General features: G+C 42.8%; 1 protein-coding gene and 2 long non-coding RNA genes across 7 annotated transcripts; all 3 read left to right on the forward strand.

Annotated features, from left to right (window-relative positions):
- The first annotated feature begins 14,049 nt into the window (after positions 1–14,049).
- Positions 14,050–15,264, forward strand: LOC131401658 (ral guanine nucleotide dissociation stimulator-like). Its single transcript, XM_058536905.1, has 3 exons — positions 14,050–14,306; positions 14,450–14,851; positions 15,227–15,264. Exons 1-3 carry the CDS (start codon positions 14,057–14,059, stop codon positions 15,262–15,264), a joined length of 690 nt encoding a protein of 229 aa, XP_058392888.1. The 5' UTR covers positions 14,050–14,056.
- A 315-nt stretch (positions 15,265–15,579) lies between these two features.
- Positions 15,580–116,301, forward strand: LOC131401726 (uncharacterized). Of its 2 annotated transcripts, none has more exons than XR_009217899.1 (4): positions 15,580–15,807; positions 16,653–16,722; positions 18,234–18,302; positions 116,281–116,301. It is a non-coding gene; the product is annotated as an uncharacterized LOC131401726 (long non-coding RNA). The 2 variants fall into 2 exon arrangements; XR_009217898.1 differs by lacking the exon at positions 116,281–116,301 and adding an exon at positions 18,725–18,744.
- LOC131401725 (uncharacterized) lies at positions 100,301–108,837 on the forward strand. 4 transcript variants are annotated; one of them, XR_009217894.1, is made up of 5 exons: positions 100,302–100,353; positions 104,350–104,498; positions 104,570–104,636; positions 104,919–105,058; positions 108,702–108,837. It is a non-coding gene; the product is annotated as an uncharacterized LOC131401725 (long non-coding RNA). The 4 variants fall into 4 exon arrangements; XR_009217895.1 differs by having other exon boundaries at positions 104,928–105,058; XR_009217897.1 differs by lacking the exon at positions 108,702–108,837 and adding an exon at positions 105,408–105,478.
- Positions 116,302–144,179: the final 27,878 nt, after the last annotated feature.

Consider the following 144,179-nt stretch of genomic DNA (forward strand, 5'->3'; position numbering starts at 1 on the left):
AGGATTTTTGCATCTGTGTTCATCAGTGATATCGGCCTGTAATATTCCTTCTTTGTGCTGTCCTTGCCTGCTTTTGCTCTCAGGGTGATGTTGGCCTCATAGAATGAATTAGGAAGTGTTCCATCTTCTTCAACTGCTTGGAATAGTTTCAGAGGCATAGGTATTAAATCTTGTTTGAATATTGTGTAGAATTCTCCAGAGAAGCCATCTGGTCCTGGACTTTTGTTTTTTGGGAGGTTTTTGATGACCATTTCGATCTCTTTACTTGTTATTTGTCTGTTCATTTTCTCTGTTTCTTCTTGAATCAGTTTTGGGAGGTTGTATGAATCTAATAATTTATCTTTTTCTTTTAGGTTATCCAATTTGGTGGCATGTAAGTTGTTCAGTGTATTCTTTTATTGTCCTTTGGATTTCTGTGGTATCTGTTGTAATTTCTCCTCTTTCATTTCTAATTTTATGTGTTGAGCCTTCTCTCTTTTTTTCTTAGTGGGTCTGGCTAAGGGTCTGTCAGTTTTGTTTCATTCTTCACAAAGAACCAGCTCTTTGTTTCATTGATCTTTTCTACTGTTTTTTTTAGTCTCTATTTCATTTATTTCTGCTCTAATTTTTATTATTTCCCTCATTCTGCTGACTTTAGGCTTCATTTGTTCTTCATTTTCTGATTCTATTAGGTGTAGTTTAAGGTTACTTATTTGGTATTTTTCTTGTTTGTTGTGGTGAGCTTGTATTGCTATGAATTTCCTTCTTAGAACTGCTTTTGCTGCATCCCATAAGAGTTGTTTTGTTGTCTTTTCATTTTCATTTGTCTTCAGGTATTTTTTTATTTCTCCTTTCATTTGTTCATTGATCCAATGTTTCTTCAGTCTTGTGTTCTTTAGTCTCCACATATTTGTAACTTCCCCATCTTTTGTCTTATAGATGATTTCAAGTGTCATAGCATTGTGGTCAGAAAAGAAGCTTGATATGATTTCAATCTTAAATTTATTCAGGCTTGCCTTGTTTCACAACATATGGTATATCTTTGAGAAGGTTCCATGTGCACTTAAGAAGAATGTGTATTCCGCTTTTTTGGGAGGGTATGCTCTATATATATCAAGTTCATCTGATCATAGGTTTCATTTAATTCCACTATTTACTTGTTGCCTTTCTATGCATGATCTATCCATGGATGTAAGTGGGATGTTCAGCTCCCCTGCTATTATCGTGTTGCTGTTAATTTCTCCCTTTAGGTCTATTGATAGTTGCTTTATATTCTTTTGTGGTGTTGCGTTAGGTGCATATAACTTTATAAGTGTTATGTCCTCTTGGTGGAAACTCCCCTTTATCATTATAAACTGCCCCCCTTTGTCTCTCATAGTCTTTTTCATCTTGAAGTCTGCTTTGTCTGATATAAGTATGGAAACACCTACTTTGTTTTACTTGCCATTTGCTTGGAGTATTGTCTCCCATCCCTTCATTCTGAGCCTGTTTGTTTTTAGTGCTGAGATGCGTTTCCGGGAGGCAGTGTATTGTTGGGTCTTGTTTTCTAATCCACCCCACAACTCTGTGTCTGTTGATTGGAGAATTCAATCGATTTACATTTAGAGTGATTATTGATACCTGAGGGCTTAATCCCACCTAATCTATATTTCCATTGTTTCTCTTCCTTTCTGTTTCGGACTGCTATTTCATTTTGGGGGTTTTCTGTGGAAATTTTCTCTTTTTTTATTATCTATGGCTCTGCTCTGATTCTTTGTTTGCTGGTTACTGTGAGGTTTGTATGAAGATCTCATAGATGACATAGTCCATCTTCTGAGAGCCTCTTATCTCCATTAGTCTAAGCAGGTTCGATCACTTTCCTCTTCTCCTTTTGAGTTATTGTTGTCACAAGTTATTCATTTTTGTGTTGTGCGTTTGTGACTATGCTGAAGTGTTTATAGTTACTTTTTATGCTTTCCTTCCATTCTTCTTTTAAGTTATAATTAAGTATTTGCTACCTTGTTGTGAAACAGAGCTGTAGCTTTCTGATTTTGTCTGTCTATTTATCTCTTTGCTCAAAGCTTTGTCGACATTTGTCTTCTTTTTGTTTCAGGTATGATGGCGTTCTTGATCATTGCTTGTATGGGATATCTAGTGACAATGAACTCCCTCAGCCTTTGTTCTTCTGGGAAAACTTTTATTTCTCCATTGTATCATAAGGATCATTTCACTGGATAGAGTATTCTTGGCTGAAAGTTTTTGTCTTTCAATATTTTTATTATATCATTCCATTCTTTCCTTGCCTGTAAAGTTTCTGCCAAGAAATAAGCTGAAAGCCTGATAGAGGTTCCTTTGTAGGTTACTTTCTTCTGTCTTGCTTCCCTTAATATTTTTTCTTTGTCATTGGCTTTTGTCAATTTTACTATTATATGACTTGGAGAAGGTCTTTTAGCATTGATGTTATTAGGCCTTCTGTTGGTTTCATGCACTTGTAAGTCCGGTTCTTCCCCGGGTTTGGAAAGTTCTCAGCCATTATTTCTTTTAACAAGCTTTCTGCTCCTTTCTCCCTCTTTTCTCCTTCTGTGATACGTATAATTCTTAGGTTGCTTTTATAATTGAGTCATATATTTCTCCAAGAATTCCTTCATTTTTTAAAAATCTGAGTCCTCTCCTCATCCACTGAAAACATTTCTGTATTTCTATCCTCTAAATCACTAATTCTTTCATCCATAATATCAGCTGTTTTTTAATGATTCTAGATTATTTTTGATCTCATTAATTATGTTTTTCATATCCAGAATTTCTGCTTTTCTTTTTTTTAATAGTTTCAGTTTCTTCGATGAAGTATTCCTTTTCCTCATTAATTTTATTCCTGAGTTCATCAAACTGTCTGAACATTCTTGTAACTTGGTGAGTTTCTTTAATGACAGTTATTTTGAATTCTCTGTGATTTAGATTGTAAATTTCTGTGACTTCAAGGTTCGTTTCTAGGGGCTTGTCATTTCCTTCTGCTCTGAATTGTTAGTGTAGTTTCTTATGGTCTTTGATGAACTAATCTTTTGCCTGCATATTTGTGGTAGTATCAGGTCACAGATTCCAACTGCTACCGCTGTGGGGGAAGCATGAGCTGTGTTTTTGATCCCACCCCATATGCTGGAAGTTGCGTTGGTACAGTGGGTGTTCCCATCCGCTGGGAAAGCATTCACACTGGGCTCAGAGCTGCAGCCACACGGAGGCACCTACCCAGTTGTGAGACCGCAGCACTACTATGGGTATTTGTGCCATCTGGGAAAGCATTTGCATGTGCGCATATATCTGCTGCTGCCTTTTCTCATGCTCATGCCCGCCTCTGTGCTTGGTGGGTGGGAATTCTTCACGGGTTCTGAGCACTGGCCAATCATTGGGACTGCAGTGGCATGGTGGGCTTTCCAATCATCCAGGAAAACATTCATTTGCGGGTCTAGGGCTGCCGCCAACACCTCCCAGAGTTGCACCAAGGCGCATTCCTAATTTTGGGGATGCAGCAGTACTATTGGCTCTCACTCCAACCTGGGAAGCACTCGGGTGTGTGCACAGTGTTGCCAGGGAAGGGTTGGGGATAAGAATGAATTAATATTACATGCAATGACAAACATAAATCTCAAAATAATCATGCTGAGTGAAAGAAGCCAGTAAAAAATGAGTACATAGTATATGATCCCATTTATAAAAATCCTTGGAAAATACAGGAAAATCTATAGGGACATATACCAGACATATACTGGTTACCTGATAATGAGAATATGTTTGCAAACGGCAGGGAAAGAGGAATTAAAATGAGCATGAGGAAATTTGGGGAGGATGGGCGTTCCTTTTCTTGATTGAGGTGATAGCTCAATATGTTATAATCAAAATGTATCAAATTGTTCACTTTAAATGTATGCAGTTTACTGTATGTCGTTAATACCTCAATTAAGTTAGAACATGTAGGGGAAAGAGAGGGAGAGAGAGCCAAGAGAGGAAAAAGGAAAGGAAAAGAAGGACTGAGGGTTAAAATTAAGTGGACAAAAGGAAGAGAGAGACACAGGAGGCATCGGGTCTCTGTGGCTTTGGCATCTCCTTCTCCTGGAGTCTCCCACACTAGGCAGCTGACTGGACCATTCTGATGTGCTCTCCTCACCTCACAAGTCACTGTCTGCTGGTGGAAGAAGGAGGGCGACTATGACCTCCAGTGACGATGCCTGGGCTATTACCTGCCTCATGGCGACCTACAGAAGCTGCCATGACTAGATCTGACTATATCTGAGGTCCCCCTTTCCCAGCTGGGGTCCAGAGGAGCTTGGCTGGAACAGAACGAAACCACATTGGACGGACTCAGGCTCCGAGCCTTTCTAGACTTGACCCCTGACTGGCTCACAAGGGACTAAGCTGAAAGGTTTCACCTTCCTTAAGTCCTGAAAGTGACTGCAACTTCTGTCCTGTGGTGTCACACCAGTTCATCCCTCAGGGACACCAGAATTAGTGAAACCAGCACAGACATTTCCATCATGTAAAATCGTATCCCCACTTCAGTGCAAGGTTTCTCTTCTTGGGAAACTTTGGAATATCCCTACCCTTGACTCTGTGCAGCCATCACACCCCTCTCGGTTCCTCCATATTCCTCCCCCACTGAAGGCCTGGCAGTCTCAGGTTCCCCTTTTCTGCTTCATTTTCTGAAGCTCAGAATCACCAGGCCTTCCAGATCAATCTCCCTCAATGGCTCCTCTCCCCACTCATGGGTCCTCCATGATGGGAAACAGGCCAAGATGGGATGATTGGGTCAGACATGACTCTGCAGTCACCTTGGGCCTTGGGAGCTGAAATGACTAGGTGTCTGGGAAGCCTGAATCCCAGAGTAACACCAAGGCTCTGGGAAGAGAGTATCTGCTCTGGATGTAAAAGTGAATAAAACACGTGGGGAGAAATCTGAGGGAAAAGAAAGAGTCTTTTTTCATCTTTCTCTCTACAGAGTCCAACTAGCCTCACAGCAGAGGCTCCCCAACAGGCAGCTCAGAGCAACCCAGACATGAGGCAGGCTGCGCTGTTCTGCCGTGGTTCTGTGGGTACAGATTACATTATCTGTACACACTGTGCAGACGACCACAGCTGAAGATACCCAAGGGCTGAGAATTAAAGTCACAATCATGCCACTCTCTCAGACTTTTTTGTGTGAGCTTCACATTCTCAATCTTAAGCAGTGATTCTCTGAGAATGCACACTCTGAGGATTATAATGATTAATAATATTAATATATTATTATTATACATTGCATACATTATACACTGTACATTATAATTATAAATTAATGTATAATTATTATTATACATTAATATATCATTATTATATATTACATTATTATGATATCATTATAATGGTTAATAATCTTTATCATAATTGACTATTTAATTTCTCCTAAGCAACATGACTGGCAAGATCTGAATGTACTATCTCAGTTACAGTCACAATATTTAGGGTTTTATTTCCATTTTAAGGTAAAGATGTGGAGCATCAGAAATATTAAATAACTTGAAAAAGAAGGAAAAAAAATACTACAAAGCTAAATTAAACACCTATTTGCACTATGTCTCAAAGAAAGAAAGATGTTATCTGACTTACAAATAGACTCAAAGTTGACCTCCCACAGGCCTGCAGTGAAAGAACCGGTAAAGAATGTACATCAGGAAGAAGAAATGTGAACCCAGGAAAACATAACAGGAGTCACAAGGAAAGGAAAAAAACCGTCTGTCTAATTTAGTATTAGTTTTAAAACAAGACATTAAAAACACATTCTAACCAAAAATCCAGATGATTACCACATGGAAGAATAGAGGAGAGAAGATTTAGGTAAAAAATAACTCATTTTTTAGGGAAGATATACATAGTAAGATACTCTACTATTAACACATTGCTCTCAGAAACTGATAAATCTGTGGGACAAAAGTAAGTAATGATAAAGAGGATTTGAAGAGTGCAACATACTCGATTAGAAAAATAGACAAATCCCAACACACTGGCTTATTGTGAGACTTGTGATGCTGAAAACAGTCGTTCTCCTGACAGCATGATACCGCAGTGGCATATCAATTTTCATGAATCAAATTTCCAACGCTTATAAATCTAAAAAAAGGGAAAATCCAGTATTTCATTGTATGCAACTAGTGATTCAACATGCAACAAATACCAGAAAAATAGAGACACAGAATTAGGTGTCTTTTTAGAGAAGACAGATATAACAGCTCTTTAGTGAAATGTTATGTTGGAATCTATTGCAATATTACATAAAAAGGACAATCCATTTGGACTAGGTATGTTTTCTCTGTGACTGTGAGGGCAAAACTCTAAGGAATTCCCTGACTGTGATAACTCTCTGTTGATCTTAAAATACAAATACATAACACTCAGGAAAGGAAAGGAAGGAAAGATCACATTTCTCTCCTCACCTGAAACCCAATCTCCTACCTCAGAAGCATCACTGTCTGTATCTTCTCTGTCATGCAAAGGAATCAAAGAAAAGAAAAATATTGGTATATATTAAAGTTTCAAGAGCTCAAAGCAAGAAAACCTAATGACCCCTGCAGAGACATTAATGTAGTGTGAACTCCATGTCATCTGCCCCGTCTTGTCTTTTATCACCGTATTTGTCCGGACGTCCTTCTTTGCCCCTCACTCTCCCTGCCTCACTAGCGAGTCTGTCTGCATCAGTGCTACCGCCAGTCTCTCTCTTGCCATCTTCACTTTCTCTTCCTGTTTCCTGATATCATCCTGAGTCACCAGAAGTTGTTTGCAAAGGAGCTGTGGGATGTACAGACCAGCTCCTGGGATCGTATCTGCTGAATCTGAAGACCAGGCAGGGGTGGGCATGGGACTGGAGTTCAGGCTACCTGCAAGCACACCTGGCAGGGATGCACCTGTGCAACTAGGTGAAAGATTCAGCAGGGCTTTGGCAAGGTCCAAAGGACTTAATGGTTCTTCTGCACTCTGCAGGCCTGGAGACCGTGCAGTTTCTTCTGCCAGCAGAGTTGTTGGGGCTGCTCCAACGTTTCCTCCCATTGACGGCATCTGACCTCGTTGCCAGGATAGGATGTGATTCTAGTAACTGGCCTCTTGAATATGTAACTGGACATCCTCAAAGGGATGGAGATGCTCAAACCAGGCTTTGTGTTGTATTGGTTTTCACAATCATGTCGCTTCCTCTGTGATGATTTGACCATCATACTTCTTTTCCTCTTATCCTATAAAAATAAATTATGAATGTGGATCAGAGTGATAAATGAAGCCTGCCTTCCCAGGACAATTATGTCAGTTGCCTTGTACTTCTACCCTCCCTCTCTCTCTGTGGGGATTAATCTGACCTGTGTCCTGGGACATCATCAGAGAGATTTGGGTCAAGAACAGAAAGCTCTAGGTCAAAACTCAGGACTACGGCAGGTCATTTCTTCTCCCCCATGTTGTTAGACACTTATGAGTATGACTTTATTCTCTTTTTGTCCTTGTCACTCTCAACAAGAAAATCTCTGGTGCTCCCTGTCAGGACACACGGTCCCCAGTCTTTTTCTAAATCCCAAATCATACCATTCTTCTGTACTATATGACTATTCATTTCATTAACCTATTGACCACTTGGTGTTCATAGCTCCATTAGAGTTTAAATCAGTAGTGAAATTATCATCCACCCCACTCCTAGTGACTCTTATTTGACAACTGTGAACATTAAATCTCAGTACAGAGAATGTATGTCTGAAAAAACTCAACTTCCAAATGGAGATTGTGCTGTAAGTGGAAAGTACACACTGGATTTATGAAACCCAGGAAAACAATGTAAACTCTCTCATTATTAAGTTTTGTATAGACTGCACCCACATTGATGATATCTTGGTTATAGTGGGTTAAAATATACTATTAAAATTAGTTTCACCTGTTTGCTTTAATTTTTTAAAATGTGGCTACTAAGAAAAAAAATTAAATTCTATAATATAGAGTGCTTAATGTTACTATTGGACAGTGCCGATGAAGCCATCAGTGAAAATAAATTCTAGAGAAAGTTGTTAGGGAAATTTTTTCCCTAGAAAAGGAGTCTACACTGGCCCACACTGCAAGATGCAGCAAAAAACTGTCATACACACACACACACACACACACACAAACACACAGACACTGACAGAATGAAAAAAACCTTTTCCTAGAGTCACCAATTCTCACATGGCATGAGGTTGCACTCCTACTTAGTCCTAAGTGGACTAATCTCAAGAAAGAAGGCAGAAGTCAAGGTAATTTACCAGTTAGGAAGATCTAAAACCAGAGACTAAAGCTCAAGATATGTGGTGAATTTCCTGTCGTGGCTTCTGTTATTAATTCAATATGTTAGGGAGACTTTTCCAAGGAGGGTTGTTTTAAAAAACACATTTTTTTACTATGTAAAAATAGACAGGCTATGTAAAGAATAATTACTCTAGCCAATCAATGAAAAGGAGATGATAGAACACGAATACCCTTATTATAAGTCACTACCGGATTAGAGAGTCAGGGAACAGCTGACATTGGGTTAATTTGGCCTTAATTAGGATGATTCTGATTTCATGACCGTCATATTGATTGTATTATGCTAGAACCTACGAAACTTGCCAGCCCCCCTACTATTTAACAACCAAGGCCCACCAACCAGACTAGTCCTTGCTGACACATTCCCTGCCTCCATCCTTTCTGACAACAACTGGAGGATTTTCCCCAAATCCCACTCTGTCCCTGCGCTCTTCTACCTGACCAAGGGCCAGGGAATCATTTTCTCCAAGGCTCAAGCTCTGCGTGTGCCCAGCTCTGGGGATGGCACTTCTCTCTCGAGTGAAAACAATGATCAGAACGCAGACCCTGTGAGCTGCAGCAATTGGATAAAGACTGGGGTTTGCTGACAGAAAAGAAACTTTAGTGGGCACGGTTACCAGGGTCCAAGAAGCCCCAGTGATTCCTCCAGGGAATGTGATGCAGGACAGAGCAGGAATGTCTGCTTGTGGTTTGGCTTGGGAATGTCTCTAGGATGACATAGGTGACATTGGTAATGCATTCGCCAATGTTGTTCATTCATTTATTCATCGTATGTCATGGAGTGCTTTCTGTGTACATCCAGACAACAGGCTCACCCTCTGGGGCTCACAGGCAGTGTCAGAAGAATTTCTAAATTGTATTTCTAATATATAAGTACAGCACTGGTAATACACTAGGTGTTCCAAGCATTTTCCAAACATTAACTCCTTTAATACTCTCCATAAACCTACAAAATATGTATGCTGATCATTATTGCCAACTGACAGATGAAGAAACTGAGGCACCAATCAGGTAAATAACTCAGTCAATACAAATATCTAGTAAGGGATTGAGCTGGAATTTGGACATGAGGAGTTAGCTCCATACTCTGTGCTCTTAACCACGATATTTACTCTCTAAAGACTTCACATCATGAAAAAATTTGATAAGTTATTCATTTTCTTGGTGCGTTGAGTAGCCACACTATTTTATCTGTGTCTGAAAAATAGAATACCTGTGTAGAAACTACTGCACATACACACTCAAATTACATCTACCAATGTCCCCAGTCCCTGAAAATTAATACAGAGAACATTTCAGAATGTTTCTTGCCCAGGTAGGGAGGACTCTGAGGAAATCTCAGTGTTACTGTAAGAAGCTGAGGACAGGCTGGGAATGGGTCTCAGGGGAAAGGTGTCCTCAGGAGTCACCATTGAATGACAACATTAATGGGAGGGTTTCAGCAGTGACTGAATTCAGGATATGGTGGTGTTTTAACCCGGTGCTTATCTTCTGGCTGTGGGTTTATGGTGATGCAGCACAGGGAGTGGGGATGGTTCACTGTGTTCTTGGGGAAACCAGACCCATGAAATAGAGGGAATGATGGTTTCCTTAAACAATGGATTTATGGTTGGGAAAAATTCGGCCTGGAAGAGACAGTCGTGTTCCTGGTATAACCAGAAGGAGTTGCCTCTGCATCAGCCAAAGCAGACAGCCCTTCCCCGTGCACTCATTTTATCTCAATGGGAGGAAGGAGGAGGAAATCATGTATTGCTCTTCTGGATGTAAGATCTGTGATGGTAGAGACTGTGCTAGGAGGTTCTGAAAGGCCTCTCTGAGGCATTTCAGACCTTTGCTGTGACCAGAATGACAAGTGTAAGCACCCCTGTGTATGTCTGGGAACACTTAGTGTGTCAAGGAGAAGGCTCCCTGATGCAGAGACTCACAGGAAGAAGCGAGTTTGACCAGGGAAGGTCAGAAATGTGGCCAGTGTGGCTGGAGGGAGTCTGAGAAGAGAGATTGAGGGGAGAGAGGAGGGTGATCAGGCTGGATCCGGGACATGGTAGACTGTTACTTTCTGTTCCTCTGTGACAACATTACTCCAAAACCTACCACCTATACAGTACAAATATACAACATCTCATAATTTCTGTGAGCCAAGCATCTGGCATGGCTTAGCTGGGTGCCTCTGCCTCAAAGTCTCTGTGAAGCAGGGTTGTGGTCTCAACAGGGCTCAAATGGGGGAGGATTCCCACCCAAGATCACTCCCATGGGTTTTGTCAGGATCCATTTGGACTCAGAGTCTGAGCTCCTGTCTGCCTGTTGGCTGGACACTCCCTCAGTTCTCTCCTAAGGAGCCTCCACATAGTGCAACTGAAAACATCAGCACTTGCATTCCCAGTTCTGGTGATTTGATAGAGAGTGATAGTAAGAGCGAGAAAGAGAGAGAGAGAGAGAGATGGAAACAGAAGGAGGGAGGTAAGTAGGGAACCCAAGTAAGTCAGTAAGCAGGAATTGACAGATGTTTTGTAATTAAAACTTGGAAGTGACATCCCATCACCTTGGCTGTGTTCTGTTGTTCAGAAGCCAGATACTGACCACTTAGTGATGACAAAAGGATGTGCACTTCAGGAGGCAGGGAGCATTGGGTCCATTGTGGAGGTTGCCCACCACATAGGCCAACGTGAGGCACCTGGGACTGATTCTGAGTAAAACAGGGGACCGTGGAAGGGTTAATGACAGTGGATCACAATGTCTGAATTTCCTTTAATTTCAACCCCTTCAGGATGCAGACCTGAAAATGAGGCCCAGAGGGGCAGTGACTTTCACAAGATCACACATCTGGAACCCAGAGAAGTTCTGACTGGTACTCTATGTGATGTCCTACTCCTTCTTGTACTTCCTCCATCTCTAAGTGTGTACATTAGACACATGTGACACCAGCCCACAGGTGTTGTACGTATTATCACATGTACCCTGACAAGGTCCCTAGGAAGCTGTTTTTAGCCCAATCCTCATTGTGCAGCTTGGGAGACTGGACAGATCTTGAGAGGCACAGCAGCTTTTCCAGGACACTGAACTAGTAGGAAAAAAGAGGTCTGACTTCAGCTCTGTCTCCTCAAAGCTGGCCCCCTGGATCCACTCCCAAGGAGCTGTGGAGAGGGTGGTGATGGGTATTTGTGTACAGTGATGGAGATGACATGGGCAAGCAGGGAGAGCAGCCAACAGCCTAGAGGGGCTTTTGGGTTGGTCTGATTGAATGAAGGGGCCAAATAATAGAACCTTCAATAAGTGACGTCACTTCCTTGGTGACAGCCCCCAACAAAACTTAGAACTCTGGTTTCCAGGCACCCACATTGTAATCACAGCCTCCTTTCCAGTTCATTTGAGTGGAGACACTCGACACAGCAGGATGTTCTCATGTTGTTCCGTGACTTTCCGAAGCTCTGGCCCCAGGAAAGCCCAGAATGAGAGCATGTTAAGTTGCTTTAGACATTGGCTCAGCCCTCACCTCGAATGTCTGTGGCCTTTTGGCAGGAGGAACCATCAGGTAACAGTGTGGGCCATGGCAGGCCACTCTAGGTCAGGCCAGAACTGTGATCCCAAAAGGACAGCCCCACACCCATTAACACTCATTGTGTGTGTGTTTGTGTGTGTGTGTGAGGTGGAGTTAGGGAAGCTGGGGATGAGGAGGACCCAGCCTGGGCAGGAGCAGTAAGCTAGATGGTGGGAGTCGGGCAATGTGTCATGTTCATACTCAATATCTTGGCTGCAGGAGAGTCAGGTGAGTGCTGGGGACCAAGTTCCTCTGTCTGCATGTGAATCCCGGGCCCTCAAGGTGTCCTCGCATTCCTTCCCTGGTGGAGTCTATGCAGATTCCCCTCTGTGCCTGATCTTTGGCGGGGTTTCCCCCTGTGGAAAAGTCCAGGCAGACCCCTGATCCCTCCTGGCCTGAATGCTGGGCACTGTCACTGCAGAGCTGCACCCAAGAGATGGTCGAGGAGCTGGTGGATGGCTTCCAGCTCACCCTCTCCCTGGAGAGAACACAAGTGCACCAGTCCATCAATGACCAGGGCTGCTCTGAGGTGAGTGTGGGTGCAGACGTGTCTTCACACCCAGGAGTCTGAGATGACCAAGGCAGTGCTAGAATGCAGACTTAAATCTGAGAACCCCCTGGGCTCCCCACCCCCATAATTTTCTCACTAGAGTACCCCACAGTCCCACTCCCAAAGGAATCTGGACCTTCACTCCTCCCCACCAGCTACACAGGAGGGTAGAAAGTCACCTCATTCTTCCTGGTGGTTCACTGTGATATCACTGACTGTATGTCCCTCCTCCTCTCCCCCAGTGTGAGGATGAGTTCACTGTGAATTTAAATGAGGCCTGCAGGATGCGTGCCCTCCAGGCAGCATGATGGAGAAGCTGACAGGGTCCATGGCATCAGCTTTCCTGAGTAGGAACATCTCCAGCTTCACCACCTTCATGATCAACTACTCGACCTTAGACATATCCCACCGGGTCCTGGACCAGCTGTTTACTAGCTGAGTAGCCACTCCCTCCTCAGCACAGTGGTGACTCTGCCCACTGCCAGCTGTGTACCTTGGGCAAATCCTCACATCTCTCTGAGCCTCAGTTTGCTCTTCTGAAAAGTTGGGGGGGAGGATAAATTTCATGGTGATCTTGTAGGGACTAATGGGATCAGCAATGGCAGGTGCTTACCTGGTGCCTAGATCTGCAGAGAGGGCTGTGGACGTGCTGTGGTTGTCCATGGTGTTTATTTTTCTCTTCCCCGTGAAAAATAGTCTGCCTCACTGATCTCTAGGATGTGTTTTTTCTGAGTGTGGTAAAGCACATGGAAAGCACCCTGTCAAGGAGTTGAGATTCCATCCAGCTGGTCCTGATCCTTTTCTTTGGGGTAGCCAATTAAGGATCTCTGGGGCAGCAGAGAGGCCCTAGGCCCACTCAAGTGTCTGGGATGGTCTGGCTGGACTTCATTCATTCAAGTGTGTAGATTAAGCACCTACTACATGCAGGACATTTGGAGACACTTAGTAAAGTCAGTGAATGAAGGAGACACAATGGCTGTGGCTCAATTGTCGTCTGAGAGTCAGACAGTGACATTAGACATCTTTCGCAGTTCCTGTCTTCCATGGTACATCCCAAGTGATGCCCTGATAGCCTCCTGTATAGCTGGAGGCATCTTCCTTTATTCCAACCAGGAGGGCAGAGCACAGGCCCATGTAAAAAAGTGCGTGGTCTTTGGGTCCAGAAGAAGGGCCTCCTGTCTCTACAGAACAAGATATGGAGGGAGAGATGGGGGCTTTGGCTGGGGTGGGCCTGTCAGAAACTTGCGTCTCACACATCTTTTGATTCCCAAGGGAAGGCTGAGGTCTGGTGGCTTCCACTCCAGGAGGACAGGAGTCAAAGAGCTCTGGATGGGTGCCAGGACCCCTGGGAAGCAGAGGGGTGTCTAGGCTGAGTTGTCTCCAAGAGACCCATTCCCATCACACACTCATCTTAATCTACCTCCTCTTCTCCCTATCCACCTCTTCTGACCACCACCTCCAGGCCCAAGACAGGAGATCTGTGAACAACCCGCTCAAAAACCGGCCTCTTCTCAATCCCGTTGCACAAGTACATGGAGGGCTGGGCTGGGCTGTGTCCCGGCCCTTCAGGAGAAGAGTGTCAGCAGGAAGAGAGTCATGTCAGGCTCTGTGTTCAACGTGCTGTATGAGCAGGGGCTTATCCCCAGGATGGGAAGGGGCAGACATCGGTGCCTTGAATGAGAAGTGTGGAGGGAAAGGCCAGGCCTCTGACTCTGTTGCCAAATTGCCTCCCCCAGTGCCATCTCTTCTCTGGTGGGAACCTGCCTGGACCCAGGGCAGGATTTCTGGAAACCCCTGCACTTTCCCTGTTTCAGGATGAAGCTGACCTCTCTGCATCTCAGCTTGCCTGGCTCGGAGCTGGGGACCACGCCTACTTTCTCCAGGTCCAGCTGGAGCATCCAAGGCCCATTGAGGAAGAACTGGAAAGTGATGAAACTGCAGTATGGGAAGATGATTTGCAGGGTCTTCAAAGGCTAAGTTCCCTTAAAGGCAGTGGAGTCTTTCCTGGCTTTGACAGGGACCGGGGAAGTCAGCTACTTGAGTGAAACTGTTTCTTTCTCCTGCTGCAGTATCATGTCCAGAGCTCCCTCCAGCTCCAGAGCCAGAGCAAGGGCCAGCTCCACGGCTAGATCCAGCTCCAGCTCTTGTTCCACCACCTGTGCTAGAGCTGGAGCCAGTGTCACCTCCATCAGTCCCTCCAGGGCCAGAGCCACCACCAACATCAGCTCCAGCCCCAGTGCCAGCTCCTGAGCTGGAGCCAGCTGGACCATTGGCTCCAGGGAGAATCCTCACTCCAACTGGAGAGATAACAGCAGAGCCAGATCCAGCCCCAGAGCCCACCTGCCGCTGGGATGTGACCAGCAAGAACCTGCTGAAGGAGGAGAAGCCTGACTTCTTGGAGTTTCTTCCCAGGCTGTTGGCAGAGCAGTTGACACTGATTTACGTGGTGAACAGCCGGGAACTCACGGCAGGTGGGGTCGGCCTTCCCTGTGCCATGAGCTGCCCCACACCTGTCATTTCCTGATCCAGAATCCCATGATCTTGGTCCAGCTTCCCTGCTTACCCTCATGTGACCTGAGCAGCTTTCTTAACTCCCAAGCCTTTGCTGTCCTCATGTGGACAGTAGAGATGGACACTGAGAGCAGCTGCCATGCAGACTGGCTGTGCAGATGGACGAGGTGGAGCAGAGAGGAAGTTGGGCAGAGTCTGCGCTTTGGTGGGGGAGGGGAGCACACTGAAGTGCTGTCTCGTCCTTGGGTAGTTCACTCATTTGACCAGGAGGCCTCAACAGCCTCAGCACTAATAAGCACCTCATGTGTACATGACTGCAAGGCACACAAACAAAGACTGTGGTTTTTGCTGCCTTGGGAAAATGTGCATCTGAAAGAGGAGTCAGACCCCAGGATGGTCAGATTGGGTGGGAGATGCCCCTAGAGACGGTCAAGCAGGAGCCGAGTTCTGGTGCTTGGAGGAAGTGAGACTGGGCGGCGAACAAATGTCACTTCCCGGCGCCACAGTATCGGGTCCTGGGTCATCCTGTGCTGGGTACCCTCAGGGGACACAGGCAACACCCAGGGACTCCCACAAGCCTCAGGCCACATTCTCAGCTTCCTGAGTTCTAGCTCTCACCACTGACCCGGCCTGGGACTGGGGGCTGCGGACACTGAGCTGGGCTGTGCCAGGGCTGGGTGAGATGCCCTGTCCTCCCCAGGAGCTCTTCAAGAAAGTGATGCCCCACGACTTCCTGGACTCCATCTGGTCCCAGTGTGACAAAAGGGGCAATGAACACCTGACACCCACCATCCATGCCACCACGACCCACTTTAACAGAGTGGTCGAATGTGTCGTCACCACCTGCATTGGGGACCCGAGCATGACGGCCTAGGACAGGGCCAGGGTGGTGGAGCTCTGGATCCAGGTGGCCAAGGTAAGATGTGGGAGGCCCAGAGAGCCCCTCTCTGGAGTCAGGGGAACTGCCCCTTCTCCGTTCTCAGCTCTCATGTTTGAAGTCTGTGGTCTGAGTCTTTGCACAATTATTAGGCCCCTCTTGCCAGTGCCTCAATGACCTGACTCCTGGTCCCAGTGGTGGGAATCTCACCCCTTCCTGGGCTCCTTCCTTGCCTTGAGCTAAAATCCTCCTCCCTGGAAGTATTCTTCATCAGCTTCCAGCTGTGCCTTTCCCGGGTTCCCTGAGCTGCTGTGTCATCCAGGAAAGGAGACGTCAATGAGGCGACAGAAGCCAGAGGAAGCAGGGCTCCAGCTCCCCCTCACAGCTCATTCTCTTCCCTTCCCCAGAAATACCAGGGCCTGAGCACCACCTTGGTGGACCAGACACCCCCCACAGGGCTAGCATTGCCCTTCTGTCAGTTGGGACCTCCTGGGAGACAGCAAACCCTGGCGATAGGGTCTGACATGGTTGGGAGGCTTGGAGTCTTTCTGAAAACTTAAGCCAGTTGTTCTGCTTCAGGAATCAGTTTCCCTAAGTGACAGATCCTGGCTTGAGCCAAATTGAAGATTTTCAAGTGTTTTCAACAACAGAACTCTCTGTCTACATGTAATTAAGACTGTTTAAAACACATCTGCTGAGAAGATAAGAGAATGGAGGCCCCAGGTGACAATAGGAGAGCCCCCTCCCCAGTCCCAGACACCTTAGGGCTCAGAGGACACAGTGAAAACGCTCATCCAGGCTGTCTGGATCTTCTGGGTTTTCAAACAAAAGGGATTTACCCTCAAACCACTCCACAGTGTCTCTTTCCTTTTTTCCCTCCTCAGGAAGAACTGTACAAAACTTAAAAAATTGATGAAAACAAGCCAGCGGGAGAGCAGGAAGCTGCTCAAGGAGGTGAGTGGAGGCTGGAGATCTGGAAGGAGGGGAGGTGAGGTGGGGAGGGACAAGGCAGGATGTGCTTTGGGAAGTTTTTCACTTAAGGTTCCCTGAGAAATAACGGTCTGTCTTGTCCAGCTTGACAGGAAGCGGGGGGTGTGAGCTTCAGGGGCAGGTGGGGACTTTTTGGGGAAGGAGGCCTTGGTCACGGGATACAGTGATGTCGGCTGGACTGTTCCAGGAGGTGAGGAGCTGGCAGAATGAGCAGGTCTCTGGCTTCCATGCGGACCCATCAGCTGGCCCTCTTCCTCCAGGCTGGCAGGTGGATGGAGTGGGTGGGGGTTCCTTTCTTCCTACAGCAGCCCAGCCTGTCCTCAGGAAGCCAGGCCCCTGATGCTCCTTCTGTCTTCACTGCACCTCACAGGGGTGGGCACTCTGCCTGTCCCAAGGATGGGCACTGTGAGGTCACACAAGTCTTGTGGACACAGGGGCTGCCCAGCCTTGGGCCAAATGGTGGATCTGGGACAGAACTGTGTGCTCTCTGTGACTGTGCACTCTAGCCAGATAGTGGTCACTGCTGACAAACCAGTGAGTCTCGCCCGGTGCCTTGTTGACAAGGATATGCCCCAGATGGCAATGAGAATTATCGGGGAACCTACAGATTCTTAATGGACCTTCCTGACAGGACATTAGAAGTTTCCAAGTAAAAAAGGATGCACATGTCACCATTACACAGTGCTGTGGTAACCCCCTACACTGTCACTCAGATGTGGCACAAGGGGGATCCTTCCTGAGTGAATAAAAGAGGAGTTCTGTGCAGGGTCCATCATGAGGGGATCCTAGAGAGCTGAGGCCTTTGGCATGGCCTCAGGTCCAGCCTGGTATCAGAGAATCCCAGGGGGCTGGAAAACACAGAATCCACTTGGATAGGACCCTGAAACACCTTGCGCCTCCCAATCCATGGCTCAGGCTGACTGAGGGCCTCAACACACCCCGAGAGTCCAGAGGACAGGACCTTGGTCAGAGGTGTGTCTGGAGGAGGAGTGAAGGCCGGGGGCCAGGCCCTTTGGCTGGGAGGGGAGACGGTCTCCTCTGTGCGCCCCTGAGCAAGTCACTGCCCCTCTGTGGGCCTCAGTCTCCTCATCTGGGAAATGGAAGGAGATGATCTGTGGTGCAAGCCTCATAGGTGTGATGAGGTACAAGGGGGAGAGGAATGTGCAGGAGCTTTGTGCTCCTCCTCCTCGAGGGGGGAGGGGAGAGTACTGACAGTCAGATGACACTGAGTCCTCAGGGGACCCTTGGAGGCATGGGAGTCCTCCTCACACTTTCCTGATGAGGAGAGAAGCTTAGGGGCCTTGGCAGGCCTGAGGGCACAGAGGAGGGAGTGTTGGAGCTGGGAATGATCTGGAATCAGAGCACTCTGGAATGGGATCAGTCATAGACACCAGATGTCCAGGGTCCAGGATCAGGTGCCTGGGAGACACGGGGAAGGGAGCATGGCCTCCCTGCGCCTCTCATTGACCCTGCAGGAGGTGACCTCTGTGTGGGCCACCTTAGAGATGGATCCCCAAGGAGCCCAGGAGAGGCAGCAGCAGCAGGTGATGGGGCCTGAGGGGGAGGGTCCAGGTGTTAGAGGAGGGGGTCTCTCTCCTCTCGGCTTGAGGTCTCCTTAAGAGAGGGGACCCTCCTCCTCCAGCCCAACACTTGGAGCCCCAGAGCCTGAAATGCCTGCCCAGGAAGTGACCAGGAGGAGGCCTGGAAGGGTTGGGCGCAGGATGGATTAGGGAGGGGAGGGGCAGGGAGCACATGCTCTGTGATTTGCCAAAAGCCACCCCTGGGAGGTGACTGGGGAAGTTGGGTGGTCCTGGAGGGGGCAACTGGGGGCAGGCCGCTGAGGGTCCTAGGCTGCTCTCTGTGGGAGTCTGTGGTGGGCAGGAGGCTGGGGTAAAGGTATTTGGGGGAGGGTCCATGGGGCACCTGAGAGGTGGGACTCATCACCCCTCCCACCCTGATTTCACAGGGTGTCGTCCCCTTCCTGGGTATGTACCTCTATCTCCTGAAGCTGCTGAACATTGGGATGGAGGATTATCTGGAAGTGAGTGAGCCTGAAGGTGGGACCAAGGAGCAGGATCTTGAGGTTTGGGAGGTAAGAGCCCTGCACTGGGCCCTGAGCTCTCAGTACCTGGCAAACCTCCTCTCATGAGAGCCCCATGGCCACCCCTGGGAGCTGGGGAGTCAGGCCCATCTTAGCAATACATGAATAGACGCTCCGCATAAGCCGCCCACCAGGCTCCCTGGGCTGGTGAAGCTCAGAGCTGCCTGCCTGCAGAGCTGCAGGAGGCTGTGTCTAAGCTGCACTCAGCCTCCCCCTCAGGCCCTGCACCTGGGGGAGTGCCATCAGCCCCTGCAAGTGAGGAAGAACTTCTGTGGTCCAGCTGTCCCTTCCTCCTTGAGGCCTCAGTCTCCCCATCTGTCATCAGAGATGGTGTGCTACATAAGGTCTCTGGCCTCAGCTCCCCTGTCCCTCCTGCTCTGGGGCCCAGAGCCAGACCCAGTGTCAAGTTCTCTTGGTGGAAGCTCTGCCCTCTGCTGGGCCCTGATATTCTTGCAGCCTGAGAAGGGGTGGGATGGGAGTTGGTTATGGGCTTAGGGGGCTGTTTCAGATGGACATTAGCTGTCTCCTTTCCAGGGAAATCGGGTCAACTTCCAGAAATGGTGTGAGGTGAGCAGCTGTGGGAGGGTGGGGAAGTGGAAATCACAGACCTCTGCTGGCAAGACTTTCTCTGGCCTCATGCCTTGGGTCTTATGTTCATTGGGAGAGTCAGATCCACAAAGCTGGGAATCCCATCACGTTGGTGTGTGTGGGAGGGGATGACATCAAGGACACCTTCCTGGATAAGGAACAAATTCCAGCCAACTGTGAGGACAGGCAAGTCCTGAATGGAGTGGGAAGGAAGGAGGGTTCCCGAGTGAGCACAGACCCCAGACCAGATCCTCAATCCACACAAGTCCCTGACAGGGTTCCCCACCTAAGTTCTGTCTGCATCCTGTCCTTCCTCCCAGAAATTAAAAGTCATCAGGAGGATCCAGCTGCTCCAGCAGGCTGCAAGTGCGTATGACCTGGAGCCCAAAGAGCGAAATGGGGCCTGGTTCCAGGCCATGGAGCCCATCAGTGTCCATGAGAGGTGAGGGGGACAGGAGTTGGGTGAGGGCAGGGCAGACTCTCTCTGATGGCCAGCTCCAGAGCCTGTGGCCTGGCTCGCTAATCAGCCTCAGGACTCATAGCGTGGTGACCCATGGGGCACTGGGACTCAGCTGCTGGCACGCTCTGGGAGGGGCACCTGAGGTGTGGCTCCTGGTAGCTCACAGGTCCACTCTGTCCTGTAGCTACTGGGTCTCCTGCTAGCTGGAGTCTGCACACCAGAAGGTGAGCAAAATGCGGCTCTTCAAGAGAAAGAGGAACCGGACATCATCCAGTTTAGGGCCGAGTGAGTGTTGGGACCAGCAGCAACTCAATCCAGGAGCTCAGTACAGCTTCTGGCTAAGCATGGGCCTGGATCCCAGCTCCACTGCTAACCAGGCCTGGGACAGGCTGCTCCCCTCTCCTCTCTGGGATTCAGTTGCCTCCTCTGAAATGGGTGATGCTAAATGATGCCTCCTGCATCAGGGACAAATGAGATGCTGTTGATGGACTGAGCACTCTGCATAGGGTTTGGATCAGAGTGCAGGGGGGCAGGGAGGCGTGCCATGAATCTCAAGGAGGGACCCCAAAATAGTCTGTTTCTTCTCTTCCGCCACCATGCCCTTGGCGATGAGCTGTCACACTCTGGAGACCACAAGTGCAGCTCCTCCTGACCAGCAGGGACACTGGCGCCCTCGGGGTGCACCGGGCCAGCTCTTCCCACCCTGAGTGAAGGAGGACATCCTAAGACTTTCCCTGGTTGCCCCTAAAGCCCCAGAGGGAGGGAACCACCCCCTCCAACTCCCTGAAATCTGCACCCCAGCGACTGTTAACCCATTGGGGAGGAGTGATATTATTTCTTTAGTAGTAAATGGTAGATTTGACTCTTACATTATATCCTGTTTCTGTCACAGCCTGGGTGTTGTGGTGTGGTTCTTTCACTTCTTATGCTCATGTAAATGAGACACAGAATCTCGCTTTCCTCCTTGAATTAAGAACTTGTGTATGCTCACAGCTTATTGTATGTGGCAGAAGGGAGGAGGGCCAGCCTCCTCCCTGGCTACTGAATGAAACCCTCACGTCCCCCTTCCTCAGAGGATAGGTGCATTTCTATGTGGGTCACCTGGGCCAGGAGCAGAGACAGCCCCACTGACCTCCCTGGATGTAGAGGTTGGAGGGACTTTCCCAGTCAGAGCAATAACCACTGAAATGTGGGTGTCTTTCAAATAGCACCTACCAGGACCATGTCCTTCCCCAGGACAGTGGCTGTCTTTCTACAGCTTTCCAGGAAGAATGAATGTTTTTTGCTTCTCTTGCTGAGGTTTCTTTGATCAGATATTGGAACTTGCCATTTTCTAACCAGTCTCTGGATTTGCATCAACACTAAATGAGAAATAAATGAAAAAAGATAGATGTTTGCATGTGTAACAGACAACGACAGAGGAAGACCATGTGCAGATGGACTAAGGGCCCACAGGACATCCCCATCAGGCCGCCTCTAGGGCTCCCTATTCACCCTTTGCCTAGATTGGAATCGTCCTGTGATCCTGGCCCATGCTCTTGGAAGTCCTTTTCCCGCTTGTTTCATATCCAGAGGGAAAGATTCATGATGCACCTTTTAAACCTACAACAGGACTTTGTCCCATAAACCTCACTGCTCCCTGTGAACTAGGATTTCCAGCATCCCTGCACAGCTTTCTATGATTCTATTTGGGCAAAAATTCCCTAGAAGGCCCCTAGCCTTTCTGTCAGGTACACCGTAGCCATTCCTCCCCAGCTGGGCCTGATGGATCAGGGGTAAGCTCTGGTTTGCCAAGACAAGAGACCTTAATCCTGTCCACTGAATGACCCACACCGTCCCTTGCTGCCCTGGGTGACATCTGGGCCCATGTGATTCTGAGGTCCCTGGTCTCAGACAATCACTAGTTTACACACTCAATCGTGTTGTTACTGACTTGTCCCAAAGCGGCAGCTGGGCCTGAGGGAATAGAGCACGTAGCCCCTGGGAGAGCTGTGTTCTTTTCCCCAGTCTCTGCTCTGGTTATATGGATTTGTGTTACAGGGATGTGAAACTTTCCTGTTGGGAGTTTTGAAAGATGAGGCAGGAGACGGGCAGGTATAGAAGTGGGTCCAGCAGGGGAATGCCACCAATCTTAGACACCACAGACACAACCTTACCAATTAAAATAGTGAAATGCTCCCCAGGTGGGTGGTTAAAAGACACTGCTCAGAGCTCATGCCAAGAACCCACCCGACGACCTGGAGCTAAAGGGTTACCACCCGGCATTTTGAACATCATGCCCTGGAAACACCCTGTAAGACAAGGGTCATTGTCTTGAATTCCTTGGTATCTCTTCCCCCTCCTTTCTGAAGGCTGCAAGTGTCACCCAGGGAGACCTTTTCAGTTCAGCCAGAAGCAGAGTAGAAATCCTAGTTCCCACAGCCCAGGCCCTTCCTTTCAAGGCACTGCCATCCAGGAAAGAAAGAATTCACACATCCATGTAGACCACACAAACAGACACACTCATATCCCACCCAAATCCCAAGATGCATGAACTACTAAGAGATTAAAAGTGACTTCAGAAACAGATCAACCAATTGCAAAAGAAGAGTTTCATTAAGATCCTGACTCAAATAAAATGTAAAACCAGGAAATAACCTTCACAAAACTGAGAGACATTAGATACTGACTAGATAGTTGATTATCCGAATGACATTTTTATTTTTGTATGTGATAACGTTATTGTGTTTGTGTTAAAAAAATCCCTCACCTGTAAGAGAAACTGAAATATTTACAGCTGAAATGATGTGCTCTCAGCCATCTCCTCTGGTTAATTCTTGGGGTCTTGGTGTGAGGATAAACAAAGTCAGATGGTATAAGATTTGACAATGTTCGAAGCAAGTAACAGGGTCACAGAGAATTATTTTTCTGTACTCTGAGTTTTAGAGATTTTTGAAAACCTTCAGAACACAATTTTGATTAAAACAGTATACTTGGTGTCCACATTACACTGTTACAAATTAAAACATCACAAATATAAAGGAATACTTCTCCTTGCTGACCTAAGGAAGTTATCTCTCAGTCTGGCTTCTGTGAATGACCTGATGATGCCACCAAATATTCACTTATCACATGTTTGTTGAGTAATTCCTATGTGCTCTGTGCTGTGTGCAAGGCGAACACATTTCCATGACTCTGGATCTAGTCTGGGAAGGAAGGCAATGAGCCTGTTGCAGGGTTCTCTAAGTGGAAAATAATGCCCCCAGGGGGTATGCTCATTCTTGAGATTCCAAAATCAAAGCTACACAAGTTTGCCAGGTAACAGATAAGAGATACTTAATTCATGATATAGAAATCACCTATGTCTGAATTACCATGTGACCATGAAGAGAAAGACTGATGGATTTTACGTTATAATTAGATGCAAAATAATCGTACTGCTGGCCAAGTGGTTAAGTTTGGCATGTTCTGCTTTGGTGGCCCACGTTCAGTTACTAGGCATGGACCTACAATACTCATTAGTAGCCATGCCGTGATGGTGACCCACACAAAAAGTAGAGGAAGATTGGCAACAAATGTTAGCTCAGGGTAAATCTTTCTCAGAAAAAAAAAAAAAAAATTAGATGCAAAATCATAATAAAAATTTATGGAATCGGATTTAATATGCATTCAAAGACAAATCTCATTCTAGTAGATATCATCACTTCATTGAGTGTAAGTTCTAGAAAAAACAAATGTAAGTACAAAACACTAATTCCTCAGCTTCATTTATCCTATCAATTTTAATATAAAAAGGAGAAAACTCATGGTAAAGAAAAATTGAGGTTTACCATGAAAGGTCAAGATCATGATGGACGTTACAAAGAGATGCTGTGAGAGTCAAGCCTGTCTAATGGGGAATTTCTCAACGGCACCACTCACCTTTTCTTCAGCACCAATGTTGCTTTCCTCACTGTTTTCAGGATGCCTTTCTTGGCTCCTTGCTCTGTCTGCCTCCCCGGCAATCTCGTCTGTTCTCGAGACCACAGTCAGTCTCTCCCATGCTTTTCTTCACATTCTGTGTCTGTCTCCTGATTTCTCTAGAAGATGCCTGTTGCCTGCAGAGGGTCTGTGAGCGACCCAAACCCATTCCTGGACTCATCTCTGCCCAATATGTACAGCAAGCCAGTGTGGGATCAGGGCTGGTGTGCAGATCCCTCGGCCCCTGCATGGTCCAGGAATTCACATGGACCAAACTGTGTGACTGTTTTCAAGGTATTTGCGACTCCAAAGAACTTAAGAGTTCTCCTTCACTGCTGCAGGCTTGGACTCCCTGCAGTCTGCTGTATCCACAGACATGCTGCGGCTTCCCCAGGGTCTGCTCCCACTGACTGCACCTGACCTCACCGCCAGGATGGGAAGTTATTCCAGCAACTGACCTCTGGAATATGCAGCTGCTTAGGTTTCAGGGTGCATAGATCTTCAGTTTTCTGATTGGAAATAGTTTCATGGTCTCACCGTTTCCACTATGAAGTTGGGGAATATTTTTGGAGCTTTCTCTTTCAAAACAAAATAAAATGGGAAATTTGAACAAAATGGAGGATGAAGACTACCATCCATGGAGAATGTTCTCAGCTCACGTGGATATTCCACCCTCCTTCTCTACCTGGACACATGTGTCTCAAATCACACTGTGCATCACAATCATTGGAGAGTTTTTAAGACTCAGATTGCTGGATCTCAAACCAAGTAGGTCTGGGGAAGGAATAGAGAATTTTCATTTCTAAGAGGTGATGATCAGCTGCTGGTACAGGGACCACACATGGAGAATAGGATTCAGTAACATCATCAAGCTGATGTGAGACAATGACAGAAAGCTCAAGGTCATTATCCAGTGTCAAATCCAGACCAACTTCCCTCAGCCATCTTGCTTCAGGACGTTCCTCTCCTCCGCTCTCTGTCATGGTCAAATACACACATGCTGGTGTCCCACAGCACACTGTTATTGGGACACAGAGTTCCAAGGACTCCAGATCTCCTTTCACTGCCTCATCTCTAATGAAATTATTCACTACTCCATCCTTAGTCATTCACTTCCACACCCTGATCCTATCTTCCCCCAAAATTCTCCTGCTCACCAGTCAGTAATTCACAAACACCATATTCCCACCACAAATTTCCACATTTCCAGTTTTTACACAACGAAATCTACTTTAAATAACCGTTCTTCAATAAACTAGATTACTCCCGTAGGAATATCTTCACAAGCCTCTTACTTTTCTTCTCCTAATCCTTTCTAGTAATCTCAGATTCACAGTCCATCATTTCAATCATCCACTGACCATACTACCAGATACTTTATTGCCATCATATCCACCCTGCACACTTCAGATAATTTCAAATACCTGCCATGTCATGTTGACACTTGCACTGAACAGAGAATGCACCAGGAGCCTGTGGATCCCAACAGAGTATCAACAGCAACCAATGGACCTATATGCATTTCTCTAATGCTTCCTGAATGCTCTGCTCATTTTTTCCATTTCTTGAGTTCTATAAATCTCTATATTCCGACCTCCTCCATATTTCACAGATAAATTGTTAACCACCAGAAAAGAACTATTTCATTCTCTAGTCATCAGATCTACAAATATTCCTCATAAGGAATTCATTTATCACACCTTTTATGTTGTTATATCCAAAGAAATTGATTTTTTGGCTGAAACCACTCTGATTTTTATCTTACCCTTCCATTTCAATGACATTATGCCCTCAATATTTGTTGTGCTTTCCATAACTTCCCTACTGGAATCATCCCTCAAGTTTCAAATATGCACAAATCTCTACCATCTACAAACTAATCTCTCAGCCAGCGTTCCTAATAGTCCTCACCCTCCACGCCCCTCCTCTCCTCCTCCTGCCAGGGATCCATTGTGAAAAGTTCACATACATCCCAATGCCTCTGTTTCCACAGTGCCCACCCAATCCTATCCCCATTCTGTGGATGCTTCTCTTGCTAACCTCACAAGCCGTGTCTCTTACTAATCCACTGGGGACTTTTCATGATTTTTCTGACATGCTCTGCAGTAGCACATGACATTTCGGACTCCAATGTCCTTTTAAAAGACCATTTGTCCTTGGGATCCACCACCCTACACTGTCCCGTTTTTGCCTGTCTAAACTTCCTGAGCAACTTCCTGGCTTCTCTTTATTAACATCCCACAATGACTGATGCTTCCCAAAAGTCAGCATTGCTCTGACACCTGTTCCCCATCTTCACCCTCCTTCTGGGGCAACCCCATCCATTTCCCTGGCTTCAAATACCACTAATGAGCCAAACATGTCCAAAGAATAAGCAGAGACCTAACTCTGAACCCCAGACCCATTTATCTACCTTCACATTCACCACATCAGTGATAACTCACAGTGACCAGGTCCCAAGTTGAACAAGCCACTTCCCCAAATAATTTGCTTCTCTCTCAGTGTCCCCAAACTCCCTTATTTTTGGTAATAACCTGTCTAGCCCTGGATGTCACCCTGGACACCCTGCCACCCCACACTCACATATCAATGAACCATCCATTCACCCTTCTGAATCTACCTACAGGTTATCCACGTCTGATTTATTTCTAATCACCTTTCAGACCTCATACAAAATATCACTTCCAGACAGTGAACACTCCTGCTCCAGTAACCTAAATTACAAAACTCCATTTTTCCTCTTTGTTGATTTTTATTCTATTTAGTTATATGTGCATTATTATCTATTTCTTTCAAGATTGAGTTTTTTCTCACTAAATTAGATATTCCATGAAGACGAGAGTAACGTGGATTTTCCAAATTTTCCCACAATAGTGTTCACATATGGCTTTGCACACAAAGAGAGCTCACATATATTATGTGTACAATATATAATTTATATTCATATACATATAAAATTCAAACACTAAAACTTTGTTTCATGTAATATTTTAAATCCATCCACTTAACTATTCTTTTTTTTTTCCCCGAGGAAGGTCAGCCCTGAGCTAACATCCATGCTAATCCTCCTGTTTTTGCTGAGGAAGACCGGCTCTGAGCTAACATCTATTGCCAGACCAACTCCATTTTTTCCCCAAAGCCCCAGCAGATAATTTTATGTCATAGTTGCACATCCTTCTAGTTGCGTTATGTGAGACTCGGCCTCAGCATGGCTGGAGAAGCCCACATGGGGTTCCGTACCACAGTCGCCAGCAGCGGAGCACACACACTTAACCACTAAGCCACGGGACCGGCCACTCCACTTAACTACTCTTATGCAAAGATACCACCTTTAGGTGCTACACTGCAATAAATTAGCAGGAGTAGCTTAAGATTCCAAATCCTTTCTCCTCATAATCCAATCATGGGATTCTGGTCACAATGATCTGTTTAAAATGCAAAACTGATCAGTTCATCTTAACTTTTAAATCCTCCATTTCTGTCTTCAGCACATATTTCTCCTGTTGTCTTATCATAATTATTAATATTACCCTTTTCATTCCCTGATATGTTCCAGTTTGGAGGGAAAACTATTTGGTCATTCTATTTTTAGAGCACCTACTACATGCAAAGCTCTGGTGTAAAACCTGTGATCTACAAAATAACTAAATAGACTCACTGCCCCTGTTTGATTTAGTCTTAGTGGGAGGAAAGAGATCATAAATGGCAAAGGATGTATAACATGCCATGTAGAAATTACTGCTGTGATGAACAATAAGGCAGAGAGTGAGAGTTGGAGCTTGAGCGCATTTTCAAATTACTTGTGTGTGTGTGTGTGTGTGTGTGTTTGCACGTGCTCATGCCTGCTGCCTGGATGGGATTAGTTGCGTCCTCCTGGGGATTAGGGGAGCCTCCTATGCCTCGGGAAAGTTCCTCCATGTGCACTTAATATGCAATTTATTATCCATGTGTATTAGTCAGGATTCTCTAGAGAAATACAACCATAGAATATATATAAACATATAGAAGTGGAAATTTATTGTAAGAATTGGCTCACAAGGTTATGGAGGTTGAGAAGTCCCACAATATGCCATCTGCAAGCTGGAGAACCAGAAAAACCAGTGATATAATTCAGTCAAATTCTGAAGGTCTGAGAACCAGGACCTCTGATGTCCAAGTGCAGGAAAAGATGGACATTCCAGCTCAGGAAGAGACAATGAATTCAATCTTTCTTTGTTTTTTTTCTACTGAGCCCTCAACAGATTTGATGATACCCACCCATTCTAGTGAGGGTGAGTTTGTTTATGTAGACCATGGAATCAAATGATAATGTCTTCCAGAAACATTCTCACAGACACACCCAACAATAATGCTTCAAAGTCTATCTGGGCACCCCTGTGTCTAGTCAAGTTGACAGCTAAAATTAACCATCACATCATGGCTCTATCCAAACAAGATCAACAGAGATATCACAATGTGACCTATGTCATTTAAATTTTCCAGAACATATGTTAAAGTAAGTAAATACAAACAGATGAAACCGGCGGATTTTATAACATTTTCTTTAACTCAAGAAATATAAATATTATCATTTCAAAATGCAGTCCACATCAGTGCAAAGAACAAGAAACTCAGGTTTCCCGCCCCCTCTGTCTTGCTTGTGAATTTTAATGAATACTGGCTCCTCATAAATCTTAATATGATCCAATATATAATATTCTCCCATCTATTTGAGCTTTATTGCATCAAAAGCAAATCATTTTCTCATTGTCAAACTGCTCTGCTATCTCTTTTTTTATAAATTAAAACGATATATTGTGTTTATGTTAGAACTGAAATTAAGAATTTAAGTAATTAAGAAGGAATTGATTCCAGCAAAGGCTGATTTACTAAAATGGAAGACAGTTCATGAGCAAATCTCCCAAGAAAACCATAGGGCCAATGGCATTGGAAATTTCAGGGTAGAATTAAAAGACACATGGGGTGTGATTAAAAGGAGAGTAGAGAGAATGTGGGGAGGAATTGATATCAGAAGTGAAAATACACAAGCATGTTTCAAGTTGATGAAAGACATCAATCCACAGATTGAATTAATTCAACATTCCCTAAGCAGAGTGACTACACAGTAAATATTAATGAACTAAACTATGGTCTAAAAACCAAAGTTAATGTAAAGTATTTTAGGGACAAGAGAGGCCAAATAAGCAAGAAAAAGGCTAATTGGTCATTTCTAACTATAAAGAAAATAAGATAGACATCCACAGAGCAGCATTTTTAAAATGCTAAAAGAAATCTCATGTCAAACCAGAATTCTACATCGAGCAACAATAGTGTCCCAAATAAAGATGTCCCAGAAAATCTTAAAGTGAAACTTTTCATTGTTAGCAGCCTTGAATTAGACAAAATACTGCAGTGAGTTGTCACATCCAAAGGAAAATTAACCCAGCTTGAAAACCAGGAATGCAGGAAGGACTGAAGAGGAAAGGAAAGGATAATTTATAAATAAATATAAATGAACTTTATTTCGGGAAGTAATTCTAGAAATCTCTCATGGAGATTAAAATATATGTAGCATGAAATGCATGAAAACAGTAATACAAATGTCAGGAAGGTTAAAAATAGAATTGAAAGTGTTGAAGGTATTAGCATTTGGGGGAGATGGTAAAAGTAATTATTCATATTAGACTGTATTAAGGATTCAGAATTTAACCATTAGTGCAATTAAAGATTTCTATATGATTCCAAGTAATAAGTTTATAGAGGAAATAACAGAATAACAAAAGAGTTAAATCAACATCAGTGAAGTAAAGTAAAGGAACATTAATTATTCAGGTCAAAGGGAAGGGAAAGAGTAAGACGGTTGAAATAATTACAAGTTTACTGGTAATTACATGAGATGTAAATGCACAAAATACTAATTTCTTGTTAATGGCTGTGTGATATATTCTAGAGAATTGTTAATAAATATTTTGGACATTCTTTCATTGATAAACGTTTACACAGTCTCTATTTTTTCCTATTAAAACATAAGTGGTTTGGACATTTTTGTACATATAAACTTCCATTCCCATTTTTAGAGAAAGTATCATTAGTGGAAGAAAAAGGAAACATTAAAGTGTTGATAGAAACTGCAAATACCACCTCCCCACACAATTTTATTAAATGTTTTCATACCAACAGTAGCTGACAGTGTCAATAACCCAACATTTTTTTTTTTAGGTATAAATCTTTAGGAATCTCTCAAATCCCATTGATAAGAGACAGGATGTCTCCCCTGGATTATCCACAGATTGGATTATCCACTCCTTTCCTCAATAAAAGGGGAATCAGAGGCAGAAGTCCTTGCATTTTCCAGCATTCCACGGGCTGTCTGCACATCAGGAGTGGTGTGAGCAGGACAACTCTGAAGCCATGGAGAAACCTGCATCAGCCTGTTTTCCAAGCCAGTCTATTCTGGTGAGCGTGGAATCCATATGGACAGCAAGAATGTCCATTTGTAAACTTTGTCCTTCTGTGAAACCTCTTTAAGTGAGCTGGCAGTAGCTCTTAAAACAAGAAGATACCTTATTGAAAGTTGTTTCCTAGGTGTTAATGTTTGTTAAGTAATAATCAAGGTGTTGTACTTTTCTGTATATGGACCTTCCTTGGGATAATAGGCCAGACATTTGTTTTGTTTTGTTTTTAACCAAAAACATCACTGGGAAGTGGAAGTAGTATTCATCTCTGCACTGTTGACATTGTTCTTGTCTCTGGAAAATCTTTTACCTACAATGTGATTGGTCTTTTTAAAAAAACATTCAGTTCTGTGCTCAAATATCACCTCATCAGTTAGTCCTTCCCTAATCTCTGCATCATCTAATTGTAGGTGGGCCGGCCCCCCTGACGTAGCGGTTAAGTGCTCACGCTCTGCTGCCGGTGGCCCAGGTTCAGGTCCTGGGAAAGCACCAACGCACCACTTGTCAGGTCATGCTGTGTCTGCGTCTCATATGAAGTTGAGGAAGATGGGCACAGATGATAACACAGGGTAAGTCTTCCTCAGCACAAAAAAGAGGAGGATTGGTATGGATGTTAGCTCAGGGCTGATCTTCCTCACAAAATAAATAAATAAATGAAATAATTGTAGGTAATTTCTTTCCCTTTATCCCTCCTTACGGTTCTTCCTCCATCCCTCCCTCTCTCTCTGTATCTCTGCGTAGCCCTTACTGTTTATTACAGGATCTAATTATACCTAAAACTATATTAGACATTCATCCGTCTCTTTATTAACTCATTCCTCTCACCAAGATTAAAATAAACAGGGGAAGTGAATTTTTATGTTAAATTCTGGATCATGGATTTTAGTACATAACTTGGCTTATAATAGGTGCTCTATAAATGGGAGGATCAAATAATTTTCCCTCCAAACTGGGACAAGTTGGAGAGTGAAAGGGATGGTATAAATGATTATGGCAGGACAACAGGGATGAAGTCAGATGTATGACTTCACTTTTAAAAAAGATCTGAAAACAGAAATGAGAGGTTGTAAAGGAAAGGTGCACTGATTAGTTTTACATTTTAAATAGATTACTGTGGCTAGAGTCTTAGAATGAATTACAGACAGAAAGGATTTGCAATCTTAGTGATAATTTATTGCCGTATACCACCAAAGAGATTCTATCCTTGTATAACTGTAGTTGAGTGAAATTGTTTGAAAGCTTTAGAAAGTACTTTTTGGAGTTTGAATAATTTCTTTCAATAAATATGTTGGGCACCTTCTAAGGGCAAAGCAGTGAGTGAATACGGCAGTGGAAAACATTACAGTCCACATCAGTCTTCACTTCTTGGAGTATCCAATTTAGTGAGAAAAACAGTATGAGAGAAATAAATGATAATACACATACAATTAAAAACTTTAAAAATTAACAGAGAAAATGACATTAATTTTGATGGCGGGATAAGGAAAGGTCACTCTGTGGAAATGGTATTTTGTAGGAAATCTGAAAGGTGCTCAAGAATTATTCAAAATTGGAGAATCTTTAGGTGGATTCAGGAGGGTAGATGGATGGTTCACTGATATATGAGTGTGAGGTGGCAGGATGTCCAGAATGACACTCAGGTGTAGACAGGATATCAGTACAAACAAGTGAGATTAGGGGACCCTGAGATATGGGTGATTATTTGGAGAACTGGTTGGTTCAACTTGGGACCTGCTAACTGTGAGCTGAGTCATCGAGTTATCACCGATGTGGTGAGTGGGCAGATGGGTATTGGGATCTCAGGGTTGAAGCCAGGTCTATGTTGATTCTATGAGCATTTCGAGTTCATTACTGGTATTTGAAGCCAGGGAAATGGATGGGATGGCCTAGAAGAGGGTGTGGATGTGGAACCAATGTGAGAGCAGGATTGACTTCTAAGAAGCGTCTATTGTGTTAAGTCAGATGGTGGAGCCCAGGTTAACAGGGAGGAGTAGGAGGAGAGAGGAAGAGTCAGGAGAGGAAAAATGGTTATTTACAGTGGCTAGAACTATGTGATGGGAATATGGCATGTGTGAGTTATTTATTTATGAACAGGAGATTATTTGAGTGAAGGTGGCACTTGGGTGTGCAAGTGAAATGAGCATCAAATTGCTGAGAGGAACGTGATTTCATTAGAGATGAGGCACTAAATTGCTATGCTCTGGGCACACAACCATCTAGTCTTCATAGTCCTTTCTGTCCTTGACTCATATCTGCTTGATGTCCCAGGACCTAGTTCTCAATGTGTGGTGCCTGTGCCAGCAGCATCAGCAGCATCTGGGAACACTTAGAAGTGCAAATTCTTGGCCCTCCCCAGGTCTACTTGGGTTGATGTCCAGCAATCAGTGTTTTAACAATCCTCCAAATGATTGTGAGGCACAGGGCAGTTTGAGAGATACTTCTCCAGGATACAGGAGGGTGGAAGATCCAAATGAGGTGAGAAAATTCTCCATGGCTGGCAGTCTGCATTCCACATTTTATTCAAATTTCATATTTCATTTTGTTTTCAAAGGGAAAGCTCAAAAGAAATATGATGCCCCAGACGTCAGAGAAGAAAAGACAGGTCCATTTAGCCAAGACCAAGCAGAGACATCGTGAAAGGTCTGCACTTCCTATAAGTGCATTTTAGGAGGTCAGTTTCCTGGCTGTATTTTCAAGAGGACAGTTACAAGGATAACTTCCCACCCTGGCAATGAAGTCAGGTAGAGTCAACGGGAGGAGACCTTGCAGAAGCCCCAGCAAGTCTGTGCACACAGGAGACTGCAGGGACTCCAGTCCTGCAGCAGTGAAGGAGAACTTTTAAGTACTTTTGATAGCACAACTACCTTAAATATAATTGCACCTGGTGGTCCAGGTGAATCCCTAGGCTGTGTTGGTGCCTGGTCTCTAAACCCCAGACTCAAGCCCACTGCCACACGGTCTGCAGACTGGGCAGAGATAATCTCAGGAGTGGGTCTCAGTCTCCCCCACCCACTCTACAGACAGCCTGTAACTTATGGAGAGATCCTCAGACAGAGTCAGAAAGTGAAAAAAGCAAGGGAGACTGGCTGAGGTCCTGAGGGCAGAGAGGTTTTCCAAGGAGGCAGAGAGAAAGGAGCCAAGAAGGATGTTCTGAGACCCGATGGAAAATAGGAGAAGGTCATGCTGAAGAAGCCAAGAAGTGTGGCCCCAGAGAAGTGGTTCCCCATGAACAGCCCCCAGTTTCACTCACCTCATTTAATATTACTCTCTCTACTTGCTCTGGACTGTGATGCTTTGTCATTTTATAATTGCACTTTATTAAACTCTTTTGAGAGACATAAATGTGAAGAGTAGACTGTTGTGTGGGTGAGAGATCGCATTTCATGTGACAGGAAAGAAGATCTTTACGTGTCCCGGTATACTGCAATTTCTGCTTATCATGATTTTTCTTCACTTTTATATTAAAGGTAATTTGGCCTCAGGGATCATTTAGTATTTTTAGTTATATTTTTTTAGAATACTTGCACTCAGGAAAAGATGATACCAATTGTAAAGAGCTTTTTTTTAACCTTAAATTAATTTGATTTCATAAAAGTTTTATTTCACTAAGCTTGCCTTTATATCTCATTCTAACATATGTTGCATCATTTTTTTGCCAAATGCTAGCTCAAATACAAGGAATTTTCTGGACTTTCTTGAAGACCTTTGATAGAGAAGTCTTAGCAGTCATGAGGAAGGAAGCCCCTTTCAGAGGATCAAAGAGTGACTGAGAAACATAAGGGCAGAGAGTGAGTGGAGGTGGACAGCTGTGCCTTGTGCCTCCTGACAATGGCCTCTGGATTTAACACAGTGATGGCTCCCTCCCAGAGCCCACAGCTTTGGTGTGGAGCTGACTGCTCCCTAGGACTAGGGTGTTCTAATTCCTCATTGTGAGCTAATCTGCATATTCCAACCCCCAGATGTCCTAGGACAGGGGGTGTCAAATGGCCCTCTCTGACCCTACAGGATCCAGGCACAGGCCCCTTAATGGAACAGGAAGAGGATCTGGGTATACACGGGGTTATTACCTGCCAGACCTGAAGTTATGGGGAGTGGAGCTGAGTGAGGTCACAGTGTAGGAGCCGCTGACGGGGTCTGAGGCCATCTGGGAGGAGAGAAGAGTAAGGGTCGCCATGAGGGATGGTCAGGCCAAGACCTGCACCCTCATTTGTATGCTGCATCTGTGTGCTTGGTCACAATCTACTCCTCAAGTCTCATTAACATGAGCTGATTTCTTCCCTCATTGCATCTTTTCTTCCCTCGTATATTCTGTTAAACTGTTTTAGGTTAACGTCAGTTGGGTTTTTGCTCCCATACCTCTAAATTATTCCTGACGAATTTGTAGATGTAGACCATGATTTCAGTGAGTTACATTGAAAAATGAAAGTGTTCACATGTGATAATTGCAGACCTGAGAAATTTAAATGATGGCATCGGGCGTGGTCCGTGATCCTCAGGACATCCATATAAGCCACGTGATAATCAGAATTTTTAAGACAAGGTACTATTAGGATTTGATGGTTTGAGTGAGAACAAAGGGGAGCCCTACAATTGATTCACAGTTTATCAACAGCAGAGAATCCTCCCTCACCTCTTCCAGCTCCTGGTGGTACCTGCTTCCCTGTCTTGTGGCAGCAGATCTCCAATCTCTGCCTACGTCTTTCATGTGATCTTCTTCCCTCCATGTCTCTGTGTAGTCTCTTCTTCTTATAAGGATACCAGTCATTGAATTTAGGGCCCACCCTAAATCCAGAATGAGTTCATCTACGGATCTTTAATCACATCTGCAAAGACCCTGTTTCCAAATAAGATCACATTCTAAGGTTCTGGGTGAACTTGAATCTTTGGGAGACGTTATTCAACCGACTACATCCTCTACCCTCTAGTTGAGGTTGGGAGCTGGCTCAGGCAGACCAGAATGTTAACGATATCGGAGGAGTTGTTTCCACCAACAATATTGGAGTTGTTTTCCTCAAAAGTACGTGATTCAATGTAATAAACTTAAAAATCATAATTATTTGAAATCGTGATAGTGATTCTTAAATCATATGGAAGAGAAATTTTACAAAATGAAAGAAGAATTTTTGAGAACCAACCACCAAACAAAATAAACATGAAAGAGAAAAAGGGCAAAGGGACGTATCAAAACATCTCCCTAGTTCTGTTAACAAATCGGCAAATTAAGGTACTCACAGAACCAGTCTATCCACTGAAGCAACCGTTCAGTTGGACAAAACTGACAGAATTAAGTGTTTCAGAACTGGGAAATATAATAAAAAACTTACAGCATCCAGAGGAGTGATTAATGAGGGAAAACGTGGCTGAATTTGGGTAAGAAAGCACTGTGTTGTTTTTGCTTAATGCCTACCCGCTGCCATTCTCTGGTACAGCGGAGGATGTGAAGATGGGAGCCAAGAATCCTTGCATGGCTCCCTCGAGCCAGGAGACAAATACTAACCTGCTTCTTAAAATAGGGTGATTATGTGACTGGGGGGTAGTGATCTGACTTTTGGGTCCCTGAAGGACCAGCACAGAAGTTGACAGGTATTTCTCCCCCTCAGAGTGGAGGGACTTTCCAAGTGGTGTCATTGTCTGATGAAACATTTAAAGACCTATGCTACTGGTAGATGCCTGGGCAATTGGCTGGGGCAGGAGAGAGACATAAAAGTCTGGAAAGGAGGCATCTGAGGAGGAAGTTTTTTGGGGAATGAAAGCTTAGAATGGCCACTGCATCTACCAGGGAAGCTGGAGTGCAATGTGCACGCCCAGGATTGGATGGGTGTTCAGACAAGACCTGAGAAGACCTGGGCTTGCACCTCTGGCAGATTTGTGGGTCCCATGCAGGTAGGGGGTGAAGTCTAAGGAAGAGCTACAGGGGACCAGATGCAAAGACTGGAGAGATTTTAATTTTTTCTTTTTTTAAAATGTATTGTTTTGGATTCTTGCATTTAAAGGAATCCCTGTCAGGTCGCTTGCTCATTGTTAAGATAACTGAAAAGTGATTTCAGTGACCACACACATCAAAGAAAATAGTCTTTGCAAAAATCGTTTGAAAAGTCGGTAAACAAAAGGATGATTGCAGCTCATAAAAAGCCACAACAGCAAAACCTAGAGAGCAGGAGAATCTGATTCTCACAACGACCACATTGTAATACGCAAAATGTCCAGTTACCACTACAAAATTACAAATGATATGAAGGTACAGGAAAGTATAGCCAGTTCATATGGAATAGAATGAAAATTGACAGAAGTTTTTCCTGAGGAAGCCCAGGCATTGGACTCATGAGAATAAGACTTTAAAACAACTCTCTTATATATGCTCAAAGGGCTAATGGAAAGTAGGGACAAAGGACCCAGGAAAATAAAGAGAATGATGTCTCAATTCACAGAGAATATCAATAAACAGATAGAAACTGTAAAAAGAACCGAAGAGAAATAATTGAGTATTACCCCTGCACTTCGCCCATCTCCAACCTTTTACTTCCTGTCTGTACAGATTTGCCCATATTTGACATTCCATGTAAATGGAATCATGTAATAAGTGGTCTTCTTTGACTACTTGCTTTCACTTAACAGGTCTTCAAGGTGCATCCATGGTGTTGCACGTGTCCTTCATATCTTTATGGCTGAAGAACATACAATGTACAGAAATACGGATCACCTTGTGTTTATACATTCATTAGATGATGGATATTGGGGCTACTCTGGTCCACCTTTTGCTTGTCCAACTCTCACCTTCAGAGCCCAACATCAATGTCTCGCATCACTCTTCAGTATTCATTGCCATCCAGTCTGCTCAGGTCTGCTTAGGCACTAGGTCTTCTCAATGTAAACACTGTTGGATCCCTTAGCAAGGGCCCTAAAATGCAGAGGTTGGGACGGGTAGTGGCCACAACGCTGAAGATTGCCAAGTCCAACACATGCTGTCTAGAGCTGCAACTTTAACATAAAAAAATTAGAGTGGAAATTCCCAAGGTTGCTGACACAAGTGGTCTCCAGTGGTTACTCTTAAAACACTTAAAGTACAGGGCCTCCTAGTAGACATCTGTCATCCTTCTTGGTTTCTCAGCCCCTGAACCCCTATCCTATGTTTGAGGGCTTCCCTCACTTTATGATCCTGTGGGGAGACAACACCAGCTTCCAGATTTAAAAGCAGAAAATGCCAGACACGTCCATTTGCATCCTCCCCGCTGCAACCAGGGCACAGTTCTGTGGATCAGATGCACCCATGAAGACTGACCCAGGAGGTGGGACCTACGCTATGATGAGGATGGATTTGGACAACAGTTAATAGAAGCAGCCGCAGCGGGGCTCCAGTCCGTCCCCGTCCTCCCAGAGGCTCCGTGATCCATCACCTTATCAATCCTTCTGTTGCATACAATCAAGAGCCCTGAAAGAGAGCCTGGCGCTGGTGTTGGAAGTGGGGAGACGTCAGGAGGGGTCCACTGTTCTCATTCCAGCCTTGGTCTAGGCTGGGGCCCTCTTCCCAGACCCCCGGTCAGCCAGCGTGGTCACTGGCCCCCAGTGACCCTCCCCACGGGCTGGGTCCGCGGGCTCAGCGGGGGTCAGAGGCTACACCCCCAGGGTCAGTCCCCGCAGCGGACATCGACGCCAGACTCCACGGAGCCATCACGTCCAGAGGATGCAGCCGTGGGGACATGCGCGTCCTCGTCATGGGCGGAGGACATGCCGCTGTCCGGCCAGCCTGCCCTGCGCCGTGGGTAGCGGTGGGGCCGGAGGAACGGGGAGGATGGCAGCGGGGACCGGGTCCACGACCCTCCGGGGGGTCGCTCAGGGCAGCTCGGACGCGTGGAAGGCTCAGGGTTCCGCGTCCACTGCCCCATCTAGCGTGGTCGCCTTCATTCTCCGCCATCCGCGACTTCGCTTCCTTCTGCGGCGCGGCCAACAATCTCTCTTCTCTGGGCCGCCCGCGACCTCTCAGCTTTTCCCAGCGGCCCCTCAGCTCCGCTCTCTCCGCCGCCTCTCGCCGCTTTTCGTCTGGGCTAGGCTCCTCCAACCAGGCTTCGGGCCCTTCCTCCTGGCCTCCACTGTGTCTTCACATCTTCGGCTCTTTCCGTTTATCTTCGTCTCTCTCCGCCTGGTTTTGGCTCCCGCCGCCTCTCCCCACGATTCCTTGGCTCAGCGGTTCGAGTTCGTCTCTCTCCATCTGGTTTCGGCTTTCTACAATTTCACTGTCACAGTTCGGCTCTTTCCCACCAAGTCCCGGGCTCCGCTGGGCTCTCTCTGTCTGCCAAGGTCCTCTTGTACGTGGGTGGAGGTGGTTCAAATTCCTCCCTCTTCACTGTGGTATGGAAGTGTCACTTTCTCTACATCCTAATACATCAACATATTAAGCAAAGAGTAAATGTTCCTAATCTGATAAATAAAAACAAGAATCTTGGTGTTTTACTTATTTTTCCTTTGGTGGGCGAAGTTGAGAATCATCTCTTATACTGAGAGCATTCTGTATTTTCTGTGAACTGTTCTTCGCCATTTGTCCATTTCTCCAACAGATTCTTGGTCTTTTTTGGTTGGTAAGAGTTCCTTAATATTAATAAATTAGCTTTTTGTGATAAGTTGCCAACATTCTCCTCTTTTCCTTTTTTTGTCTATGCCTCTAGTTGTTGCTGCCATGCAGATATTTTGAAAGGAAATCAAACGTGTTGATTTCGTTTCTTGTTTTATGTTATACTTTTAAAAGAACATCATTTCTCTGAGATTATATATAAAATACTTATCCTTTGGTTTTCTCTAGGACTTTCACAGTTTTAATATTTACATTTAAATCTATGATAATCTCTATTCCACAGAACAACTGAGGGTTCCAACATGATTTTTTTGTTAACCATTCGTTTTTTCTTTCCTGCCTTAGCACACCACCCGCACCCACTTTATTGGGAAAAATGTTCAGGCATGGAGATAATTTGAAAGAGTTGTACCCCTCAACAGTCATGTGTTGAACCCCTAATCCCTAGTACCTCTTATTGTAACTTTATTTGGAGGTTCTGACTTAAAAGAAAGTAACTGAGATAAAATAGGGCAATTAGGATGGACCCTAATCCAATGTGATCAGTGTCCTTATAAGATGAGATTAGGACACTCACACCAAGAGACGCCAGGGGCACGCATGCACAGAAGGATGACCACGTGAAGCAGCAGCAAGAGCATAGTCATCTGGTAGTCAAGGAGAGAGGACTCAGGAGAAACCAATCCTGCAGGCACCTTGATCTTGGACTACCAGCCTCCAGAATTATGAGAAAGTAAATTTATGCTGTTTAAGCCACCCCATCTGTGGTACTTTACTAGGGCAGCCCTAATGAAGACAGTCCACACTTATATTCCATCAGTTACGATTTACTATGTTTACTTTGCCACCTCCATCCATTTATCACCCAAGAATCCATCTCTGTTTAATGCATTTTGAAATAGGTTGCAGATAGCAGTAGACTTCACTCCTAAACATGTTAGCATACATAGTCATTAAAGTTCAAAATTTGACTGAGGCTGGAGGATCTTCCCAAGTGGCTCACTGAATGGTGAGCACTTGGTGCTGACAAGCTGGTTCCTCTCCACATGGACCTCTCCACAGGCCTACTTGAGCGTCCTCATGGCATGGTTTATGGCTTCCCCTAGAGAGGGCGCAATCTAAGAGACCAAGGAGGAAGCTTCAGTGTGTTTTAAGATGTAGCCTCAGATGTGAGACCCTGTCATTTCTGCAGCACTGTATTGATCACTTGGGTTCATGACAATTCACAGCTAATTGAATGTGGGAGGAGACTGCACAGGGCATAAACACAGGTGGAACGCACCATTGGTGGCTATCTTGGCTGCTAGCCTACACACCCACCTTTCCTCCAGGCCAACTCTCCTCATCAGCCCAGAATGCCTTTTCTTCTGCTCCAGCTCACCCTTGAGAACCTGGTTTGATTGGAGCTGTTTGGGGCCTCTGGAGTTCATTGCTGTGTTTCGGACAACGTGGAAGTTCTCATCTTTCCCTTTACTCTTGCTCCTCTCCCCTCTCTATCCTTCTCAGCCTCTCCCCCAGCTCCAGCCTTCCTTGGCTCCTAGTGATTCTTTTAGCAGTAGAGGATATTCTGAAGGTCAGCAGGATGTGCAACAGATAAGAGGGGTTTGCTGGAGAAGGAAATGTTGGGGGAAAGTTTGCTTCCTGGGCTCCTGTCACCTTCTGTAGAAGGGGAGCTTGGGAGTTGTTGGTGGCTTGTCAGGACAACTTCTGTGTTCCTTATTCTGAGACTGGGTCCTTCACATTCCCCAGGGCAGGGGATATTAGATGGGGCTCCATCTATCCACTACAGTTGGGGACAGAGACACCTACACAGCCAGAGGAAACTGAGGAGCTGCCAGCTGGGGCTCAGAATGTTCCTTGTGTTTGGGATTAGGGAGGACTCACCACAGGGGCCGTCGTCTCCTGTTGGGAGGGACTTGAGGGACTTGCATTGTGGGATCCTCTCATTTGTGTTGAGTACTGCTTGCTGATGCTTCTATAGACTCTTATCTTTTGATAATGGGAAGAGAAGGAGTTTTCTTTTTCTGTACCCTAATAATTTAATAAGGATCTAGCCATTTCTTTTATTTTAAAAAATAGAATTTATTATATGAACTCTATGTAAAGCAAACTGACAAGCCTTCTCTAATAATACCTGTGACTTAAAGAGCTCAGTAATAACTTTTACAGTCTCCCAGTTGACAATTCACATCATTCTTGTTATATGATATACACCTTTTCATTCTTTTTTCTGAATTCCTTCTCTTTCCAGCTGACTTTGTAGAAGTATATGTTTCCCGTTGTTGCAGATTGTGTTCTTCAGGAAGCAAATGCTGAGATGGAGTTAGGATTGCAAAAGGTTTAAGAAAACTTTTGGCAACCTAAGGGCCCATCAAGGGGAGAGTAGATAAAGAAGATGTGGTATATATACAGAATGGAATACTACTCAGCCATAAGAAACAATGAAATCCAGCCATTTGTGACAACATTGATGGACATTGATGATGTTATGCAAAGTGAAATAAGTCAGAAGGAGAAGGTCAAATACTGTATGATCTCACTCATTATGTAGTAGATAATAACAACAACAAACAAACACATAGAGACATTGATTGGATTGGTGATTACCAGAGGGGGCGGGGGAGGGAAGAGGGTGAAAGGGATGATTCAGCACATGTGTGTGGTGATGAGTTGTAATTAGTATTTGGGTGGTGAACATGATATAATCTATGCAGAAATAGAAGTATAATGATGTACACCTGAAATTTATACAATGTTATAAACTAAAATTACTGCAATAAACAAAAAAATAAAAAAAAAACAAAAAAAGAATCCTTTTGCACTCCTAACTCCTGTGAAAGTAACGAGCCGCAGGATTGGGCCAGGGGAACAGCAGAACGTTATACACACCTACCAAAGTCTCCCCCAGTCTTATGGGGCCCTGCAAAGCAAAAACTGCCCTTTAGAGGAGTCCATGTTGGGCAGAAATTCTAGACCCTTGTACCGCCACCTTGCTCAGTCATTGCGTGTGGGCAACCTCAAGAAGAGAAAAACCCAACGAAAGAGTGACCTGGGCTTGAAAGCCAAAGCAGAGTCTGAAAAGATGATAGCAGGACACCGTCAGCTAATCACACGCCCGGCAATTGGGCAAGTCCTTTCTTGAATGCTGCGTGTCCATGTCAGCCACGTGTGTGTCTGAACCTCCCTCACAGACTGGCATGGCACCTTGCATATAGCCCTTGCACTAGTAAAGATTGGTTGGTTGCTAAGAGTATGAACTTCACTATTTATTACAACCAACCCTGCTGTGTCAACGTGTCACTGCCCAAACACACCTAGTATTACCTCCTGATGTGGTCAGATCTGAGTGTGGGAAGAAAAATTAACAAATCCACCTGGCCCCATGATCCACATGCTGAAATCTCACAGCAAAATCACAGATGAAATACCTTTCCCAATACCATATGTTGTATAGTTGAGTTGAGGAATTTCTTTCCCTAATTCCAGAATATCGATTTTCCTCTTATATTGCTGTAGACATAACAAGATCAACTCCCCCACCTCCACTGGCCACTAAAGGAATAAAGAGAGATCATGAAGACAGAGAATTAGAGACAGCAGCATAGGAGAGATCAACCATTTTACAAACCAGAATGTGGATAGAGACGTGGCAATTAATATGGCAGAACATAGAAAGCTGAAGCCCAAGTTCTAGAGTGGAGAAAGCCAGCAAGAAACAAGCTGATTCCTATTGCAGAACTCTCATGAGCTCAGAAATGAGGTCCCTGATCTTCTGAACCGGGAGAGACTGAAAACGCAAAACAGCTGTGAGTCTTTAAAAGACGCATTTGAGCCCAGTGATCTGCCTCACTCCAGGAGCCCAGGTCACAACCCACTGACACCTTGAAAGAATACCAGAGTGAAAGGTTACTCCTGAGGTTAAACTTGACCTCAGGGACACCAAAAAACATAAAGGCAAAGAGTAGAGCTGGAAGAAAGCTGAGGAATCACCCAAAAAGATAAATGAGAAGCAGTTGAGCAAAGAAAATTAGAATATCAACCTGGAGGTCAAATATCTAATTAGGTGTTTCAAGACAAACGAAAACAATGGCAATGGTGGGAAGAAATGATCAAATAATCTAGCAAACATTCCACAAGCCAAGACTACACATTTCCAGGTCTAAAAGACCACAAATATCCAGAACAATGAATGAAAAAAACACATCACCATTAAAGAAACAACAATTTAAAAACCTTCCTATAGAAGCACCAGGCCAGACAGGTTTACCATCAAATTCTACCAAACATTCCAGGAACCAGAGAGGTAGTTTTCTGAGGATCTGTTTGACACTTACGTTGGAGAACCTGGCGTGTTGCCTAGTGAGACTCTGGTGACTGCTTTTCTGGAGGTGTGGAGACTGGGTTACTCTTTGCTGGGGATACTCATATCTCGTCTGAGGAGTCAAGAGACAAGCTGGGGTTTGTGTTGGTGAAAATGGTGTGGTATTTGTTGGCGCTCATTTCTTCTTGGTGTATAGTGTGTTGTAAGTTGCTTTTTGGGGTTTCCAACATCTCTAATCTGGCAGGAATATGGGGGATCAGTTGCTGAAGCTTCCATCATTTTATGGAGCCCTCATGATGTTGGGGATAACTGGGAGGCATGAGACTGAGGTTCCTGTTGTCTCTGGTGCTTGGAGGCTGGAGGACCACTGCTTGTATGGGGCTCCCACTTTTCAAGTGTTGGCGTGACAGGGAGGGGTCACTGGATGGAGGGCCATTGTCTCTAATTCAGGGAGAGGATTGGGATAATTGCATGGGATTCCACTTATCTTTAGTCAGGGGGCTCTGGAGGAGTCTTTATAGATCTCCTTTTTTCTGGTGCTGCGGGAGAGTAGAAGTCTCACATTCTGGGTCTGCCTTTGTCTGTATTGTTGGCATAGACAAGGTGGGTCACTGGGCTGGGGCTTCCCATTCTCTAGTGTTGAGGAGCAGCTAAGGGTGTGACTTATGGGGCTGCTGTCATTTCCAGAATTGGAAGTGACTAGGGAGTGCTTGCTGGAGTCCCATAATTTCTAGTTTTGGGGGAATGGAGGTCTTGATGCTCAGACCCCAGCATTTGTGTTTGTGGATGACAGTTGTTATCTGGGGTCTGGTTGCCTCTAGTTTGGGAAGGAACTGGTGGTGTGTCGCTAGGGCTTCTGTCACATCTGCTGTTGGATGCAGATTGTGAGCACCATTTGCTGGGGCTCCATAATCTCTAGTCTTGGGGGGTGGAGTAAGATTCCCTTGGAGGGGCTTCCATCATCTCTAGTTTTCGGGTTCCAGTTCAACGTGTTTTTAAAAGCATTTTACTTTGAAAATATTTAGACTTACATAAAAGTTGTAAAAGTATACAGGATTGTTTTATTCAGTCAATATTCATTATATTTACGTACATTTTGTTTCCTGCTGATGATCATTCCAGCATTATGTGTCTTTGTGTGTAATTATTTTCCTTCAGCCTGAAAATTCTCTTGAGTTTCTTGAAGTTCAGTTCTGCTGTTGTTTAATTGTTCTAGCTAGGTTTTTTTAAACGCCCTTTGGAAAATATCTTGAATTTGTCTGCATTTTTGAAGAATATTTTTCTTAAGTCAGAGAATTTTAAATGGGCAGGTTTTTTTTCCCCCTCCCATTCAACCCTTAACTGTCAGATGTCATTCATGTCTTCTGCTTCCAAAGTTTCTTTTGAAAAGTTTCGAGACTTACTATTGCTCTTATGAAAGAAACATGTCCTCTTCCTTTGCTTGCTTTAAAGATTTCTAGTGTGTCTTTCATTTTCTACAATTGTCCATGTTTCTTTGCTTTGATTCATAGTTATTTTGAAGTCTTTGTTTGCTAACTCCGGTATCTGGATTGTCTCTGGGTCTGCTTCTACTGATTTATATATTCATAATTCAGAGCATTTTCCTGCTGCTCTGCATGTCTATTAATCTTTATTGTGTGCTGGATCTTGTGAACAATACCTCGTAGAAGGTCTTAATCATGTTGCCTTCCTCTAACGATTAGGTTTCTAGTACGAATGGATCACCCTGAGCCTCTGAAGGCTAGGTTTTAGACCCTAAAAGGACATATATATTTCAGTTTTGCACTGACTCCCAAGATGTAATCCTTACTCTTAGTGTGTGGCACTGACTCTCAGGCTGTGACATTTCTAGGGTCATAATTGAAAGCCAGGGCTTTTTTATTTTATCAAGGTCATTCCACTTCAGAAGAGTCCAAAAGCCAACCTCCCACTCCTGGCATGTGTGATTTCTGACATTTCTGCACAATATTCAGTTTTCAGTGGCTTTTCTCTTCTAAATCTCCTAGATTCATTCCCTGCACATGCACAAGTGAGGTGTTATTCAAGGACCTGAGGGGGGATTTCTAGGCAGATTTTGGGGGCTTCTGTTTGTGAATCTTTCTTTTCCACTAAAATATCCTTCAGAGATATTTCAGGGTCAGGTTGTATTTCCTCTACCATAGCCCTGGAATCCAGTATTCTTCCAGAGAGCCCTGGTTCCTTCCTTTTTCTTTAGAATAGTATCTTAGAAACCAATTTCTGGGCGGTTGATAAGTATTCTCATTATTACTGGAGTGTCGTTCTTCTAGGCCTTCTGACCTCACAGGCTTTGGAAAGATATGAAGCTATACTATCCTCTACATACACACATTATCTATCTATCTATGTATCTATGTATCTATCTATCTACCCATCCATCTGTGAAAAGCGTGAATTGATAATGGTAGCTCTTATTCCAATCAAACGCCTCAGTTGGAGTGGAATAAGAACTAGCCTTCTCTCTTTCCTTGTTTATAACATCTTTCTTTGACTGTGATACACTGGCTCTCATCATCTACAATATATTTACTTAGTTGTTCAAATCTGGTATAGGCATAAACTAGTTTCAGAATTGCTAACCCATACCCTTCCGAGAAACATTTTTCATGAACTAGAGTACAGGATTTCTGATCAGTTCTTTTGATCCAGGCTTACAGGATCTGGTAAAACATATTTTTCCAAAGTAAATTTGCTTTCATTTTCATAGCCTTCATTGTGACAATGTTATTTATTTGCAATACATTTAGATTCATTTGTTATAGCTTGTTTTCCATTTTATGTTCCATTCACTACCGGGTGGATTAATTTTTTGAACCTACAGTGATATCCACTCTGGGGTGTACAGTTCTATGGGCCTTGGCTAATGCATGGAGTTGTGTATCCATCAACACAGTCATGATCGAACATGACACACACATGAACTGTCTTGATAGGACAATTCCATCACTCCCAAATTCCTTTGTGAAGTCCCTTTGTAGTCATCCCCTCTCTTACTCTTTGCCCCTGGAAACCGTTGATTTGTTGTCCTTCCGTACAGTTTTGCCTTTCCCCAAATGGCATACAATGGAATCTACAATAAATGGCTTTTTGTCTCTGGCTTCTTTCACTTAGGAAAATGAATCTGATTTAAATTGAGGCATATATTACACGTAGCACAATGCATAGATCTTAGGTGTATAACTCAATGCATTTTGACAAATGTATACACCTATGTAACCTATACTCCTTTGAAGATATAACACGATCGCCTGACCCCATAAAGTTCCTCCATGTCCGTTCTTGGTCAATCCTTACTCCTGCCTCACCCCTTCTCCACAATCTGAGGTTAGATGCAACCACTGTTCTGATTATTTTTCCTATCACAGATTATTTTTTGACTGTTCTTGGAACTCATACAAATAGAATCATACAATATTTACTCTTTTTTGTATGTGGCTGATTTGCTCAGTATAATCCTGCAATGAATTTTAATTAATTCACAATAAAAGATGTAATATATAACGTTTCCTATATTCTGGGAGTCTCATAAATGCTTTACATATCGTAGCTGATTGAACATTTAATACAAGTCTGTGAAGTAGGCATTCTCATTGTTCTCATTATAAAGATGAAGAAACTTTGGCATAAAAAGTTTGTTACTTGCTTGAGGTAACCATCTCTAAAGAAGAGAACTCAGATTAGGCAGAAGAGATTGAACTGTGATAAGTTAAAAATGGAGACCACAGTTGATCCCAATGGGAGCACTGGAGCTGAGGTGGCCCTTCAGGGGTATCTCAAATGAGGCAAAGGAATTGGGCCTTTGTATCCTTCCCCCGTGAACCAGTCATTGGAAGTGGGCTGCCATTGGGCGTGGTCACAATCTTAGGTGTGGCACTTTCCTTTGGCCCAAGGAAAGGTTGGCCGGATGAGCCCTTAGAAGACTTTCTGCAGTTACAAGAGCGAGAGACTTAGTCTTTAAAGAAGAATCTAGAAAACATATCACTGTCTCCATTGTGGTCCATCACTTATGCCACTCAGATGCATTTGCTTCTTACAGTCAGTGCACTAGGATTCTGGTCGGCCATGTTGACTGGGGAAACTTAGAAGAGGAAGATCAGTGGGACAAATTACAGACAGCTCTTGACTGCACCTTTTCTTCGTGCTCCAATTGATACTTACCATCCCACTACTCCTACTGTCCCATTTAGAGTCCCTTCACCCTTGACAAGCACCTCTGGTGGTCTGGGTGCCTTATCAGGAGGGAGGATCCAGTTCCTCATCCCTGAGTCATCTGAACACCTGATCACCACTCCCTTCACAGGATACAGCTGCTACACTTAATTATTGGGGAAAGAATATCAAAAGACATCCCAGTGGATTACCTGAAGGCCAAACGTCTTCTTTGCCCTCACTCTATAACAGAAGCCCCATGTCCTCTAGATGAATTTCTTGTGCCAGAGGCCATAGTGACTTCTTTCCTTCTGTTGGTCTCATAAGCAGTAGTAAAGTTCAATGGGACTCTGACTTTGTTTCCTGGTAGAAGTATCCACCTCTGGGAACTAGGACCTGTTGGTTAATTATTGTTTGCAATTCCTCCCAAGAACCCCATAACCCATCATACGTGAAGAACACCTGCAATGGCAACTATTTTATACTACACCTGGGAGTATCCATGCTTGGATTGCACCTAGGACAGTGCAGTAGCTGATGGGATTCCTGGGCAGGGCTATGAACTTTTCACCCAGGTGATTGACAAGAGTAGATTCTCAGGCAAAAAAGGGCTGCACAGTTCAGAATATCTTCCATTGCCCCAGTAGATCCGCCTTCTCTATCTTGATGCACCCAGGAAGGTTAGTGAAGATGAACTACGTCAGCGGGCTTTCTTGCCTTAAGGCTTCTGGCTGGGTTTAGTCAATGGAGAGCCTAGACATGAAATCAGAAGGATGAAAGAGAGTGACATCTGGTCCTGGATATTTCTTGCAGGAGAACCTGGGCCTGGATGCTACTTCTGACCTCCTTTCAGCTCCTGGAATGCAATTCCCTCCTGTCTTGTTTCTAGAATTGGATAATTGCTCACTCTCCTTACCCCTTCAGGCTCATGGGTGTTAATAGAGCCCTACACTTACCAGCTTACTGGGTACCAACCACCTTTTGTGGTTTTCTTACATCCTGTCCACAACTCTGAGAAGCCATTGTATGAAAACTCTACTTGAATCATCCTAGTCTCAGTGTGTTCTCTGTTTCCTGCTGAAATTCCTACTGATATGCCAACTCGTTGATAGCATAAGGAAAAGACCTAATAGTGCACCATAAAGCCCAACAAGATCAGGACCCATCAAGTCTCTGACCACATCATCTTCTACCACTCCTTCCCTGTCCCCACCATGATGTACTCCAGTCACACTGGCCTCCGTGTTGTGGACCTTTGCATAAATAATCTGCTTTAGCCACACAAATTCATATGACTCACTGTCCCAATTCGTGAAGGTCTCTGTTCAAGTGCCCCTTAAGTAAGACTTTTTCCCTTCTTATTCCATGTAAAATAGCAAGATCCCAATCCCTATTAACTGTCTTAAAATACTTTCATTTTCTACATAACACTTATAGTAACATATTTTCTTGATTTTTCTATAATCTGTCTTTCCCCTATTAGAACTTAAGTGCTCCAATAGCAGAAGTGGAGTTTTATTCATTGTTGCAGACACCAGTGTCTCCAGCTGTGCTTGGCATATAGAATATACTCAACAAATAGGCTGGTGGTTAAGGGTATCGACTGTCTGGGCTCAAATCTGGGCTCCACCATTTTCTAACGAGAGAGCTCAGGCAAGTGACATGCCAGTTTTCTCATTATTATCAATTATCAAGCATTTAACAGTGAATAAAACAAAGAGGTTACAGTACAGGAGATCAGGAGAGAGATACAAACGAGGTAGGAGAATATGGAGAACTTAGAAAAAGTAAAACACTTAGAAAGTTGTGTCCTAAAGATAGAGCAGTCAGCTGGGTCAAATGATGCTGCGTGGTGAAGTAAAATGAGAGTAAAAAATGACCACTGATTTGGGCCTCATAGAAGCTGCTGATGTCCTTGACAAGAGCAGATTGAGTGACATACTTGGACAAATCTGATTGAAGTGAATTGAAAAGAATGGGAATTGAGGAAGAGGATTATTTGAACACTAACAACCCTTGCAAATGTTTGCCTTGAAGATTAGCAGAGAAACGGCAAAAGAGCTGTTGAGAGAGACTTTGGGTTTAGGAGAGACAGACTTTAAATGGAAGATACTGGAACATGTAGTAAGTAAGTGCTGGAGTCCTGGCACAGGACATAGGTCTAAGGAATAGGTTAAGTGTAAATATATGTGAACTTAGACTTTATCCCATGCCAAACTAGTACGAACTGGATAATGGATATCTATTCCCTGAACTGTGCATGAGACCAGTTCTTCAGATAATGGTCAAAAAGACCTAAGGGTCAGGTTGGCGATATAGGCTGTAAAGTACCCTTGAGGGTTACCCAAGGCATGGTCAATGACCTCCTCCTTGAGTATCACAGGAATCATGCTGGGCTGTTTATGCTGATTGTAATACCAGCTCTTTGTAATACTGTGTTTTGTTGGATGCAACACCTCTCAGTCAATTGCAAGAAACAGAATGTTTGCCTGGGAAAGAAAAAATCCAACCTCCGTATGGGGTTGTTCCCAGAGCCTTGCTGACCCCCAGCCCTGATGACATCTCTGGCACCTGCAGTGGAAGATGTTGCCCAAACATATTTTTCACCTTTGTCTTTACCAGGGCACAGGGTCCCAGGAGCGGAGCCCCAGGGCAGGGAGTACCCCAGAGGTCCTTACTGAGAGCAGTGACCAGTTAGGTCTGGACTGGGGGAGTGACAGCAAGAGGAGACCAGAAGCAACTCTGATCCACAGTGACATTGAGGGAAGATCTGAGCCAGTATATATCGCTTCTGAAAATTCCCTAGTTCTGATCAATAACAGATCTTCTTTCCATGGTCTTGAATGGCAGAGCACTTTTAGACATGTGTACCCTGCACAGGAGTAAAATTTCCCTGCAGAGGGCTACACTGTAGGTCTCTTTCCAGCTCTGCTCCCCCAGTCACAACTGACTAGAGGCCTTGCCTCAAGCTGGTGAGTCAGCTGAGATGTTCTTTCTGCTTCTTCTGCCCATCCTTGGGAAATTTCAACATTCCATGTGCATGATGATTTATTATGATGGCTTTCATTACATAAGGCCCAGTGTCTACAAGGAAGGGGACTTGGTGGTCAGTGGGTTTTCCCCCTTCTATACCTTGACCCAGGATTCAGAAATGTAACAGAAATTTCTTTATGATTCGTCCAAGCAAAGATGTCACATTTTACCTGTAAGTTCATGTGTGTGTGAATCCTTCTGACAGTTATGAAAGTTGAATATAAAAGGTGTGTTGAGAATCTCCCATAAACTGTGAATCATCAGCTCCTTTTTTTCCTTTAATAATTATTTGTGGCTTCCTTTTTTTTTCCCTTCTGGAATATTTTCCTTCTAAACAGAAGACAGAAATTAGCATCTTTTATTTTCTCCTACCTTGGAATAATCTCCATTAGTGATTATTTTCTGAAAGCCTAAAGGATGCAAGTTGCAGGCAAAAAAAACCAAGATCCCACTGCGGTGATCCTCATGCCATCCTGCTCCTGACCCATGAAGTGGGAGGGGAGAGAATCCTTGCGCACACCATATCTTAGCTAGAAGTTAGTGCTAAGAGCAAGTCTCATCAAAGTATAGAGATTATTCAAAAACGAACTTTTTATTGAGATGATATTCATTTTTCTTCAAAATGCATTTACTCAGTATCCTTTATGGTCTAAAATAATTTGGAGTATTCCCTGAAAAAGATGTGTTCTTTTCCAGTTTAATGAGATATAATTGAAGTTCATCACTGTATAAATTTAAGGTGTACAGCATAATGGTTTGACCTAGATATTTCGTAAAATGATGACCACAATAAGTTTAGCTAGCATCTGTCATCTCATATAAATATAATAAAAAGAAAAAGCCAAAAAAAGAAAAGATATTTTTTTCCTTGTGATGAGAACTCAGGTTTTATCTCTTAACAACTTTATTTGTACTATACAGCAGTGTTAACTATAGTCATGGTGTACATTATTTCCCTAGTACTTATCAAAGATCAAGTGTTTAACATATATATATACGATGAAATTTTCTAGATGTCTTTTTATTAATTGCTAGGCTAATGATACTGTGGTCAGAGAATGCACAGTGTATAATTTCAATGTTCAAAGGCTTACTTGATGGCCCAGTGCATGGTTAAATGTATGTATATTCTTTGGTGTTCATAGAATACCACAGTTATTGACATTTTTATGTAAATATCTGTTAAGCTTACCTCTTCCATAACTTTGCATATTTTCTTCATCTTTAATTTGACCAGAGGTTGTGTTAAATCTCCAAATCTGGTTGTTCATATATGTACTTATGCACATTGATCTATAAATAATAGCTCTTTTTCACTTTGGGGATATGTATATTGACTGTTAGCACTCGATCTTCTCTTCCTTTCACCACATATGGTCACCACATATGTCACATATGACATATGGTCACCACCTTTGATATTTCACATGCTTTTTGCTTTGAACTCGGATTTTATCAGATATTAACGAGGATACCCATACTTTCTTTTTGTTCATATTTAAATAGGATATCATTTCTATCTACTTTAATCACTTCTGTGTTTTGCTTCAAGTATTGGAAAGTATGTAGTTGGATCCAGTGGTAGGTGGAATGTGCCCCCAAATGTGACCAAGTCCTAATCCTTCGAATCTGTGAATATGTTACCTCACATAGAAAGGAGACTTTGCAAGTGTGATGAAGTCAAGGATCTTCAGATGTGGAGATAATCCTGAATTATCTGGATGGGTCCAATATAATCACAAGGGTCTTTACAAGTGAAAGAATAAGTCAAGAAAGTCAGAGTCAGAGAAGGAGTTATGACAACGGAAACAGAGATTGAAGTGATATGAGGCTGTTACCTAGGAATGGGAGCAGCCTCTAGAAGCTAGAAAATGCAAAGAAATGGACTCTTGTCTAGAGCATCCAGAAGGAATGCAGTCCTGCTGACACCTTGATTTTCACCAGTGAGACTCATTTTAGATTTCTGACCTCCCAAAGTATAATATAATAAATTTGTTTTGATTTAGGCCTCTAAATGGGTGGTAGTTTCTCAGAGTAGCAATAGGAAATTAATAAAAGTCCTATTTGTAATCCAATCTGGGTGTTTCTGTGTGACTCAGAATTACAGCATCCCAACCTTTTTGGTTTTTAAAGCTGTATTCACCAATGAAAATAATATTTTAATATTAGAGTGACAAAAGCCTATGTTCTACTTTGCAATCTTCTGGAATTGCATGCTGTACCTTGTCAATTAAATTGTTTGAAAATTAAAGTTGGACTGAACTTAGACGTTGAAGAGAGGAATCAACCCAAACATAAGCTCTAAATCTCACTGCCTATGATGGTTTTCTAATATGTAAAGAAATAGATGAAAAGCTGCAAGTTTGCCTTGCTCCTTGGACTCTGAATTGTTTTTACTCTTTTAGAAAAAAATAGAGTCATAAATTGCTTCTTCCTCTTTATTTTCTCCCTAAGACTATCTCCTTATTTATGATGGTGCATTTCCCTGCTTCTGCTAGTATGTGTTTCCTAAGTCTGTGAGGCAGGCAGTTTTAGAAAGATATATTGAAAGAGTTTTGAAGATACCATTCTATATTCGACTTGCCCTTCCTCCAAGCTTTTCTTATGCACTGCCCTGACCTAGCTAGTTTCTTTTTATGGATCATGAACTTTTGCTTCATCTCATTATACCGGCACTTGACCATGACCAACCTCATGTTGCTGGCCTACATGAAGTAGAGCTTGACTTGTAAACAAATATGAAAATTGGTCCATTCCCATTAAGCACCCTTCCAACTAACTCATTTTAGGACATTGGTCTATGTCTTTTGAGTGAGAGTGGTAGTGCTGGATCTTCCAAGGTTTTGGGAACACCATGTGCACGTGCTTTGGATTCCAAAGTCATGAAGAGACAGTAATTGCTCTGGAATGGACAAGTTGCTTGAGTCAAAATGCCATACTTTTCCTCCTTTTTTTCCCACAGGAGTTACTCCTAAAGTGCATGACTTGATCATTATTTCTAATACTATGGCTTTGGTACAGGCTGAACTACAAAAATTGTCGTTATGTCTTGGTCTTTGTTTTTGCCTTCAAAGAGATCAACAGGAGCCCCCAGCTGCTCTCCAACCTGTCTCTGGGTTTCCATGTCTACAATTCCTTTCACAGTGATGTCAGCACCTTGGAAAGCACCATGAGGTAGTCATTGGGTTGGGGCCAGAAGATCCCTAAGTACACCTGCCAGGCACAGAACAAGGATGTGGCTGTCACTGCAGGAACGACACCAGCATTATGTGCCAAGATTGGGACACTGCTGGAACTCTACAAATACCACAGGTATGAGCATGTTGGGGGGATGGATCTGGAGGGACTGAAGTTTTCCTCCTTGGTGAAATTTTGTGGCCACTCAAGTGGAAAAGAAGAAAGTGCGTTTGCATCTCACCCTAATAGGAAAATACCTACCACAGATAGTTCTTCATATGGTGGATTCATTATCTTGGTGTGTGAAGCTGAGAAGGCATGAAGTAGCCTGAGGCTAGCATCATTGGCTAAAGCAGACCACAGTAGCTTCTGGAAATGTAGTTGCCCAAATTCCCTCAAAGGAGTGGAAGCTGAATATTCTGAAATAACCACACCTTAGTTATTTATCTTCTCGTTAGTAAAATTTTATATTAAACATGTACTTAAAATCATTTTAGTTAGGCAAAAGTCCTGAACAGACATTTCTCCAAAGAAGATATACAGGTGGCCAACAGACACATGAAAAGATGTTCAAAATCATTAACTACCAGGGAAAGGCAAATCAAAACTACAATGAGATATCACCTCATGCCCGTCAAAATGACTATAATTAACAAGACAGGAAACAACAAGTGTTAGAGAAGATGTGGAGAGAAGGGAACTGTCATACACTGCTGGTGGGAGTGCAAACTGGTGCAGCCACTATGGAAAACAGTATGGAGATTCCTCAAAAAATTAAGGATAGAACTACAACATGATCCAGCTATTCCACTGCTGGGTATTTATCCAAAGAACTTGAAAATGCAAATGCGTAAAGATACATGCACCCCTGTGTTCATTGCAGCTTTATTCACAATAGCCAAGACTTGGAAGCAACCTAAGTGCCCATCAAGGGATGAATGGATAAAGAAGATATGGTATATATACACAGTGGAGTACCACTCAGCCATAAGAAATGATGAAATCCAGTCATTTGTGACAACATGGATGGACATTGAGGGTATTATGCAAAGTGAAATAAGTCAGAAGGAGAAGGTCAAACACCGTATGATCTCACTCATTAAGTAGTAGATAATAACAACACCAAAAAAACACATAGAGACAGAGATTGGATTGGTGGTTACCAGAGGGGAAGGTGGAAGGGAGGCGGGCGAAAGGGATAATTCGGCACAAGTGTGTGGTGATGGGTTGTAATTAGTATTTGGGTGGTGAATATGATGTAATCTATGCAGAAATAGCAATATAATGATGTACACCTGAAATTTACGCCATGTTATAAACCAATGTTACTGCAATAAACAATTTTTTTTTAAAAAATGAAAGAATAAATAAAAAAATTTACACTCTTCAAATGCTTTACGAATAGTCACAAATTTAATCCTAATAAAAGGCAATGAAAAAGTACCATTATTATGGGAATTTTCAGAGATATAGAAACTAAGATGGATAGAGGTTATGTAACCTTCTCAAGATCGTGAAGCTAGTTATATTACAGTCAGGATTTGAATCCAGGCAGTCTGGCTTCAAAGCCAAGCTTACACTCAATCACTTCTACCCTCAGATAATATTGCTTCACATTCACAGTGTTATGGCCAAGAATATATGTTTAGCTACCTGATCATATGAATTTTCTGAAATTCTGCTTATGTTGTTTCCAGAGAACTCAATACAGAACCTTTTTACTCTTTTGATTCAGATAACCTATGGAGATATTGATCCTGTACTGAAAGGTAAGGACTAGATTTCCTCTCTATCAGATGGCTTCCAAGGACATATCTTTAGTCTTCAGAACGGTCTCGCTGTTGATACATTTTGGCTGGACCTGGGTGGGAAATTTAGTGTCAGTTGCTATAAAAAGTGAGCAGTTCATCTGGGTACTTAGAAGAGAGGTGACTATGAACGGTGCCTGCCTGTTACTAAGATACCTGTGACCAAGAGGACGTACACTTCAAAAGATTGGACCTTCATTGCCAGAATCATAGGCTCATCAGCCAATACGTTTACCATGTATGCTGACACAAGTATATTAATAAGTGTGAGCATTGCAAGAAACTATTATTTAATGACTCAGAAGGTGTGGATCACTACATGCACAATGGGATTCTACTTTTATTCCACTTCACCACATTTTTAGATACTTACCATGGGAGTCTTTCCTTTGCACACCAGAACTTTGAGATATCTGGATTTAAACACTCTCTATGGACAGTTAGCCCCTCTAAATACCAAGACTTTTTCTTTACTAAATTATGGCTTGAAATTTTTAACTCCTCATTTGCAGAACCTGAATGTGGAAAATTTTGGAGTGTCCACTCAATGTCTCCCTGGATTCTCTGCCAAAGTACAAAATAGACACGACCATGTCTGGATCCAGCTACTACAACTATCATGCTGTGGATGTGGCGGCCTGAGCCCTCCATGAAATGCTTTTGATAAAAGCAGAAGTGGTGTCCATAATGGATGCAGGCCAGCTCATGTTTCTCCCTTAGCAGGTAAAATTTCTCCCTTAAATGTGATCCCATTATTGTTTTTTTAGGAGCCGAGAGTTATTTTATTTGGATATAGACTTGTGATTGTGACATTGTGACAGATCAGCAGTGACTTGAGCATAATGAATTTCTGTTCTTTCTTTACAGGTTGCAAGTAAATCTCTAATAATTGTAGGGGCTAATTAGCAACAGTGTCAACTCTTTTAACTAGAAATAATCAATTAAAAACTTTCTCTGTGAGAGGTAAGTTTGTAAGATAAAACTTGATGACAATTCATCCCAGGGAATTTAAAAATTCAGGGATTTGCAAAATCTACTTCTGGCCCTATGCCATGATATCTTAAATGCCACTGGGGATAGGACAATTTATTTGAACTTCCTGCATTTTTCTAGAAAGGCTACTGATAGCTAAATAAGTATTTCCTCATTGAAATTTAAAATGACTTTTGGAAGCAAGGAGATTGATCCCCTTTTTACAGATGAGAACCCCAATACGTTGAAATATATTTTAATTTCCCCAAGACCTTTTCAATTCTACTTAGATGAACCTAGACTTTTATAAATCCAAAACCTATGCATAATGTGTCTTGAAATACTTGCTCTTACGTACATGTAAGTGAATGTGATGTCAGATCTAAATACACACATTTTATTGTGAATATACATTTATTTATGAATATAGAACTTTATATATATATATTTATGTAGTATATAAATATTAGTTATACATTTATATGTAAATTATATCAATTAATGTATGAATATTCTTTACTAGTAGCTTTTATATCTTCTCTCTCATTTAATAAATTATTTTGTTCAACGTTAGTAAGGAGCAAGCTTTCTTTCTTTGTCTCTTCTTGAGTTCAAGGAAACTCCCTAGCACCCCTAAAGCAAACCTCATTGCTCAAGGTGCTCAGGTTTAGCTCTACAGCACTCCCTGGACATGGAATCTTCAGGAATGTTTTAAACAAATCGCCATGTGCTCTCTGAGGGCAGACAAGAATGCCTCCTTCCTTAAGCATGCAGAATAGTAAACACTCCCAAAATTGTACTTATTCAGAAGATGAATAGTATAGAGGGGAATAAATCTAATTGCTGGGCAACTGAATATCCCCACCAGTTCGTATCTGAGTTTTCTTTCCTCACTTTCCATGCTCATTTCATTTCACAACTATGTCCCCCTTTCAGCTCCACCCATTCCTAAAATCACCCAATTTAAAAACAGCACTGGAGCTCATGTGACACTGGATGAGAAAAGAAACTCTGTGTCATAGCATGAAATTCTGAACTATGTCATTTTCCTAAAGGTCTTGGACTTCGAGTGAAAGTAAGGGAGTTTGTTCCCCAGGATCCACGTGGTCAAGATTTCATCATACATGAGGAGCTGATAGACTGGGCCGTTGGATTCAAAAAGTTTGCAGAAAACACAATCTTGGATTAATTCTTCACGTACATCACAAGATGGAGACCGTATAGGAAAATAATGGTGAAATTATTTAACTCATAACAAAATTCTCATTTATTGATATAATTTTTCTTACTGTCCAAGAGATCTTGAAAGTACACATTTAATTAAGGAGAAATTCCCAAATTTTGAAATGCTTTCTATGCTACAGCAGGAGAGTGAGGCTACCAGTTTAGTAGGAGGAGCTGATAAAAAATTGATGATTTAAATTCCCATTTAAGCTCAAAAAGTGTCAATCTCATTGCTTGCAAATTCATTGCTGTCCATGCGTTGTGCCTTGAAGACATAACAGATGCTGATGATCTAGACTTTTGATGACTTGTAGATACAATTCAAATTGTCTTTGGCCATTTGGTTTTCTTCCAGAAAACAGATTTTATTCTCTTTAACTAGAATCAAAAGAATTGACATTGAGTGTTTTTTTTTATATTTAAATATTTTATTAATATTCCTTATATTTCCATCTCTTCATCCCACCTTTATACATTCTTGTAGAAAAATTCAGCATCAGAAAAAAAGATTACTTTTGCTCTTCCAGGAACTACATTCTTCCTCTTCATCAGATTTCCCTTTAAAACTCAGTCCTGTAAGTCATCCCTCAAGATTCTATATTATATCATTCAAGCCCGTCCCTGTGTCTTTGGTGTATAATCTACCTGACATTAAATATATTACTAAATAAATTCAATAATTGCAATTTGTACTAATCAAACAATTCTCATGTCAATGTATTGTATGAATTTAAATATTAGTTATTATTAAGGTAAAATCTGCTTATAGTTCAAAAACGTAATCCAGAAATACCATATTCAGAATCACATTTGACAATAACAAATATGATTCATGATCAGATGCCCCATTTGCTTAAAACAAACAAGCGTCCTAGTCATTGAGATGGAAAATGTTTTAAATCATTATGTATCTTCATGTTGGGAATTGTTTTCTGCAGATTGACCTTGATGTTATTTTGCTTTCCTTGGGTGCATCAATCATGTCACATGTTAGAGGTGTTCTTTAAGAGAGTTTTTGAGATAATTTAAATAATATTATCAATTATTCAATATTTTAAAATAATAAAATATTATCCAATTATATAGTATTGTTCAGTATTGTCAATGATTCTCTTCTTTCAAACTCCCCCCTATGGGTGTAGGATGTTCTGTCAGCCAGGATTCAGGAAAATCCCTCAGGAAGAGAGCTACCTGCTGCTTTGACTGTGTATTGTGACGAGAGAGAGAAAAATGTAATCAGACAGGTATGAACTGGCAAAATTACACAATCACTTTCTCTCACGTCTTCTTTGTCTCCAAATAAAATGTAAAGGGTCTGGGATTAACCAATAGCATCCCATTTCTTCTTTATTTTCAATTATTTCATTCACTCATTCAATACATTCATTTAGGTAATCAATACATCATTTCCATGTTGGGAGTTACCTTGATCTGGCTTCTTGATACTCACATTGTTAGGTTCTGCTGAAGCAGCTCTTCTCAAGGGAATACAGCTCTTAAACTACATGTTGTGTTAAGCAAACAATTAGAGATTCCGTAGCACCATATACTCATCTTGATCACAGAGTAACACACATGGTATTAAGATGGAAGTAAGTGTGGCTGTCTTTAGGACATGCTTCCTATTCATATCTTTACACCCAATGTGACGAGCACTGTGTCTTACAAATAGTAGGTGTGCAAAAGCCGGAACTAAAGATTCAATAAATGAATGAATATATTGTATTATTATTGCTCTGGTAGAAGATATAAACAATGAACCGAGCATGCAAACTTGATAAGATAAAGGCCCTGCTTTCCAAGAAATCATAGTGAGGTACACGTGAAAAAAGAATAGCAGGGCAATTTGAAAAGTGCCATAATAAAGGTAGTTAGAAGTTAGCAGAGTCAACAAGAGTAGATAGTCTTACTTGGATGAATCAGATAATTCTTCATGGAAAGCTGATGTTTGAGTTTTTAAAAACATGTGTGTATTTGTCAGTTCAAGATGAAGAGGGATTCTTGGCAATAGAAGTTTGGACAACAAAAGTTATACAGGATGAATAATTTCTGGCAAGCTACGGTCCAACATGGGCCTACAGTTAACAATATTGTATTGTAGACTTAAAAATTTATTAGGAGGGTAGATTTATGTTAAGTGTTCCTACCTCAAAAGAAAAAAAGTATTTTCAAAAAGGAGGTTAAAATAAAAAAATAAAGAGGACAGGAGGAAGCATTTGGAGGTGATGAATAGGTTTAAGGACTTGATTGTAATGATGGATTCACGGGTGTATATTATCTCCAAACACATTAAGTTGTACACATTAAGTATGTACAGCTTTTTGTATGTCAGCCATACCTCAATAAAGTGTTTTTAAAATGTTTTTACGTGGTATATTCATACATATGGAATAAGACTAGTATGGCTGGAATGAGATGATAAAAGACTGATCGTGGATGATGATGGAATAGGTAAATAATAAAAAAAAAAACCATCATATTTAAAATAAAATATTCCAGTCTTAACAAACAAAACAGCAAGGAATTCATACGTACTAATTACGAAATTTATCTCTTGACATTGTTAAATGTTCTGTCCAGTAAAATAATGCATGCAATAACATATTACAGAAATAAATAAGGGCTGGAGGAGAGAGCATGTTTACAAATTATGTTTGTTGTTAGAATGCATCTGGCTATAAATTAAAAAGAAAACAAACTAAATGTGTCTTTTAAAAAATATTTATTATGTCCCATAAAAAAGACCAGAGTAATTTACTACGATGATTCTTTGTGCCAGAAAAAATAAAATCACAGTGTTGCATTATAAAGATGGAGAGGGAAATATGTTTCATTCCATTTGTTATTTACTTAATGAATATTGTCATAAATATCACTTTTCAAAAATAAAAAAATGTGAAAAATTAAAAAAAATGGCCAGAGATAGAATGACTCCAGGATTAGAGAATTAACGAAAAGACAACGTAACAATTGGGAGAAGATATTTGCAAACCATACTTCTGATAAGGGCTTAATCTCCAAAATATATAAAGAAATCATGCATCTCAACAACAACAAAACTAACAACCCAATTAAAAAATGGGCAAAAGACCTGAACAGACATTTCTCCAAAGAAGATATACAGATGGCCAACAGACGCATGAAAAGATGTTCAAAATCACTAACTATAAGGGAAATGCAAATCAAAACTACAATGAGATATCACCTCACGCCTGTCAGAATGGCTATAATTAACAAGACAGGAAACAACATGTGTTGGAGAAGATGTGGAGAGAAGGGACCTCTCATACACTGCTGGTGGGAGTGCGAACTGGTGCAGCCACTATGGAAAACAGTATGGAGATTCCTCAAAAAAGCAAGGATAGAACTACCATATGATCCAGCTATTCCACTGTTGGGTATTTATCCAAAGAACTTGAAAACACCAATTTGTAAAGGTACATGCACCCATGTGTTCATTGCAGCGTTATTCACAATAGCCAAGACTTGGAAGCAACCTAAGTGCCCATCAAGGGATGAATGGATAATGAAGATGTGGTATATATACACAATGGAATACTACTCAGCCATAAGAAACGATGAAATCCAGCCATTTGTGACAAAGTGGACGGACATTGAGGGTATAATGCAAAGAGAAATAAGTCAGAGGAAGAAGGTCAAATACCGTATGATTTCCTTCATTAAGTAGTAGATAATAACAACAATAAACAAACACAGAGGGACAGAGATTGGATTGGTGGTTACCAGAGGGGAAGGGGGGAGGGAGGAAGGAGGAGGGTGAAAGGGATAATTCGGTGCATATGTGTGGTGATGGGTTGTAATTAGTATTTTGGTGGTGAACATGATGTAATCTACGCAGAAATGGAAATACAGTGATGTACACCTGAAATTTTTACAATGTTATAAACCAATGTTACTGCAATAAACAAAAAAATTAAAAAAAAATAAAAATACAAAAATGTGAAACAATTAAAAAAAATGGCCAGAAATAGAATGACTCCAGGATTAGAGCATTCAGCAGCTCAAAACTGTAATCAAGCACAGATGATATTCTCATATTTTGTTCTATCATCTTGGGTTCCCAGCTTTCTCTTCAGGCTGGGCTCCTTGTGGTATCAAAGGCTGAGCTGTTTAAAGTATTATACCATAGTAAGCGAACAGAAAGATGAAAAAGAGTGGGTATCTACTCCCCCTGACTTTGTAAGAGTAACTCTAAAACACATCCTCCAAGTGGGGCCAATTATAATTGTTTTAGAGCTGTCAGCCTCCCCTCAATCACACGCCCTCATGGAAGAAGTTGAATGTCAAAGCACAACTGAGCTGCTGGTAGAAAGGGGATAGATGGGTCATGAATAGGCAACCAGTGGAATCTGCTTCAACGTTTACTTACATAATGCAAAAAATATTTTAAATTAGAATGCAAAAATATCTAATCAATTAGTGGGATCCAAAATAATGTATCAGGCCGGCCCTGTGGTGTAGTGGTTAAAATTCAGCATGCACCACTTTGGTGGCCCGGGTTCATGGGTTCAAATGACAGGCATAGACCTACACCGCATATCAGCCATGCTGCGGTGGCCACTCACAAACAAAATAGAGGAAGACTGGCACAGATGTTAGCTCAAGGCTAATCTTCCTCAACCAAAAGATAAATAAATAAATGAATAAATAATTAACTAAATAAATAAAAGATGAAGTTAATGTATCAATAGTAATGATTTTCCCACATATCAATAGTTAAGTGTTTGATAATGCAGTATTAAAGTCTCATTTCTCACTCTCAAAAGCACAAAAACGTAATGCACAAAATACATTAGTTAGAATGTGTTCAGCTCAAAGTGACAGAGAACCTCATAGTGGCCTTAAATCATGACATTTGTTATTTATGTTACAAGAATTTCAGAAATAGACAGATGCAAAGGTTTTTTTTTTTTTTCTATCAACCTTTTGATAACAAAGACTCAGGCTCCATATAACTTTTGCTTCAATATGCTTAGTGTGTTGGATTTTATTTTTACAAGTGTCTGCCACTGCTCATCATCCACAGGGGAAAGAAAGAGGAAGAGTGAGCTATAGCATCCTATTAGATGCAGGTTTTATTTAGTGCAAGAAAGAGACCATACAATCAGATTGTCATTGATTTAGGCACATGGTGCATAGCTGACAAGTGAGGTGGAGCACACTCTGGCAAAAATTAGCTTAGATCTGCCACAATTGGCTTAGGTCACTCAAAATTGGGGTTCTAATAGCTAGGTATAATGGAGGAAGTGTACTTGTAGGTAGTTGCTGTATGTTATGTGAAGCATAGTTTTAATTTTTGCTAAAAATTTGTTTGGGAAATGCAAAAGAAAATGAATACATTTAGCGCCATTAAATTTCCCAAATGGAATGTCTGAATATTACAAAAGTCTGTATCCTTCTCTAAATAATTTTTAGCTTTAACGCAATTCAAACCACTTTATCAAAGGAATTTACATTGAAAGTTAAGAATTTTACTACGTTTTTTATCAAACAGAAATCGAGTTAGAAAAATCGAGAAACATGATTTATATAGAAAAGTGATTCAAAAAGAAAAGCTGTAATTAAGGTAATTGCATTGTTCTAATATTATTTGTAGAAATAAGGACGAGAAAAGAATGCCCACTTTCAACAATAAGAATCGCTGTTTCATGCCCTGAGGTCAGAGATGAGTAGTTGTGGCAGAGACCCTATGGCCCACAAAGCCTAAAATATTTGTTCTCTGTCACTTTACAGTAAAAGTTTGGCAAATACAAATTCATAGGCCAGGGCGTAGCCCTTGAATGATGGCTGATGGACATGCCTGCATATGTGTTGCAGCTGCCTCATCCTCAGCTGAGATGACTTGTTCCCATGTGTTCTTCTTCCCTCACAGTGCTCCCCAGAGAGATTGAGCTCCAGGTGAGCACAGTGGTAAAGTACATGATGTCCCTTATGCCCTGCCTTCCTTTCCCTGCCTCACTTTCCCAGTACCTCACTGGTGTGTTGCAAAATCCCCACCACCTAAAATATTCGCCCTTAAACCCTTAAGTTTATGGAAACATCCAACTAACACAAGATCCCAACTTGGAACTTCTGGAGGTGGATTATCACCTACTTGAAGCTAAAAGCATTCTGGCATAGAACGGAACTGTTTAATGTGAATATTTTTAACATAAGTCTCTGCAACTTTGTGTCTCACAACCAAATAAGGTGTGGGCAATGGGCCCTATAATGTCAACGAGACTTTTGTTTTTTGTCTTGGGAATGTGGAATAGTGGCTGACTGAAACACCAAGACTTTCCTTTCCTTTTCAAATAGAGATCAATATATAGGGCGTCCAGGAAGCCAGTATGCAAACAATGAGAGAAATTGCAGCCTGCTGAAACTTGTGACATTTCTGGCATTTGAAGATTCCTTAGGGAAGACTCTGGCTTGCACAGCTCCTTGTTTCTCTGTTGTCACAGCAGTGCTCCTTGGGGTCTTTGTGAAGCACCGAGACACTCCTGTAATCAAGGCCAAGAGTTGGACTCTCAGCTACATCCTGCTCATCTCCCTCACTCTCTGCTTTCTCTGCTCCTTACTCTTCATTGGCTGACCCAACACAACCACCTACATTATTCAACAAATCACATTTAGAGTTGTTTTTACTGTGGCTGTTTCTACTGTCTTGGCCACAACTATTTCTGTTGTGGTGGCCTTCAAGGTCACTGCACCAGGGAGAAGGATGTGGCAGTGGTTGGTGTCAGGGGCACCTAACTTCATCATTCCCATCTGCTCCTTTATCCAGCTGAGTCTCTGTACGATCTGGCTGGAACCTCTCCTTCTTCATTGACACAGATGCACACTCTGAACACGGCCACATCCTCATCGTGTGCAACAAGGGCTCAGTCACTGCCTTGTACTGTGTCCTGGAATACCTGTGATCCTTGGCCCTGGGCAGCTTCACTGTGGCTTTCCTGGCCTGGAACCTGCCTGACAACATTAATGAAGCCAAGTTCCTGACGTTCAGCATGCTGATGTTCTGCAGTGTCTGGGACACTTTCCTCCCTGCCTGCCACTGCACCAAGGGCAAGGTCACGGTGGCCGTGGAGAGCCTCTCCATCTTGGCCTCAAGTGTGGGGCTATTAGGCTGCATCTTTTCCCCCAAGTGCTACATTATCTTCCTAAGGCCAGAGAGAAACTCATCAATAGGGTTAAGGAATACAACTGGTTCAGGTGAAAATAATCAATATATATATTTTTTCACTGTTATTTGCATACACCTGAAAAATAAACTACCAAATTTTTGCAAGCAGACTTTAAGTACCAAGTAAAAGGCCAGCCCCGTGGCTTAGCGGTTAAGTGTGCGCGCTCCGCTACTGGCGGCCCGGGTTCGAATCCCGGGCGTGCACCGACGCACCACTTGTCAGGCCATGCTGTCGTTGCGTCCCACATACAGCAACCAGAAGCATGTGCAAGTATGACATACAGCTATCTACTGGGGCTTTGGGGAAAAAAAAAGGAGGAGGATTGGCAATAGATGCTGGCTCAGAGCTGGTCTTCCTCAGCAAACAGAGGAGGATTAGCATGGATGTTAGCTCAGGCTTGATCTTCCTCACACACACACACACACAAAAATAGTACAAAATAAATTTACGTTACATCTCCAATTAATTTATTGCTTTATTTTCTTTTGGCTTTGTACAATGATCCTCGGCATTCAAATGCACAAATACACAAATATGAATATTAACTCAGATTAATTTTCCTCTAAAATTATCTGTGGTAGATTGCATAAATGCCCACACATCAGTTCACTCCCTCCATCTGTGTGTTTTGGTAGAAACCTCCCACTTTGACTCTGTGTGTACCTGGCCTTTTAATTGGCTTTGGTCAATTGGACACTAGTAAATGACAACAACACATCTTTAAGAATATATATTAAGGAGAGGAAGAGTCAAGATGGTGGCATAAGCAGACTCGGAACTCACCTCCTCGGGTGGACAGAGCCAATTTACAACTACTCGTGGAAAAATTACCCCTGAGACAGAACTGAAAACTGCATAAGAGGAACTCCTACAACAACGGACAATCCTAACTGAGGTAGAAGAGGCAGAGACTCCCTTCTGGAGAGGAAAAACGCTGCCTTCACAAGCCGCCAGCTTCACGGCTGCTGGTAGTAGCTCACAGGTACACAGCCTCCCTGGAGACGCGGGGCCCTGAGCCGGGGGGTGCCCCCACTGTGGGCATTTTGTGGACTCAGCACAATCGAGATGAGTGGCATAATATCTGACTTTGTCTGCTACTAAAACACTGGGGAGTACCCCCACAAAACCCGGTTCACAAAGAAACTAAAACTGGCTCTTAAAGGGCCCACATGCAAACTCACCCGTTTCAGAAAGCATCCTAAAATCACCAGAAAGAAAGGTGCACAGTGCTGTGGTGAAAAGAGACTCACCTAATAATCCCTGAGTGCAACTCGGTGAGGGGTGAGACCTCTCCAGGGACTGGGACATTGGTGGCGGCCATTGTTGTGGCCCCGTGTGGGCGTGCTGACACAGACGCCATTGAAGTTCTCCCTGAAGCCTGCTAGCCCAGGTCTGCCCCACCCACTAGAGCACCGATTTAATCCAGCTCAGCCAGGGCAGGCAGCCCACCCTAGAGACTGGCCCCACCCAACAACAAACCCTCAGGCAACTTGTGGGCCTGCATAGATTGGTGACTGGATTCTCTGCAGCCTGGCAACTGAGCCGACTTGAGTGGGGCAGGGTGTGCACAAGGAGCGGGTGGAGAGTGTGGGGCGGTGGCGGAGTGTGTGGGGCTCCCGCCGTGGAGAAACTGGGTCTGTTTGGGGAGGTCGGGGTGTTCACACGGGGCAGGACTGTGTTGACTGTGTGTGTGGACCTGTGGTCGGCAGGGCTTGTCAGCTGCAGAAGACTTGTGTTTCTCAAAGACCCACATAGGAGGTTTGCCCCACATTCGAAAGCTGGAAACGATTGGGTGCTCCTGTGCCTGAGGTCAGACCCACCCAGCTGCAACCTCAGAGAGCTGACAAGAGACCTAATAGGCTAGAGGCTTACAGCAATTGTAAGGCCCTGAGCCTAACAACCTGCCATGCTGGAGGCCTACTCACTTAAAAGAAATACTGCAACACAAATGTGGTATTAGAACTTGCAGCCAACTGTGCTGGGGCTCCCCACACCTGATAAAGAAACTGAAGGGCCCACAACAACTACAAGCAGCTGGGCATTACAACAGCTGGCCAGGAGCATAACTCGGCCACCCTGGGCGCCTACAGGGAGAGCAAACAGGCCACAACAGAAGGACATACGTAGCCCACATAGGTGTCACCCCTGGAACATTGAGAACTGAGGGAAGCACACTGGAAGACTTCTAAGACATCACTTACATAAGGTCACCTATCCAAGAGCAGGAGACGTAGCTGACCTACCTAATACGTGGACACAAGCACAGGGAAAGAGGCAAAATGAGGAGGCAAAAGAATACATTCCAAGTACGGGAACAGGACAAAACCCCAGAAAAGGAACTAAGTGAAACAGAAATGAGCAACCTACCCGACAGAGAGTTCAAACTAAGAGTGTTAAGGATGCTCACTGATCTGGGGAGAAGAATAGAAGAACTCAGTGAGAATGTCAACAAAGAAAGGGAAGATATAAAAAAGAACCAATCAGAAATGAAGAATGCAATAGTGGAAATGAAAAATTCATTAGAGGGACTCAAAAGCAGAGTAGAGGATACAGAAGAACGGATCTGTGAGCTGGACGAAAGACTCGAAGAAATTACCCAAGCTGAACAGGTAAAAGAGTAAAGAATTAAAAAGAGTGAGGACAGTCTAAGGGACCTCTGGGACAACATCAAGCGCACTAACATCCATGTTATATGTGTCACGGAAGGAGAAGAGCGAGACAAGGGGGCAGAATATCTATTTCAAGAAATAAGAGATGAAAACTTCCCTAACCTAAGGAAGGAAACAGACATCCAGGTACAGGAATCACAGAGAGCCCCAAACAAAATAAACCCAAAGAGGCTCACACCGAGACACATCATAATCAAAATGTCCAGAATTAAAGATAAAGAGAGAATCCTAAAAGCCGCAAGAGAATGTCAAGTTACATACAAAGGAAACCCCATAAGGCTATTAGCTGACTTCTCAGCAGAAACCTTACAGGCTAGAAGAGAATGGCACCATATATTTAAAGTGCTAAAAGGAAAAAACTTACAGCCAAGAATACTCTACCCAGCAAGGTTATTATTCAAAATGGAAGGAGAGATCAAAATTTTCCCAGATAAGCAAAAATTAAAGGAATTTGTCACCAAGAAACCAGTGTTACAAGAAATGTTAAAGGGACAGATTTAAGTGAAAAAGAGAAGACCACAAACAGGAAAAATTATCTATTTTCATGATTAGAACATAATGGATACAAATACACAAGAAAGAGGTTAGATCTGATATCAGAAACATAAAAGGAGGGAGGAGGGGAGTTAAGAGTACAGCTTTCAGACAGAGGTCAAACTAAAATGACCATCAATTCTGTATAGAAGAAGAAAGGAACAGAGAAGGACTACTAAAACACTGAGAAAAAGAAAAGTTAAAAAATGGCAGTAAGTACATACTTATCAATAGTTACTTTAAACGTCAATGGACTAAATGCTCCAATTAAAAGTCATAGGGTGGCTGACTGGATAAAAAAACAAGACCCAAATATATGCTGCATGCAAGAGACACACTTCAGACCTAAAGACACTCACAAACTGAAAGTGAAGGGATGGAAAAAGATACTCCACGAAAACGGCAATGAAAAGAAAGCTGGGGTAACAGTACTCATATCAGACGAAATAGACTTTAAAACTAAAACTGTAAAAAGAGACAAAGAAGGGCATTACATAATGATCAAGGGAACAATCCAACAAGAGGATGTAACACTTGTAAATATCTACACACCCAATGTAGGTGCACCTAAATATATAAAGCAATTATTAACAGACATAAAAACAGAAATAGACAGTAACACAATAATAGTAGGGGACTTTAACACTCCACTTACACCAACGGATAGATCATCCAAACAGAAGATCAATAAGGAAACATTGGCCTTAAACGACACACTAGAACAGATGGACCTAGTAGATATATACAGAGCATTCCATCCAAAAACCGAGGAATACACGTTCTTTTCAAATGCACATGGAACATTCTTCAGGATTGATCACATATTAGGCCACAAAACAAGTCTCCATAAATTTAAGAAGATTGAAATAATACCAAGCATCTTTTCTGACCACAATGGTATGAAACTAGAAATCAACTATAGGAAGAAAATCAGAAAAGCCACTAATACATGGAGATTAAACAAAATGCTACTGAACAACGACTGGGTTAACTAAGAAATCAAAGAAGAAATCAAAAAAATCTGGAGACAAATGAAAATGAAAATACGACATGCCAGAATTTATGGGATACAGCAAAAGTGGTTCTAAGTGGGAAGTTTATAGCGATACAGGCCTATCTCAACAAACAAGAAAAATCTCAAATAAACAATCTAACAATGCAGCTAAAGAACTGGAAAAGGAAGAACAAACCAAGCCCAAAATCAGTAGAAGAAGGGAAATCATAAAAATCAGAGGAGAAATGAATGAAATAGAGACCAAAAAAAAATAGAAAAAATTAATAAAACCAAGAGCTGGTTCTTTGAAAAGATAAACACAATTGACAAATCTTTAGCTAGACTCACCAAGAAAAAAGGAGAGAAGGCACAAATAAGTAAAATCAGAAATGAAAGAGGAGAGGTTACAACAGAAACCTCGGAAATACAAAAGATTATAAGAGAATACTATGAAAAGCTATATGCCAACAAGTTCGACAATCTGGATAAATGGATAAATTCTTAGAATCATAAAACCTTCCACAACTGGATCAAGAAGAAGTAGAGAATTTGAATGGACCTATCACCAGTAAGGAGATCGAAACAGTAATCAAAAACCTCCCCAAAAATAAAAGTCCAAGACCAGACGGCTTCCTTGGGAAATTCTACCAAACATTGAAGGAAGACTTAATACTTACCATTCTCAAACTCTTCCAAAAAATTGAGGAGGAGGGGAAGCTCCCTAACACATTCTACAAAGCTGACATTACCCTGATACCAAAACCAGATAAGGACAACACAAAAAAAAGAAAATTACAGGCCAATATCACTGATGAACATCAATGAAAAAATCCTCAACAAAATACTAGCAAATCGCATACAACAATATGTTAAAAAGATTATACACCATGATCAAGTGGGATTTATTCCAGGGATGCAGGGATGGTTTAACATTCGCAAATCAATCAACGTAATACACCACATTAATAAAATGAAGAATAAAAATCACATGATCATCTCAACAGATGCAGAGAAAGCATTTGACAAGATACAGCATCCATTTATGATAAAAACCCTGAATAAAATGGGTATAGAAGGAAAGTATCTCAACATAATAAAGACCATATATGAGAAACCCACAGTTAATATCATCCTCAATGGTGAAAAACAGAAAGCCATCCCTCTAAGAACAGGAACCAGACAAGGATGCCCACTGTCACCACTCCTATTTAACATAGTACTGGAAGTCCTAGCCAGAGCAATCAGGCAAGAGAAAGAAATAAAAGGGATCCAAATTGGAAAGGATGAAGTGAAACTGTCACTATTTGCAGATGACATGATTTTATATATAGAAAACCCTAAAGAATCCACCAGAAAACTTTTAGAAGTAATAAACGAATATGGTAAAGTTGCAGGATACAAAATCAACATACAAAAATAAGTTGCATTTCTGTACACTAACAACGAAGTAGCAGAAAGAGAAATTAAGAATACCATCCCATTTACAATTGCAACAAAAAGAATAAAATACCTAGGAATAAACTTAACCAAAGAGGTGAAAGATCTGTACACCGAAATCTATAAAACATTTCTGAAAGAAATTGAAGAAGACACAAAGAAATGGAAAGATATTCCGTGCTCTTGGATTGGAAGAATTAACATAGTTAAGATGTCCATACTTCCTAAAGCCATCTATAGAGTCAATGAAATCCTTATCAAAGTTCCAACAACATTTTTGACAGAAATAGAGCAAAGAATCCTAAAATTTATATGGAACAACAAAAGACCCCGAATAGCTAAAGGAATCCTGAGAAAAAAGAACAAAGCTGGAGGTATCACACTCTCTGATTTCAAAATATACTACAAAGCTGTAGTAACCAAAACAGCATGGTACTGGCACAAAAACAGACACACAGATCAATGGAATAGACTCGAAATCCCAGAAATAAACCCACACATCTATGGACAGCTAATCTTTGACAAAGGAGCCAAGAACATACAATGGGGAAAAGAAAGTCTCTTCAACAAATGGTGTTGGTAAAACTGGATAGCCATATGCAAAAAAAGGAAAGTAGACCCTTACCTTTCACCATACACAAAAATTAACTCCAAATGGATTAAAGACTTGAATGTAAGACCGGAAACTGTGAAACTTCTAGAAGAAATCATAGGCAGTACGCTCTTCGACATCGGTCTTAGCAACATCTTTTCAAACACCACGTCTGACCGGGCAAGAGAAACAATAGAAAAAATAAACAAATGGGACTACATCAAACTAAAAAGGTTCTGCACAGCAAAGGAAACCATAAACAAAACAAAAAGACAACCTAACAATTGAGAGAAGATATTTGCAAACCATATTCTGATAAGAGCTTAATCTCCAAAATATATAAAGAACTCATGCATCTCAACAACAAAAATCTACCAACCCAATTAAAAAATGGGCAAAAGACCTGAACAGACATTTCTCCAAAGAAGATATACAGATAGCCAACAGACACATGAAAAGATCTTCAAAATCACTAACTATCAGAGAAATGCAAATCAAAACTACAATGAGATATCACCTCACGCCCGTCAGAATGGCTGTATTTAACAAGACAGGAAACAACATATGTTGGAGAGGATGCGGAGAGAAGGGACCTCTCATACACTGCTGGTGGGAGTGCAAACTGGTGCAGCCACTATGGAAAACAGTATGGAGATTCCTCAAAAAATCAAGGATAGAACTACCATATGATCCAGCTATTCCACTGTTGGGTATTTATCCAAAGAACTCGAAAACACCAATTTGTAAAGGTACATGCACCCCTGTGTTCATTGCAGCGTTATTCACAATAGCCAAGACTTGGAAGCAACCTAAGTGCCCATCAAGGGATGAATGGATAAAGAAGATGTGGTATATATACACAATGGAATACTACTCAGCCATAAGAAACGATGAAATCCAGCCATTTGTGACAACATGGATGGACATTGAGGGTACAATGCAAAGTGAAATAAGTCAGAGGGAGAAGGTTAAATACTGTATGATTTCCTTCATTATGTAGTACATAATAACAACAATAAACAAACACATAGGGACGGATAGTGGATTGGTGGTTACCAGAGGGGAAGGGGGGAGGGAGGTGGGAGGAGGGTGAAAGGGATAATTCGGTACATTTGCGTGGTGATGTGTTGTACTTAGTATTTTGGTGGTGAACATGATGTAATCTATGCAGAAATAGAAGTACAATGATGTACACCTGAAATTTTTACAACGTCATAAACCAATGTTACTGCAATAAACAAAAAAATTTAAAAAAAGAATATATATTAAGAATAATTTTACTAATTTTAAGATCATGGATATTCTCCTGTATTGTCATCCACCACTGTTATGCACTGAGTATTTCTACTTTTAATTTTAGCCCTATAATCCATTTGGAGTGATTTACTTGTGAATAATATTAGTCGATGGTCCAGTGTTTTATTTTGCAAAGGGATATATTATTGTCTATAAAACAATTACTGTATCATTTTAAAAGTTGATTTTAAATACAGTGAATCTGAATGATGCTTGGAAAATGGATACTATTTTCATTCATAATTGTAGTATATCTCTGCATGTCTTCAGAGCTTTTATGTCCTGTGGTATATCTTTATAATCTTCTTCATTTATCTTACATAACTTATATAACTACATATGGCATCATGTTGCATAAATCCAATTATTTGAAATATTTTATTTCTCCTAAGACAGAATAATTACTTATAGGTTTAAAATAGTTCTTGCTAATATAAAGACATTTTTTATATGGTTATCTAGTATCTTTTCACATTAGTCAACTTATTTAAAATTCTAAATTTTATAAGTTATTTCCCACTAAAATAATAGATTTTTCTCTTCTTCTTTAATATTATTTACCTTATTCTTTCTATTCTCATTTGTAAATGACTGGGCTCTCTGGTGCCACACTGAATCACAATAATGTTTGCCAGGAGCATTTTCCTCTTCTGAAGTGTAGCATAAACACCAGATAAAGTCTTTGTCAGGGCAAAGAAGTCATCTAAGAGAGAGAAAAGAAAAACGTGAAGGGGAACCATTTCTACCTGGAAGTAAACAGACTTCCCTCTCTTGGTTATTTAATGCTAGATATGTTATGACAATGTACCCACTGAAAATTAGAGGATCTCACTCTAGTTCCAGGAATTAATCTTGGTCAAATAGTTTAAACTCTTTAGACTTTCTTCATCTTTATTATGAAGAGCTTGAAAAGTGTTTTTGAGTTTTAATGTCCTATGATTCCAAGGTATCCTTTACCCAGATGCACCTGACAAAGAACAGAGTGAATTTTCAGTTATCTACTTCTCCATCAACATTATCACTTAGGGAAGAAGAATGCCCCTGAGCTAACATCTGAGCCAATTCTTCTCTAATTTTTCTCTGTGGGATGCACCACTCCTCAAGAATAGCTTGAGGAGTGGTGCATTAAGTGTCTGGTGGTGCATAGGCCTGTGCCCGGAATCAGAACTAGTGAACCCCGGGCCACGAAATCAGAACACGGGAACTTGACCACTACGCAACTTGGCCAGGCCCCAATATTATTTTTGTCTGAGGAAATGGATGTATGGAAACACTTAACTATGGTTTGTAAATAGATAGTTCATAGGGGAATTTTGTCTGCAAGAATGCAAAGAGAGGGTACATAGTTGCAATATGTCTTTGTAAGTAAATATCTAGATGGAAACTTAACGTGGCTGCGCCAACGAAGGACATGACAACATGATACATCTAGAACTAATACATCTACACATACAAAGAAGAAAAAAACCCACTATGTATTCGATCGGGATACATAGCATTAGGCTAGACTTGTTCAAAGACATTGAAACACTGACCCCAAATTCTCACTTCCTCCACCCTACAAGGGATCCAGCTTTGGGTCATTCCAGCGACCCAGAAGTCCCAAGCCCAGCTGTTGCCCAACCTGGAGGGGCTTCACAACGTCCCTTGACTTGTCATCATGAGGTTAAGGGTACGAGTGTGCTAGTCTTCAGACTAGGGGGATAGGTATGGAGACAATGGATCTCAAAAAGTTAGCAGTTGTCCTAGCATCTTTTCGATGGACTAGATGCTGGACTTCCTGGTGGTTCAGAGTCAGGCCGTCAGTGGAGCACTTGTGGCTGCACCAGAAGTGAACCAAGACGTGCACCGGAAGTGGACCGAAATCAGCAACAGAAGGTGAGCACAGGCTTGCAAGTGGGAAGTGGAACATGGCTCCCACCAGGATGAATTGTGTGGCAAGTGGTAGCATCTTAATGTAGAATGTGTGTGTGCCAGCAGTTGGCAGGAAACTGGAGTGGTGGGTTTGATGTAAGGGCTGAGTGGAGGGGATTTTTGAGGCCTGGGGGGACCAAATCAACCCATAACAGTAGCCTTGTCTCAAGTCAGCAGAGGTGGGTTTCAGTGTGGTAAGTCATAATTTGATGTGGTGGTTGCAAAACCTAGAAGCCCTTGCCTCTGCCAGAGTCTCATGTCTGTGTGTATTGGATGCATTTTGCAATTCCCAACTCAGTAGTCATGTATACTTTAATATTTTTATCTTAAGAATATATTTTACATGACCCAGTATGTCAAGAAGTATTATGGTCTCAATGTATAATCAGTGTAAACATTATTATTGAGATGTTCTATATTCATTTTTGTCATACAAATTTTTTTTAAATCCATGCATATTTTATACTCATAACATATCTGAATTTAGACTAACCATATTTTAAATGCTCAATAATGACATATGGCCAGTGGCTACCAGATTGGCTAACAAATAATTAATAAATATTATGTTTTTGGAGCTGTTTTAGATTTATGGAAAAAATGAGATGAGAGTATAGATTCCCCGTATACTCTTCCTCCCTGCACACACGCAAGGTTTCCATTATTATTAACATCTTGCATTAGCGTGGTATATTAGCTATAATTCAGGAACCAAGATTGATACATTATTATTAACCAAGAACTTTAGTTTACGTTAGGGTTCACTCTTTGTCTTGTACATTCTGTGGGTTTTGGGAAATGTATCCTGTGCCCACCGTTACAGTATCCTACAGAATAATCATTTTCCTGCCATAAAAGTGCACTGTGCTCCAGGGCCAGATAGATGTATAGATGTGGCCCTTGTCATTGATGTTTGGGGTGATGGGAACATAGGTGTTTTCCAGCATGTATCCTCCACTTTAGGATGAAAAAATAAAAGAATTTCCCACATAATCCCATGTTCTCACAACAGCATAAATAGTGGAGGAAACTAATCCTGAAAGTGTGGAAGTGGATCATCACACCATATTGATTCCTGGGATTAACAAGGTTAAAAGAACTGAGGAAGAGGAAAGGAGGAAGATTTTTAAGAATCAAAAATGTAGCTTTATTTCTGCATTGATCTTGGGCTATGGATTTGGAATTTTCTGGATACAGCCTGACTATTGCTTTCCCAGGCAGGGACTCATGTTCTTGTGGTGTTTCTGCACTCATGATTGGTGTGCAGTCCTGCAAGTGTCACACGTGGAATGTTCAGTGGCTGCCCTGGGCCCTGGGTGTATGAAGCTGTCCCTCCCTATCTTGGACTTTGGAGGGAGAGATGGTGGAACGTTCTTGGCTAAGGCTTGACTGACATGGATACTTTCTGAATCTTTCACCTTACACTTGATATCACATCCTCTGATGCAGTTATTTTGCAGCATCACAAATGGCATTCATGTGGATGGCTTGTTGACAAAGGTTTGGGACCCCATCTGCCCAAGAGGAGGTGGTCCCTGGAGCCTTACTATCCATGGACCTGGATGAAATCATAGTGCTAAGGCTGGAGAGGATGTTCCTCAAACATGTTTTCCAACTGGTGTTTTTCACCTGGACACAGGACCTCAGATGCAGAGCCCCTGGACAGAGTGGAGTCTGGATCTCACCAGGGGAGAGGAAGAGACTGCTGAAAGGAGTCAGAGAGCATTAGAATTGCTTTTCCAGTCCACAAAAACCACATATACACACATGTGTGTGTGTGTGTGTGTGTTACTATACGTGACATGTGTCGATATCTTTTTAGGCTGCATGTTCCACCTCTGCTTCTGCTGCCTCACACCTCACACAGAAGCAGGGCTTTGCAGAGGCTTCTAAGATGTTCCTTTTGATTTTCTTCTTCCTGTTCCTGCAGTTTCCTCTCTTTGTGTTTCCTTTGGCTTATCCTGACTGCTTTTTGTGAATTGAACCCAGTGCATAAAATGATGGAGATGTGGTTATTGGTGCGTTTTTCCCCTTGTATACGTATTTCTTACACAGAGGGATCAAGAAGCCTGGCAAGGATGTCACTTTGCAGTGGTAAGTGCCTCTTTATTTATATTCTGCTTGATTATTATGATGAATGATGCCTATGGGATCTGTGGATGGATAGACCAAGGCGCTGTGCATCATCTGTCCTGTCTTTCACCGGCATCCTCACCTTCCCAGAATTGTCCATTATTATCTCTATCTCTTCCCGCTGACTTGTTGCTTTCTTCAAAGGAGAGAACAGTGTTTTAATATTTTCCAATTTTCTTCCTTTTAGTGTCCAATTTTCAGGGCTAGAAGCTTAGTGAGACAGCACTCTCCACCAACATACTCTACGACCTCTGCCCTTCCTCATGCCTCAGCTGCCGCTGCATAGTGTTCTACCTTCTGCTCTTTTGGGGGGAGAATCCCAGCCTGTACAGAGGAGCCCTTGGGTGGGGGTGATCCTGTGTGCCTGCCCCTCACACGTCTTTAGTTGTGACTTATTGTCTTTGTTTTAAGCAAGGGCTCGAGAGCGCTTTTTTGTGGTGTTTCTTAGTTATTTTAACAAAAGCATGTTAAGGAAGTGCCCTCCAAAAAGAATGTGTTTTAGAGAAGTGGATCCTGAATTTTATCAAATGCTTTATACACTTCATGAGCATATTGTGTTTTTTTTTCCTGGCAGAACGGTGAGGACATTAAATGTGAGGATATTAAAAGATTATCTAATTTTCTAATAGTCTGTTTAAGATGATTCCTTGTTCACATTTTCTTTTTGGTCCTGGTAACAGGGTCATGTTAATTTGATAATTAATAGAGATATACCTTCTTATTCTATATTCTGGAAGAGTTTCCTGGTAGAGTAAATATCTATTCTTATGTTTTAGAAACAATTCATCTGTAAATACATCTAATCCACCATATATTTGGAATTTTCTTTCTTAAAATCTCTCTTGAAACCATAAAGAACATTTGTAAAATTTTCTATTTTCTATTTGAGCCAGTTTGAGTAATTACAGTTTCATTTAAAAAGCAGCTTTATCACTGAGATCCCAAAAGGCATCTCCATGTACAGATGCACAACATTCTCTCTGACTTCGCTCCTGGTCCAATTTTCTCACCTAATGCTGTTGATGTTTGTCTTCCCCAAATAGTTTTTCTTTATCAGACTTGTCTGTATGATGCCTATTTTATTGAGCTTCCCAAAGAATCAGAGTGACTGATTACTTTTCCTCTGGACTTATTTTATACTTGTTTTATACTCTTATTTCTGCTTCTATCTCTCTTTCTAAATTATTTTTTTATGTTTTCTTTCTCCGTTCTCCTTGTTTTGAGTTGAGAGTTTAATTCACTCGCTTTCATTTTTATTTACTATTCAAGATATTTAATGCTCAGATATTTTCTTTCAGAACAGACAGTTTTCTTCTCTTCTTCCTTTCTCTCTCCTCTCTCTCCAGGGCTCCTTGCTAATCAATGGTTTGATTTTCTGTTTCACCAAAGACTTATTCATGAGAGTGATTAGTGGCTTATAAATTGTCTGATTTGTTTAAGATATGTTGGCAGTTAATGAGCATTTTTGCGTGCAAGTTGGTTAAGGAACTGGATTTCAAATCTGCCTGTTCCTCTGATGAGCTACTGAGTCAGAGTTTCTGTGGTTGGCCATGTATCTCTCTTCTGGTGGCTTCAGGAAATGATTACTATGTAGAAATTGCTTGCTGGACAAGGATAGGATCTAATTTTATAATAATATTATTTCTTTGCTTCGGAGTAGGAAGTTTGAGATTTATATGCAGGCATATGTGTGTGTGTATGCTCCAAAAATAATTAATGATAAATCAAGATTAACAATATATACGATTCCTATATTGACTTTGTTTTGGACAAAGACTGAGAAGTTAGTTGAATACTCTTACTTTGGTTGTAGTTAGGTTCACTTTACTTCAAATTTTTAAAATCCTTTTTTTAATATATGATTGAACATATACTTTGTGACTGCTAACCACCTTTTAGTCCCTAAATATTTTGCCTTCAGATATGTGTACCATTATATACATTCATATATAAAAGTTTCATATTAGTTGTGGCTTTACTTTTGTGAGCATGTGTATGGACTATTACTGACAATCCCCTTTCTTTCAGCATCTATGTTCAGTGTTAGTTTCCTATGTCTTCATGGAATGTAGAGTAACATTCAATATTGAAAAAGTGATTTAAGTAACTTCAGTGTAGTATAACTGATATACGTAGCATTATTTCTGTGGTTCTATTTTTTTGTACTTTCCTTTTTTTCTTTTTTCCTAGTTTTGCTCCGTTTAAAGTAATTTCCTTATTAAAATTTCTCCACTTTGTTGGATATATAGATCATTCTCACATTCTATTTTAAATTTGTTTATTTTTTATTTTTATTTATTTATTTTTTTTGCTGAGGAAAATTGACCCTGGTCTAACATCCATGCCCATCTTCCTTTACTTTATATGGGACACCGCCACAGCATGGCTTGATGAGCAGTGCATAGGTCTGCACTAGGGATCTGAACTCATGAACCTTAGGCCACCAAAGCAGAGTGTGCAAACTTAACCACTATATCACCAGGATGGCCCCTATTTTACAATATTTGCAATTTGAGAAATAAGAAGAACCCAGAATCAGAAGTCCTGCCTCACTGACTCCTCAATGTTAGATGAAAAATTAATTAGTATTTTACTTCTTTTCTTTTTCTCCAAATCCAATGTCTCTAGGTATAGATTAAACACTTGGTTCAAGATGGTTTTAAATTTTATGCAAATTCTTTAAAGTTGTTTGTATTTTGCATTTTTTATAAATCACATTAACACAAAGTACTTAGACAATTGTTTTAATTTTTCAGTGTTCACTTCTTTAGTGTGGTGCTTTTTTTTGAAACCCGTCATCCTCAAGCTTGATTAAGGATCTGAATGATCTGCAGGGCTTGTTAAAACACAGAAGGAGTGCTGGACCCCACCCCACATATTCTGATTCAGTAGGTTTCGGGTGGGGCTGAAGGACTGACATCTCCATATTGTGATTGGAAGCTCCCCTGCCTAATATTCCTTATTTTTTTTCATTTCACAGGCAGTAAAATCCGTGTCTCAGTGTAGGGCTGTCCCTCCCCAATCCTTTGATTCTTCACAGGTGTTATGCGACAATTTACTTCTTGTACGCCTAACTCCACCTCAGCAATTGGAGGCCTCAACTGACACACAAAAGTTCTTCATTTTTCCTCAGAAAGGGGTGCTTTATTTTCAGAAATGTGACACAGTCTGCAATAAGTTTAATATGGATTCTGCTCTTTAGAGATTGCAATGTATTTTTACAACACCTGCACCATTCTTCCTTGTTCTCAGCATTTAACGCTCTAATATTGGAAACACATGGGGCTTCTGGACATTCTGGACATTCTCCCTTCTTCAAGTTTAATTGATTATATCACATCTGAACTAAGTTGAACTAAATTTGGCCATATCATGGCTTGTCACATGAACATCAGGTATATGTATAGTATGTGTGCATCTCACAGAAACAGAATGTTCCTGGAATGTGTCTCTCAATGATTCTTCTCCTAAAATTTGATTAAATATGTTCTAAATAGAGGTTTTCAGTTAAATGTACCTAATCCATGCATACATTACTGGTCTGTAAAATTTTCTATATCATAAACTTATTTTGTTGAATAGCATGTAAATTATTTCTATGCCCCCAAGCTCACACATTTGATTGTAACATTTATTTTCTTTTCAACTTAAAGAACGAATTTCTATTAAAAGAAAGAAATCCAAAGGAGTATCCTAAAGAATGAAATACTATGAGTATAGAGGACTAGATACCTTGAAGGAGTTTCCCTCCACATAACAATATCTTCCATAAAATATAATTTTATTGCATTCTTGAGTTCACATGAAGTAAGCCAAATCTCAAAGGACAGAAGAAGGAAACTGTAAGCACTAGACAAATTTGGATTCACCCAGTGGTCAAAGGTCAGTACGATCTTCTAATGAAACGATTTGTCTTTGTGTCACAAGTGACTTGAGGGAATGAATCCGGGAGTCACAGATTAGTTGTGAGTCACACAAAGATGTCACTTAGCTTGGTGTCAACGCACATGACTGTGAGCCGAAACCAGTGACATTCTTCTCTGAAGGAAAGGATCTAAACTAAAGCCTTACATTCTGTACACATTAAAATCATACAAAAATGAGCTCATAATCAATGTTCACCAAACAAATAAGGAATACATGTCATTGTCGATAAGTGTCATCAACACATAAGAAAATTAAAAATAAAACAATAGATTTAAACAGTAAAACCTCAAATATGAGATTTACCAACTTCAAGATATAAAATAACTGTGTATAAACTGTTTATAAAAAATGGAACCAGAAAAATGGGAATAACAAAATCAAACAGGAGACTCTAGAAATGATCTGACATATTTGCCAAAGGGCCTTATAGAAATTTAAGAGTTGAAAAAGACTTAACTGTTGAGTTTCAAAACTCCACAGATAGGTTCTACAGCAGAAGAGAGAATACAAAACTAAATTTGAATTTTGAAGGAAACAGAACGCAGCAGAGAAAGACAATGAAGTAGAAAACATGAAAGATAAGGTAGATATGGAGATGATGAGAGAGAGTAAAGAAAAAGGAGAAACATAATACTGTACAACAAAAACAAGTGAGTAATGAGGGCATAACTGAATGTTAAAGGGTCTATAAATTTCTCAGGAGATGAGAAATTATATCCACTTCAGGCAATGTAGGCTGGTGGTAAAATAGAAGTAGAGAATACAACTCTGACCGAAACAGAGGAGATACAATAGAATATGGAAAACAAGTATAAATCAATAAATTTTAAAGGGAAATAACATAATAAATCTTGTGGAAAAAATAGAAGGAAAACATAGATAATGGGGGCAAAACAAGGATGTCAATGGCCACAACAAATGTAAATGGAATAAATTCTCTAGTTAAATACAGATTGTTAAATTTGATGGGACAATGACAAACGTAACTATATCTTGTTTACAAGACTTGTGAAAACTAAAAAACATGGAAAAGTAGAAATTCAAAATACAATAGAAGATATAAAGATATGCTAGGAAAATACCAATCAAAAATCAACACAGGGTCGCTATAATAAAATGAGATAAAACAGATGAGGAAAAAAGCATCATTAGGAAGTAAGTGTTTAATTCTCACTGGTATATAAGTTCAACTGATCATGAAGATATAGTCGTTGTTATACTACACACGATGTCATGAGAAGATAATATAGCCTCAACTAAGAAAGGAAGGAGGAGAAGGAAGAGGAGGAGAATGAGAAGGAGGAGAAGACAAGAAGAAAAAGAAGGAGGAGGAGGGGTAAGTGTAGGAGAAGGAGGCAGAGGAAGGGGAGAAGTAGAAATAATATATCTTCATAGTGAAGAATTTCAACTTTCCTCTGAGACAAAGAATAACATATATCTAATAATAGAGTATTTGAAAAACAAATTAGCAAGTTTGATTTAGTGGATACACATCGAACCCTATACCCAACAAGTAAAGAACACCTATTCTTCACAAGCCCACGGGGAGCATTAACAAGCAGTGAGCATGAACTAGGGTACTAATCAATCCTCAAATAATAGAACACTTGAAATAAGTACAAGTGACTGCTCTATTTTATTCTTGATGGTCTTACAGATCCCAGGCAATAGAAATGCAAAGAATTTTCTTTGGCTTAGGAGTTATTTGTGTAGAAAGTCTGTAGAAAAGATGAATATAATATGGGCTATCAGGAATAGGTACTGTTAAAGATGTTAAGGATTAATTTTAATTTAATATTTTTTAAAATAAGAAATGGTACCAAAACCAGACAAAGACAGTACAAAAAAAGAAAATTACAGGCCAATATCGCTGATAAACATTGATGCAAAAATCCTCAACAAAATATTGGCAAACTGAATACAACAATACATTAAAAATTTCATACACCATGATCAAGTGGGATTTATACCAGAGACGCATGGATGGTTCAACATCCGCAAATCAATCAACGTGATACATCACATCAACAAAACAAAGAATAAAAACCACATGATCATCTCAATAGACGCAGAGAAGGCATTTGACAAGATACAACATCCATTTATGATAAAAACTCTCAATAAAATGGGAATAGAAGGAAAGTACCTCAACATAATAAAAGCCATATATGACAAACCCACAGCCAACATCATACTCAATGGGGAAAGACTGAAAGTCCTTCCTCTGAGATCAGGAACGAGGCAGGGCTGCCCACTCTCACCACTCCTGTTCAACATAGTACTGGAGGTTTTGGCCAGAGCAATTAGGAAAGAAAAAGGAATAAAAGGAATCCAAATAGGTAACGAAGAAGTGAAACTCTCACTATTTGCAGATGACATGATTGTATATATAGAAAACCCTAAAGAATCTGTTGGAAAACTATTAGAAACAATCAACAACTACAGCAAAGTTGCAGGGTACAAAATCAATCGACAAAAATCAGTTGCATTTCTATATGCTAATAATGAACTAACAGAAAGAGAGCTCAAAAAGATAATACCATATACAATTGCATCAAAAAGAATAAAATACCTAGGAATAAATCTTACCAAGAAGGTGAAGGACCTATACAATGAGAACTACAAGACATTATTGAAAGAAAACCATGATGACATAAAGAAATGGAAAGATATCCCATGCACGTGGATTGGAAGAATAAACAAAGTTAAAATGTCTATATTACCTAAAGCAATCTACAGATTCAATTCAATCCCAATCAGAATCCCAATGACATTCTTCACAGAAATAGAAAAAAGAATACTAAAATTTATATGGGGCAACAAAAGACCCCAAATAGCTAAAGAAATCCTCAAAAAAAAGAACAAAGCAGGAGGCATCACAATCCCTGACGTCAAAACATATTACAAAGCAATAGTAATCAAAACAGCATGGTACTGGTACAAAAACAGACACACAGATCAATGGAACAGAATTGAAAGCGCAGAAATAAAACCACACATATACGGACAGCTAATTTTCGACAAAGGTGCTAAGAACATGCAATGGAGAAAGGAAAGTCTCTTCAATAAATGGTGTTGTGAAAACTGGACAGCCACATGCAAAAGAATGAAAGTGGACCACCTGCTATCGCCATTCACAAAAATTAACTCAAAATGGATCAAAGACCTGAAGGTGAGACATGAAACTATAAATCTCATAGAAGAAAATATAGGCAACACACTATTTGACATTGGTTTTAAAGGAATCTTTTCGAATGACATGCCTACCCAGACTAGGGAAACTAAAGAAAAAATAAACAAGTGGGACTTTATCAGATTAAAGAGCTTTTATAAGACAAATGAAACCAGAATCAAGATGAACAGACAACCAACCAACTGGGAGAGAATATTTGCAAAACATACATCTGACAAGGGGTTGATCTCCATAATATATAAAGAACTCACACAACTGAACAACAAAAAAACAAACAACCTGATCAAAAAATGGGCAGAGGTAATGAAGAGACACTTCTCCAAGGAAGATATACAGATGGTCAATAGGCACATGAAAAGATGCTCAACATCACTAATCATCAGGGAAATGCAAATCAAAACAACACTAAGATACCACCTTACGCCCGTTAGAATGGCTATAATCACCAAGACAAAAAACAACAAATGTTGGAGAGGATGTGGAGAAACAGGAATCCGCATACACAGCTGGTGGGAATGCAAATTGGTGCAGCCTCTATGGAAAACAGTATGGAGATTCCTCAAAGAATTAAAGATGTCCTATGATCCAGCCATTCCACTACTGGGAATCTATCCAACACACCTGAAATCAACAATCCAAAGAGGCTTATGCACCCCTATGTTCAGTGCAGCATTATTCACCATAACCAAGAAGTGGAAGCAACCTAAGTGTCCCTCGACTGACGATTGGATTAAGAAAATGTGGTATATATATACAATGGAATACTACTCAGCCATAACAAAAGACAAAATTGTCCCATTTGCAACAACACTGATGGGCCTGGAGCGTATTATGTTAAGTGAAATAAGCCAGAAAGAGAAAGACAAACACTGTATGATCTCACTCATATGTGGAATATAAACCAACACATGGACAGAGAAAACAGGACTGTGGTTACCAGGGGCAGTGGGGGTGGGGGGAGGGGGGTGGGGGGTCGGCACAAGGGGTGAAGGGAGTCATATATATGGTGATGGACAAACAAAAATGTACAACCCAAAATTTCACAATGTTACAATCCATTAAAACATCAATAATATAAAAAATGAAATGGATGAGAAGCTTTTTAAACTTTACAATGCTGTCTCTCTTAGATTCCAAAGTGTTTCTAGTCCTTTCAGTTCTTCTTGATTCTTTCAATTGTTCCTGCCTGTTGATGATTCCTCGTTCATTGGATCTCTGAAGTTCACCTTAGTTTCCTGGTTTTTGATGGTGGCAGATGCACATGTTTGAGGGGGCAGAGGCTTAGGCAATTTGACTGACAGCTTTCTGTTGCACCATTCTCAACCTGCACATGTCATGCGTCTATTTTTGTCACGCACATGTCAGTTGCGATTATTCTTCCTCCCCAGGGCTATCCCCAATCTCATGCTAATATTGTTGTTCTTCTAGGAAGGAATTAATGGTGTGCTCATATAAACAAGCATTTTGCCTCCTGAACCAAACAGCCATTTACAATTCTAATCTGAATGTGATCTGTTTTTCCATTCATTGTACTTTCTTTTGTGTACTTAACCAGTTACCTTTATGAGTGTGGAATTCACTAAGGACCTTCCACAGCTGGAGTCATGTTATTTTCTTTAGTTATAAATTATAAGGCTTCAGTAGAGCCATCTGTTGCCACAGACGTTCGAGTCAATAGCAAATTCATTTGAATGAAGTTATTGTATTGCATTTGAAGGAAATCATTTTGAGTATTTTCCCTAAGGATCCCTATCCTTCTATGCAGGTTTCAGTACAAGATCTACCACTATGTTCTGGCCTTGGTTTTTGCCATTGAGGAAATCAACGGGAACCCTCGTATTTTGCCCAACATGTCTCTGGGATTTGATCTCTATAATGCCCTGTCCAGTGAACAGAGTTCTTTGGAGAGTTCCCTGATTTGACTCTCAGGGTTGGGCAAGGACATCCCTAATTACAACTGCAAGAGAGAGAGCAAGTCTCTAGCGGTCCTTACAGGAACCATGTGGGAAATTTCTGCCCAGATTGGAACACTGCTGGATCTGTACGAATTTCCACAGGTAAGACTGGGTGGGATGGGGAGAGATGAAACCATGTCTCCTTTGGTGCCATTCTCAGGTGCCTAAATAGGAGGAGAGGAGAAGACTGGGTTTGTGCATCTCTCAAAGGATATAATCTCAAAGGGCACGTGTACAGGACCTTGGTGGGGTATGACATTTCCATTCTTTGGAGTAGAGAGAAGGCTGAGGGGGAAGGAGATAAAGCAGTTTCCTGGAAGTCTACTGATCTTATTTTCTAGAAAGCTTTCAGGGAGTGGAAAATGATTAGAAAATGAAATGAGCTATTGTCCCCTTTTACCACCTCCAAGTGTTGTTGAACAGCCTTCAGGACTGAGAGTGTGGTTTTTGCCAATCCTCATCCTCATATTGCTTCCAATTGTCTTTTCCTTTTAGCTTACATATGGTCCTTGTGATCTTATCCTCAATGATGAAGAGTAGTTTCCATCTATCTATCAGATGGCCCCCAGGGACACATCTCTAGCCATTGGCATGGTCTCTTTGTTGCTTCATTTCAGTTGGACCTGGGTGGGGCTGGTCATCTCAGAAGACAAGAAAGATGTTGAGTTTCTCTCAGACTTGAGAGGAGAGATGGACAAGAATGGAACCTGTGCAGCCTTTGTGGAAATGATCCCTGTCACTGAAAGGTCATATTCCTCAATGACCTGGCCATATGATTTACAAGTAGAGGAAACAGAAGGGAGTGTGGGTATCATTTATGGTGATGCCGACTCTCTCGTAAGCTTGAGCTTTTCTACTTGGGAGTATTTAGTGATATGGAAAGTCTGGGTCACGACATCACAGTGAGATTTTATCCACAGTGAGAGAGATTTCATCCTTGACTCATTCCATGGGACTCTCATTTTTTGACACCACCATAGTGATGTCTCTGGCTTTGAAAATTTTATCCAGACAGTTAACCCAACCAAATATCCAGAAGACATTTACCTCACTAGGTTGTGGTACCCCTTTATTCCTTGCACCGTTTCTGAGCCTGACTGTAAAACACTGGAGAATTGTTCACCTAATGCCTCCTTGGGGTGGTTGCCTTGGCAGATTTTTGACACGACCATGACTGAATGGAGTTACAATACTGTGTATGCTGTGGCCTGGAGCCTTCATGAGATGCTTCTTCAACGTGCAGAAATTCAGCCAATGGGAAGTGGGGAAGATCTGGTGTTTTCTCCCTGGCAGGTAAAGTCTCTTCCACTTAACAGCATGTATCCTTGTAAAAGTGACTTTCTTATGGGTTTCCACAGGTGTTCAAACCAAGAAGTTAGGATTCTTTCTCCATGAAAAGCAGAGGAGTTTCTGTACTTGTTTCACTCTCTAGGAGGTAAATCTTCCTGGGTAGTAAGTCATCAACAAGAAGGTTCTAGTGGCAACGAGGAAGTGAGCTATGAGTCAAAATCAATGTTTTGTGTTACAAAGGATCCCAAAATCCTGCTTGCCTAATGTTTCAATAGGGATTATCCAGCTTTCTCCCATGCACCTCCTCAATGACAAGAAGAAGAGAACTTGTCCTTTACGTGACTATCTGGTGCTGAACATCATGGTGAATACTTTACATAAATGATGTCATTTAATTCTGCAACCACTTTAGGTATTGCTAAAATCATTTTGCAGATTGATGGTCTGGGAAAATTCAGAGAGTGCATGAGGGTGGCTAGATTGGACTTTGTACTTGACATTTGTCTGAATCCTATCACCACTGGTCATCTTGATATTCTTCTCTTTAGGCATTTTCTCTTGAAACTACCTGATATTTTAGAAATATTATGATATTGTAGTTCTCCATATGATTTCATTTGCTTTACTTCATTGGATACTTGTAATAAAGTTACATTATGAAGCAAGGATTACAGACAATGAAAGGCTGTCCCCAATTCAGGGTTTTTCTCTTTAAGACCTGGGCCTACTTCACCGCAGGATGATGTGTCACTTCTAGCTGCACCCCTTTCTGAGGAACATAGAATTTAACAATCCTGCTGGTGACTCAGATAATTTGGCTGAAGGAGGAAAATCAGATTAAGAGTACACCATTCTCAACTTTTGGAATTTTCAAAAGATCTTAGACTTATGGTGAAAGTAGGAGAATATTCCCAACATGCTCCACGTGGTTAAGAAGTGTCTTTATCTGAGGAGGTGATTGAGTGTGCCAATTAATTATTGAGATGGGTTGATTCCAATCACAATTACTTACACCACACATGAATAACCAAAATCTTGTTGGGGTTTTGTACCCCCTCAGAGCTTCATAAAAGGCCACATATGGGAATTTAACAATTCACTTCCAACTGAAGTAATTTTTTCTTTTACCAATAATCCAAGATCGAAGCAAGACCTTCACAGGCAAAAAGATCGCAAGTTGCTGAATGTTCAGAACGTGGTTAGTAATTTTTAGGAATAATTAAAAAAAAATAAGTTATGTACATGTTTTTTAGAGATAATGTTTTTGCACACTTAGTACACTACAGTATAGTGTAAACATAGCTTCTTTATGTACTAGGAAATCAAAAAATTCGTGTGACTCACTTTATTGCAATATTTGATTTGTTGCGGTGCTCTGGAAACAAACCCACAATACGTCTGAGGTGTACCAGTCTTTTATATCATACAATAAGCATGGCATCCAACCAATGAATTGGATTTAGACAGTTCAAGCTTCAGTTTGTTAAGGCCCAATACTTTAAAACACTCTAGTTACTTGAAAATTAGGTAAAAGTCACAGCTGTTACCAAGTGTTATCTGATTTTTCTCCAGACTCCACACTCTGTATGCAGTGAGAGTTGCAGTCCGGGATTCAGGAAGATCCCTCAGGAGAGCAAGGCTGCCTGTTATTTTGATTGCATTCCTTGCCCAGAGAATGAGATTTCCAATGAGATAGGTGAGGATATGCCTTGCAGCGACATTCTCCACTTCTATTTTATTTTTTTTTGAAGGGAAACATTTGTCCTAAGCTAACATCTGTTGCCAATCTTCCTCTTTTATTATTGTCCCCAAAACCCTAGTACATAGTTGTATATCCTAGTTGTAAATCATTCTAGTTCTTCTATGTGAGCCATCACCACAGCATGGCAATTCACAGAGAGATGGTGTAGTTCCATGACCAAGAAAACAACCGGAGCCACCAAAGTGGTGAGCACTGAACTTTCATCACTAGGCCATCAGGGCTGGCTCTCCACCGCTCTTTTGTATGCACCGTTCTCCCAAAGAAACGGAAAAGCTCTGGATGAGGACTGCAGGGTCCAAATGTTTCCTTCCTCCATTTAGTAATTTAACTTTTATAGCCAAAAAAGCCAACTTTTTTTATCATTTCCACCCAAAAAGATACACTCTCTCTCTACCTTGAACTAGCTTGCTTGACTCATTTTAGCATCATTGCAGGCATTATCATCTCAAGGAAACCCTTTTTGACCACTCCACAGGAACCAAACATAAATCTCTCTCATGGAATCTAACACATGGTATCATAAGTCCTTACTTTTCATCTTCTTTAAATCTACATTTAGATCACATTGAACAAATCCTTATTTTTACAGAGTCCGGTGTTGTTCTTGGCACAGAGCAGGAGCTCAGAAAGGTTGTGTTTGATTTAAGGGGTAAGTATTTACATGGTATGCAACGGGCTTAGGGTCCAGCTTCCTTCAATGAGTACATACATCTTTTCTCTGATGTCCTAGAGTTCGCAGGTGAGTAGGGGAGACAACATGCAGTGAAGTGAATTCAAGGTGGTGACATACGGCTGCAATATAGGTACGCAGAGACCCATGGGATGCAATAAGTGATAGTATATATATTTGTGGGGAGGCAACTCTCATGGACTTCTTCATAGAGGCAGTAGCATTAGTATTATGTCAGACTAATGAAGGCGGATTAAATTCTTGGTGGAATTCTTAGAAATGGCAGAAACTGGCAAATTAGCCTTGCATTTAATATTCTAGGGAGCTGAGAAAAGGTTCAACATGACTAGAACCCAGAAAATGTGGGTTTGGGAGTTGGATGATGAAGTAGAAGAGGGAAAGAAAACCAACACTGAAGATTTCTCATACCATAATTAACATCTTGGAATTACTCAGATTTATGATATTAAATGGTGCAATGCTGGAATCCCCTCAATGGTGGCATTATCTAATTTTATTATTGTGATTGATATGAAGCCTAATTTCACAACATCTTTTGTATAATTTCAATTTTTTTGAAATGTACTGAGATTGATGATATAGTCTCGCATATTGTCAATTTGGATAAAGCTTCCACGTGCATATTTTTCGTGTGGTAAGTTTTGGTATATGTTCCATATGCACATCTAAAGAACACTACGTCCACTAACTTCAATTCCTACATGCTTGGAGATTAATAAATACACTTGTAAACAACCGATGATTAATGAGTAAACTATCATGGAAATTAGAATGTATTTCCAATTAAAAATACTATTCATCAAATCTTATGTGGTGGAGTTAATACTATCCTTAGAGAGAAATGTATAATCCTAGATTATATATATTTATATATTATTTTGTATATTTAAATAAAGAAACGTTGAATTTCTAAGTTGTAAGCATTCATCACAAGCTAGATAAAGAACAGAAAATTAAACACAAGTAAAATAGAAAACACAAAATGATAAATATTAGAGGAAGTGTTAACAAAATAAGAGACAAACATCAAAAGGATAAATAAAACTAAATTAGATTCTAATAAATGACAAATATACTCAATAAAATCCTAGTACTATTGTTCAACAAAAGAGAAAAATTGCAACAAAAACATACCAAGGCTGAAAAGGAGTAATCTGTGCAGATCATATGGAAAATTTTTAACATGAAGAAAACATAAATAACATCATCTTGATACAATGAAAATTTAGAGGAAACTCACAAATTTCCAGGCAAATAAAAGTTACCAAACCGTCTCATGAAAAAATGAAAAATCTGAATATTGCCATACCTATTAGAGAAATTGAGACCATACTTTAAAACATTTCTACAAAATTTTATTGTAAGCTATTTATTTGGTACAAAGCTGATGAATCTTCCCAAATATTCAAGAAAGAAATAATATACATCTACTCAAACTCTTCCAGAGAATAGGAAAAACTGAAAACTTTTTGACTCACTGTGAGAGACTAGCTTAACATTGGTACCAAAATCTAACAAATTCATTGCAGGAAAGGAAATTACAGGCCACTCTCTTTCTTGGATTAAATTCATTTATCCTAAAAAAAAAAAATCAAATGAAATCAATGTTCCAAATCTAGCTATATTTTATAAGAAGGACATATCATGAGCAAATTAGGTTCATGCAATGTAATTCAGTACACTAATCTCTGAAAAAAGAGAAATAATAATCGCAATAACTGTAAGAAAAACTGGTAAAATTAAACACCTATTCACATGTTAAAACAAACAACAACAACAGAACAACCCTTACCAAATCAGGAACAGAAGGAAACTCTCTTACTCCCATACACAGTAGTCACAGAATGGAAATTTAAGGTGCAGTGTTGAAAGCAAGGATAAGAGAAGAATGTTCAACATCACTGCCTCTATTAGACGTTACACTGGAGGTATTGCCTGATACAATATTGGCAGGAAAAGAAATAAAAGGAATAATTTACTTCAAAGGAAGAAGTAAAATTGATGTTATCTTCAGATGATATTATGGTATAAATGTAAAATCCATGTAAATTAATGTATTAATTGAGCTTAGTGGTGGCTGAATACAAGGTTAATATAGAAAATTTTGCTTCAATCTACCCGTCATAATGCATCCAAAATTTAAATTTAAAAAAAATTACATTTACAACATCTTAAAGTATGAAGTACCTAGAAATAACTTTAATGAGACTTTCAAAAGATTTCTGTCCATAAATTTGCAGAACAGCATTTAGAAAAATAGAGGAAGACTGAAAGAAGTGGAGGGATAAACCAAGTTCGTGACTGAACAGACTCAAAAGTCAACAGATATCAAAACTGTCTAAATTAATCTACAGCTTCCACAAAATTGCAGCTAAAATGCTGACCCGTTCTGTGGAAATTACAATTGATACAATTCTTATGGAAATGATAAAGGAAAAACTTAACTAAGAAAATCTTGAAGAAAAGAATAGAGTGGGAGTACTTACTCTACCTGACATCAAGTATTATAGCATCACAATAGAGGAGGTTCATCAAGAGGATAAACAAGAAAATCAACGGAACCAAATGGTAAGTTCAGATACAAGCTTCTCATATAGGGACTCATGTATAGACGTCTGATTTACAAGGAAACACTGAGGAGGAGTGGGCAAATGAAAGACTTTTCAATAAAGCATGTTGGGTAAATTGGCTGTCTTCATGGAGAAGACAATGACTCGCCAACCCGAATTCACACCATCCACAGAAATCATCAGGCGGATTGTAGTTCTAAAAAGGAAAAGTGAGAAAATTTAAAGGGATGTAAAGAGGAAGGAGCAATGCCCCTGTAGAAGTAAAAACATGTATTTATACCTGCAGGGATGAGTGGGCACGGAACACTTTCAGAACCACAGGAAGATTTGGGAATCTTAAAAATCAGAGCAGAGGTAGTAGAGGTAGGCAAGACCAAGGTTATACAGTCTTTTTGGTCTTCCTAAGAGTTTGTCGGATTTTTTAATGGAGGCTAAACATGATCCCACTTACATGTAGAAGTATCACTTGTGATGCAGGACAAGGGCATAGAACCAGAGTAAAAAGATCTTATGATAACATAGGAGAGAAGTGACTAAAATATTAACAGAAGTGGTGGAAGTGAAATCAAGATGAAATGTTTTGGAGATCATTTTAGATGGTAGAAAGGGTCTCATTTTGAAACTCCTTAGGAGTGAGGTCTATGAATTTGTCATTTCTGTTTCCCTACAACGTAGCATATTATCTGGCTCATGGAGGTTTTCCAATAACTGCTTGCTCATTGAATGAGTAAATCTAGGCCATAGCTTACAGGGGTATAGCTCAGAGAGACAGGGAGCCCTTTTGGTTTTCTGCTGAGAAAAAAGTGCTTTCATGATTATGCAAGATAAATACTGAGAATCATAATAGCTTTGTTTACTTTACCATAAAGAAGATGGGCACTATTAACTGGGAACGGTTCTCTGCAGAGTATTCTGTTATTTGGTGCATGAAACAATAAAGGAATACAATTTTCTAAACTTACCCGATGCCTTCTTTGGGGGCATGCGAATAAGAGAGAGTGACTGAACCTGGGCTGAGGACACTTTGCATCTCTCCTCAGACATGGATCAGTGTGTGAAGTATCCAGATCATCAGTAGGCCAAAAGAGAGCAAGATCGCTGCCTCCAAAATGCTGTGATCTTTCTGGCTTATGAGGACCCCTTGGGGATGGCCCTGGCCTGCACAGCTCTGTGCTTCTCTGTCTTCACAGCTGTGGTCCTGGGGGTATTTGTGAAGCACCAAGACACTCCCATAGTCAAGGCCAATAATCAGACTTTCACCTACATCCTGCTCATCTCCCTCACCCTCTGATTCCTATGCTCCTTACTCTTCATTAGTCGTCCCAACACAGCCACCTGCCTTCTTCAACAAATCACATTTGCAGTCGTTTTTACTGTGGCTGTTTCCAGTGTCTTGGCCAAAAATATGATTGTGGTTGTGGCCTTCAAGGTCACTGCACCAGGGAGAAGGATGAGGCAGTGGTTGGTGTCAAGGGCTCCTAACTTCATCATTCCCATCTGCTCCTTTATCAAGCTGAGTCTCTGTGGAATCTGACTGGGAACCTCTCCTCCCTTCATTGACAGAGAGGCACACTCTGAACACGGACACATCTTCATCGTGTGCAACAAGGGCTCGGTCACTGCCTTCTACTGTGTCCTGGGACAATGGGGCTTCTTGGCCCTGGGCAGCTTCACTGTGGCTTTCCTGGCCTGGAACCTGCCTGACACCTTTAATGAAGCCAAGTTCCTGAAGTTCAGCATGCTGGTGTTCTGCAGTGTCTGGGTCACCTTCCTCCCCGTCTACCACAGCACCAACGCCAAGAGCATGGTGGCCGTGGTGGTCTTCTCCATCTTGGCCTCAAGTGTGGGGCTATTAGGCTGCATCTTTGCTACCAAATGCTACGTTATATTCTTAAGGCCAGAGAGAAACACATCAAAAGTATTAATGAATAAAACACATTCAGGGAGAAAATAATGGAAATGTAAGTTATTTTCCTAGGTCACAAGAACTCGCATATACTTGACAACAAATCTACCACATTTTTCCAGACCCACTTTAAGTATCAACTAAACTTACCTTACATCTCCAGTTAACTCTTTGCTTTACGTTTCTTTTGGCTTTGTACAATTTTCCTCGGGCATTCAAATGAACAAATACAAAAATATTCATACTAATTCTCCTCTAAAATTATGTGTGAGAGATTGCGAAAATGGCCACATATTAGTCCTCTCCCTCTATCTGTTTGGTCATAGCATCCCACGTTGACTCTGGGTAGACTTGGCCTTGTAACTTGCTTTGGCCAATGGGACATTAACAAATGACATAAGCAAAGGCATGAAAACCATTTGCTCATTGTTGCTACTTGTCCTTCTCTGGCTGCCCTTGGGAAGCCTGAGGCCATCAATATGTGAATGAGTCTAGATAGACTGCACATCTCCATTACTCCAGGTGTCTTCAAGTCAACAATCAGATATGTGAGTAAGGCCGTCCTAGACCAGCCAATCCCAGCTCAGCCACCAATAGGTACAAATAAAAATAACTGCCCAGTTAACCCACAGAGTCTTGAGAAAAAATAAACTATTCTTATTTGAAGCCACCAAATTTTCAGATGGTTATTTATACAGCAGAAGCTAACTGATACCTTATGCTACCATTTATATATGTCCTCTCATTATTTGTGTAATTATCACAGATTTCTATTTCTTTAACCAATATCGTAGACTGGAATATCCTTCTCTAGATTAAGTCTCTGAAAGAAAATCAGAGACCATATCATGTTCCATTTTACTTTTTCTCCTTCCTCTTTTCAACCAGACATATTTAAGCATATATATTAAGAACATCTTCACTAATTTTAAGATTATGAATATTCTTCTATATTGTCATCCACCACTGTTATACATGGGGGATTTTTACTTTTAATTGTAGCCCTATAATCCATTTGGAATGATTTACTTGTGAATAATGTTAGTTGATGGTCCAGTGTTTTATTTTACAAATGGATATCATTTAGTCTATAAAACAAATACAGCATCATTTTAAAAGTTGATTTGAAGCATATGGAATCTGAATAATGTTTGAAAAACTGATATCTTTGAAACACTTTCAGTCACAAGTATAGCATATCTCTCCATTTAATTAGAGCTTTTACACGCTTTGTATCTCTTTATAATCTTCTTCATATAACTAATGTGCAGTTCCAATTATTTTAACTACTTATTAAGAATTCATTGCTCTTGTGAATGGAATGATTATTTACATGTTTAAATGAACTCTTGCTCATGTAACAGTATTTTTGATGTTTCATATAGGAATCTAGCTTCCTTTCACATTACTCCACTTATTTACCAGTTCTAAACTTTTAAGTTATGTTCGACTAAAATAATAGATTTTCTCTTCTTCTTTAGTATTATTTACCTCTTATTCTTTTGATTCTCATTTTTCATGACTGTGCTCTCCAGTGCCACACTGAATCATACTAGTGTTTGCCAGGAGCATTTTCTTCTTCTTAAGTGTAGTGTAAACATCAGATAATTTCCTTGTCAGGGCAGAGCAAGCATCGAAGAGAGAGAAAGTGAAAACGTGAAGGGGAATCATTGCTAGCTGGAAATCAACAGACTTGCTTCTCTTGGCTGTTTGGAGCTGGAGATGTTATTACAATGAGGCCAGCTGAGAATCAGAGGATCTCTCTCTAGTCCCAGGAATTAGTCTTGGTCAAATCTCTCAACCTCTTTTGACCTCATTTTCTTCACCTGTAACATGAAGAGTTGGACGAGTCTTTTTGAGTTCTGAAATCCAGTGACTCCAAGATACCCTTCACCCACATGCCCTTGACAAAGACCAGAGAGAATTGTTAGTTGTCTTCCTCTGCATCAACATTATTATCCATATCACCACTTAAAGACATACCAAATGTCTACTTTTGCATGACACCGATAAAACAGGTTCCATACCAAATCACTGTTCATTGGGATAACAAATCTATAGTTAATTGGTTAGAGGTAAGTATAGAGATGGGCCCTGCTGGAACCAGAAATTAATGGGCCAAAAAGTCTTGCTTTATTTTACAGCGAGGCTGTGGAAACATTCCTTAATACAGCAGAATTCTTCTGTACTTACATGTATGAAACAAATGGGAGCCTTGAATCCATTATTACGAGCTAATAAGCATATGATTTTTAAAATTTTGCTAATGATGCTTTGTGCCTGGTATGGGGCTGTCTTCTGGTGAGTAAAGAGCAGATGTATTCAAGGCCACTTTCATTCCGTTAATAAATATTTACTCAGCGCCTACCCTTGCTTCAAGATAGCAGTGATCTACCTTAAGAGCATTTGTATTCTAGCAGGGTGACTCAGACCATAAACTAAAAGAGCATCTTGAGGTGATCAATAAAGTTACATATACGTCAACCTTTTTTCATTCTGGACTGTTTTTCTTCCTTTCCCTTCTTTGACTGTTTCCCAGAACTTTAAGCATTTACTTGAAAACACAGAAAGCATGGGTCCCAAGTTTCTTCTCGCAACACCCCTGTTTCAAAGACGTAGTGTTTATCATCTGAGAGTATGTCTCTTTAAGACTAAGTTCCTATGAATCAATATTATTTCATCACTTTCTTGAGAGGATGGATGATATTATGAAGGGGAAACAAAATATCATATGGGATTTATACTCGAAATGATCTTTCCACTCTAATTGTGTTATTTAATGTGGTGTGATTTGGGGCCAGTCAGCAACTCCTTCAGAGACAGTGGTAATAATACACTGAAAAGTATTCTATAGAAATTAAATGAAACAAAGTATGAGAAACTGCTTTGTAAATTGCAAAGCAATCTATTTCAGCTTATTTTTTCTAATAATATTTTCACTTATCCAATCCTTTTTGACTCTACGCAACCTACCTAGACTGAGTTTTATCATTTATTCAACAATAAAATGGGTCAAAATGGTTGAATATTAGAAATTTCATATGGTTCAACTTAATTAATAGGCCATCACAATATTTAATTTGGTTATAATTACAGTTAAATTTTTCATGTTGCCTTACCATGTGCCAAGCACTCTAAGCATCTGACATGTATTCCCTCATTTAATCCTCACAACGATGTTATGGAGACAATACTATTAACTCCTATTGTATGGATGAGGACTATTAGAGGTTATATAATTGACCAAGGTCACACAGCTGGTACCCAGGCAGTCTACCTCCAAAATCTCTTTTAGGGATCCATTAGAGGTCATGGTGCTTACAAAGTAAAAGGATCACCCTGGTTCCTGGTTGGCGAATGGACCAGAGGGGACTAAGCAAAAAAACACATGGCTACTGAAATAATCCGGTCAAGCAATTCTGAATACAGGATTTCCTCCCTTTTTAAGGCTGAGTAATATTCCATTGTATGGATGCTCCAGATTTTCTTCATCCTTTCACCCACGGATTCACAGTTAGGTAGTTTCCATCTCTTGGCTAGTGTGAATAATATTGCAGTGCATTTTGTCAAACGATTTCCTGGCACTTAGTGAGTTTGAAAAAATTCTTCTTATACACATTAGTTACTGTAATGAACTACCTTTCCAAATGTCTAAAGTTTAAATATTTGTCATTCTACAGAAATACCTTGCCTAATCATGATTTGTGTTATCACTTCATGAATGATCTAAGATTTTTGTACAAAAATTTGCTATAATGCCTTTTTCGCATGTATTCAGGAACTTTGCGTAATATGGGTATTCCCTGATTCTTGATTTTTAGTAGAGTTTTCTAGTAAGCCTTTAGGATAGGAAGTATCTTCCTAGATGTGAGGCAGAGAGCAGAAAAATAATAAAGTGATTGCTATAGTTAATTATATCAAAAGAAAACTGTCGTTTTGCTAAATTGTTTTTAAACATCCTTTGCTTATTTGTAAAAATGGCAAATATCATTTTATTAATTAAAAGAAAATTCAATAAACAATTTTAACATAAAACAATATCTATTGAGAACTTATATGAAAATTTTAGCAATATGCTGTCACCAATTTCCTCATCTGCAAAATGGAGATAGATAATACCATCTTCCTTATGAGTTGCTGTGAAAATACTCAAGAGTAATGTATGTAAAATGCTTAGCACCGTGTCGGTGGGAAAGTGATGTCCTATTCATTTTTCCACCGGGATGATGACAGCTTTTTTTATGCATGAAGTCTGTAGTTTTCAAAATATGTTCTACTGTTGTAAAGTGAATCCTTTTTACAAAATCTTTGTAGAGTTAAATGATCCCTTTGGAATACAAATTCAGGCTCCCCTGTGTGTGCGTGTATGTGTGTCTATATGCACATCTTTCAAATAATACTTTAAGCCTTATAACGAAACGCTACCTTCCCCGCTCTTGATTCTGGTTCCAAAAACAACTTGTTTAATTTTCTGGTTGAAAATCTATATTTCTAAATTAGCTACTCGTACAGCTTTTTCATTTTTCAGCTTTTGACTATTTATAGTTTCTTCCTTCTCTGAAAAATCCAGCATGAAGTGTTCTTACATATGTTAAAAACGTAATTCCCCTTGCCAAATATAACTATTTAATGAATTAGGATAAATCAAATTCAATGTCTACTGTTTTATGACATAAGTATTTACCATTTTATAGCATACGAATCCTATCCAAAGATGTGCTACATCAGATATTATGAATACATTTTCTTTCTCACTTTTTCCTTTGACCATTTAAATGGTAAAATTATCTTGTTTCTTTGTTGTCTTCCTATGGATTCATCACTGGTTCATCTCCTTCCACCAGAAACTTAAATCTCTTCTCAGTAACTTCTGATGCATGAGACAATTCATGGGCTTCAGGTTTTGCTTGGGGACATCCCTCTTGGGCTTCAACATATACACAGGCCCACATATACACAGTATTTCTGGAAGAATAGAGGAGAAAAGGATGTTTATCTCTGTGAAAAAGGACTGGGAGTCAGTGGTAGAGGGAGAATATTTTACTGACTTTGTACCACTCTTTGAAGTTTTCCTATACATGCATCTTCGACGTTTTGGCCTCCCTTCTCCCAGATTTTTAAAATTAAAATAGCATTATATCCTTATCTACTGGCTTGGGACTGCAAGTTGTAGAGAAATATGAATATATGATCCAATTTTTAAACGAAATTAAGAACAACAAACATGCACAAAAATTTAGAATTCTAAATATGGGCACATCATTCTATTAGGCTGTATAAACGTGGGGAAAGGATTGATGAACAGCTGTTCAACATCCAGCTACCTGTACAGTCTAGGGGTCCACGGAAAGCCCCGCCTCCAGCCCCACCCGTGGAGCTGATTTCCTCCCCCTGTGAAGTCTGCCTGACTTATTCCAGCCCAACCCCCGCCTCTTCCCGCCCCTGGAACTGGTCTCCGCCCACAACGTTTGGGCCTGGCTCCGCCCACAGCCTGGCCCACGCCCACAGCCTGGTCCTGGTTCATTGTCTCGCCTTTACCCTTGTTCCCGCCCACAGAACCGCCCCCCCTGGCCTGGTGTCACTCACACCCTTTTCCCCACCCACAGCCCACCCTTAGAACTGGTTCCCGCACACAGCCCCGCCCCTAGATTTTGTCCCTGTCCCTGGTGCTCACCCAGCCCGTTTTCCAGCTTCGCACTCACTCTAGAAACTAGACACCTCCCCCGAGGCTGGGGTTCTCGGCCGACCCACCCACCGCCTCAACTCGCAGCCCCCAAACTTTCGTCCTCCTCGAATACCCACCTGAGACCGGAAGCGGACGCGCTGGCGCCGCCTTGGATGGATGGGGCATGTTTGCGCAGTGTGTCCCGTCTTCTGGGCTCGAATCAGATTCCCGTGGACCTTCACCCTCAGGAGCGGGGCGTGGTGAGCGGCGGGTGGTCCCGGCTGCGTAGGGGTCCAGGGAGGGTCATGGTCCGCGGGCAGCCCTGTCAGGGCCTGGTGTCCCTCCGTCCTCCTGAAGCCCCGTATCCCCCGGGCTGTTTGCTCAGGGCGCCCGAGGCTGCTGTTCCTCCTGGCTTCGGGTGCCGCCGTCTTCTCCTCAGAGTCCCCCTCACCGTCCTCCTTTTGATTTTGTCCCCAGGGGGCTTTAGTTGCTTTTGGAGGCGGTGTTTGTGTTGTTACTAATGGGGGTGCTCCTGGCGTCTGGAGGGGGAGGCAGGAATGCTGCTCAGCGTCCCCCAGGGCACAGGACGGCCCGACAGAGAATTATCTGGACCCAAATGTCAGTTGTGCCAAGGTTGGGAAATCTGCTCCAGGGCCTGAAAATCTCCCGAGCCCTGAATGAAGTGTGGAAAATGTTGACAAGTCAGGGAGTCACTTACAGGGTCCCTAAATGACAAGCTTGTTTAAAGGGTCCAGAGTCTCCAAAAAGTCTCTGTCCAGCCAAGTGAGTTGAGCGACTCAAGTGCACACAGCACGAAACTGCTTTCTCCCATCTTGGGCAGCAGGTGGCTAGATAGGAATCAGGAAAATCCAGTCACAGCCAACAGTTACAATTAAATCAGTAAACACAAAAAAAGAAAAGTGAATGGGGTGGCCTTTCCATCCAACACCCTATAAAAGGCCTCAAAATCTTGTATGTGCCTTTTTTTCCCCCCTCAGACACGAAAAGCATCCGTGGAGGTCAAGTTTGAGGTGAAACCAGGCTCTGGGTCCACCCGTCCTCGCTGATCCATGGATTTCTGTGTGACCAGGTGAGTACCCTGTGGACCTGGTACCAACAGTTTCCGGCAGCCTCTGCTGTGCCGAAGACCTGCCAGTGGGCTTTCCTGTGCTCAGGTTGTCACCACATGGAGTCACTTAGAGTGAGGGTATCTTGAGAAAAATTATTGATGTTTGATGGATGGAAAGATGGTAAGCTGTGTGGTTCTGTGTGGTAAATATTTCAGTAAGCACAGTTACATGCAAATAAGAACACATGAAACAAATGTAAATAACTGCAAATGTGTATTATAGTAGAAAATATAGATTTACTTGCATAATACTCAAAAGTCAGAATTTATATATAATATAAATACAGAAATGTTTTGCGTGTGTATGTAGTATTAGAAGACATCCCAGGAAATATTAGCAGGGATCCTCAGCAACATTGCTTAGACCCATTCAATTTGACTTCTAAAGTCCTATAAATCCTCCACAAAAATTTGAAATAAAGGAGCATTTAGGGAAAAAGATGATTGGAACTTTGTATTAATAACAAATTTAAAATTCAATTTGCCAGTAGCCAGATTTATTTTGAGCATTTTTTTCTTTATGACATTTCAAATCATTTGGAGGAATACTTAGCAACACTGTAGATTGAAGGGAAGGGCACTAGTCTCCAAAAAGACTGTCCTCTCTACCTTGCCTTCTAAAGGGAATTAACTTTGTTTCTTGAATCTTTTCTGGAAGAACAGTCTAGTGATTCATGTTGCAGAGAATCTTGTTAAATAATTTTGTATTTAGTTGTTGGCCTCTACTAATTGTGTTTGTGTGTGTGTGTGCCTTTTTCATTCTAGCTTTCCTGTGACGTTCTTAAGGGGAATGTGTGCTTGTCATGCAATAGCTAGTCTTTGAGTATATAATTTATGGTGACCCACCATCCTCATTTATTCAGAACAGATGGGATTCCCAGGATACAGGATATTTAGTGTTCATACCAGGGCAGTCCCAGACAAACCGGGATGTTTCCTCATCTCATAAGCCAGGCCCTGGGCCACATGCATGGGTTCCTGGAGAACCAGAGAGACCTTGTCCCACCTCCATGGAATTTATATTGTATTTGGGAATTTGGATTTTAGACAGTTAATGATGAGAGTGATGTGGGAATTTGGCACAAGGGGACTCAACCTGAGGGGGCAGGGAAGCCCTCTTGAGAAGGACTGATATTTAGCTTGAGAGCTAGAGTTGGGACTGGATTTAGCTGGTCTGAAGGGTAGACTGGAGTGAGGGTGTGGGAGTGTGTTCAAGAGAGCGTTTCAGGCAGTGGGACCCGCATGAGGACACCCCTGAAGCAGAGAGCCTGTTGTGTTCATGAACTGAGAAGAGGGATGGATGAGCGGAGTCAACACAGGGCGAGAGGTGTGAGCCAGACCAGCGAGGGGGACAGGCTGGATCAGGTCAGGCGTGACTTGGGACTCTGTTCTAAGACCAGTGGGAACACTCTGGAGAGATGCGAACAGATGGCTGATGTGATTGGCGTTTGGTCTAAGCACTTTGGTTAAAATGGACCTGAGGTTTAAGATTGAATACTTAGGAGGCAGGAGGTGTTGGGAAGAAGATTACGAGTGAGATGATTGTTCCCTAGGTCTGGGTGATGGCTGTGGAGTAGGAAAGAAATAGAAAGAAAAGAACTTGGAGTGTAGAACCGAGAGTATGTAACGGTACTTTCTTGCCTGCATGTGTCAGATGGCACAGGGCACTGACTTTTCTCCTCGCTGCTGTCCGTGTAGACCTGCAGGCGCCCCCTCACCCAGGTCTGTGTGTTCACCCCACTTGGCCACTCACAGGCCCCCTTCCGCATCCTAAAGGAAGTCAGGCCTTACTTGTGTGGGGGTTGTCTCAGACGGGAGACACCGAGGAAAGCCCCTGCAGACATCAGAGCAGCCCCTTCAGCCTCTCCCTCAGCCTCCTCCCTTCCACTCTCCCACTTTACACACCCAGAAGGACACCTGCTCAGTATTGCACAGCCCCATGTTCTTCCTCCACCCGGCTTGATAAGGGTGGGGCAGCCAGCGGGGTGGACACCGTCTGCACCTTCCACTCTGAGCCCCGCAGGTCCCGGGCTGGACAGAGAGTGACTCTACTGGGAGCTGAACCATGAGTACCTGGGCGTCACCCACCTGGTTTCCCTCACCCTGGATGGGGACAGCCTCTATGTGAGTGGTGAGGGACTGGGCTACAGCCATACTCTCTCTGCCAAAGTTCTGTGTTGCCTCCGTTGCTCTAAAGTTAGTTTTGATCCATCTCTCTCTCCTGGTTGGAGTTCAGTCTTCTCATCACAGTGTGACCGTTGGGTTCAGCCACCTTCCACCTCGTTGCCACCTCCCTGAACACCCCTCCCCTCTTCCCTTCTGCTTTTCCCTCAAACGTCCCTACATCCTCCCTCACCCTTAATCATTTATGTTCACCCAACCTTCACTCAGCTTCTCTCGCCTTCTCTCCACAGGTTATACCTATGGAGCTGCAACCCCGATTACCACCAGTGAGTATTCCTGGCCCTGATGTCATGGGTCCCATCGCATTTGGGGTTGGGGAGCACTTGTTCTCCTTCACCCGCTGTCCTTGGTGAGGGAGGGACCTGGAAGGGCCCTAACTCATCCCTTCTCTCTCTTGGGTTCTGGTGGAGAGTCCCAGCCCAGGGTGAGAAAGCCTTAGACACAGACATGTTCTTCACCACATTCTGACCCCACATAGTTTTCACTTTTATTCTCCTGAAGCCCCGCCCTTGGTCCTCCTTTTCCAGGTATCCCATCCATCTGTCCACTTTTCTGCCCGTCCATCTCTTTCTCCTCTGTGTTCAGTCTCTCTTATTCACCCATCTCACTCTCTTGGGCTCCTCTCATCCACAGGCTTGCTCATCCCTCTACTCACACAGTGACCCGTCCCCTCACTCTCATTTATTCTTCACCTGTGAATGGTGGTCCTGGGACAGCCACTGTTGGAGCCCGGGTGAGCCTGGAAGCTCTTCCCACACTGTCCCTCCCTGATGACAGCCCTCTCCACAGCTCCCTAGCCGGCCACCACATCCCTGCATACTTGATCATCATCTGTGCCACCAGAAGCCACCACAGGTATCTGGGGGTGGCTATTCCTTTCCAAGAGAAGCTCTCCAGCCCCTACCAGCCAGTTGTGATCCAGGAGCTGGGAAGCCAGGGTGTGAAATTCTGGTTTTAAGACAATCATGCTGATCACAAAGATTATACCAACGATTCAGTCTAAGGCCAGGCCTCAGAGAGCCCCTAGTCTTGTGAATTAACACACCATTATAACACAATGTGGGAGGTTTTGGGGAGTGGCGTCTGGCATAATTTGGAGGGGAAGAGCTTGCTAGAGAAAGTTTCACCTGAATGGAGTCTTTAAGAATGATTAGGATGGACCCTGGCAAATAGAGGATGAAGAGTTTTCCTGGCAGAGGGGAATCCATGAGCAAAGGCTCCAGCCAGAAACAACATGCCGTATGGGGAGAATTGAAATGAATTTGGGTTGCGTGAAGCATGAAGTTTAACTCGCAGTAGATGGATAAAATGAGACTGAAAGGTCAGCAGGAGCCAGATTGAGTAAAGCCTTGAGTGCCAGGTCAAGAAGGTTGAACTAAACACTGAAGGCCATAGGGAGCCATGGGTTGTACTAGAGCAGTGGTGGCCCTAGTGAGGTATTCATTTCAGAAAGATTCTTCTAGTAGTCCATGTAGAAAATCCTTTAGACAGAGCATCCAGTGTGCCTGCTGGGGTGTTGTTCTGGGTGAAGGAAGTTAAGACTTGAGTTGGGACAGGGATGGAGCGTATGTGAGGACGAGTGTGCAAGGTGAATGGGTGTTACTGGGAGGGAGGAGGAGCTGAGCAGATATGCTGGTTCTGAATTGGGTGACCACAGGGGTGGGGGGTGGTGCCACTGTGAGAGAAGACGACAGATGATAATGAGTGCAGGACTCTGGTGTGGTCTCAGGCCAGCTCTCAGTGATGGCCATCGCTCTCCCTCTCGTCTTGCAGCTTTGGGGCACAACCTGAAGACCCTCACAGTCACTGTCACCATCTCCACCTTCTGGTATTCATCAGACAGGAGCAACAGCTCAGCCACGTTCAACTCCACTGAGAGGATCCTGCAGAGCTTGGTGAGACCCTGGTCCCAGCAGCTCCTGGTGGGTTAAATCCCACCCAGCCCCTCCCCCAACCCCTGTCCCTCCTGCTCATCCTCCTCCTTCCTCCCCAGCTGGATCCTTGTTCAAGAAGAGCAGCCTGGGCCCCTTCTCCTTGAGTGGCAGACTGGTCTCCCTCAGGTAAGGCCCTCCCTTGAGCACTTGCCCCTAATGACCACTTTTGTGACCACTCCTCTCTCAGTTTCCACACTCACCTCCCATTTCCTCCTTCTTGTTCTGGCCCAAACCCCACAGGTTTCAGGACCTCTCTCTAGATTCGCCACGTCCCTCTCTCCCCAGGCCTGAGAAGGATGGGGCAGCCACCTGTGTGGACGCTGTCTGCACCCACCACCCTGACCCCGTGGGCCACCATGCCTCTGTGCTGGGAGCTGAGAGTCTGCACCTGTCTGCTCTTCCTCTCAGTGGCTCCAGGCTCTGCACCCTGGAGTTTATGCATGCAGAGAGAGCACCAGCTACATTTCCGCAACATCAACTGGAACCTCAGCAACCCGGAGCCCACATCCTCGGAGTACACCGCCCTGCAGAGAGACACCCAGGACCAGGTGGGGTCTCCCCTCTCCCGTCTCTCCTTGCCCTGAGAGCACCCTCATTCTTCTGCCTGACTTACATCTGTTACATTATTGTTTCAATCCTTCACTTTCCCTGCGTGTCTGGGTTCTCTAACTTTCCAGAGGTGATGTCCTAGCTGCCTTCCCCATTTCTCACGTGGGTAAACTGAAGCTCAGAAAGTGGAGTATTTTGCCTAAGGTCACACAATGAGTTAGGGGCAGAGCCAGGATTTGAAGTCAGGTCTCCCTTGCCCCAAGGTCTGTGATCTTTCACTGGCTCCAGTGGCCCCCTGTGTCCCCGGGAGACATCCATCTCACCCACTCTCCCTCCCATTTGTTCTAGGTCACAAAGCTCTACAGAGGCAGCCAGCTGTGAGACATTCCACTCCTGCCTGGTCACCGACTTGATGTAAGTTGAGGAGATTGGAAGCATTGGTTGAGCTGATGGCTGATGGCTCTGAGCTCCCGTGACACATCCTTGATCTGGAAGTCACTTACATGGTGCCCATTCTCCACCACATCCCTGTCAGCTAATCCTACCATCTCCATCCATAGGTTTTTGGGAGTTGAGAAAAGCATTAACATTTGAGGCCACCAACCTCCAGCATCCTCCTCCTCCTCCCCTTCTGGAGAGTTTCAACAAATATCAGCAGTCTAACTGTGCTCTCCAATAGTGAATCCGCTAACCACATGGGGCAATTTAAATTTTTTATAAACCGTTGGGATACGATTCACATATTGTGTGTGTGGTTGGTTGTATATTTTAGGTTTTTGTATATACAATGTCTTCTCCTCTGCAAAACTAATAGTTTTACCTCTTCCCTTCCAATCTGGGTTTCTTTTATTCCTTTTTATTGCCTAATTGCCCTCATTAGAACCTCTAGTACCTGTTATTAACATATGAGTTGAGGGAAGACATCATTGTCTTGTCCCTGGTCTTAGGGAGAAATTTTCAGTCTTTCACAGTGAATATGGTGTTAGCCTTGGGTTTTTCATCGATGCTATTTATAAGTTGAGAAAGTTTTTTTCTATTCCTAATTTGTTGAGTGTTTTCTTTTTTAGGCATGAAGGGCGTTGTATTTTGTGAAATTCTTTTCTATATATATGGTTGAAAATACGTGGTATTGGCCCTTATTCTATTAATATGGTGTATTACATAATCAAATTTTCAGATATTAAGCCAAGCCTTCAACTAGAGGTGAGAGATTAAGATGTTCTCAAGTCTGTCCTGGGCCTGCAACATCCCTGAGCCTTTGTGGCCTTCTAGATGCCCACAAGTACACTGCAGCTTTCAAAGCCCCCTGTGGACATCTCATTCCCCCAATTTTTCTTCTAACTTTTTGGCTCACCTCTTACCTGCCTCAGCTGGAATCACTCCCTCATGCCACTACAATAGAAAACAATTAGTGCTGATTGTTTTTACCAAGTGCCTTGGGGACCTACATTTCACCCTGGGCAAGCTCTGAGTCAAATAAGGACAAGCCCTGAACATGGGGCTTTTTCAGGGAGCTGCCAGGCAGGTCAGCTAGTGACAGTTCGATGGGGATGGTTTTTTCAGAGCTCTAAACCTATTATGGCTGCTTGGCTGCTGGTTGTCTCAGCTGCCATGGTTCTAAGACTGATGGTTTTCAAAGTTATGGAGGATATTGTGAGAGCAGGATGGGAATAGTGAAAGTTATAGTGCCACAAAATTTGCTACCTTTATCAAGATTCCACCGTGTGTCTTCACTAAACCCTCCTCAGATTCTTACAAGCCTTTGATTAATTTCTAGGCTTCTGAAAAGTTGATTTTGACCATTTTTACCAGTGTTCTCATTGTTTTTATGCTTTTTCAAAAGTCCTTACTCCAAAGTTTCAAAAATGTTCTCCCTGTGGTTATTTATTTATATATTACGTACTTGAAATTAAATTACATGAGAAATTCAGTTCCTCACTCACACACACTAGCCACATTTTAAGTGCTCGATAACAACATGGGGCTAATAATGAGTGTATTTGGGAGTGCAGACAAATGTTTACGTTACTGCAGAAAGTTCTTTTGGACAGGACCCAGAAGCAAGGTATCTAAAATCAGGGTAGAATTCCAGACACCCTTCTTCATCCTTTGTGCCCTTCCAGGTCTGTCCCCCACAGTAACTACACTGGAGTGGACTCCCTGTGTACCTTGCCACCTTGGCACAGAGACTGGACAGAGTTGCCATCTATCAGGAATTCCTGTGCCTGACCCAGAATGGTACCCAGCTGCAGAACTTGACCCTGGACAGGAAGAGTGTCCTTGGTGATGGTAAGGCTCCCTGGTCATTGGGAAAGGAAGTGAGGCCTTTCTGGGGACTCTGGATGCCTGGGGCTGAGAGGGCATTGAACTTTCTCAGGCTGGCAGGTGGTGGCACATTCCCCCAGTCTTTCCTCACCATTGAGAGAGATAAAAGGACACCAGTGTAATATAGGTGGCCCTCACCTTCTCCTAGACAGCTCTGTGACCTCAAACTAGTCACCGCCATTCTCTGGACATTTGTTTCCTTATCTCTGTACTGAAATCCACTGGGCCAGATGGTCAGTGAGGGCCTCCAGCTGTGTGTGAAGCAGACTTACAGGATTGGGGGTGGATGTGTTTCCTGATCCATAGGCTATAGTTTGCCACGTCCCACTCTAGATGAGCACCAATGTTCTAGAACTTTCTGCAGTGGTGGAATGTTCTATATCTGTGCTGTCCAGTGCATAGCCACATGAGACTGTTGAGTGCTCGAAGGATGATATTGTGACTCGTCTTTATTGTTACTGATTTTTAATGTTACTGAGGTACTAGAATTTTTATTTTATTTAACTAAAGTTAATTTTAATTCAAAAAGAGACTTGTTGCTGCTGCATATCAGACAGCACACCTCTAAGTGGTTGTCTGGATAGAGGTCCACGTTGGGGGACCTGCACCCCTCCCCCCATGTCCACTGGGTGCTGTGTGTCCTACCCTCCTGGAGTTTATGTTGTAGCTGACAATAACAAGAATAGAGAATTGAAACTTATCAATTATTTGATGTGAACAAACTCATACTTGCAGGCGGAAATCAGAAAAGACTTCCTGCAGGAAATTACATTGTAGGTTAATCCTAGAAAATGAATATTAAGCAAATAAATAAAGGAGAAGGGGATGATGTGTTTCTAGGCACGGAAGAACACTTTTGAGTTGGATTTTACAAATTTAGAGAGAGCCCATAGGCTTGCCAACTGTGATGACCCATTCTCCCCACGGCCGTTGTAAGACAGTCCATTCAAATTCACTCATCTGTGCCCAGAGGTATGAATTTGGTTTAATTAATTACACTTTTGTTCTGTGATAATGGCCTTGGATTTTGTAGCAAAGTGTGCTCACTTTTTAGAGATGGAACTAAAATGGGATGAAACATCATGATGTCTACTTGACTTTAATATTTCTTTGAATACGTGGGATGAATCAAGTGTGGCAAGTGTTAATAATTTATACATTGATGAAATATTGTTTTAATTGGATGGAATATACATTGGTAAATCTAGATGATGGATGTTTATGAGACTGTTCCCTTTATTTTTCTGTGTGTCTAAAAAGTTATATTAAAAAGAGTGAAACACACTCACATGCATTCTCCATTTTATTCACTTCCAGAATATTCTCCCAACAGAGATGACACCTTGATTTTGAAGCCTAGTAAGCCTGCAGGAAGCCCCAGCCCAGGGTAGGAGGCGAGTATCTTGATGCTGTGCCTCATCGAAGAGAACCATGTGAACAGGTTTTTGGATGATGAGGAAAGTTGGCCAATCCCGTGACTTTCCGAGGCTCTGGCCCCCGGAAAACCTAGAATGAGAGTGTGTTAAGTCACTTTAGACGTTGGCTCAGCCCTCACCTCGAATGTGTGTGGCCTTTTGGAAGGAGGAACCATGAGGTAACAGTGTAGGCCAGGGCAGGCCACTCTAGGTCAGGCCAGAACTGTGATCCCAAAAGGACAGCCCCACACCCCTTGACCCTCATTGTGTGTTTGTGGGGGGGGGGTGGAGTTAGGGAAGTTGGGGATGTGGAGGATCCAGGCTGGGCAGGAGCATGAAGCTAGATGGTGGGAGTTGGGCAGTGTGTCATGTTGATACTCAAGATCTTGGCTGCAGGAGAGGAAGGTGAGTGCTGGGGACCAAGCTCCTCTATCCGCATGTGAATGCCAGGACCTCAAGGTGACTCTCATTCCTTTCCTGGTGGAGTCTGTGCAGATGCCGCTCTGTGCCTGATCTGTGTTGGGGTTTCCCACTGTGGCAAACTCCAGGCAGGCCCGCTGATCCCCCCTGGCCTGACTGCTGCGCACTGTCACTGCAGAGCTGCACCCAGGAGATGGTTGAGGAGCTGGTGGATGCTTTCCAGTTTGCCATCTCCCTGGAGTGGACACAGGTGCACCAGTCCATCAATGACCAAGGCTGCTCTTATGTGAGTGTGGGTGCAGAGGGGTCTTCACACCCAGGGCCCTGAGATGATCAACGCAGTGCTAAAATCCAGACTCAAATCTGAGACTCCACTGGGAACCACTGCCCCAGAATTTTCTCACTAGAGTGCCCCACAGTGCCACTCTCAAAGGAATCTGAACCTCCACTCCTCTCCACAAGCTACACAGGAGGGTAGAAAGTCACCTCAGTCCTCCTGGTGGTTCACCATTGTGTCACTGACTGTATGTCCCTCCTCCTCTCCCCCAGTGTGAGCATGAGTCCACTGTGAATTTAAATGAGGCCTGCAGGATGCGTGCCTTCCAGGTGGCATGATGCAGAAGCTGACAGAGTCCATGGCACCAGCTTTCCTGAGTAGGAACATCTCCAGCTTCACCACCTTCATGGTCAAGTAATCAGCCTCAGACACATCCCACCGGGTCCTGGACCAGCTGTTTACTAGGTGAGTAGCCACTCCCTCCTCAGCACAGTGGTGACTCTGCCCTCTGCCAGCTGTGTACCTTGGGCAAATCCCCACATCTCTCAGAGCCTCAGTTTGCTCTTCTGAAAAGTGGGGGGGGGGTAAATTTCATGGTGGTCTTGTAGGGACTAATGGGATCAGCAATGGCAGGTGCTTACCTGGTGCCTGGATCTGCAGAGAGGGCTGTAGACATGCTGTGGTTGTTCATGGTTATTATTTCTCTCTTTGTCACGAAAAGTAGTCTGCCTCATCCTTTTCTGGGATGTGGCCTTTCTGAGTTTGGAAAAGCACATGGAAACCACCCTGTCAAGGAGGTGGAGATTCTGTCCAGCTGGTCCTGGTCGTTTTCCTTGTGGTAGCCAATTAGGGCTCTCTGTGGCAGCAGAGGGGCCCCAGTCCCACTCAAGTGTCTGCAAAGGTTCTGGTTGGACTTCAATCATGCAACCATGTAGATTAAGCACCTACTACATGCAGGACTTTTGGAGACACTTAGCACAACTCAGTGAATAAAGGCGATACAATCACTGGGCCTCAATTGTTGTCTGAGAGTCAGACAGTCACATTGGACATCATTCGCAGGTCCTGTCCTCCATCGTACATCCTAAGTGGTGCCCTGATAGCCTCCTTTACATCTAGAGGCATCTTTCCTTATTCCAGCCAGGAGGGCAGAGCACAGGACCATCTGAAAACGTGAGTGGTCTTTGGGTCCCGAAAAAAGGGCTTCCTGTCTCTACAGAAGAAGGTGTGGAGGGAGAGATGGGGGCTGTGGCTGGGGCGGGCATTTCAGAACCCACATCTCATGCATCTTTTGATTTCCATGGGAAGGCCGAGGTCTGGTGGCTTCCAATCCAAGAGAACAGGATTCAAAGAGCTTGGATGGGTGTCAAGACCCCTGGGAATCAGAAGGGTGGCTTGGCTGAGTTGTCCCCAAGAGACCCATTCCCACCACAGACCCATCAAAATCTGCCTCCCCACATCCACCTCTTCTGAAATCAACCTCCAGGCCCAAGATAGGAGATGTGTGAGCAACCTGCTCACAAATCTGCCTCAGTGCTCAGTCCAGTTGTACAAGTGCATGGAGGGCTGGGCTGGGCTGTGTCCCAGCCCTTTGGGAGAAGAGTGTCAGTGAGAAGAGAGTCACGACAGAATCTGTGTTCAACCTGCTGTATAAGCAGACCTGCCACTGCCAGGGTAGCCTCACAGGGACCACTGCTGCCGTGGGGCTCTCCCTTGGATGGGAAGGGGCAGGCATACGGGCCCAGTCCCAAGCCAGGTGCCTTGGGGGAGAAGTGTGGAGGGAAAGGCCAGGCTTCTGACTCTGTTGCCAACTTGCCTCCCCCAGTGCCATCTCTTCTCTGGTATGAACCTGCCTGGATCCAGGGCAGGATTTCTGGGAGCCCCTGCACTATCTCTGCTTCAGAGCGAAGCTGGTCTCTCTGCATGTCAGCTTGCCTGGCTCGGGGCTGCAGGGACACGCCTACCTTCTCCAGGTCCAGCTGGAGCATCCACGGCCCATTGAGGCAGAGCTGGAAAGTGAGGTGACTGCAGTCTGGGAAGAAAATTTGCTGAGTGTTCAGAGGCTTTGTTCCCTTCAAGGCAGTGGGGTCTTTCCTGTCTTTGACAGGCACAGGGGAAATCAGCTACTTGAGTGACATTGTTTCTTTCTCCTGCTGCAGTACCATCTCAAGATCTCCCCCTAGCTCCAGAGCCAGAGCAAGGGCCAGCTCCACGGCTAGATCCAGCTCCAGCTCTAGTTCCACCACCTGTGCCAAAGCTGGAGCCAGTGTCACCTCCATCAGTCCCTCCAGGGCCAGAGCCACCACCAACATCAGCTCCAGCCCCAGTGCCAGCTCCTGAGCTGGAGCCAGCTGGACCATTGGCTCTAGGGAGAATCCTCCCTCCACCTGGAGAGATAACAGCAGAGCCATATCCAGCCCCAGAACCCACCTGCCCCTGAAACTTGACCAGCAACAACCTTCTGAGGGAGGAGAAGCCTGACTTCTTGGAGTTCCCTCCCCAGCCGGTGGCAGAGCAGTTGACACTGATGGATGTGTTGAGCAGTGGGGCTCTCAGGGCAGGTGGGGCCGGCCTTCCCTGTGCCATGAGCTGCCCCACACCTGCCATTTCCTGATCCAGAATCCCATGATCTCGGTCCAGCTTCCTTGCTTACCCTCATGTAACCTGAGCAGCTTTCTTATCTCCCAAGCCTTTGCTGTTCTCATGTGGACAGTAGAGATGGACACTGAGAGCAGCTGCCATGCAGAGTGGCTGTACAGATGGATGAGGTGGAGCAGAGAGGAAGTTGGGCATAGTCTGTGCTTTGGTGAGGGAGGGGAGTACACTGAAGTGCTGTCTGCTCCTGGGGTAGTTCACTCATTTGCCCAGGAGACCTCAACAGGCTCAGCACTTATTAGGCACCTCATGTGTACATGACTACATGGCAGACAAACAAAGCCCGTGGTTGTTGCTCCCTTGGGGGAATGTGCATCTGAAAGAGGAGTCAGACCCCAGGATGATCAGAATGGGTGGAAGATGCCCCTAGAGATGGTCAAGCAGGAGCCGAGTTCTGGTGCTTGGACGAAGTGAGACTGGGCGGTGAGCAAATGCCACTTCCCTGCGCCACAGTATTGGGTCCTGGGTCATCCTGTGCTGGGTACCCTCAGGGGACACTGGCAACACCCAGGGACTCCCACAAGCCTCAGGCCGCTTTCTCAGCATCCTGATCTCCAGCTCTCATCACTGACCCGGCCTGGGACTGGGGGCTGCGGACGCTGAGCTGGGCTGTGGCAGGGCTGCATGACACTCCCTGTCCTCCCCAGGAGCTCTTCAAGAAAGTGATGCCCCATGACTTCCTGGACTCCAGCTGGTCCCAGTGGGACAACAGGGCCAATGAGCACCTTGCACCCACTATCCATGCCACCACGACCCACTTTAACAGAGTGGTCAAATGTGTCATCACCACCTGCCTCGGGGACCCGAATATGGTGGCCCAGGACAGGACCAGGGTGGTGGAGCTCTGGATCCAGGTGGCCAAGGTAACATGTGGGAGGCCCTGGGAACCCCTCTCTGGAGTCGTGGGAACCGTTCCTTCTCCTTACTCAGTTCTCAGGATTGAAGTCTGTGGTCTGAGCCTTCGCACAATCCTTAGGCCCCTCCTGCCAGGGACTCGATGACCTGACTCCTGGTCCCAGTGGTAGGAAGCTCACCCCATCCTGGGCTCCTTCCTTGGCTTGAGCTAAAATCCTCCTCCCTGAGAGTGTTCCTCATCAGGGTCCAGCTGTGCTCTTCCCGGGTTTCCTGAGCCTCTGTCTCATCCAGGACAGGAGACGTCCACGAGAGGACAGAAGCCAGAGGAAGCAAGGCTCCACCTCCCCCTCACAACACATTCTCTTCCCTTCCCCAGAAGTGCCAAGGCCTGAGGAACTTGTCTTCACTCCATGCCATCCTCTGGGCAATGCAGAGCCCCACCATTCAGACTTTAAAAAAGACATGGAGGGGCCGGCCCCGTGGCTTAACGGTTAAGTGCGTGTGCTCGGCTGCCGGCGGCCCGGATTCGGATCCTGGGTGTGAACCGACGCACCGCTCCTCCGGCCATGCTGAGGCCGCGTCCCACATGCAGCAACTAGAAGGATGTGCAGCTATGACAGACAACTATCTACAGGGGCTTTGGGGGAAAAATAAATAAATAAAATCTTAAAAAAAAAAAAAAGACATGGAGACGGGTGTTCAGGTGGGTAGACCTCTCTCGATGAGAGGCACCACCTGGGTGGACCAGACACTCCACACAGGGCTGCCATTGCCCTTCAGTAAGCTGGGACTTCCTGGGAGACAATGAACCCTGGGGACAGGGTCTGACCTGGTTGGGAGGCATGGAGTCTTTTTGGAAACTTAGGCCAGTGGTTCTGCCTCAGGAATCAGTTTCCCGAAGTGCCAGACCCTGGCTTGAACCAAATTGAAGATTTTCAAGTGTTTGCTTTTCAGCAACAGAACTCTCTGTCCACCTGAAATCAAAACTCTTTAAAACAGGTTTGTTCAGTAGATAAGAGATTGAAGGCCCCAGGTGGCAACAGGAGAGCCCCCTCCCCAGTCCCAGAGACCTCTGGGCTCAGAGGACACATTGAAAATGCTCATCCAGGCTGTCTGGATAATTCTGCATTTTCAAACAAAAGGGATTTACCTTTAAACCACCCCACAGTGTTTCATTCCTTTTTTCCCTCCTCAGGAGGAACTGCAAAAATTTAAAACCTTGTGCAGATTGGACCAGCGGGAGAGGAGGAAGCTGCTCACGGAGGTGAGTGGAGGCTCGAGATCTGGAAGGAGGGAAGGTGAAGGGGGAGGAGGGAAAAGGCAGGGTGTTCTTTGGTAAGTTTTTCACTTAATGTTCCCTGAGAAATAACGGTGTGTCTTGTCAAGCTTGACAGGAAGCAGGGGATGTGAGCTGCAGGGGCAGGTGGGGACTGTTTGGGGTAGGAGGCCTTTGTCATGGTGTAGAGTCGTGTTGGTTGGACTGTTCCCGGAGGTGAGGAGCTGGCAGAATGAGCAGGTCTCTGGCTTCCATGCGGACCCATCAGCTGGCCCTCATCTTCCTCCAGGCTGGCGGGTGGATGGAGTGGGTGGGGTTTCTTTCTTCCTAAAGCAGCCCAGTCTGTCCTCAGGAAGCCAGGTCCCTGCTGCTCCTTCGGTCTTCACTGCACCTCGCAGGGAAGAGCACCCTGCCTGCCCCAGGGACGGGCACTGTGTGGTCACACAGGCCAGGTAGACACACGGGCTGCCCAGCCTTGGAACGTATGGTGGATCTGGGACAGAACTGTGTGCTCTCTGGGACTCTGCACTCTATCCCGATAGTGGTCATTGCTGACAACCCAGTGAGAGTCTACCCCGGTGCCTTGTTGACAAGGATACGCCCCAGATGGCAATGAGAATTATCGGGGAAACTACAGATTCTGAATGGACCTTCCTGGCAGGACATTAGAAGTTTCCAAGTAAAAAAGGATGCAAATGTCACCATTACATAGCGCCCTGGTCACCCCCTACACTGTCACTCAGATGTGGCTGAAAGGGGTCCCCTTCCTGAGGGAATGAAGGAGGAGTTCTGTGCAGGGACAATCCTGAGGGGATCCTAGGGAGCTGAGGCGTTTGGCATGGCCTCAGGTCCAACCTGGAGTCAGAAAATCCCAGTGGCTCGGACAGGCAGAAGCCACTTGGATATGCCCCCTGAGACACCTTTTGCCTCCCCATCCATGCCTCAGCCTGACTAAGCGCCTAGACACACCCTGAGAGTCCAGAGGACAGGACCTTGGTCAGAGGTGTGTCTGGAGGAGGAGTGAAGGCCGGGGGACAGGGCCTTTGGCTGGGAGGGGGAGCGGTCTCTCTTCTGTGGGCCCCTGAGCAAGTCACCGCCCATCTGTGGGCCTCGGTCTCCTCATCTGGGAAATGGAGGGAGATGATCTGTGGTGCAGGCCTCACAGGGGTGATGAGGTACAAGGGGGAGAGAAATGTGCAGGAGCTTTGTGCTCCTCCTCCTTGAGGGGCGAGGGGAGAGTACTGGTGACAGTCAGATGACACTGAGTCCTCAGGGAACCCTGAGAGGCATAGGGAGTCCTCCTCACACTTTCCTGATGAGGAGAGAGGCTTAGGGGCCTGGGCAGGCCTGAGGTCACAGAGGAGAGAGTGTTGGAGCTGGGCTTGACTAGAATCAGAGCACTCTAGAATAGGAGCAGCCATAGACACCAGATGTCCATGGTCCAAGATCAGGGGCCTGGGAGACACAGGGAAGGGAACATGGCCTCCGGAGCCTGTCCTTGAACCTGCAGGATGTGACCTCTGTGAGGGCTACCCTGGAGATGGACCCCCAGGGAGCCCAGGAGAGGTAGCAGCAGGTGAGGGGGCCTGAGGGGGAGGGTCCAGGTGTCAGAGGAGGGGGTCTCCTCCCTCATGGCTGGAGGCCTCCCCAAGAGAGGAGTCCCTCCTCCTCCAGCCCAGCTCCTAGGGCCCCAGAGCTTGAAATGTCTGCCCTGGAAGTGATCACGAGGAGGCCTGGAATGGCTGGGCCGAGGATGGATTTGGGGGGGGAGTGGCAGGGACCACACAACCTGGGATTTGCCAAAAGCCGCCCCTGCTAGCTGACGGGGACGTTGGGTGGTCCTGGAGGGGGCAACTGGGGGGAGGCTGCTGAGGGTCCTAGGCTGTTCTCTGTGGGAGTCTGTGGTGGGAAGGAGGATGGGGTGAAGTGATTTGGGGGATGGTCCATGGGGGCACCTGAGAGGTGGGACTCATCGCCCCTCCCACCCTGATTTCACAGGGTGTCATCCCCTTCCTGGGCATGTACCTCTATCACCTGAAGCTGCTAAACACTGGGATGGAGGATGATCTGGAAGTGAGTGAACCTGGAGTTGGGCCAGGGAGCAGGAACCTGATGTTTGGGATGAGAAAGCCCTGCACTGGCCCCTGAGCTCTCAGTACCTGGCAAACCTCCTCTCATGAGAGCCCCACGGCCACCCCTGGGAGCTGGGGAGTCACGCTCATCTTAGCGATGCGGGAACAGAAGCTCCATGTAAGCCCCCCATGAGGCTCCCCGGCTTGGGGAAGCTCAGAGCTGCCTGCCTGCAGAGCTGCAGGAGGCTGTGTCTGAGCTGCACTCAGCCTCCCCATCAGGCCCTGCCGCTGGGGGAGTGCCATCAGTCCCTGCAAGTCAGGAAGCACATCTGTGGTCCAGCTGTCCCTTCTTGCCTGAGGCCTCAGTCTTCCCGTCTGTCATCAGAAATGGGTGGGCTACAAGGTCTCTGGCTTCAGCTCCCCTGTCCCTCCTGTTCTGGAGCCCAGAGCCTGGCCCAGTGTCAAGTTCTGTTTGTGGAAGTTCTGTCCTCTTCTGGGCACTGACAGTCCTGCAGCCTGAGAAGGGATGGGATAGGGGCTGGGTATGGGCTTGGCGGGCTCCTTCTGATGGACATTCGCTGTCTCCTTTCCAGGGAAATCTGGTGAACCCCAGAAATGGCGTGAGGTGAGCAGCTGTGGGGAGGGTTGGGAAGTGGAAATCACAGACCTCGCGTGGCAAGATGTTTTGTGTCCTCATCCCTCGGGTCTTACATTTATTGGATGAGTTAGATCCACAAAGTTGGGAATCCCATCACGTTGGCGGGTGCAGGAGGGGCTGGTATCAAGGACACCTTCCTGGATGAGGAACTAATTCAAGCCAACTGTGAGGAAAGGCAAGTCCTGAATTGAGTGGGAAAGCAGGAGGGTTCCCGAGTGAGCACAGACCCCAGGCCGGATCCTCACTCCCCACAAGTCCCTGGCAGGGTTCCCCACCCAAGCCCTGTCTGCACCCTGTCCTTCTTCCCAGAAATGCAAAGTCGTCAGGAGGATCCAGCTGCTCCAGCAGTCTGCAAATAAGTATGACCTGGAGCCCGAAGAGCGATTTGGGGCCTGGTTCCTGGCCATGGAGCCCCTCAGTGTCGATGAGAGGTGAGGGCACAAGAGTTGGGTGAGGGCAGGCCAGACTCTCTCTGATGGCCGGCTTCAGAGCGTGTGGCCTGGCTCGCTGATCAGCCCCAGAACTCAATGCATGGTGACCCATGGAGCACCGGGACTCAGCTGCTGGCAGGCTCTGGGAGGGACACCTGAGGTGCGGCTCCTGGTAGCTCACAGGCCGCTCTGTCCTGTAGCTACTGCCTCTCCTGCCGGCTGGAGCCCATACACCAGAAGGCGAGCAAAATGTGGCTCTTCAAGAGAAAGAACTGGCCATCCTCCAGTTCAGGGCCTAGTGAGTGTTGGGACCAGCAGTGACTGAATCCAGGGGCTCAGTATATCTTCGGGCTAAGAATGGGCCTGGATCCCAGTTCCACTGCTGACCAGGCCTGTGAAAGGCTGCTCCCCTCTCCTCCCTGGAACTCGGTTGCCTCCTCTGAAATGGGTGATGCTAAATGATGCCTCCCGCATCAGGGACAAACGGGGTGCTGTTGATGGACTGAGCATTCGGCACAGGGTTTGGATGAGAGTGAAGGGGGGCATGGAGGTGTGCCGTGAATCTCAAGGAGGCACCCCAAAATAGTCTGTTTCTTCTCTTCAGCCACCGTGCCCTTGGCAAGGAGCCATAACACTCTGGAGACCACAAGTTCAGCTCCTCCTGAGCAGTGGGGACACTGGCGCCCTCGGGGTGCACCGGGCCAGCTCTTCCCACCTGAGTGAAGGAGGACATCCTAAGACTTTCCCTGGTTTCCCCTAAAGCCCCAGAGGGAGGGCCCCACCCCTTCCAACTCCCTGACATCTGCACCCCAGCGACTGTTAACCCATTGGGGAGGAGCGATATTATTTCTTTAATAGTAAATTGTAGATTTGACTCTTACGTTATATCCTGCTTCTGTCACAGCCTGGGTGTTGTGGTGTGTTTCTTTCACTGCTTATGCTCATGTAAACAAGACACAGAATCTTACTTTCCTCCTTGAATTAAGAACTTGTGTATAGTTACAGCTTATTGTATGTGGCAGAAGGGAGGGGGGAGGACCAGTCTCCTCTCTGGCTACTGAAAGAAACCCTCAAGTCCCCTTCCTCAGAAGACAGGTGTATTTCAGTGTGGTTCACCTGGGCCAGGAGCAGAGACAGCCCCTTAGATCTCACTGGAGGTAGAGGTTGGAGGAACTTTCCCAGGCAGAGCAACAACCACTGAAATGTGGGTGTTTTTCAAATAGCACTTACCAGGACCATGTCCTTCCCTAGGATAGTGGCTGTCTTTCTACAGCTTTCAATGAAGAAGGAATGTTTTTTGCTTCTCTTGTTGAGGTTTCTTTTGATCAGATATTGGAACTTGCCGTTTTCTAATCAGTCTCTGGATTTGCATCTACACTAAATGAGGAAAAAAGTAGAAAGAGAAAAGTTTGCCTGTGGAAGGGACAAGGCCAGAGGAAGACCATGTGCAGATGGACTAAGGGCCGACAGGACATCCCCCTCAGGCCGCCTCTAGGGCTCCCTGTTCACCCTTTGCCTCGATTGGAATCCTCCTAGGATCCTGCCCCATGCACTTGGAAGTCCTTTTCCTGCGTGTTTCATATCCAGAGGGAAAGATTCACGATGCAGCTTTTAAAGGTACAATCAGACTTTGTTCCATAAACCTCACTGCTCTCTGTGAACTAGGATTTATAGCATCCCCTCACTTCCTTGTATGATTCTCTTTGTGCAGAAATTTTCTAGAAGGCCCCCAGCCTCTCTGTCAGGTACATCGTGGCCATTCCTCCCTGACTGTGCCTGATGGATCAAGTGTGAGCTCTGGTTTGTCAGGACAATAGACCTTAATCCTGTCCACTGAATGACCCACACCGTCCCTTGCTGCCCAGGGTGACATCTGGGCCCGTGTGTTTCTGAGGTCCGTGGTCTCAGACAATCACTAGTTTACACACTCAGTCGTGTTGTTGCTGACTTGTCCCAAAGGGGCAGTTGGGCCTGAGCGCATAGAGCACGTAGCTCCTGGGACATCTGTGTTCTTTTCTCCAGTCTGTGCTGTGGTTATGTGGATTTGTGTTATAGGGATGTGAAACTTTCCTGTTGAGAGTTTTGAAAGATGAGGCAGGAGAGGGGCATGTATAGAAGTGGGTCCAGCAGGGGACTATCACCAATCTTAAACACCACAGACACAACAGACACAACCTTACCAATTAAAATACTGAAATGCTCCCCACGTGGGTGGTGAACAGACACTGCTCAGAGCTCACCCCAAGAACCCACCCCACAACCAGGAGCTAAAGTGTTACCACCCAGCATTTTGGACATCATGCCCTGGAAACACCCTGTAAGACAAGGGCCATTGTATTGACTTCCTTGATACTTCTTCCCCCTCCTTTCTGAAGGCTGCAAGTGTCACCCAGGGAGGCCTTTTCAGTTCAGCCAGAAGCACAGTAGAAATCCTGGTTCCCACAGCCCAGGCCTTTCTTTCCAGGGCCCTGTCATTCGGGAAAGAAAGAACTCACACATCGGTGTAGACACACAAACACACACTCATATCCTACCCAAATCCCAAGATGCATGAACTACTAAGAGATTAAAAGTGACTTCAGAAACAGATCAACCAATTGCAAAAGAAGGGTTTCATTAAGATCCTGACTCAAATAAAATGTAAAACCAAGAAATAACCTTGACAAAACTGGGAGACTTTGGATACTGACTAGATAGTTCATTATCCGAATGACATTTTTATTTTTGTATGTGATAACGTTATTGTGTTTGTGTTCAAAAAATCCCTCATCTGTAATAGAAACTGAAATATTACAGCTGAAATGATGTGCTCTCAGCCATATCAGCTGGTTAATTCTTAGGGTCTTGGTGTGAGGATAAACAAAGTCAGATGGTATACGAGTTGCCAATCTTTGAAGCAAGTAACAGGTTCACAGAGATTGATTTATCTCTACTCTGAGATTTCGAGATTTTTGAAAACCTTCAGAACACAATTTTGATAAAAGTAGTATACTTGGTGTTCACATTGCAATGTTACAAATTAAAACATCACAAATATAAAGGAATACTTCTCCTTGCTGACCTAAGGAAGTTCTCTCTCAGTCTGGCTTCTGTGAATGACCTGATGATGCCACCAATTGTTCACTTATCACATGTTTGTTGAGTAATTCCTATGTATTCTGTGCTGTGTGCAAGGCAAACACATTTCCACGACTCTGGATCTAATGCGGCAAGGAAGGCAATGAGCCTGCTGCAAGGTTCTCTGAGTGGAAAATAATGTACCCAGGGGGTATGCTCATTGTTTAGATTCCAAAATCAAAACTACACAAATTTGCCAGGTAACAGAGAAGAGATACTTAATTCATGATATAGAAATCACCTATGTCTGAATTACCATGTGACAATGAAGAAAAAGATTGATGTATTTGATGTTGTAATTAGATGCAAAATCATAGTGCTGGCTCCTGGCCAAGGGGTTAAGTTTGGCATGTTGTTCTTTGGTGGCCCAGGTCCAGTTACCAGGCACGGACATACAATACTCATTAGCAGCCACGCCGTGACGGTGACCTGCATAGAAAGTAGAGGAAGACTGACAACAAATGTTATCTCCGTGAATATTTCTCAGCAAAAAAAAAAAAAAAAAAAAGCAAAATCACAATAAAAATGTATGGAATCGGATTTAATATACATTAAAAGACAAATCTCATTTAAGTAGGTATCATCTCTTCATTGAGTGTAAGTTCTAGAAAAAACAAATGTAAGTTCAAAACACTAATTCCTCAGCTTCAATTATCCTATAAATTTTAATATAAAAAGGAGAAAACTCACCAAGTATACTCAAATCAATAAATATTGAGGTTTACCATGAAAGGTCAACATCATGATGCACGTTACAAAGAGATGCTGTGAGAGTCAAGCCTGTTTCATGGGGAATTTCTCAATGGCACCACTCACCTTTTCTTCAACACTGAAGCTGCTCTCCTCACTGTGTTTTCAGGATGCCTTTCTTGGCTCCTTGCTCTGTCTGCCTACCCGGCAATCTCGTCTGTCCTCGAGACCACAGTCTCTCCCATGCTTTTCTTCACTTTCTGTGTCTGTCTACTGATATCTCTAGAAGATGCCTGTTGCCTGCAGAGGGTCTGTGAACGATCCAGTCCCATTCCTGGACTCATCTCTGCCCAATACGGACAGTGGGCCGGGGTGGGATCAGGACTGGTGTGCAGATCCCTCGGACCCTGCATGGTCCAGGGATTCACATGGACGAGCCTGTGTGACTGTTTTGAAGGTATTTGCGACTACAAAGAACATAAGAGTTCTCCTTCACTACTGCAGGTCTGGAGTCCCAGCAGTCTGCTGTATCCACAGACTTGCTGGGGCTTCCCCAGGGTCTGCTCCCACTGACTGCACCTGACCTCACTGCCAGGATGAGAAGTTATTTCAGTAACTGGCCTCTAGAATATGCAGCTCCTTAGTCTTCAGGGTGCATAAATCTTCAGTTTTCTGATTGTGTTTAGTTTCTTGGTCTTACCGTTTCCACTATGAAGTCGGGGCATATCATTTGATCTTTCATTTTCAAAACAAAATAAAATGTGAAATTTGAACAAAATGGAGGATGAAGACTACCATCCACGGAGAACGTTCTCAGCTCACGTGGATATTCCACCTTCCTTCTATCCCTGGAGACGTGTCTCAAATCCCACTGTGCATCACAATCATTGGAGGGTTTTTAAAACTCAGATTGCTGGACCTCAACCCTAGTAGGTCTGGGGAAGGAATGGAGAATTTTCAATTCTAAGAGCTGATGTTGATGCTGCTGGTACAGGGACCACACTTGGAGAACAGGATTCAGTGACACCATCAAGCTGATGTGAGACAAGGACAGAAAGCTCATTATCCAGTGTCAAATCCAGACCAGCTGCCATCCGCCATCTTGCTTCAGTTCTTTCCTTTCCTCCTCTCTCTGTCATGGTCAAATACACACATGCTGGTGCCCCACAGCCCACTGTTATTGGGACACACGAGTTCCAAGGACTCCATAGCTCCTTTTAGTGCCTCATCTCTAATGACATTATTCACTATTCCATCCCTAGTCATTCACTTCCACACCCCGATCCTATCTTCACCCAAAATTCTCCTGCTCGCAAATCAGTAATTCAGAAACACCGTATTCCCAACACAAATTTCCACATTTCCAGTTTTTACACAAAGAACTCCACTCTAAATAATCATTCTTTAATAAACTAGATTACTCCAGCAGGAATATCTTCACAAGCCTCTCTTTCTTTTCTTCTCATACTCCTGTCTATTAATCTCAGTTTCCACAGTCCATCATTTCAATCATCCACTGACCATACTCCCAGATTCCTTATTGCCATCATATCCACCCTGCACACTTCAGATGATTTCAAATACCTGCCATGCCATGTTTACACTTGCACTGAACAGAGAATGCACCAGAAGTCTGTGTATCCCAACAAAGAATCAACAGCAACCAATGGACTTGTATGCATTATTCTAATGCTTCCTGAATGCTCTACTCAATTCTTTCCATTTCTTGAGTTCCATAAATCTCTATATTCCGACTTCCTCCATATTTCACAGATAAATTGTTAACCCCAAGACAAGAACTATTTCACTCTCTAGTCATCAGATCTACAAATATTCCTCATGATAAATTTATTTCTCACACCTTTTCTGTTGTTATATGCAAAGAAATTGATTTCTTGGCTGAAAACACTCAGATTTTTATCTTTTCCTTCCATTTCAATGACATTATGCCCTCAATATTTGTTGTGCTTTCCATAACTTCCCTACAGTAATCATCCCTCTAGTTTCAAATATGCACAAATCTCTACCATCTACAAACCAATCTTTCATCCAGCATTCTTAATAGTCCTCACTCTCCACAACCTTCCTCTTCTCCTCCTGCCAGGGATCCATTGTGAAAAGTTCACATATATCCCAATGCCTCTGTTTCCACAGTGCCCACCCAATCCTACTCAGATTCTGCGGATGCTTCTCTTGTTAACCTCACAAGCCATGTCTCTCACTAATCCACTAAGGACTTTTCATGATTGATCTGACACGCTCTGCAGTAGCACGTGACATTGCGGACTCCAATGTCCTTTTAAAAGACCATTTGTCCTTGGGATTCACCACCCTACACTGTCCTGCTCTTCCCTGTCTAAACTTCCTGAGCAACTTCCTGGCTTCTCTTTATGACCACCCCACAACGACTGATGCTTCCCAGAAGTCAGCACTGCTCTGACAACTGTTCCCCATCTGCACCCTCCTTCTGGGGCAACCCCATCCATTTCTCTGGCTTCAAATACCACTAATGAGCCAAACATGTCCAAAGAATCAATAGAGAGTTAACTCTGATCCCCAGACCCATTTATCTACCTGCCCACTCACCACATCAGTGATGACTTAGCTCACAATGGCCAGGTCCCAAGTTGAACAAATCACTTCCCCAAATAATTTGCTTCTCTCTCAGTGTCCCCAAACTCACTTATTTGTGGTAATAACCTGTCTACCCCTGCATGTCACTATGGACACCCTGCCACCCCACACTCACATATCAATGAACCATCCATCCACCCTTCTGAATCTACCTACAGGTTATCCACTTCTGATTTATTTCTAATCACATTTCAGGTCTCCTACAAATTAGCATTTCCACACAGTGAACTCTCTTGCTCTAATAACCTAAATTACAAAACCCCATTTTTCCTCTTTGTTGATTTTTTTTTCTATTTTAGTTATATGTGCATTATTATCTATTTCTTTCAAGATTTGGTTCTTTCTCACTAAATTAGATATTCCATGAGGACAAGACTAATATGGATTTTCCAAATTTTCCCACAATAGTGTCCACATATGGCTTTGCACACAAAAAGGGCTCACATATATTATGTGCACAATATATATTTCATATTTATATACATATAAAATTCAAACACTAAAACTTTGCTTCATGAAATATTTTAAATCCATCCACTTAACTAATCTTATTTTTTTTTCCAAGGAAGATCAGCCCTGAGCTAACATCCATGCTAATCCTCCTCTTTTTGCTGAGGAAGACTGGCTCTGAGCTGACATCTATTGCCAGTCCTCCTCCTTTTTTTCCCCAAAGCCCCAGCAAAGAGTTGTATGTCATAGTTGCACATCCTTCTAGTTGCTGTATGTGGGACATGGCCTCAGCATGGCCAGAGAAGTAGTGCATTGGTGTGCACCCAGGATCCGAACCCCAGCCACCAGCAGCAGAGCATGCACTTAACTGCTAAGCCATGGGGCCGGCGCCTCCACTTAATTACTCTTGTGAAAATATACCACCTTTATAGTGGTACACTGCAATAAATTAGCAAGAGTAGCTTAAGATTCCAAATCCTTTCTCCTGGTAATCCAATCACGGGACTCTAGTTACAATGATCTGTTTAAAATGCAAAAGTGATCAGTTCATCTTAAATTTTAAATCCTCCATTTCTATCTTCAGCACATATTTCTCCTGTTGTCTTATCATAAATATTAATACTACCCTTTTCATTACCTGATATGTTCCAGTTTGGAGGGAAAACTATTTGGTCATTCTATTTGTAAAGCACTTACTACATGCAAAGCTCTGGTATAAAACCTGTGATCTACAAAATAACTAAACAGATTGACTGCCCCTGTTTGATTTAGTCTTAGTGAGAGGAAAGAGATCATAAATGGCAAAGGATGTATAACATGCTATGTAGAAATCACTGCTGTGATGAACAATAATGCAGAGACTGAGAGTTTGAGCTTGAGCACATTTTCAAATTACTTGTCTTTGTGTGTGTGTGTGTGTGTGTGTGTGTGTGTGTGTGTGCACGTGCTCATGCCTGTTGCCTAGATGGGATGAATAGCTTCCTCCTGGGGGTGGGGGGAGCCACCTATGCCTTGGGAAATTTCCTCCAGGTGCACTTAATATGCACTTTGTTATCCATGTGTGTTAGTCAGGATTCTCTAGAGAAATAGAACCATAGAATATATATAAACACATAGAAGTGGAGATTTATTGTAGCAATTGGCTCACAAGGTTATGGAGGTTGAGAAGTTCCACAATCTGCCATCTGCAAGCTGAAGAACCAACAAAAACAGTGACATAATTCTGTCAAAGTCTGAACGCCTTAGAACCAGGACATCTGATGTCCACCGGCAGGAAATGATGGACATCCCAGGTCAGGAGCAGATAGTGGATTCAGCCTTTCTTTGCTTTTTTTTCTATCGAACCCTCAAGAGATTAGATGATGCCCACCCACACTAGTGAGGGTGGGTTTGTTTATGTAGACTATGGAATCAAATACTAATCTCTTCCAGAAACATCCTCACAGGCACACCCAGAAATAATGCTTCACAGTCTATCTGGGCATCCCTGAGTGTAGTCAAGTTGACAGCTAAAGTTAACCATCACATCATGTCTCTATCCAACCAAGACCAACAGAGACATCACAACGTGACCTATGTCATTTAAATTTTCCAGAACACATGTTAAAGAAGTAAATACAAACAGATGAAACTGGATTTTATAACATTTTTATTTAACCAAAGAAATCTAAATATTATCATTTCAAAATGTAGTCCACAGCAGTACAAAGAACAAGATATTCAGGTTTTCCACCCACTTTGTCTTACTGGTGAATTTTAATGAATACTGGCTCCTCATATATCTTAATATGATCCAATATATAATTTTCTCCTATCTATTTAAGTTTTATTGTATCAAAAGTAAATCTTTTCTCCTTATTGTCAAATTGCTCTGCTATCTCTTTTTTTAAAAAATTCAAGTTATATATTGTGTTTATGTTAGAACTGAAATTAAGAATTTAAATAATTAAGAAGGAATTGATTCCAGCAAAAGGCTGGTTTACTAAAGTGTAAGACAGCTCAAGAGCAAATCTCTCAAGAAAACCGTAGGGTCAATGACATTGGAAAATTCAGGATAGAATTAGAAGAAACATGGGGTGTGATTAAAAGGGGAGTAGAGAGAACATGGGGAGGAATTGATATCAGAAGTGAAAATACACAAACATGTTCCCAGTTGATGAAAGACATCACTCCACAGGTTCAATTAATTCAAGATTCCCTAAGCAGAGTGCATATACAGGAAATATTAATGAAATAAACTATGGTCTAAAATCCAAATTTAATGTAAAGGATTTTAGGGACTAGAGAGACCAAATAAGCAAGAAAAAGACCAATTGGTGATTTCTACCCATAAAGAAAATAAGATAGACATCAACAGAGCAGCATTTTTAAAATGCTAAAGGAAATCTCATGTCAAACCAGAATTCTACACCCAGCAGTAATAGTGCCCCAAATTACAATGTTCTAGAAAAACTTAAAGTGAAACTTTTCATTGTTAGTAGCCTTGAATTAGACAAAATACTGCAGTGAGTTATCACATCCGAAGGAATATGATCCCAGGTTGAAAACCAGGAATGCAGTAAGGACTGAAAAGGAAAACAAAGGAAAATTTATAAATAAATATAAATGAATTTTATTTTGTGAAGTAATTCTAGAAATCACTCATGGAGATTAAAATATATGTAGAATAAAATGCATGAAAACAGTAATACAAATGTCAGGAAGGTTAAAAATAGAATTGAAAGTGTTGAAGGTATTAGCATTTGGGGGAGATGGTAAAAGTAATTATTCATATTAGACTTTATTAACTATTCAGGATTTAACCATTAGAGCAATTAAACAAAGATTTCTATATGATTTCAACTAATAAGTTTATAGAGGAATTAATGGAATAATAAAAGAGTTAAATCAACATCAGTGAAGTAAAGAGAGTAAAGGAACATTAATTATTCAGGTCAAAGGGAAGGGAGAGAGTAAGACGGTTGAAATAATTACAAGTTTACTGGAAATTACCTAAGATGTTAATGCACCAAATACTAATTTCTGTTTAATGGCTGTGTGCTACGTTCTAGAGACTTGTTAATAAAAAATTTTGGACATTCTTTTATTGATAAACGTTTACACAGTCTCTATTTTTTCCTATTAAAACATAAGTTCTATGGACATTTTGTACATATACACTTCCATTTCTAATTTTACAGAAGGTATCCATAGTGGAAGAAAAAGGAAACATTAAAATATTGATAGAAACTGCAAATACCACCTCCCCACACAATCGTATTAAATTTTTTCATCTACCAACAGTATCTGACAGTGTTAATAATCCAACATTTATGTGTTTAGGTATAAAGCTTTAGGAATCTCTCAAATCCCATTGATAAGAGACAGGATGTCTCCTCTGGATCCTCCACAGTTTGGATTATCCATTCCCTTCCTCCATTAAAGGGGAATCAGAGGCAGAAGTCCCTGCATTTTTCAGAAATCCACAGGCTGTCTGCACATCAAGAGTGGGGTCAGCAGGACAACTCTGCAGCCATGGAGGAACCTGCATTGTTCTGTTGTCCAAGCCAGCCTATTCTGGTGAGCGTGGAATCCATATGGACGGCAAGAATGTCCATTTCTACACTTTGTCCTTCTGTGAAACCTCTTTAAGTGAGCAGGCCATAGCTCTTAAAACAAGAACAAACCTTACTGAAAGTTGTTTCTTAGGTGTTAATGTTTGTTAGGTAATGTTCAAGGTATCGTACTTTTCTGTAGAGGGAGCTTTCTTGGGTTAATAGGTCAGACATTTGTTTTGTTTTGTTTTTAACCAACAAAATCACTGGGAAGTGGAATTAGTATTCAGCCCTGCACCTTTCACATTTTTCCCATCTCTGGAAAATTTTTTACCCACAATGTGATTGGTCTTTTTAAAAAAATATTCAGTTCTGTGCTCAAATATCACCTCATCAGTTAGTCCTTGCCTAATCTCTTCATCATCAATAATTGTAGGTGGGTGGCCCCATGCCGTAGCGGTTAAGTGTGCATGCTCCTCTGCTGGCGGCCTGGGTTCAGATCCTGGGCAAGCACTAAGGCACCACTTCTCAGGCAACGCTGTGGCAGGATCCCATATAAATTTGAGGAAGATGGGCACAGATGATAGCACAGGGCAAGTCTTCCTCAGCAAAAAAAAGAGGAGGATTGGCATGGATGTTAGCTCAGGGTTGATCTTCCTCACAAAATAAATAAAAAAATGAAATAATTGTAGGTAATTTCTTTCCCTTTATCCCTCCTTACTGTTCTTCCTCCATCCCTCCCTCTGTCTCTGTATCTCTGCATAGCCCTTACTGTTTATTACAGGATCTAATTTTACCTAACACTATATGACACATTCATTAGTCTCTTTATTAACTCATACCTTTCACCAAGATTAAAGTAAACAGGGGCAGTGACTTTTTAAGATAAATTCTGGATCATGGGTTTTAGTACATAACTTGGCTTATAATAGGTGCTCTATAAATGGGAGGATCAAATAACTTTCCCTCCAAACTGGGACATGTTGGAGAATGAAAGGGATGGTATTAATCATTATGGCAGGACAACAGGGATGAAACGAGATTTATGACTTCACTGTTAAAAAGTATCTGAGGGGCTGGCCTGATGGCGCAAGCGATAAAGTGCGTGCGCTCTGCTGAGGCAGCCCAGGGTTCGCCGGTTCGGATGCCGGGATGCACCAACGCACCTCTTGTCAAGTCATGCTGTGGCGGCACCTCATATGAAGTAGAGGAAGGTGGGCATGGATGTTAGCCTAGGGCCAGTCTTCCTCAGCAAAAAAAAAAAGAGAGGATTGGCAGATGTTTGCTCAGGGCCGATCTTCCTCACACATACAGAAAAAAAGAGTATCTGAAGACAGAAATGAGAGATTGTAAAGGAAAAGTGCACTGATTAGGTTTACATTTCAAATAGATTATTGTGGCTAGAGTCTTAAAATGAATTACAGACAGAAAGGATTTGTAATATTAGTTATAATTTATTGCAGTATACCACAAAACAGGTTATATCCCTGTATAACTTCAGTCGATTGATTTTTTTGAAAATTTTAGAAAGTATTTATTGGAGTTTGAATAATTTCTTTCAATAAATATATTGAGTACCTTCTAAGGGCACAGCAATGAGTGAATACGGCAGTGTAAAACATTACAGTCCACATTAGTCTTCACTTCATGGAGTATCCAATTTAGTGAGAAAAACACTATGAGAGAAATAGATGATAATACACGTACAATTAAAAATTTTAAAAATTAACAGAGACAATGTGACATTAACTTTGACGGCTGGATCAGGAAATGCCACTCTGTGGAAATGGCATTTTGTAGGAAATCTGAAAGTTGCTCAAGAATTATTCAAAAGTGGAGAAATTTTAGGTGGATTCAGGAGGGAGGACGGATGGTTCATTGATGTACAAGTGTGGAGTGGCAGGGTGTCCAGAATGACACTCAGGTGTAGACAGGATATCAGTACCAACAAGTGAGATTAGGGGGCCCTGAGATATGTGTGATTATTTGGAGAACTGGTTTGTTCAACTTGGGACCTGCTAACTGCAAGCTGAGTCATTGAGTTATCACTGATGTTGTGAGTGGGCAGATGGGTATTTGGGTCTCAGGGTTGAAGCCAGATCTGTGCTGACTCTACGGGCATTTCTAGTTCATTACTGGTATTTGAAACCAGGGAAATGGATGGGATGGCCTAGAAGAGGGTGTGGAAGTGGAACCAATATGAGAGCAGGATTGACTTCTAAGAAGCATCAATTGTGTTAAGTCAGATGGTGTAGCCCAGATTAACAGGGAGGAGTAGGAGAAGAGAGGAAGAGTCAGGGGAGGAAAAATGGTTATTTACAGTGGATAGGACTGTGTGATGGGAATATGGTATGTGTGAGTTATTTACTTATGAACAGGATAATATTTGAGTGAAGATGGGACTTAGGTGTGCAAGTGAAGTGAGCATTAAATTGCTGAGAGGAACGTGATTTCATTAGAGATGAGGCACTAAATTACTATGCTCTGGGCACACGACCATCTAGTTTTCATAGTCCTCTCTGCCCTTGACTCATATCATCTTGATGTCCTAGAACCTAGTTCTCAGTGTGTGGTGCCTTTGCCAGCAGCATCAGCATCATCAAGGAACAATGAGAAGTGCAAATTCTTAGACCTCCTCAGGGATCCTTGGGTGGAGGTCCAACAATCTGTGTTTTAACAACACTTCAGATGATTGTGATGCACAGGGCAGTTTGAGAGATATTTCTCCAGGATACAGGAGGATGGAAGATCCAAATGAGGTGAGAACCTCTTCCATGGCTGGCAGTCTGCATCCCCCATTTTATTCAGATTTCACATTTCATTTTGTTTTGAAAGAGGAAGCTCAAAAGAAATATGATGTCCCAGACTTCAGAGAAGAAAAGACGGGTCCATTTAGCCAAGAACAAGTGGAGACATCGTGAAAGGTCTGCACTTACTATAAGACTCACCAGCTGCATTTTCAAGAGACCAGTTACAAGGATAACTTTCCACCCTGGCAATGAGGTCAGGTACAGTCAACAGGAGGAGACCTTGCAGAACCCTCAGTAAGCCTGTGCATACAGGAAACTGCAGGGACTCCGGGCCTGCAGCAGTGAAGGAGAACTTTTAAGTACTTTCTATATCACAAATACCTTAAATGTAATTGCACCAGTGGTCCAGGTGAATCCCTGGGCTGTGTTGGTGCTGGGTCTCTAAACCCCAGCCTCAACCCCAGTGCCACACAGTCTTCAGACTGGGCAGAGGTGATCCCAGGAGTGGGTCTCAGTCTCCCTCAACCACTCTACAGACAGCCCGTAACTTATGTAGACATCTGGAGACAGAGTCAGAAAGTGAAAAAAGCAAAGGAAAGACTGACTGAGGCCCTGAGGGCAGACAGGTTTGACAGGGAGGCAGAGAGAGCAAGGAGCCAGGAACGATGTTCTGGGACCTGATGGAAAATAGGAGAAGGACATGCTGAAGAAGCCAAGAATTGTGGCCCTGGGGAAGTGGTTCCCCATGAACAGTCCCCAGTTTCACTCGCCTCATTTAATTTCAACCCCTCTTCTTGCTCTGGACCGTGATACTTTGTCATTTTATAATTGTACTTTATTAAACTCTTTTGAGAGACATAAATGTGAAGAGTGGACAGTTGTGTGGGTGAAAGATCGGGTTTCATGTGACAGGAAGGAAGATCTTTACTTGTCCTTGTATACTGCAATTTCTGCTTACCATGATTCATATTCACTTGTATATTAAAGGCAATTTGGCCTAAGGTATCATTAGGTATTTTTAGCTATATATTTTTAGAATACTTGCAATCAGGAAAAGATGATACCTATTGTAAAGAGCTTTAACGTTGTTTAACTTTAAATTAATTTGATTCCATAAAAGTCTTACTTTACTAAGCTTGCTTTTATATCTCATTCTAACATAAGTTGTATCCTTATCTTTGCCAAATGCTAACTCAAACACAAGCCATTTTCATATAATTTAACTAGCCCTTAGTCTACCTGTTACAGCCTTATCTGTTACCTAAAATAACCTTGGTGGTTTTTTAAAATAGTGTTCACCTTAGATTCTTAACAAAGAAAATATTGTTTGCGAGCATTTTACAGTGAGTGAATCTTGGCAGCAGGCTTGCTGCCTTCACCTTGACACTAGGTCCTGAGTCAACGATACTTGTCCACCTGCTCACAGAGTAGGTCACACCATAATTATTCAATAAACATGTGATGAAGAATATTTGGTGGTAAAAAGGGTCAAGTTACAGAAGTCAGATGGTAGGACTCTTTTACTGGGTCAGGATGGAAAAGGACTGATGTGGTTTTGGAAGGATCTGGAATTTTCTGGACTTTCTTGAAGAGCTTTGATAGAGCAGTCTTAGCAGCCATGGGGAAGGAAGCCTATTTCAGAAGTTCATAGTGATTGAGAAACAGAAGTGCAGAGAGTGAGTGGAGGTGGACAGCTGTGCCTTGTGCCTCCTGACAATGGCCTCTGGATTTGACACAACGATGGCTCCCTCCTGGAGCCCACAGCTTTGGTGTGGGGCTGACTCTTCCCTAAGATTAGGCTGTTCTAATTACTCAGTGTGAGCTAATCTGCATATTACAAACCCTTTGATGTCCTGGGACAGGGGGTGTCAAATGGCCCTCTCTGGTCCAATAGGATCCAGGCACAGGACCCTTTATCTAACAGGAGGTAGAGCTGGGTATACATGGGGTTCTTACCTGCCAGACCTGGAATTCTGGGGAGTGGAGCTGAGAGAGGTCACAGTGTAGGAGCCACTGACAGGGTCTGAGGCCACCTGGGAGGACAGCAGAGTAGGGGTGGGCTTGGCGGATAGTCAGGAAAAGACCTGTCTCCTCATTTGTATGCTGCATCTCAGTGCCTGGACACAATCCACTTCTCAAGTCTCGTTACCATGAGCTGATTTCTTCCCTCATTTCATGTTTTCTTCCCTCTTATATTCTGTTAAATTATTTTAAGTTAACTTTAGTTGGGTTTTCTTTCCCATACCTTTAATTTATTCCTGACGAATTCTTAGATGTAGACCATGATTTCAATGAGTTACATTGAAAAACGAAGGTGTTCATATGTGATAATTGCGGACATGAGAAAATTAAATGATGACATCGGGCATGGTCTATGATCTTCAGGACATCCATATGATAAGCCACGTGATAATCAGAATTTTTAAGACAAGGTACTGTTAGGATTTGATGGTTTGAGTGAGAACAAAGGGGAGCCCTACAATTGATTCAGTTTACCAACAGCAGAGAATCCTCCCTCACTTCTTCCAGCTCCTGGTGGTACCTGCTTCCCTGTCTTGTGGCAGCAGCTCTCCAAACTATACCTATGTTTTTCACGTGATCTTCTCCCCTCCATGTCTCTGTGTCCTGTCCTTTTATTAGGACATCAGTTATTGAATTGAGGGCCCCCCTAAATCCAGGATGAGTTCATCTGCGGATCTTTAATCACATCTGCAAAGACCCTGTTTGCAAATAAAGTCATATTCTGAGGTTCTGGGTGAACTTGAATCTTTGGGAGATTTTATTCAACTGACTACATACTCTACCCTCAAGTTGAGGTTGGGAGCTGGCTCAGGCAGATATGAATGGTAACAATATCAGAGGAGTTGTTTTCAATAACAATATTGGAGGAGTTGTTTTCCTCAAAAGTACTTGATTCAACATAATAAACTTAAAAATAACTTTTTTTGAAATCGTGTTGGTGATTCTTAAATTCATATGGAAGAGAAAGTCTACGAAATGAAAGAAGAATTTTTGAGAACCAACCACCAAACAAAATAAACATGAAGGAGAATAAGGACAAAGTGACATATCAAAACATTTCCCCAGTTCCGTTAACAACAAAGACAAATTAACGTGCTCACAGAATCATTCTCTCCACTGAAGCAACCGTTCAGTTGGACAAAACTGACAGAATCAAGTGTTTCAGAACTCTGAATTATAATAAAAAACTTACAACATCCAGAGGAGTGATTAATGAAGGAAAACGTAGCTGAATTTGGGTAAGAAAGCACTGTGGTGTTTTTGGTTAATGCCTACCCGCTGCCATACCCTGGTACAGCGGAGGATGTGAGAGGATGGGAGCCAAGATTCCTTGCATGGCTCCCTCATGACAGATGACAAATACTAACATGCTTCTTCAAATAGGGTGATTGTGTGACTGGGTGGTAGTCATCTGTCTTTTGGGTCCCTGAGGGACCAGCGCAGAAGGTGACAGGTATTTCTCCCCCTCAGGCAGGAGGGACTTTCCAGGTGGTGTCATTGTCTGATGAAAGATTTAAAGGTCTATGCTACTGGTAGATGTCTGGGTGAGGGATGATGGCTGGGGCAGGAGCGATACATAAAAATCTGGAAAGGAGGCATCTGAGTAGGAAGTTTATTGGGGAATCAAGGCTTAGAAAGGCCACTGCATCTACCAGGGAAGCCGGAGTGCAATGTGCATGCCCAGGATGGACGGGTGCTCACAGAAGAACTGAGAAGACCTGAGCTTGCATCTCTGGCAGATCTGTTGCTTCCATGCAGGTAGGGGGTAAAGTCTAAGGAAGAGCTACAGGGGGTCCAGCTGCAAAGACTGGAGATATTTTGGGGCCGGTCCAGTGGCGCAAGCAGTTAAGTGCACGTGCTCTGCTTTGGCTGCTCAGGATTCGCAGGTTCGGATCTCGGGTGCACACCAATGCATCGCTTGTCAAGCCATGCTGTGATGGCGTCCCATATAAAGTAGAGGAAGATGGGCATGGATGTTAGCCCAGGGTCAGTCTTCCTCAGCAAAAAAATAAAAAAAAAAAAGAGGAGGATTGGCAATGGATATTAGCTCAGGGCTGATCTTCCTCACAAAAAAAAAAAAAGACTGGAGATATTTTAAGTTTTTCTTTTGTTAAAGTGTGTTCTTTTGGATCTTTGCATTTAAAGAAATCTCTGTCAGGTCACTTGCTGATTGTTAAGACAACTGAAAAGAGATTTCAGTGACCACACACATCAAAGAACATAGTCTTTGCAAAAATACTTTGAAAAGTCACTAAACAAAAGAATGATTGCAGCTCATAAAAAGCCACAACAGCAAAACCTGGAGAGAGAGAAGAATCTGATTCTCACAACGACCACATTCTAATACACAAAACGTCCAGTTACCACTACAAAATTACAAATGATATGAAGCTGGAGGAAAGTATAGCCTGTTCATATGAATAAAATGGAAACTGACATAAGTTTTTCCTGAGGACGCCCAGGCATTGGACTCATGAGACAAAGACTTTAAAACAACTCTCTTATACACGCTCAAAGGGCTAATGGAAAGTAGGGACAAAGGACCAATGAAAATAAAGAGAATGATGTATCAATTCACAGAGAATATCAATAAATAGAAATTGTAAAAAGAACCAAATAGAAATAATTGAGTATTACCCATGCACTTCCTTCTCCCACCCCCAAACAACCACAAATTTACTTCCTGTCTGTACAGATTTGCCCATATTTGACATTCCATGTAAATGGAATCATATAATAAGTGGTCTTCTTTGACTAGATGCTTTCAATTAGCAGATGGTCTTCAAGGTGCATCCATGGTGTAGCACGTGTCCTTCATATCTTTATGGCTGAAGAACATACAATGTACAGAGATACAGATCACATTGTGTTTATACATTCATCAGATGATGATATTTGTGTTGCTCTGGCCCACCTTTTGCTGGTCCCACTCTCACCTTCAGTGGCCCAAAATCAATGTCTCCCATCACCCTTCGTATTCACTGCCATCCAGTCAGCTCAGGTCTGCTTAGGCACCAGGTCTCCTCAATGTAAACACTGGTGGAGCCTTTAGCAAGGGCCCTAAAAGGCAGAGGTTTGGACCAGTAGTGGCCACCTCGGTGAAGACTGCCACGTCCAAAACACGCTTTCCAACTGCAGCAACTTTAACATAAACAATTAGAGTGGAAATTCCCAAGGTTGCTGACATATGTGGTCTCCAGTGATTCCTCTTAAAAAACTTCAAGTACAGGGCCTCCTAGTAGACATCTGTCATCCTTCTTGATTTCTCAGCCACTGAACCCCTATCCTAGGTTTGTTGGCTTCCCTCACTTTGTGATCCTGGGGGGAGACAACACCAGCTTCCTGATTTAAAAGCAGAAAATGCCAGATACGTCCATTTGCAGCCTCCACACTGCAGCCAGGGTAACAGTTCTGTGGATCAGAAGCATCCACACAGACTCTGAACCAGGAGGTGGGAGCAACGCTCTGATGACGATGGATTTGTACAACAGCTAATAGAAGCAGCCTCAGCGGGGATCCAGCCCATCTCCGTCCTCCCAGAGGCTCCGTGAGCGATTACTCTAACAATCCTCTGCTGGACACAATCAAGAGCCCTGAATGAGAGCCTGGTGCTGGTGTTGGAAGTGGGGAGATGGTCAGGAGGGGCCCACAGTTCGCATTCCAGCCTCGTTCTAGGATGGGGGCCTCTTCCCAGACCTCTGGTCAGCCGGCGTGGTCACTGCCCCCCCAGCGGCCTTCCCCACGGGCTGGGTCCGCGGGCTCAGTGCGGGTCAGACTCTGCACCCCCAGGGTCAGTCCCCACAGCGGACATTGGCGCCAGACTCCACGCAGCCATCACGTCCGGAGGATGCAGCCGTGGGGACACGCACGTCCTCGTCGTGGGCGGAGGACACGCCGCTGTCCGGCCAGACTGCCCCGCGCCGTGGGCAGCGGCGGGGCTGGAGGAACGGGGAGGAGGGCAGCGGGGACCGGGTTGACGACCCTCCAGAGGGGCGCTCGGGGCAGCTCGGGCGCGTGGGAGCCTCCGGGCTCCCATCCAGCGCGGTCGCCTTCATTCTCCGCCGTCCTCGCCTGCCCTTCCTTCTGCGGCGCCGCCAGCCTGTCCTCTCTCCGCCGCCCACGACCTCTCAGCTCTTCCCATCAGCCCCTGGGCTCGGCTCTCTCCGCCACCTCTCGCCGCTTTTCGGCTGGGCTTGGCTCCTCCAACCAGGCTAAGGGCCCTTCCGCTTGGTCTCCACTGTGTCTTCACATCTTCGGCTCTTTCCGTTTCTCTTAGGCTCTTTCTGCCCGCCTCGGATCCCTCCGCCTCTCCCCGCTGCTCCTAGGCTCAGCGGTTTGGGTTCTTCTCTCTCCGTCTGGTTTTGGCTTTCTCTGAGTTCACTGCCACAGTTCGGCTCTTTCCCACCAAGTCCTGGGCTCAGCTGGGTTCTCTCTGACTGTCAAGGTCCTCGTGTCCGGGGGCGGAGGTTGTTCAAATTCACCCTCTCTTCACTGTGGTATGAGAGTGCCACTTTCTCTACATCCTAATAGATCAACATATTAAACAAACAGTAAATGTTCCTAATCTGATAAATAAAAACAAGAATCTTGGTGTTTTACTTTGTATTTTTCCTTTGGTGGGTGAAGTTGAGAATCATCTCTTACACTGAGAACATTCTGTGTTTCCTATGAACTGTTCTTCGTAATTGGTCCATTTCTACAACGGATTCTTGTTCGTTTTTGGTTGGTAAGTGTTCCTTAATGTTAATAAATTAGATTTTTGTGATGAGTTGCCAACATTCTCCTCTTTTCCTTTTTTTTTGTCTTTGCCTCTAGTCGGTGCTGCCATGCAACGACTGCCATGCAGATTTTTTAAAGGAAATCAAACATGTTAACTTCGTTTCTTGTTGTATGTTATACTTTTAAAAGACCATCTTTTCTCTGAGATTCTATATAAAATACTTATCCCTTGGTTTTTTCTAGGACTTTCACAGCTTTAATATTTATACTAAATCCATGATAATCCCTATTCCACAGAACAACTGGGGGTTCCAATATAATTTTTTTGTTAACAATTCATTTTTTCTTTCCTGACTTAGAACATCACCTGCACCCACTTTATTAGGAAAAATGTTCAGGCATGGAGATAATTTGAAAGAGTTGAACACTCAAGTTATGGACAGAACTCTGTCCCCTCAACAGTCATGTGTTGAACCGCTAATCCCTAGTACCTGTTATTGTGAATTTATTTGGATGCTGTGACTTAAAAGAAAGTAACTGAGATAAAATAGGGCCATTACGGTGGACACTAATCCAATCTGATCACTGTCCTTATAAGAGGAAATTAGGACATATAGACCAAGAGACGCCAGGGGCATGCATGCACAGAGGGATGACCACGTGAAGAGGCAGCAAGAGGATGGTCATCTGGAAGACAACGAGAGAGGACTTAGGAGAAACCAATCCTGCAGGCACCTTGATCTTGGACTTCCAGCCTTCAGAATTATGAGAAAGAAAGTTTCTGCTGTTTAAGCCACCCGGTCTGTGGTACTTTCTTATGGCAGCCCTAATGAAGACAGTACACATCTACATTCCATCAGTTACAATTTACTATATTTACTTTGCCACCTCCATCCATTTGTCACCCAAGAATCCGTCTCTGTTTAATGCATTTTCAAGTAGGTTGCAGACAGCAGTGTACTTAACTCCTAAACATGCTAGCATACATAGTCATTAAAGTTCAAAATTTGACTGAGGCTGGAAGAGCTTCCCAGGTGGCTCACTGAATGGTGAGCAATTGGTGATGACAGGTTGGTTCCTCTCCACGTGGACCTCTCCACAGGGCTACTTGAGCATCCTCATGCCATGGTGGATGGCTTCCCCTAGAGAGGGAGCAATCTAAGAGACCAAGGAGGAAGCTTCAGTGTGTTTTATGATGTAGCCTCAGATGTGAGACACTGTCATTTCTGCAGCACTGTATTGATCATTTGGGTTCATGACAATTCACGGCTAATCGGATGTGAGAGGAGACTGCACAGGGCCTAAATACAGGTGCAAAGTAGCATAGGTGGCTATCTTGGCTGCTAGCCTACACACCCAACTTTCCTCCAGGCGACTTATCCTCATCAGCCCAGAATTCCTTTTCTTCTGCTCCAGCTCACCCCTGAGAACCTCGTTTGATTGGAGCTGTTTGGGGCCTCTGGAGTTCATTGCTGTGTTTCGGACAACGTGGAAGGTCTCATCTTTCCCTTTACCCTTGCTACTCTCCCATATCTATCCTTCTCAGCCTCTCCCCCAACTCCAGCCTTCCTTGGCTCCTAGTGACTCTTTTAGCAGTAAAGGATATTCTAATGGTCAGCAGGATGTGCAATAGATAAGAGGGGTTTGCTGGATTAGGAAATGGTGGGGGAAAGTCTGCTTCCTGGGCTCCTGTCACCTTCTGTAGAAAGGGAGCTTGGGGGTGTTTGGTGGCTTGTAAGGACAACTGCTGTGTTCCTTATTCTGAGACTGGGTCCTCAACATTCCCCAGGGCAGGGGATATTAGATGGGGCCCCATCTCTCCACTACAGTTGGGGACAGAAACATATACATAGCAAGAGGACGCTGACGAGCTGGCAGCTGGGGCTCAGAATGATCCTTGTTTTTGAGATAAGGGAGGAATCGCCACAGGGGCGGTCGTCTCCTGTTGATAGGGACTTGAGGGTCTTGCATTGTGGGCTCCTCTCATTTGTGTTGACTGCTGCTTGCTGATGCTTCTATAGACTCTTATTTTGTGATAATGGGAAGAGAGGGAGTTTTCTGAGGATCTGTTTGACACTTACATTGGAGAGCCTGGTGTGTTGCCTAGGGAGACTCTGGTCATTTCTTTTCTGGGCGGGGACACTGGGTTACTCTTCGCTGGGTATACTCATATCTAGTCTAAGGAGTAAAGAGGCAAGCTGGGGTTTGTGTTGGTTAAAATGGTGTGGTATTTGTTGGGGCTCCCTTCTTCTTGGTGTATGGGGGTTGTAAGTTGCTTTTTGGGGTTTCCCACATCTCTAATCTTGCAGGAATATAGGAGATCACTTGCTGAAGCTTCCATCATTTGATGGAGTCCTCATGATGTTGGGGATAACTGGGAGGTATGAGAGTGCGGTTCCTGTTGTCTCTGGTGCTTGGACGCTGGAGGACAACTGCTTGTATGGGGCTCACACTTCTCAAGTGTTGGGGTGACATGGAGCGGTCACTGGATGGAGGGCCATTGTCTATAATTCAGGGAGAGGATTGGGATAATTGCATGAGATTCGACTTATCTTTAGTCAGGGGGCTCTGGAGGGGTCTTTATAGAACTTCTTTCTTCTAGTGTTGGGGGAGATCAGAAGTCTCTCTTTCTGGGTCTGCCCTTGTCGGTATTGTTGGCATAGACTGGGTGGGTCACTGGGCTGTGGCTTCCCATTTTCTAGTGTTGAGGAGCAGGTAAGTGTGTGACTTATGGGGCTGCTGTCATTTCTAGAATTAGAAGTTACTAGGGGGTTCTTGCTGGAGTCTCATAATTTCTAGTTTTGAGGGGCTGGAGGTCTTGCTTGCTCAGACACCAGCATTTGTGTTTGTGGATGACAGATGTTATCTGAGTTCCGGTTGCCTCTAGTTTTGGAAGGAACTGGTGGTGTCTCGCTAGGGCTTCTGTCACATCTGCTGTTGGATGCAGATTGTGAGCACCATTTGCTGGGACTCCATAATCTTTAGTCTTGGGGGGTGGAGAGCAGATTCCCTTGGAGAGGATTCCATCATCGTTAGTTTTCAGGTATCAGTTCAACGTGTTTTTAAACGCATTTTATTTTGAAAATGTTTAGACTTACGTAAAAGTTGTAAAAGTATACATGATTGTTTTAGTAAGTCAATATTCATTATAAAAACTTACATTTTGTTTCCTGCCGATGATCATTCCTAGCATTATGTGTCTTTGGGTGTAATTGTTTTCCTTCAGCCTGAAACTCTCTTTAGAGTTTCTCGAATTTCAGTTCTGCTGTTGTTTAACTGTTTTAGCTAGTTTTTTTAAACCCCCTTTGGAAAATATCTTTAAATTGTCTGCATTTTTGAAGAATATTTTTCTTAAGTCAAAGAATGTTAAATTGGCAGGTTTTTTTTTCCCTCCCATTCAACCGTTTAGCTGTCATATATCATTCATGTCTTCTTGCTTCCACAGTTTCTTTTGAAAAGTTACCAGACTTCTTATTGCTCTTTTGAAGGAAATGTGTCCTTTTCCTTTGGTTGTTTTAAAGATTTCTAGTTTGCCTTTCATTTTCTACTATTGTCCATCTTTCTTTCATTCATAGTTATTTTGAAATCCTTGTCTGCTAACTCCGGTATCTGGATTGTCTCTGGGTCTGCTTCTACTGATTTATATGTTCATAATTGAGAACATTTTCATGCTGCTCTGCATGTCTATTAATCTTTTATTGTGTGCTGGATCTTGTGAACAATACCTTGTAGAAGCTCTTAATCATGTTTCCTTCCTCTAAAGATTAGGTTTCCCGTACGAATGGATCACGCTGAGCCTCTGAAGGAGAACCTAAAATGACATATTTATTTCAGTTTTGCACTGACTCCCGAGATGTAGAGCTTACTCTTAGTGTGTGGCACTGACTCTCAGGCTGTGACATTTCTAGGGTCATAATTGAAAGCCAGGACTTTTTTTTTTTATCAAGGTCATTCCACTCCAGATGACTCCAAAAGCCAACCTTCAACTCCTGGCACGTGTGATCTCCAAAATTTCTGCACAATATTCAGTTTTCAGTGGTTTTTCTCTTCTAAGTCTCCTAAATTCATTCCCTGCACATGCACAAGTTAGGTGCTATTCAAAGAGCTAAGGGGGGATTTTTAAGCATATTTTAGGGGCTTCTTTTTGTGAATCTTTATTTTCCACTAGAATATCCTTCAGTGATATTTCAGGATCAGGTTGTATTTCCTCTACCGTAGCCCTGAAATCCACTATTCCTCCAGAGAGCCCTGGTTTCTTACTTTTTCTTTAGAATAGTATCTTAGAAACCAATTTCTGGGTGGTTGATAGGTATTCTCATTATTACTGGAGTGTCGTTCTTCTAGGTCTTCTGAGCTGACAGATCTTGGAAAGATGTGAATCTATACAATCCTCTACATACACACATTATCTCTCTCTCTCTCTTTACCCATCTATCCGTGAAAAGCAGAAATTGGTAACGGTAGCTCTTATTCCAACCAAACGCCTCTGTTGGAGTGTAATAAGAGCTAGCCTTCTCTCTTTCCTTGTTTATAACATCTTTCTTTGACTTTGATACACTGGCTCTCATCATCTACAATATATTTACTTAGTTTTTCAGATCTAGTATATGCATAAACTAATTTCAGAATTGCTAACCCATACCATTTTGAGAAACATTATGTATGAACTATAGTACATGATTTCTGGTCACTTCTTTTGATCCAGGCTTACAGGATCTGGTAAAACATAGTTTTCCAAAGTAAATTTGGTTTCTTTTTCATAGCCTTCATTGTGGTTGTGTTATTCCTTTTCCACAACATTTAGATTCATTTGTTATAGCTTGTTTTCCATTTTATGTTCCCTTCACTACCTGGTGGATTAATTTTTTTAACCTACAGTAATATCAACTCTGAGGTGTACAGTTCTGTGGGTCTTGGCAAATGCATAGAGTTGTGTATCCATCAACATAGTCATGATCGAACATGATACACACATGAACAGTCTTGATAGGACAATTCCATCACTCCCAAATTCCTTTCTGCTGCCCTTTTGCAGTCATCCCCCTTTCTTACTCTTTGCCCCAGGAAACATTGATTTGTTGTCCTTCACTACAATTTTGCTTTTCCCCAAATGGCGTACTATGGAATACACAATAAATGGCTTTGTGTCTCTGGCTTCTTTCACTTAGGGAAATGAATCTGATTTAAATTGAGGTATATGTTAAATATAGCACAATACATAGATCTTAGGTGTAGAACTTAATGCAGTTTGACAAATGCATACACCTATGTAACCTATACTCCTTTCAAGATATAGAACGTTCTCCTCACCCCTTAAAGTTCCTCCATGTCCCTTTTCCGTCAATCCTTGCTCCTGCCTCACCCCTTCTCCACAATCTGAGGTTAGATGCAACCACTGCTCTGATTATTTTTCTTGCCACAGATTATTTTTTGACTGTTCTTGGAACTCACAGAAATAGAATCATACAATATTTACTCTTTTTTATGTGTGGCTCATTTTTTTCAGTATAATCCTACAATGGATTTAAATTAATTCACAATAAAAGATGTAATATATAATGTTTCCTATATACTGGGAGTCTCATAAATGCTTTACATATCATAGCTGATTGAATATTTAATACAAGTCTGTGAAGTAGGCACTCTCATTGTTCTCATTATACAGATGAATAAACTTTGGCATAAAAAGTTTGTTACTTACTTGAGGTAACCATCTTTAAAGAAGAGAACTGATATTAGGCAGAAGAGATTGAACTGTGATAAGTTAAAAATGGAGACCACAGTTTATCCCAATGGAAGCACTGGAGCTGAGGTGGCCCTTCAGGGGTTTCTCAGATGAGGCAAAAGAATTGGGCCTTTGTATCCTCCCCCCATGAATCAGTCATTGGAAGTGGGCTGCCATTGGGAGTGGTCACAATCTTAGGTGTGGCAATTTCCTTTGGCCCAAGGAAATTCCCGGTGAGGTTGGCAGGATGAGCCCTTAGAAGAGTTTCTGCAGCTACAAGAACGAGTGACAGTACTGAAAGAAGAATCAAGAAAATATACCACTGTCTCCATGATGGTCCACCACTTATGCCATTCAGAGACACTGGGCTCAAATCTGGGCTCTACCACTTGCTAGCCAGAGAGCTCAGGCAAGTGACATGCCAGTTTTCTCATATCTAAATTGGGGCTGATACTAGTACACACTTCTTAAGTTTATATTTAGTACTCCCTAAGTTAATATTCATAAGGCATTTGGAAGAATGCCTGGTTTATCAGAAGAAATGTTTGATCATTTATTAATGTACTGAAATACTTTGCTATGAAAAAATAAGGCCGCATTATATAAAGGAACAATTCACAAGAAAAGACCTAACCCTGTATGTACTTATTTACATTACATCCAAATATATAAAGAAAAAATGACAGAATAACAAAAAAGAATTTGTTGATCTATACCCGTAGTAGAAGACTTCAATACACCTCTATCACTAAATAAGTTTGAGGGAAAAATCTGAATGTAATACTATATCCAAAAACAAAATTAGCTTGAGTTACTGGGCCTGTACTCTATAACCAAACGTAAGAGAATACATGTTGCTTTCAAAGAAACTTGGAGCATTTATAAAATGCTACTCTGATTCATAGTGACTTTGAGGGGAGCGCTGAGCCAATATATATTGATTTATTAATTTAATAGCAGATGAGAGGCTAAAAATTTCAGAAAATAAAACATACCCAAAACTGAAGCAGAAAGAAAAGCAAATAGAAATTACAGAATAAAGAACATTAGAGACGTGTGTCATACAATGACAAGGGCTGGATCAACAACATTTACT

This window comes from Diceros bicornis (genome assembly GCF_020826845.1).
Source record: "Diceros bicornis minor isolate mBicDic1 chromosome 13 unlocalized genomic scaffold, mDicBic1.mat.cur SUPER_13_unloc_1, whole genome shotgun sequence".
Taxonomy (NCBI): Eukaryota; Metazoa; Chordata; class Mammalia; order Perissodactyla; family Rhinocerotidae; genus Diceros; species Diceros bicornis.

Excerpts from the sequence above, each read along its gene's own strand:
- LOC131401658 (XM_058536905.1), top strand. The coding sequence starts at position 14,057 with ATGAGAAGTGTGGAGGGAAAGGCCAGGCCTCTGACTCTGTTGCCAAAT. Across the intron at positions 14,307-14,449 it reads CATTGAGGAAGAACTGGAAA|TATCATGTCCAGAGCTCCCT; the intron begins GTGATGAAACTG and ends CTCCTGCTGCAG. Across the intron at positions 14,852-15,226 it reads CAGCCGGGAACTCACGGCAG|ACTGTGGTTTTTGCTGCCTT; the intron begins GTGGGGTCGGCC and ends ACACAAACAAAG.